Below are 140,586 nucleotides of genomic sequence, written 5' to 3'. Positions count from 1 at the left end.
GCGTGTGCCTGAGGCATGCTACAGAAACTGGGATTCAATCATTCCAATTCTGCATTTTTTCAAAGATCCTCAGGATATTTTCTCATAGATAGAAAACAGTAATCCATGTTCTTTATAAGCATTTGCAAAAAAATTGTAAAACATCAAAAATTTACCTAAAATATCACCTTCCAGAAAGCTGCCCTATATATTTTTAGTTTCTGTCCTGTGTATATATGCATTTTTGTCCTTAGAACATACATCTGTGTAAGTGCTTCAGGGAGCTGGAGGGGAGCAGGTGCCCAGCCTTTCCATGACAATGCCCTCCTTGTGTATCTGAAGGCCTGCCTTTGATTTCTCGCTCGGACTCCCCACTGGCCTGCCATCGGCTCAGTGCTGGCCACTGCAGCCATTCGAGGGAAAAACTGCAGACGGAAGATCCATCTCTCTCTCTCACTCTCGCCTTCTCTCTGTAACTCTGCCTTTCAAATAAAAATAAAATAAATATTTAAAACAAAATCTAAATGCTTTCTGCCTTACCATGTGTGTTTTCCTTTGCCATAGCAGCTCGCGGTGTCCGTTTCGCAGGAAGCTTTGCTCCTTTCCAGTCTCCCGCCTTCTTCGTGCTTCTGGTCACGTCACAAACTTCTGCATCAGTACTGTGAATGCATTTTACATACACAATCTGACAGTGCTAGTTGTTAGGCTAGAAAAATGAGTCAAATGCATCAATTAAATAGTGATAAAATCCAATTTAATTACTCATCACAACTTACAAATGCATCACACCAACTCTTAATGTTTTCATAATATATTCAAGTAGCAGCACGCACAGCAAAAGATTACTAGAACCGTATCAGTTTGTTGACACCAATTCGATTCTAATGTTATAGTGTAGTAACATACACACGCCTGACATGACAAGCCATTCACTTGCTACAGTGAAGTGAAATCTGTGACTATCAAGGCAATAAGACACTATGCTTACACTGATGACGTTTTAAATTTAACTCAATTAAAATAGGTAAGGTAAAATTCATATTCCCAGAATCACCGGCTACCTGTGAAACACTCGGTGAGCACAATGGGTTCACACTGTCAGAGGAGCAGCGCAGCTCTGAGCTACGGATGAGAACATCGGGCCGGTGCGAGGCATTGCACATGAGGAGGACGGCAAGGCTCCAACCAAACTAGAAACGTGAACACTGGGTCCGGTGCCATGGCAGTGCAAGTAAAGCTTCCTCCTGATACTGGGATCCCATGCAAGACCTGGTTCATGTCCCAGCTGCTCCACTTCCCAGTGGCCTGGGAAAAACATCTGAAGATGGCCCAAGTGCCTGGGCTGCTGCATCCACTTGGGAAAGCTGGAGGAAGCTCCTGGCTTCAGCCTGGCCCAGCCCTAGCTGCTACTGCCATCTGGGGAGCGAGCCAGCAGATGGAAGACCTGTCTCTGCTGTCTCTCTCCATCTGTAACTCCAACTTTCAAATAAATAAACAAATCTTTTTTTTTTAATTTTAAATGTGAAAGAGAAAATAATAGCTAATTGAGAAAAAATATAAGGCAACGTCTTTGTGATCTGAAAGAGTGACAGACAACTAAAACTTAAGCTGAAGAAGACCATCAAAGTTAAGTATTTCAGTTCAGTAACAGGAATCAGTGACAAAGTTTACAAGATAACAAAATCAGAAAACCAGGCATGTCAAAGGTCAGCAGCATACGGGGCTGTCAACCCCTTCGTCCCCGAGGGCCAGCAGTGCAGGCAGAGCCGGTGAGGAGCAGGCACGGGCCGACGGCCGCCATTGCAGCAGGCGATGCTGCAAGTCGTGGGAGCCAACGTGGAAACAGCTGCTTTACCTGTGGCAGAGGTCTGAACTAATGTTTCCATCTCACACAATGCACAAAACCATCTAAGCCAAATTTATGGCACAGATGTGAAAATATAATAGTTAAAAACAAAACTAAAAAGAAGACATAGTGTGACTACTACCTAGGGACAAGCAAGATTGGATTTTGCATTTATTATTTCTTTCTTTTTTATGTTTGCCCATTTATGTTCATGTACTTAAAAGACAGAGTAAACAAGAGTAAGAGATTTTTCTGTCTCCTGGTTCACTGCCCCCAAATGCCTGCCACAGCCAGCACTGGACAAAGTCAAGAGCTGGGCTCCTGGTCCTGGTCAAGAGGCAAGGATTCCACATTTGAGCCATCACCATTATCCCCCAGGATGCACACTGGCAGGGAGCTGGAGTGGGAACTGGGCCCGCTCATGCGTGCTGGGCCAGTGTTTCCTGGACAGCTGTGCACCTGTGGGTCAGTGAGTATCTCCTGGGCCCAAGTCACAGGCAAGTCCAGTGGTGAACTGAAGTAGCCAGTGGCTTGCAGCCTCAGTCAAAACAAAGCCATGTTCAGTTTACCCCTTCAGTGGACCTCAAATGCTTGTGGGGTCTTTCATCGTCAACAAATCAAACCATATAGCAGTATCATGATTATGAATGCAGCAAGCAGCTGCCACCCCACTTCGTGAGAGGCACACATTTTACATACAACACAGGAGACGCGGGTTTTGAAAACTACCAAACTAGCCAGTACTTACCAAGGACTTGATTAGGGTCTGCAAATCACAGCAGGTTTGTAAGCTCTCAGAGCAGGTGCGAGGAGTACTTTTGTTTTGCTTTACGTCACCTTTTTACCTTCTCTGTGAAGTAATGAATTCAGAGAAAACAGCAATGAGACAGGTTACCAAATGGTTGTGTTTCGATTTCTGAACCAGTTTGAGGGAAAGGTGACAGACTGGCCTCTAAGTTCAAGGAGCCCTGAAATTCTAGAATCCTGGGCCACCCCCGGGTTGGAGTGAATACTGCAAGACTTCACAGTCATCTATTGAGCTTGACATCTCTGCCCACACTAGAAAAATGACATCCACCACCTTCCTCCTGGCCTGGCTCCATGAGCCTTTGGGCTTTGAAGGAAACCTGAGCTGGGAGCCTGGGATGTGGAAGTTAGCTCTGGGGCTTTCAGGAGCAGTGCAGCACCCACTGAAGTGAATCCTGTGCTTCTCCTTGCCTCAGGTTCATTGCTAATGGCACCCCCCCTTGGCAGGCTGGTAGCAAGGATCGAGCCCAATAGTGTCTGTAACATGCCCCGGTTGTTCTTGGAACAGAGAGGCCCTGGCTGTTCCTGCTCAGCCTGTCTTCCTCCCTGCCTGATAAGCTCAAGAACAGGACAGACATCCACAGAACAGTCTGAGGGAGGTCCCTTGGACCTGCCCACCCATCATCCCACCTCTGGCCACTCGGCCATTGGCCCAAAGTTAGCTCTGTCCCCTGGACTCTGAGGCACATCTTGCCCGGGCACCTGCCTGTCAGTCAGCGTCCTGACACCTTCCCCAAAGGCCACAGCACAGGCAGACAGCACACCAGCTGAGGGCTCCCAGACGTTGCGGTGCTGGTCTGAGCCAGCAGTTCAGCCTGGATTCTCTGGACGGTCCAGATATGCAGACGTGAGCACCCAAAGCTCCTGCCTGGCGTCTGGCTATTGGAGCTTCCACTCGTCTCCTTGCTCCTCCACGAGTCTGCCTCCCTCCGGCTGCTGCTGCTTCCCTGCACTGCCCAGCAGGCACACTGCCCACCGCCTTGCCGCATGAACAGCTGCTCTGTCTCTCGTTTCTCCACGATGACCGCTGTTGTCTGGGAAGCTGCAGGAATGCTGTTTTCTAAAGTGCAGCTCCGATCCTGACGCGCTTTTCAATCAAATCCTGAAACATCAAACACAGGGATCATTTGGTTTTCTCTTCACTTCCATCCACTTTTTCAAATGCTTCCCAGAACATATTTTCTTTCCTTATGTACCAATCCAAAAACATTGATCCACACACAACTGTCCACATTAATTATTTTCATTGTCTTACAATAATGTTTCTTTCTGAGATAACCTCAAATTTAGAGCCAGGGTTCTGAAACACTCCTAAGAATGCTTCTCTCCAAATGACTTGATGGCTAGATCGTTGACACAATGCCCCCTGCCCTTATAGACTCGGATAATATATATAGGGTTGCTGTTCCTCCACTGTAGACCCCTCTTTTTCCCCTCTTGGTTAAACAAGCATTTTATGGGCAGCCACTTTGAAACTGTGCAAATATTTCAAGCCTCATTACATGTGTAATTTATTCATTAATTTGCTGTTATATTAATATAGGCTCACACTTGCCTATTTAGTTCAATGGTTTTGATAATGCCCTGGATGTCTTCCAGAGGCCCATGTCTTGGGCACTTGGTCTCTTGTTTACAGATTAATGACAGAGACTTGATCTCATTGTGGTGACTGCAAGAAGGGCCCAGAAAGAGGGCTTTAGGTGCCAGGGTGGCCATCAGAAGGCAGCTCTTGTAAGAAGGCTAGTCATTCACGCTGGATTTGGCTTTTCTCTTTGCCTCCTGGGTCACCGTAGAATCATTCCTCCACACTCTGTGCCCAGTCTCCAACACATCCCAGGCCCACAGAGCTGCCCTGGCGCCACCTGATCCTTCTAACCACCTTTCTGAACCTTCTAATCATGAACTTAAATACATCTTACTTTGTGAGCAGCAACTCTCAGGGATTCGAATAAAGTAACACACACAAAAAAGCCACTGTGGTTTAGAGTTTTCATACTTGAGTCTTCCCATATTTGAATGGTGGGAGCCTGTTCACATCTTCTTCCATACCTTTGTGTACCGTCTCCTTGCTTTCCAGCTCCAGCCGTGCCAGATGCATATCATGCTGCATCAGCTCCAGCCGCGGGTCAGCCATCGTGCCCAAGGACTGGCATGAGGTGCACTCACTGCTGTTGAGTGTTGGAATTTCAGCTAATAGGCAACTATGTCTACACAGCGTCCCAAATTCCAACCCAGAACCACAACCGTAGTTTGCTCCCTTTCTGTATTTCTAATATCCTTCTCCAGCAACAACAGCCTGTCTGGCATGTGAGTCAGCTCCCTCGATGTATAGAACATCGTGAAGCCTACAGAATCACCACCCACCGTCCCAGTGCTGAAGCCTCTTACACCCATCAGGTCTGTGACCATTCAATGTCTGCCTTTTAGTTGGTCCCTGGAAGGAGCTAAGTCAGCATAGTGGAGGAAGGCATAGGTTTGATATATGTAAACACTGCTTGTAAGAGTTAAGAAAGGGCGGGGGTGGGCCAGAACAACAGCCCAATTGGCTAATCCACCCCTGGAAAGCGCCGAGATCCCATATGGGCACTGTGCATATCTCACTAGCTCTGCTTCCCATCTAGCTCCCTGCTTGTGGCCTGGGGAAGTAGCGGAGGACGGCCCTACGTCTTGGGACTCCACACCCATGTAGGAGACCCAGAAGAAGCTCCTGGTCCTGGCTTCAGATCGGCTCAGCTCCAGCCTTTGTGGCCATTTTGGGAGTGAACCATTGGATGGAAGATCTTTCTCTCTGTCTTTCCTTCTCTTTGTAAATCTGCCTTTATGATAATGATGATAATAATGATATTTTAAATAAGTAAATCTTTATGATGGAAGGAAAGAAGGAAGGAAGGAAGGTAGGAAGGTGGGAAGGAGAGAGGGAGCAAGAGAGGGAGGAAGAGAGAGGGAAGGAACAATTGTGGCACAATACATTAAGTTCCAATTGGCAAAGCCAACATCTCAGCTGCTCCACTTCCGATCCACCCTATTAATGTGCCTGGGAAAGCAGAAGATGACCTTAGGCCCTTGCATCCATGTGGCCAGTCCTGATGAATTCCAGGTTCCTGGCTTTGGCCTGGTACAGCTCTGGATGCTACACCTGTTTGGGAAGTGAATCAGGTGACAGAAGAATGTTTCTCTCTTTTTCTATCCTTTTGATAACTCTGCCTTTCAAATAAATACACATTGAATTTTTCTAAAATAAAGGAAAGATTTCTAGTTTCCTAAGGCTTTTCAGCATGAATGAGTATTCAGTTTTATCCTGATTTTCTAGAGTAAACCTAACCGGGTTGCAATATATTGTTGTTTATTAGATTATTAGACTTAATTCCTATTTTAATCAGTTTTGCACTTGTGGTCATTAACAACATTTGGCTGCTGGTTTTCCGTGATTGTGCTGCTCTGGGAAGGCTTTGCATGCAGCCTACACCAGTGCTAACTGTTCTAGACCAAGCTTCGCGGGGGGGCGGGGGCATCTCTGAGTCGCCATCTGGGTGTGCGTGGCAGGACTTGCCACGGAAGCTGGCTGGGCTGACACTCTTCTTTCCTAGCAGGATTTCATCACAGATCCAATTAGAAGATTATTCAAATATTCTACTTTCAACTGTTCATTTGGGGCACTTATATTTTTCTAAGGATTTTTCTATAAATTCTCAAACTTATTGGAGCAAAGTTTTCAACAATAACCAAGTATCATGATTTCTTACAAATGTTCCCTTTCATATTCGTAATATTGGTAATATATGCCTTTTCTCTTTATTCTTTTATCTGCCAACCCAGAGATTTATGAATTTGATTGGCTTTCAAATTTTCTGTGCTTTTGTATTGAAGATATAAATCTTAATTTCTTTAAAAAGTGATTTAATTCAGTCTGACAACCGGCCTTTTATGTGGAATCTTGTTGGTTTTCATTCCTGTAACATCTACCACCTTGTTATTTGCTGTGCGTTGCACCTGCTGTGTGTTTCAGTTTTTCCTCCCTGTACTGACTCAGACGGATAGTTAGTGGTGCTTCCTGTGATCCAGGAGCACAGGTGGGCGTCCGTTCTCATCTGCCACTCTGACTGAACTCCTGTATCCCCATAACCTCGAGACAACTCAGGGCAACTCTGTCTCAACACAAGCCAGTGTCAAAGCCGCTCTTACTTGTTGTTCTCTCAGCATTCACCCTGTACAGTGCAGCATGCTTCCTTGGCGTATCTGCAAGTATTTCACCACTTCCTGAGAATGTTTGAGTCCTCATCCTGTTTGGGGCCTTATTGATTTTATGTTTTGGGAGGAGAGGTTTTTCCCCCTAACGTAAAAAACACTCTTGAGGTAAGTGTGGATTCATGTAAGTTACAGAAAATAATACAGCTCTCCTGGCCTCTCTCCATGATTTCCTACTGGCCACTTTGCTCAGAACCACACTTCAGTATCACAACCACGGCATTGCTAATGATGCAATACGCTGACCTCGTTCACACTTCCCTGGTGTCACTGGGGTGTGTGTGTGTGTGTGTGTGTGTGTGTGTGTAGTTCCATCAATTTATTCACACGTGCGTCCAACCCTCACAAGATTCGAAAGATTTCTAGCAATCCAAGGAGCCCTCGTGTGTGCATTTGTGTACGTTTTTGTTTAGTGTGTGTTTGTGTGTCTGTGTGTATCTCTATGTTTGTGTGCCTCTGGTTTTGTATTTCTGTGTTTTTGTGTTTCCGTGTGTGTGTGAAGTCCTCGGCCTGTCAGGCTGTCCACTCCCAGCTGGTCACTAACTCCAAGGAACTGTTATCTGCCCTCCACATTCAGATGTTGGTATTTGGAGTTGTTGGCATTGCCTTGGAGTGTTTCCTGGCTGAGTGTCCTGCTGCGTTGGTAGTACATAAGCAACTTCTCACAGTCTGCAAGCGTCCAGCTCTATTACCTGTTTGATGCCTGGCTGATTAAAGCTTACAGTTACCTGTCACGGCTGTCTGAGGACATTAATACTACAATATGTCCTGTCATTACCCATGATGCTGAATCCACATGCAGCATTTCCTCTGTTATTTGTTTTGAAAACCTGTACTTTTAATATCAAACCTGCATTCCAAGGACTCCTTTCAGAAGATGTTCAGAGAGCCCGGCATAATAGCATAGCGGTTAAAGTCCTCGCCTTAAACACACCCGGGATCCCATATAGGCGCCAGTTCTAATCCCAATAGCCCCGCTTCTCATCCAGCTCCCTGCTTGTGGCCTGGGAAAGCAGTCGAGGACAGCCCGAAGCCTTGGGACCCTGCACCCACGTGGGAGACCTGGAAGAGGCTCCAGCCATTGCAGTCACTTGGGGAGTGAACCATTGGATGGAAGATCTTCCTGTCTGTCTCTCTTCCTCCTCTCTGTATATCTGCCTAATAAAAATAAATAAATCTTTAAAAAGAAAAAAAAGAAAATGTTCAGATCTTTTCATTTAGTAGATTTTAGCCACTGGAGAACAAAACCCCCATCTTGAAACTCGCTAATTCGTGATTCCTCTGAGGCTTTCGGTGTAGTCACAGACAGATTACTGTAGAGAGCATCACAGCATCATTCTGCAGCTACATATTTTAGCTCTACTTTTAGTCTAGATTGTGAGTTACGCTGACTTTAAGTATTTCTAGTTTCTGGAGACACAGGAGTCTCCAGCAGATAAACTTCACACCCACTAGGCTCCTGGAGTAGGCATCTCCAGCAGTCACAGGAAATACTACTAAGCCTAACCCTTTGAGTCAGAGATAGGTTCAGAACCCCCCAATGGGCAGCTGGAGAATTAAGCCAAAATTCACCTGAGCTCAAAAGCTTGCTCCCCATGCAAAGTTTATCGCATAGATGACTACTACAAAATTATTTTATTTTCTATTGCAGAAATAACATTAACATATGTATTTAATTTTAATCATTTTAAATATTTAAATTTGATTTCCACCTCTCTTTTTTTGATACCTTAACTTTTCACTTTTCAATTAATTCACATGGATTCATTTCTTAGTCACCTGAAATGGATTTGCACGTTATTATTAAAAGGAAGTTAAATGAGTGGTATATTTTCTCTGCACTTTATAATTAGGTGATATTTAACCTTATAGAATCGTGCATTTTGCACTACAATCTCTGCAAATGGTGCTTTACTTTTTCTTCTCACAGACACTGTTCCAAGGAAGGTGCCAGGCACTGATCATGGCTGGACGTCGCAGGCCACCAAGTCCGTCACCTTTTCTATGTTTTACCCCCTTGCTGTCCTTAAGCTTCCTTGCTGTTGCAGATGCGTCTGTGATTCAGAAGTGTTGCCAGGGTAGTACTGGTGGACTCCTTTCCATTATTTTGCCTGGATTTCAGCAATAAACACAGGGTACTTCTTTCACTCAGACCTTACTCACGGCTTCCACGTTGACCGTTCACTTCTTGTAGAACATCTTCAGTGTTTGGTGAGTTTTCATCTCTGTCCTTCTCAATAACCGTATTCTTTTTCATCTCTATGTCCATTTCCTTAAGAAGACAATTAAGTTTCTCCTGGTTTTTACTCAACTATACATCATTGATCTAATTTTAAGCTGTGTGAGACATGTCCTTACTGCTATTATACATATACATATATGTGACAGAATGTCTATCATCTTCAGAGCATGTGGATTTCAGTTAGGTGTCAGCCACGCCATCAGAATAGTGTAAACGATGGACATCAACTTAACCATTAAGGATTGATTAGCTACAAACATATGAATAAGGCTGTCTTCATCACAAGTACTGGAGAGCGGATGGAGAAAATGGAATAACATTCCAAGTGTTATTTAAAAAAAGAACCTGCCAATTAGCAACTAAGCATCAAGTGACGCTGTCCTTCAGAAGTGCAGGAGAAGGGTGGCTATGGCCACAGCCATTAGGACGCTGCTCAGGATACCAGCATCTCACCCAGGGATCCCTGCCTTCAGACAGCAGCGCCTCTTAGATGCTGTGCGTCCTGGGGGGTGGCTCGAGTAGCTACTGCAGACCTTGATGGACACAGTGCCAGCTCTGTTCACCGTAAGCACTCCCGCCCCGGGGTCAGCTGCAGAGGGCCTTTAGTGAGTGAAACAGCAAACGGAAGTGATAGCCAGCCTACTGTCTTTCCAAATAAATATGAATAATACGAATCTTATTGAAGAAGCAATAAACAAAGACCAAAACCACATGGCACCGCAAAGTGCCCGGAACCCACAGATGTAACAGCCGCAAAGTGCCTGGAACCCATGATGTAATAGCCTCTGAAAATGGTATGTTATCACATTTTCTATGTACAAAACACTTGGTAAACATGTTTCCTTGTGTTTCTCTTGACTTATTTTCAAAACATAAGATTACATAAAGCAATACTTATAATGCTGTATTCTTAAGTCAATAACTTCTATTGATATTATATATATAACAAATGTATCTGAATGTGTATATATATATAACAAATGTATCTGAAATGTATATAAATGTATCTGAAATATATATATATATAAAACAAATGTATCTGAAGTAGATGGTGCTAAGCAAAGCTGGATTTTTGAAATCTCTAGAAAACTACTTAAGAAAAAACATTTAACAAAGTTTTAAAATCAGATGAATTAAGAATGCTCTAGGTCCTGCACCATGGCACAGCAAATTAAGCTGCCCATTTGCAATACCAGCATCTCAGATCCAAGGGACAGTCCAGGTCACAGCTGCTTCACTTCCAGTTCAGCCTCTCAGGAATCTGCAGCAGATATCCCAAGTCCCTGGCCCCTGTCACCACGTGGGGCCTGGAAGGAGCCCTGGCTTCTGCCTGACCATCCAGCTTGCTGCAGCCATTTGGGAACTGAACCAGTCAGTGAGAGACCTCTCTCTCTCCATTCTGTCTTTTCAATACATAAATAAATTTTTCTAAAAGAGCGTTCTAAAAGTATCTAGCTTAAAAAAAGAAGTCAATGAAAAAGAAATAGAAAACACTCAAAAAAGAGACACCAAGAAAATTGATTTTTAAAACTGGCAGCCATAAATCCTTCCATATGAATAGTTATCTTAAATGTAAATGAATTAAACAGACCATTCAAAAGGAATAAAAATGATCTCATCATATGCTTTCTGCAAGAAACAAGTCTTAGTCTTAAAGACACAATAACAGAAATAAAAGAAGGAAAATGCAAACAATAGCTAGAATTATATTCATTACAGAACAATAATCTTTGAGACAACAAAAATATTGCTACACAGACAGAAATATATATATAATTTAAACACATACACAACTAAAAAACAGAGCCACAAAAATACATGAGGCAGGACCTAACAGAACTGGGAGGAGGACATATGTATTACGCAGTGCACTAGTTGAAACTGCCAATACAGTCCTTGTCAATAATTGACACCTACTTAGAAAATCAGCAAGAATTACTGAGATTGTTAACAATATTCCCCTCCAACTCAACCTGACACATACAGAGCACTCTACCCACTCATTACCAAGTATACATTTCTTTCTGTTGCACATGGAACATTTGCCATGAAATAAACCAGATACAAGATCACAAAATATTCTCAAGAGATGTACAAGATGAAAATCATTTCAAATATATTCTCTGATCACAACAGAACAATGAGAGACCCACCACATGCCTGTGCGCGTACACACACACACACACACACACACACACACAATCTGGGGAAATCCCAGCTATTCGGAAATTCAACAACACACAACACACTTTTACATAACAAGTGGGTCAAAGAAAATATCACAGGCCAGTGCAAAAGCTTACCAGCTGAAGTTCTCATCTTGCAACTGCTGGGATCCCATATGGGCACTGGGGCATGTCCTGGTTGCTCCACCCCCCTCCCTGCTTGGGGTCTGGGAAAACAGTGGAGGATGGTCCAAGTCCTTGGAACCCTGTACCGCGTGGGAGACCCGAAAGAAGCTCCTGGCTCCTGACTTTGGATTGGCTCAGCTCCAGCCACTGCAGCCCCTTGAGGAGTGAATCAGTGATGCAAGAGGCTCTTTCAGGGTTAGCCCAGAGCTTAGGGAAGCCAGAGCAGGAATCCCAGCCCCTGCTCCAGGTTGCCCCTGTGGTTGTCATTCAACACACCCGAGCATCAAAATCCTAGCTGTAACACAGGCCTCATCTTGCTGCTTGGTGACTGGGAAGAACAAGTGAGACCCTGTTAGCGGGAGTGCTCTGACAACTGCTGGGCAATGCACCATCTATGGTGGACTTCCATTCACTCTCATGGCTGTGGGTCCAGCAGTGGACACCCCTCGGGTGTCAGTGACTGGGCAGTGCCAGTGTGGGCAAGCTTCTTGTGCTGGTGGCATACGCCTGGATGGGGCCCTGCTCGTACACTGACCTCAGTGAGAGAGAGATCCGTATCTGGGGCATGCAGACAACCAGGACACTCTGTACTCTACCAGCAACATCTGACTCCCTGGATTTGACTTTTCTCCACTTGTAGCTCCTTGTGGGCAATATTTATTCCTGACATGAATAATCACAGTAGGGGTACTAACCCCCTTGCTGGCAGAAACAAAACCAGAAACCAAGCTCTTTTAAGAAGAGGTGTCTGACTCTCCCTGGCTTGGGGTCTAGTGAACCTCAGAGTGCTTCAACTCGCAGGCTAGATAAGCATCAAGAAACTGAATGCTTATCTGAAAACTCTGAACTTTCAGTGCCTATTTGGGTTAGAATGCCATGGCTATATTTTCTGCCTGATTTCCAGAACTTCCTGATGCTTGAAGGGGCCAAGGCCTCCCTCACCAACACCCTGGTTCCCTGGGCCCCAGCAAGTGGGCTGCCTGCAGCTCAGGGAGCTCTGGCACCATCCTGTCTGGCAATTTTGACTTTCCTCAGAGGCAGGGTGGTACAGCAGGCAGCCCAGGCCACCAATGATCTGCATCCCCAACTCTTCCCTGTGGTGTGAAGTTCTCAGGGAAAGTGATAAGCAGGTACATAGTCCCTTTCGGGGCTAACGCACCCTCTGCCTCTCTCTCTCCCATTTTTCCACTGCGGGTTTTGCTCTGGTAAGGATGCTTCCCATAATGAGTCCAGTTACAAGCAATTCAACCAACGCATGGCAATGACTGAAGGGTTCAGTAAGTGTCTGCACTGGGCCATGGTTCAGAACCTACGGTCCTAGAAATGGCGTTGAGGGTTGAGGGGCATGAGTGAAGCAAGAGAAGGGACACACCAGGCTGCTTCCCCAAAGAGCTCCCTTGGGGCCTAAAGGGCCAACTTCATTATTTAGTCTCTTCATTCTCAAGGATAACTGTGATTATGGATAACTACAAGCCAAATGACTCCAGGGAAGCACGTGAGGAGGGGAAAGCAGGTCCTTTCCTAGAACTGGTAAGGGATCCAACGACTCATTCCTGGAGTTGGTTCTTACTCCAAAGTTTCAAACCCACCCAAAGTTGAACCAACAGGAAATTAACCAAGAAAATACTCACAGTTGCCCACAGGGCGTGGCAGCGCATCCTCTGCCCTGAGGGATTTTAGTGATGCTACAGAAGTTCGGGACAGCTCAGAAAGTCAAGTCTTCCATTTTCAGACTGAAGATTCAGTAGACACATTGTTTTTCATTCTAACCACCTGTAACACCATCTTCCTTCTCTTTTCTCCTTGTTCTATTTGTCCATTAAGTAACAGCTGATCTCTCATTTGATGCAGTGTTTCTCCCATAGTGTCATCTGTTCACCATTGCAAAACTGGCTGGGGCTTAGTTCCCAGCATGGCAGACCAACCAAACCCTTATGGAGTATGGCCTTACTGCGGAGGCAAGCCCCCTCAGAACAAGGCTGCCTCTTTCTTCATTCATACGCCCTCTATAGAGCTTGGCTTGCAGCCTTCCACAAAGCAAGTGTTCAACCAAGACGGAGCAGACAGATGGATGAATCGATGGAGTATTGAGCACTTATTAAGTACCTTATTAAGAGAGGAGCTGAAGAGAGCAGAAGTGTGAGTCAAGTTCCCTGTCCTTTGTAAGGTTGAATGGGATTAACAGACACAGGCGTAGGCAACACAAGGACAGCAGAAGCCCTGCCAGAGAAGCTGTAGGACATGGAGATGTAGCTAGGGACACTAGCGTGTCCTTCGGCTTTCAAGGTATGGCTTATCTTTTTCAGTAACATTTCATTCAAGGGAAAATAAGAGAAGGCCAGAACCAGTGGAGACCAGAGTTGAGTCCAAATGTGACTCTAAAGAACACATTTGATCCTACACGGACATGACTCCACTTGGAAATAGGAAAAGGGAGTTAGCTGAAGGGAGGCCCGGCCTGGATTCACACACAGCTGGTCAAAGGACAGCAGGGCTCTGGAAGTGGCTGGTCCCAGGGAGCCAGGCTGGGGGCAGGCAGGGCCAGAAGTAGGGAAACTTTGTAGCAAACTCCGCAGTTTGGATCCCGTCCTGACTCAGAATGGCCATGTTTGGGGTTGTTGTAAGGGTATCAATGTTCTGAGAAACCCAGCCAGCCTCTTGCATAACAGGAAGTAGAAGGGGGACTCAGAGGAGGGAATGCTGACAGGCTTGGCCAGTGGGGTCAGCACTAGCAAAGCAGGGGCAGCAGTGATGAGCTTTGTGACAGCACCCATTCTGGCGGGGACTGCTGCCAGCAGGAAAGGTCTGTGGGGAACTCCTGCTCTTTTTTCATCACATTTCTGCAGATTCCTTCGGAGCCCCCTCTGCAGGCAGCATGAAGAGTCCTCACGGACAGCGGGGCTAGCGATGCGTGTGAGGGTCCTAGTGGGGCCAGGGGCAGGGCAGGGCCGCTGCGGCCAGGGTGGGAGGCGGGAGCGAGCACGGCTCCTGCAGCAGCCACACTGGAGACTGAGGGCAAGCGGCAGGCTCCGAGCCTGTGACTGAGGTGATTGGGGTGGGTGGGAAAGGAAGTCTTAGGTTTTATGAAGACTGGGAGGAGGCCGAGGTCACCCAGGACTGGCTTGTGGCTGGAAACGCTTTTCTTTTAAGAATACACCTTGTATCACCCAACTCTGTGGAATTTCTGAGTTGGAACTGCCTCCTACACCACTAAGGGGCTCTCAGGGCTGAGGCGCCCTTGGGTGCCTGGCCAAGCCATCCCAGGGGCCTCCCCGGAGGAGGGGGCTGCGGAGCCGGCAGACGCCCCTGGCTGGTGCTGCCGCCGAGTTCACTGCAGCGCTCCTCAATCCAAAGCCTTCCACACGTTGCCTCACAAAAGAAGCCGGAGCAAGCATGAAACACACAGCGCGGAGAGCCGAACTGCCAGCGGCCATGCTGTCCCGCACAGGGGACTGGCCACCGCGGGCCATCCACCCAAAGGCAAAATGAAGTTTCCTGGGTCGGGCCCAGGCACGAAGAGGGCTCCCCTCACGACTCCCTCTTCTTCCTCATCGCCTCAGACGGCACAGTTGGAAATCCGGGACTGGAAACACCGGCGCCGGAAGCCGTCACCCAGGCCTTCCCTGAGGAAAACGCCGCGCCGCCCGCGCGTGGGCGTGACGTCATAGCCGCGGCGCCCCGCGCCTCCGCCGAACACCGGGCGGTGGGCAGCCGCCCCGGGACCCTGGGCCCTCCGCGCCGGGCAGCCCGGCCCCGGGACCCGCCGGCAGCCCGCGCCGGGGGCCGCCCTCCTGGCCGCGGGGTGGGAGCCAAACCGCCGGGCGGGTCGCGGCGGGGAGCGGGTCGCGGCGGGGCGGCCTATCTCATCTCCCAGCGTGCCCCGCGCGCAGGAAGCCACCCACCCGGATTCAGAAACCGCAGGCTGTGGTGGGTTCCTGGAGCCCCGCCGCCGGCGTCCTTTACTTTTCTAACGATTTATTTGTTTGCTTGAGAGGCACAGTTCCAGGGAGTGAGCCCTTCTGCTTGCCGGCTCCCTCTCCCGTGGCTACCTCGGATCTCCCGTGCCTTTCGCCATCTTGCGCTGCCCTCCCAGGCCGCCATGGAGCGGCCGGGGCTGGAACCCGCTCTCCTCGGGGAGGGGGCGTCCCGGGCTAAGCCGCCACGCTGGCCCGCGCCTTGCTCTTAACACGCACAGGCACCAGTGAATGGCTGTCAGCCGCCTGTCGGCGACTGCTGCCGCTTAAGGCCCGCGTGGTCCCCACTCTGCTGGAATCCCTCCAGGCCGGAGGGAGACCGTCCTCCCCCAGAAGTGACCGTGCCTGTCCCCGGGGGTTGAGGATGGACAGGCTGGCCTGGGGAGAGAGATTCTGGCGCAGGTTCGCAGCTGCCCCTGCCCTGCGGTGCCATCTCCCCCCCGGACCCCAGCACCCATCTTCCGGCTTCTCTGCTTGATCAGGTTGGAGCACAGCCTAAAGGCAGGCCTTCCAGTGCAAACCTCAGCCTCTTCCCGCGTGTGCTCTGGCTTCTGGGCACACGGCCACCCCTGCCCCGCGTGGGTCCTTGCAGGACAACATGGCCACTAGGGAATGCCCCTCAGCAGGAAGTCATGAAGGCCCGGCTCTCTTCACCCACCCATCAAAGCAGGAATGTGGCAGGTGAGAGGTGGGGCACAGCCCAGTCTGACCACAGACTTCTAGAGACTGCCGCCTGGGCCATGAGGCAGCAGGCAGTGCCCCCTGAGAGGCAGGGCCCCATGGTTCACCAGGACCAGCACTGGTGGACCGACCAGCCCACGCTGATCTCCAGAGGCCACGATCAGCCGCATCGGGCAGGCGGGAAACAGGCACAGGATGTAATGCAGTGCTTTCAAAATCACAAGTTGATAAAAGCCACTTGTGTTTTTCCTCTTCCCTTGCCACCCACACTCCTGCCGACACAGGCCAGCAAGCAGGGCAGCCGCCCAGGGCCCCACGGCCAGGGAAGCTGCCATCTTGAAGCTGCTCATCCTTTTCCCTTGAAAGCCTGCTGTGTGCACGGCCTCCCTGGAGTCACAGAGCCCTCTGAGACCTCCTCCACTCAGCGCAGCCTGCTGCCTGCCCCCACCTGCAGCTGCTCTAGGCCCCACTCAGTGGCTGTAGCCACCGAGGAGCCCCGGGCCTGCATCCTCCTGGGAAGGGCCCCTCGTGCTCCCTTCCCCCAGCCAGGGGGTATGAAAAGCAAAGGGAAGCATCAGTGGGCCACAGAGAAGTCAAAGGGAGATGGCGCCTCATGCTAAGGCCAGCAGCCCCCTATGTGGAGTGTCTGCTGAGCCTCTCATCTGCCAACGCTGCCTGACAGACCCTGTGCCAGGCAGCCCAGCATCCTGGGACACTGAACAGTGGATGCATGCTGGGCTGCCAAAGTGCCCTATGCAGAATGCCGAGTGAATACTCCAGTTCTTTGCCAGCAGTGACTGGAAGGAGCAAGAGCAGCAGGTGTGGTAACTCCACCTGCCTTCATCTCCACTTTGGGCTGTGCTGAAGCAAGGGCTGTTGGCAGCAAGTTGAGTTCAGACTTCCTCCTCATCCTCAAAAAAAAAAAAAAAAAGACAAAGAGTATTGTTGCAAATTTAAGAGAGCTGTATGCTTAACGCTTGGGTCTAAAATAAGACTTCAGCTTTGCATCTGCAATTATTTATGCCCGGAAATACGGAAGTGAAATTCCCAGCTACTGGAATGACAGTTAACAGGAGGGGCTGCTCAGCGGGCCAGTGCCAACTGCCCTGCACGTGCAGGGCCGCCCCAGGGCGTGGACAGGCCACCGCTGCAAACACTGCCCCTTGCAAGATAGGGATCAGCCTGTGGTTCCTCCTCTGAAAGCAAAGAACAGGAGAGTCCACAGGCAGGCCACAGCAGGATGTGCCTGTGTGGGCTGGGGCCCCGAGAGAAGACAGCCATGCTGCTCGTGCCCGCCCAGGTTCAATCCCCAGGGGACCCCGCCTGTGCCTCCTGGAGTTTTGGGTGGCAGTTTTCTGGGACTCTTCCCCCTCCCCTGCAGTACGCAGCTGCCTTGCTCTGGGCTGAGCTGTGGGCTGCACTGTCACCACCGCCAACTGCAAGGAGGGGCCCCAGGGCGCAGGCCTGGCATCACAGCAACCTGGCTCCCTTCTCTAGAGGCCTGGGCTGTCACATCTGGTCAAGTCTCCAGTAAGTCATGCCCTGGGTCTTTGGGCTGAGCTGTGTGGCGGGCAGGAGTTTCCAGGCCTAACATCCTGTGCTGCTCTGAGTGGTAGCGCCCGTGGCCTGAGAGCTGGACATGGGGCCCGGGCTTCCCTAAGGAGAGCGTGTGGGGCTCAAAGAGCAAGCAGAGTTTCAGAAGGCAGACCATGGATGCAGGAGGCGGCTGCCCATCAGCTGGTCCCAGCTCCTGCCAGGCTTGCTGTCAGATTGCTAACATTGGTCACTGGGCTCCAGGTGGTTGTTTTATTTTGAAAAGTGTCTTCATTTAACAAGCACTGAGTGTTGTCTCCGTAACTTAGCAGTGGAGACACTACTTGCACATGAGCACTAAGTTCCAGCCCCATCTCCAGTTCCCAACTCCAACTTCCTGCTAATGCAGACCTGGGAGGCAGCAGCTGCTGGCTGGACTCCTGGACTAGCTTTGCACAGCCCGAGGTCCACTCATCGCAGCTCTGCAACTCCGAGCTTTCAGAGAGCAAGCAGAAGGTCGGCTCTCTCTCACTCTCTCTGCCCTTTCCCACCTTTTGAAATAGAGTACGAGAGGAAAGCCCTCTGTCTACTGCTTCACTCCCCAATATGACCACAGCAGCCAGAGCTGAACCAGGGCGATGCCAGGAGCCAGGAGCTTCATCTGGGTCTCCCACGTTGCTGGCAAACATTTGGGCTGTCTTCCGCTGCTTTTCCCAGTCCAGTAGCAAGGATATTAATTGGAAGTACAACAGCTTGGACACAAATCATATGGGATGCCGGGATTGCACATAGTGGCTTACACATTACATCGTGCCATCCCCTGAGGAAATACTTTTTAAAAATATTGTATAGTGAGAGTCAGTTTGCACTTCCATAGAATAATGAGGTTAACTACCGATTCCATTTTACCGCGTGACTGGCAGGGTCCTTACTGAGCGCAAACAAGGCAGCAGAAGAAAGCTCTGTCTTCCCTTGGGTCCTCAGCAAGGTGAGCCGTGACTCACTCCGCCCTCACGGGCCCAGCGCGAGCCTGCTGGGGATGTGAGAGGCTTAGGCTCTCAGCATGGAGCACTAGGCAGAATTGTTCTAGGCCACTAAGCACGGAGGGAGTTGTTAGCTGGCCCTACCCTGCTGGGAGTCTCCCTTGATGGCTGTGAGTTCCTCACACCTGGCTGTGGCTTTGTTTGACTTTCGTGACCAAGTCTCCCAACACCACTCCGGCTTTTGGGTTCCTTTACATTGCTGTAAGAAGCAGGCTGCCTGGACCAGGCACACTCATGTTTCTAGAAGCTAGAGGAGAATTTTTAATTATTTCCCCCCCAAAAATGTGTCAACCTGTCCTACCACCAAATATGAATGTGCAGACGCCAACTCAGGCCAGCCATCGCGAGAGCTCACCGGACATGCGCGCCTACAAAGGAGCGTTGCCTGGGCCCCTGCTTTTTACTTTTTCAACTTTCAAATAGGATTTGCATAATTATGTTAACTGCAGATTGCTTTTGTCCAATCGAGGGTCTTTTGGGACCCTCAGTTTTTTTTACTGCTTTTTTGAGTCTATATATTAAGCTTCTATTGCATTTACTGAAAATCCTACCAATTTTTTCCTCTGAATCTTATTTTGATTTTATATCTAATGCTTGTTTGGTTAAAAAAAAAAAAAGTTTCCTCTTTTTATGTTCCATTTCTGCTTCCTTCCAAATTTCATATACTGGCTCAGAATAAGAATCTTAAGGCTTTTGGAAAAAGCTTTTTTAATATTTATTTTCTTTTTATTGGAAAGTCAGATATACAGAGAGGAAGATCTTCAGCTGGATGCTTCCATCTGATGACTCCCCAAATGGTCTCAATGGCTGGAGCTGCGCCAATCTGAAGCCAGGAACCAAAACTCGTCTGGGTCTCCCACACAGATGCAGGGTCCCAAGGCTTTGGGCCGTCCTCCACTGCTCTCCCAAGCCACAAGCAGGGAGCTGGATGGGAAGCGGAGCTGCCAAGACATGAAGCAGTGCCCATATGGGATCCCTGTGCATGCAAGGTGAGGATTTTAGTTGCTAGGTTACAATGCCAAGCCGTTGGATAAAACTTTTATCTCCCTGTTTTAAGACTTTACTTTTTTTTATGTGAAAAGAGTTGCAGAGAGAGAGAGAAGGAGAGGGCTTCCATCAACTGTTTGACCACCAAAGTGACCACAACAGGCCAGGTCTGAGCCAGGCCAAAGCTAGGCGTTTCATCTGGGTCTCCCATGTAGGTACACTTGGGTCCTTTTCTGCTGCTTCTCCCAGGTCATCAGCAGGGACTTGGATGGAAAATAGAGCAGCTGGGATGCAAACCAGAACCCATATGGCTGGCCAGCTCTGCAGATGGCAGCTTTACTCACTTTGGCACAGAGTGGACCACACAGAGTTGGGGCTGGGAAAACAGCAAGTCCTGGTGGAGCCCTTATTAGATGCTTGGCTCCTGTGGTTCCCCAGCTCTGGGCTGCCTGGCAGCTGTGCCTGTTGCAAGCCTGAGGACCCCCAGAGGAGAAGCACATTCCTGTGCTCTCTGACATCTCTGTTTGTCTCGCGTGTCAGTTGGCTGTATTTGCATCATTGGGGTTTTGATTTTAGTCAGCACCATGAATAATTTATTCCTGGGCTTAATGGGGCTGCCGGCGCATAAGACAGGTCTGGGGCGAGCAGAGTGTGTGCCCTGTTATGGACGGCTATGGGTATCTTGCAGGTGCTGCCAAGTGCATTATGGAGTGCTAAGTGCAGAAAGGGCTGCTCGTCTGCGCCTGAGCTAAAAATGAACTCTGAGTTAAGTAATAGAAGCGTGCAGCTCCTTGGGAGGCTCCTGGGGCGCTAAGGAGCCTGCATGGAGGAGGTTGCCCAGCCTCAGGAGACACTGCACCGCGGGCAGGAGCTGAGCTTCCCTGGTGCTCTCCCTGCTCTTGATCCCCGAGAGCCACCCACTGTCTGTTCCTTTCAGCCACTACTTTGGTGTGGTCTAAACTGCTCCTATGCTGCTCATGGCATGACATGGTTAACAGAGAATGCTCAGAGACTGTGACCTCTGGACACAGTCAGTCTTGAGGAGACATAGATGTGCCATCCATGGGGGCAAGGACCCTATTTCCCAAACACCAAATCTGGGAAACATAGGACAGAAGAGAGAGGACTCCAGCTCAGGTCATCAGCCAAAGCTACAGGAAAATGGGAGTGGAGAACTGTCCACAAAAGGCAGTATCCGTCAGCCATGGGCCAGGGGGCTGAGGATCCACTGCAGGTGGGAAACGCCCACATCATAACCGCTGGCGGCTGCTCAGCCCTTCAGGCGCACTGTGCTGACCCGGACAGGAAGACGAGGTGGTGGGGAGCAGGAGGGAAGCGCTTCTCTAACGTGATTTCAGGGGGTCTCCAGTGCTTCCCTTGCACATCCCTGGATTCACAGCTCGGGACAAGCCCCCAGGCCCTCCTCAGCAGCCAGCCTGATTGAGCTCGTTAACTGGCAATAACTATTTCTTGCTTCTGAGATGAATACTTCTCCATGCACTGAATGTCCTGCTCAGAGCAGATGCTAAATCCAGAGATGAGCCAGTTCTACTGGCCCAGGTACCACGATGCAGGAAGAGTCCTATAACTGCAAGTTCATTCTTTCCAGAACATTAGCCCAGAATTTTTAATAACCTAGCAGAGCAGCGGGGTTTACACGCCATGACAATGGCCAAGCCTGTGGCCCAATTTATTCTCTTACTCCGATATCTGCTCTAACTAATTCCTGCGCTTGAAATGGATCGGTTTTAAATTAGGGCCCGCGAGGCACCCCTATTAGGGAGCAACAGCATGGTATGCTCTGGCTCCGGGCATGTCTAATGGAAATCTCAGCCCTAAACCGTGATTAAATTACTGGGATAGTGTGCTGTTGGCTGTGACCCATTACACACTGCAACATCTTTATTTAAATGGTGTTGTGGGCCATCTTTTCAATAACACATTAAGAAATAACAGTCACCTGTAGTATGGGAGCTCAAATACTCACGCTTTTAAGTAAAGCAAACTCTATTAACAGTGAGTTCATCGACAAGCAGTCCAGGGCTGGAAGGGCCCATGTGCCCTGCTGGCTTGCCTAGGATTCCTGACTCAGTTGGCCCGCTTCTTCCTTCAGAGTACTCTGGTTGCCTGCATGTTTTTTAAAAAGATATATTTACTTTCACCCGAAAGTCAGTTATAGAAAAGCAGAAAGAGAGAGAGAAAGATCTTCTTTCTACTGGTTAGCTCCCCAAATGGTGGTAATATCCAGAACTGGGCTGGTCTGAAGCTTCTTCTGGGTCTCCCAAGTGGGGCAGGGACCAAAGTCCGTGAGCCATCCTTTGTTGCTCTCCCAAGCTGTAAGCAGGGAACTGAATGGGGAAATGGAGCAACTCACATGGGATGCTGACGCCTCAGGCAGAGGATTAGCCTGTTAGGCCACCCCCACTGGCTCCTGCATTTTCTAACTATCCTCAGTAATGCAGTAATTCAACAAAAATGTAATTCCTAAAGTTTGCGAAGATAAAGAAAGTCGATTAAATTAGCATGGTAGCTAATGCGCTTGGTAGCTAGTGGAGAGCAAGATTCGTTTCAGCCAAGTCTTGGGCCTAGGACTTGTGTAGCCAGAGGAAGGCAGAGAGCCGGTGGGGTCTTAGAGTGGGCGGGGACTGCAGAGCAGGGCCCACCTCCCTCTACCTTCCCACTTCCTCCTTTGTGGAGAGACAAGGCCCTGGACTCCACTCACACACACGGTTTCACCCTGGGCTTGTCTGACCACACTGGTGGCCTCAGCATCACATCTCTCCTCAGTGCACAGAGAGCACAGGTTTGCTTGTTTTGTTAAACAAAGACACTTCCTTTCTTAAAAAAAAAAAAAAGAAAAGAAAAATATATATACTTTTTAGATTTTGTTACATGACAATGGTCAAAACTTGGCAAAGAAAACTCAAAATATATATCAGTAGAAAAAAATCATTAAGTAAAAATGGATAGTCTGCATTCTTAAAAAGAATGATGCAGAACTATATAGACCAAAAATGGTCCATTGCATTATTTTTAAATACTTAGTAGATGCAATGACATCAAGAATACATAAAGTAGGGTTGGCATTGTGGCACAGTGGGTTGTCATTGCCTGTGATGCCAGCATTCGCATGGGCACCTGCTTGAGTCCCTGCTGCACTACTTCTGGTCCAGCTCCATACTTACATCCCTGAGGGGTAGTGGAAGATGGGTCAAGTGCTTGGGCCCCGTCATGCTTACGGGAGATCCAGACAGGTTTCTAGGATTCTGACTTCAGCCTGACCTGTGCCTGGCCATTGTGGCCTTGTGGAGAGTGAACCAGTAGATAGAAGATCCGTGTGTGTGTGTGTGTGTGTAACATTGCCTTTCAGATTAAAAGAACGTCTTAAAGGAATCCTTGGAGGCCACCAGACACTTCAGGAGCGCCCACAGCCACCGTCACTGGGATTTCCCTCACTCACTTTTCTTAATGTTCCTCAACCCATTCACTTCTCTTCCTACTCAGAGGAAGTGAACAGCCTGAACTCTGTATTTGTTTAGCTTATGTTCCTCATAAAATTAATTTTTTTCTGGTATTTTACATTTTTGGGCCTCATGAAAATGTAAGTCCATTCTCTTAGAATTTTTCCTTCAACTTGGGAATGAGACCATAGCATTCATTTCTCCTGATATGTAGTGAGCTGATTGTACCTGTGATGTGGCACCCACAAGTGCCACAGCTGTTAAAACACTGGTATTAACAACCGTTCGCACTACAACTATTAAAATACACTCAACTGCCTCTTGCCCTCATGGATGTTCTAACTCCTTAAGGCTTCTCTTATTGCAAAGAGGGTTTCTATGAGTATTCTTGAGTATTTTAATTTTTGCTTATGTGATCCGATAGGATAATGTGTTAGTTGGCATTTTCTTCATTACTAATGAAGGTGAGCGTCTTTCCAAAGGTTTATAAATCATTTGTGTGTCTTTTTTGTAAATGTCTATTCAAGCCTCTGTTTGCTTTATTATCCATTTTATAAAATGGACTGTAGTATTTGTTCTCTTCTAAAACAAAAGTTTAATAGTTCATAATTTTATCTTCAATGGTTATTTTAGAGAAAATGATTACAGATAGGGTTAAATTCTGCTCTTACACGGATAACAAACCAATATGTAATTGTGATTTATTGAAAAAATCTACCTTCTGCACTCACTTGAAATTCATTTCACTACAAATTAAGTTTTCTCAGCTGGGTGAGTCTGTTCTCGTTTTTGTTCCATTGTTTCTAAAACAATGCAGCCATTACTTCATAACATTTCTCATTGGAGTTCTTGCATTTTTGCTCAGGTTTTGCTTAGCTACTCTTGGCTCCTAGAACTCTCTCACATAAACGTTAAAATCTTATCCTTGGGCTCTTTCAGATGAGCTGAGTTCCCAGGTCAATTCGAAAAATTGATTTATTTAGTCCATGAACATGGTATATCTTTCTGTTCGATTAAGAATATGACAGTAGATTTTTTATCATTTAACATCGGTGAATTAGATTATTGTTCTTTGTCTCTTTCCTTCTAGACTTGTGGATTCTTTTGTGTTTCTCTATTATGAACCTATTTCTTAGTTCATGAGCATGGAATTGTCATGTCTCCTGACAACTATGACCTCATACTCTGTCCTAGTGAATGTGGCTGCGCCAGTGTTTGGTTTATGATGGTCTCTGTTTGGCTGTTTTATATTTTCCCAGTTTTGCTTTTAGTCCTTCTAAAACTCTATGTTACACCTCTACAACACAAATCCACTCTGAATAGCCAGTTTGGTCTCAGATGGAGAACAGGCCTGTTGAAACGGGCTTCAAGCAGTGATATATTTGAATTTAATTCTCATTAAACTCCAACTCATTCTTCACTTGCATTTTCTCTTTTCTGCTTTTTACTCTTTTCTTTCTTCTTTGGATTTGTTGTTTTCACTACCAGTTTGGAAACTGGTTCTCTCCTTTCAGCAATCACCGTGTGCATGACGTTGAATAAACACATCTTTTCTGAACCCAGTCATGCCAGAGCCTAGGATGGCCTCTACTCTAGCCCTACTGCTACATGTGGTATCCACACCATTCCTACCATAGCTGTACAGTGGAGTGTGTGTCTGGCACCTGAAAATGCAACCCGATAGCATGTTCTCTGAGCTCAGTTTGCCCTTCCAATGTTGGTACAGACCCTGGCCTGTTCTCCCAGGATCTTCCTTCATCAGCTCTGGGTAAAGCTGTAGCAAATCCAGCCCATAGGCATCTGTGACCACAGGAAGGCAAGAAAGGAAGCTACTGTCCTGGGATGTGTCTTTAGCACCCAAGGAATGTTCTCCTTGGGCTCTCCCAGGCTCAGACTCCAGCAAGCGAGCACCGTGACTGTGACCCAGCCTGGGTTCCCAGGCTCTGTCTCCAGTGTAAGACTCTTCTAGAGCTCTTGTCACAGGGGAACTCTGAGGCATAAGAGAGGAAGTGGCTGAGGTCACCAGGGAGTCAGTTGGCAGAACCAGAAATAGACCCCAGGTCTCACTCTCGATTCAGACAAGGCAGCATGTTCTGCTCTGATGCTAAGAGAGAGCAGGAGAGAGAGAGAGAGAAAGAGAGAGAGGGAGGGAGAAAGAGAGATAGCAAGCTGGAGGTGGGAGCAGGGGACATTTTACACCATGCTTGTAGAATGAAAGCAGGAAAACTGTTGGCCTCAGAAGATTCTTTCTGTGACTACCCTGCTGACCAGAGCAGCAGACTGGCAGGGGCAGCAGCTGTGGTGCTCCAGGTCTGGTGACTTCCCCCATGTGTGAACTTGGCCTTGTGGCCTCCCCTCAGCTGCTGGAAAGATTGTGCAGTGTGGTGGGAGTCTGCAATGACACGCTTCCCCCTGCCCAGGACGGCAGCACAGGTCTAAGGTAGCTTCAGGGCCCCTTTGGAAGGTACAATGAGCAGGTGTAACCCACTCTGAATTTATTGTACACTCCTCTCTCCAGACCCTATGGCCATGGCCTGGGAGGACAAGGCAGCTGCGGGGCCCCAGCTGGCCAGCTTCCTTTCCTGGTCTCCTCCTGGCCAGGATGGGTGCTATTTTGGAGCCTGCACATGGCCACCTGGAGAGCAAACACGCCCTGCTCAGAATGTCAGACCACTCAGCCCTTTCTGATGCCCCGTCTTTCCCAGAAACAAGAGGATACAGAGAAAACACAAATGGGATCTAAGTCTGGTAAGATTTGCAGAACTTCAGAGTTTCGCTGGGTCAGGAACGGGGTGAAAATAGTTGGTCAGGATGAATCCTGGCCGGGAGAATGGACGCAAGTGGAGGGCAGGAAAATGCCTTGTAAAATTTCACTTTTCTCAACTTCCTTTTTGTGTTACCCTTTTATCCTGCGGCCATTTGTTTGGTCCACAGCTCTTCAAGGGAGTCAGTCAGGGCTAGCGTGCTGAAGCCCAGGGCATCATGGAGTGGCTTGCAAGGCAGGGGATGTTGTGAAAACAGACCCTCTGAGTGGATGATCGGCTGCCAAGTTTGGCAGGAACTCACCTTCAACATAGCTGCCCTCCAAAGAGGAGCAAGTCCAGGTCAGCCCATTGCCGAAGACCCCCAAGCAACCATCTCATGTGAGAATAGCTCTGTGCTGGGCAGTCCTGGTGGCTCTGCCAGGAACCAGGCAGGACAGAACCCCTCTCATTCATTCTGTCCTGCTTCCTGTATTCCTCATGTAGTCCTACTGCATTCCAGCGTCACAGGTCAAGGAGGCACATGGACTCAGGCAGCCGTTCACAGCATATTACGGTCATGACATATTCTGTCTGGAGGCCAGCCTGGGGGAGGACAGCTCGCAGCCACGGGTGTCCTCATGAGACTATCAGTCCACATGTCAGGGACACCCACTCACCTGGGACGATCGGTCCACATGTCAGGGGCACCCACTCACCTGGATGATCAGGCCACATTCAGGCTGCCTGCACACAAAGCCATTCTTGGTCTGTTTGTTTCTTTCCTGACTGGAAAGGAGAGGTGCAGTGTGCTGTCTGAGGTCAGCAGTTATTACTCCTGTGGTCAGGAAGGCCCAGGCTCTGGGGCAGGGACACAGCTCTCCCCACCTCACCTCCATCCCAGGCTAGGGAGTGGCCCACCATTTCCACCCCAAGTGTCCCTCTCACACGTGTAACTCTGCAAAGACGTTTCCTGGCTGGGCCACTGGAGAACCCACTGAAGGTCCTGGAAAATGGCGAGAGAATGCATGTGTGCATTCCAGTAAGGCTGAGCACCACAGCCAACACGCCTTTTTAGCTCCAATTATCCACCAGCTTTCTAGAAAACTCTCATGTCCCGTCTGTAAGGCACATGCTGGAGGTGAGACTCCACCTGGCTCGTTGTGGGTCCCAGGGGAGCCCTGGGCCAGCAGACAGTGTTCTGAAGGAGAAGTGGTGATTGGAACAAGGGTCCATGCCAGTCAACCAGCAAAGCCTGGGTAGTGTCCTAGGCCCATCTGGGATGGAGAGTGGCCAACTACTTCCTCAGGAGGTCAGTGGCTAGCTTTGCACACCCACTGTGAAGGGGGCAGGGTGCCACAGAACCTTGGAGGAGAGACACTCTAAGCTGTGCCTTCCCTCACCGCATACCTCGGGAGTGGGGGCAAAACACCTTTGCGAGCACATCCACAGGGACCCATAGCCAGTGTGTGCTGCTAACCCCCACAGCCACATGTGCAAGCCAGTGAGGATGGCCACCTCCATCTTCCACTCAAGCCCTGGCAGTCTGCTGTCAGCATCCTTGACTGCAGGAGCGGGGACAGGTGACACAGGCAGCCACAGTGACACCTAGATTTCAACACATCTCCACCCAGCCTGTGCTTCATAAAGAAGCCCCGACTTCTCCAAGTGTGCAAACCCACGTCTCCTCCTCCCTCCCTCTCTCTAGCGTTTATCGCCCTGAGTGGCTTTTGACTGCCCGTCTGTCTGCATCACTAGATGTTGAAGTTTTGAGTGCAGTGAGCACAGCCCATCATTCCTCCGCCTGGAGCCTGGCCCAGGGCTTGGCATGAACAACCAGCTGAGGGTAGACGATGAATAAATGATGGGGAGGAGAATACTTAGGACCGAAAGTTGGAAAGAAAGTCAGGAAGGGCCTGGAGGGGAAGGGACGGGGGCTTCGAGCCAGACGTGAGGCTCCCGTGAGGAGGACACAGGTGTGGGCAGCCTCCCTGGCCAAACAAGGGCCTGGCCCAGGGCTGCTGTCAGGCCTCATGGAGAGTCTGGCAAGCTCTAAGAGTCCAGGCAGCCTGGGGCACGCCCCCTCGGGCACCACGACCAGCTCAGGCAGCCTGGGGCACCCCCCCTTGGGTACCATGGCCACCTCGGGCAGCCTGGGGCACCCTCCCCCCTCTCAGGCACCACGGCCAGCTCGGGCAGCCTGGGGCACCCCCCCTTGGGCACCATGGCCACCTCGGGCAGCCTGGGGCACGCCCCCTCAGGCACCACGACCAGCTCAGGCAGCCTGGGGCACCCCCCCTTGGGCACCATGGCCACCTCGGGCAGCCTGGGGCACCCTCCCCCCTCTCAGGCACCATGGCCACTTCTGGCATGTGCTCCCTGCATCAGACAGGGGAGCCATTGCTGCCAGCCATCGGCTCCTGGCCGCCATGATGGGTCATGTTTAGTCAGCTTCAGCCCTCTGCATGGGCAACCCGGACTTGCCCTGGCATTCCTTTAACAAACCACACAACCTCTCCCCAGGAAAACACTCCTGTTGCCCCTCCAGGTACAGAAGTAGATGCTATCGTGGCACTTTCTAGGGTTCACAGCCCTAAGACCAAACCTGTTCTTGGTGCCCCAAAGTGCACAAATGGGCATCTAGGAGAGAGGGTAGTGAGGTAAAGTGTGGGCGCTCTTCTTCCCTCCCTGGGCTTGCTGCCATGCACCCGGCCTCAGCACATATACACATACATATGAACACACACAGTCCTACACATGGTCATCTCCTCACACTCACATACACTCACACTCATACACACACTCATAGACATGCACACTTTCATACTTAAACACACACACACACAGAGAATGGAAACTGCTGGAACACCAATATTCTGGGACATGGGCAGAGAACTGACACCTGGCCTCCCTGCTCCCCAAAGGGTCAACAGGGCTTCCTGTGCTGTGTTCGCTCCCCACAGTCCTTCCAGCTTCCCTCCGCAGTTGGCTGACATGGCTGCCCAGGGTCAGCTTCCTCCCGCCTCCGTCATCTGCTGCCCCTGCTCCCCAGGACCATCTTTGGGGCCCTGGGACTGCTTCTGCAGACATTAGCTCTAGTAGCAGTGATCAGAGCTCAGAACACGTGGCCAAGATGCTGAGCAGACTTTGGAAGAACCAGGAGGAGGTTCATGATCAAATTCACCAGCCAGCTCCTGAGACGCACGAACAGGAAACAGGCCAGGATGTGGCCATGCTGAGAACTTTCTGGGGGAAGAGAGGATGTTTGCTGCGAGCTTACCTCCGTGCACCTGGTGATGTGGGTATGCTGGGAAATGAGGAGTTGCTGCAGTGGTGTGCAAACACAGCACTCTTGCATTAGTTTGAATGAGGAGTTGCTGCAGTGGTGTGCAAACACAGCACTCTTGCATTAGTTTGAAGGAGTTGCAGGGTGCTGACATCTATAGCACACAGCTCCCCAGTGCCCCACAACTGTCCCTGGCAAGGACAGCCCCTCCTCTGCCTCAGCTCTGGGGACGTGAAGGACGGAGAGAGTGCCCACAGCAGCCCTACTAAGCTCCTACCTGCAGCCAGCCAGCAGGCTCCTGGGTCAGGTTTCCCTCGTCCCTTGGTGCTTCTCCAAGGCTGCCATGTGAGCTGGCCAGCTCTGTGGGGTCGGCCCACGCCCCTGGGTGGGGCTGGCAGTCTGGGTTTCAGCAAGCCTGCAGGTAGCAGGGTTATGTGCTAGGGAGTCAGAGAAGCATTCTGTGGGTATAGCTCAAGGGTCCTAAATCTGGAGGGGGTGGGGCCAGAACTGAGGGCAGCTGGGTACCCTGTCTGCCAGCAGCTCACACCAACGGACTCTGGTGTAAGCTGTCAGGAGCCTTGGGAAGAGTCCAACAAAAAGGATGAGGGTAAGGGAAGGCGCCAGGAGGGAAAGAAGCAGAGGTCAATGTGAGGGTCAGAGGTCACAGTACGGAGATCTAGATGCCCTGCCAATGCCATGGCGACTTGTGGACAGCCTCGCCCCAGCCACAGCAGCTCTCGGCCCTCGTCAGCTCTCAGGCCCCTTGGGAGCCTCATACCTGTTGCTAATAGCTTTTTGCTGATTTTCATTCAACGCCTTTGGTTGCATCAGATTCCATCTACAATCAAGGAGACAACACTGGGTCGGCCTGCTATTTCCATCTACTCTGGGCATGTAAAGTGTGGAGATCTAACTTTCTAGAAGAATCTACATTTACTCTCCTTAGACCGCGGAATTGCACGTTTTTAAAATATAGATATGGTTTGTGGGGAAGTTTTAGGTCCATACCAAAATCAATGGACTCAGTCACACTCCACATGTATGAATGCCTCAACATCCCACACCAAAGTGGCATGGTTTCTACCATCAGGGAACCTGTGCTAACCTCATTATCTCCCTCAAGTGCTCAGGCTGACTTAGGGCTCTTGGGTCAGGAGAATTTGCCATGACATGTCCGCCGCTGTAGTCTCCCCTAGAATAGTTGAATTGCCTTGGAAACCACGTGTTCTGCTAAGCCAACCCTCCAGCCTCTGGCAGCCACTGCCAGGTCCTTCTCCACAGCTTCCCTGCTCACCTTCCGAGGTGCACGAGTTAGGAACTGGACCCTAAGCCGAGTGGCCAGCACTCCAATAGAGGGAGGCTTCACCACAGGTGGCGGCTTGACTTGTTGGAGACTAAGTTCTTACCTTTCCTCTTTTACAACTCTTCCTGATGTCTCCGCTGTAAGGAGCGGGTCGGACTCCAGGAAACAAAGTTACCTTGCAAAAAGTACTCTATGGTCACCAACTTCCCTTATCCTTCCAACACAGAGACTTCAAGTTTTTAAGTCACATTGTTAATAAAGAAAAAATTCACTTTTAAAATTTGATACTAGATCGGCATTCTCCTCACAAGAATGACCCACTGTGTGTTGTGTGTTTTGTCTGTCTCATAACCCTAGTCCCTCCGCTCGGGGCTCAGGGTACGTGGCGACGACGCTGGCGTTGCCCACAAATGGAGGTCCCACCGAGATCTGAGAGAGGATACAGCGAAGGGTCGTCCCAGGAGGCTGGCCAGCAGGTAAGTGGGACGTATTGTAAGCCTTTCCTAAACTGGTAGGAGAGGGAGTTTTATTTTGAAATACAGTTTGGTTTAAGATTTATTTTGAATAATAGTTAGGTTTGAGTTTTATTTTGAAACATAGTTAGGTTTAAGATTTATTTTGAAACATAGTTAGGCTTAAAATTTATTCTGAAGTATAGTTAGGTCTTGGTGTTTAATTTATCCTGCAAAAAGGACAATAAAATGGGTTCAGCCTTCTCCCAGGATAAATTGGTCACTGAGCTTGAAGAACTTCTACATAAAATGGGGAACGCTGTTGGTCAGAACAGGCTGACCGGAGAATTAAGCAATTCAAGCAAGGTAGATATAAAATAAATAAAAGAAAAAAAAAAAAGAGAAAGAAAGACATGTGTTCTGTAACTTAATTTAACAAAAATAATCTGATGTAGAGTGGTCCACTGTTAAATTAAGCTAAAGCATGAGATGAACCCAAGTACTTGTTTTATAAAATATCTCCAGGTTAAAGTATGTCAAAGAAGAGGTTGGAAATCGCAAAGTGTTAAGAGTTATATGTCTCTGTTCTGATGTGTTTGGTGTTTGTACATGTTTAGTCATTATTGTTGGTGTTCTATTATTTTTGTCCGGACAAAAACTAGATTTTGTTTTAACATTCTTTCTCCAGTTCTGTCTTTGTCTTGAATTGTTAAGTTGTTCTTGTTCAGAATTGGGTGCATGTGACTGACAGACGAGATGGGACGGACCGTGACTGACCTCCTTTTTTCTCCTGGTAAATAATTTTAGAGAGGTCTAACAATTTAACAGGCACCCTGGCCAGACCAGATTCCCCACCTCCATTGGGAAAACTACATATGATGTTTTCTTACTGTGTGATCTTCAGCTTACAGTGTTGTCCTGGCATTGATCAATCTAACAAGTTAAACTCATTTAGACCAAGTCTCATGACTTTGAGCGTTCTAGTAGGATCCCTGGAACTCTCAAAGATTGAGACAAAAGTTTGAGTAGTGTAATTGTCATTCAAAATAACTTGGATTATCAGATGTTTCCTAATTATGAAATTGGCCCTGATTGTAAATTATTTATGTTCTTATTTACAAAGAAGTATGAGATTTTGCCTTACAGGAAAACAACAAATTCTTGTTAACTAACTTCAGTAAATTCCTAGGTAATCTCCCAGACAATAGCCAAACTGAAGTTTTTTTCAGCTCTCTTCAAGAAAACTAAAAAATAAGGAAGAGCTTCTGGCCCTCCAGCCACAAAACAAGGGAGGGGCATGATGGAGTCTGCCCTTCCAAGAATTTGGGACCTTGTTTTTGTCCCTGTTGTAATGATTCTTATCTGCCTTCATTTGAATGGAGGTAAATTGCCAATTCAGGAGAAGGTTGTTTGAAAAAACTTCTCTTTCCCAGCTTTGAGGCCGGTTTGTGTTAAAATGTGTTTCCATGAATTGGGAGAAATGGTTGAAAATTGCTTAAGGCCATTGTATTTAAAATTTTGAAAGGTGTTAAAAAATTGAAGCATTGAACTTTAGATAGTCTCTGTTTAATTGGAAACTTTATCAAATGTCTATCCAGGTTCAGTAAGCTCTATTCTTGTTCCAACCTTTGAATTTGGTAAAATTCTTAAAAAGTTATAAGAGCTGTGTTTTCAAGGGTATTTTCTGTTATGTATTTACTTTGAAATAGTTGGGTGATCATTTACATGTGATAAAAATTTTTGATATGTTGCTGTTCAAATCAGTTTGGATATTTTAAGGCCTCTTGGCATATTTAATAGGCTTAACTCTTCTGGTTTTGGGATTTCTAGATGGGCCCCTAGCAGGCTCAAAGTCAGAAGAATGTTTCAAAGGTTGTATCTTTCAGTTGGAAAAGTTAATTGTAGGACAGACAACTGATTCGATCTGCTAAAAAAAAAAAAAATTAGGGGGACATTGCTAAAGTTTAATAGTAAACTATAGGTATGGTTTATTCAGATTATTAAGAGCAAAATGTAATTCTAAACAATTGGTAACTTTAAATACACTTAAGAGGAATTTCAAGTAGCTGTTACAAAAGCTGTTTGTTTTATAATGTGTTATCTGATATACATGTACATGTTTGTGTGTGAAGCTATGTAGTCTATCTTAATTGGCTTACAGATGAGAATATTCATAAATGTGAATTGCTAAGCTAAATCCTTTTGAAAATAATGTATGGCTACACAATTAAGCTCTTGGAGAGGCATGTCTGTTTCTGTTTTCTCAGGACCTACAAAGTCTGCTCAGCTGAATGGTTCCGAATGAATTCAAATGGACTTACTACTCAGGATTTCAACAAAGAGAAGCCTCAAGTGCCAAGACATACTTCAAACACCTGATGACTTCTGCCTTCTAGCAGGAACCACTAGATGGACTGACCCCCTGCGGCTGTTACCCAACTGCACCCCCCACTCAGCAGGAAGAAGCTAAGAGCGGATGACTACGCCCCTTTCCCTAAGAACTTTTGGGGTCCATTTCCATTTGGAAATGTAGGAGCCAGATGGGATGATAGGCAGTTATTTTCTCCGGTTCCTGGTAAAACTGTTTGTTGTATACATGTGACATCTTAGCTCTGTGAGATTCTTGATTGTTAGTATTTTCAACAATACTTGTACATTGTTAAGACCTAAGTGCCCCTCATGTCGAGGAAAGTTATTGTAAATGGCATTAGATTGGCAGCATGGATGTTTACGGAAATGTTTTAGGAATGGAGCGGAGTCTTAGCCATGGGGCTGATGGCTACAGCCATGATTGTAGTACTGTTTACTCTTCTTTGCCACCTATGCAGGCAACAAGCCCGGGAGCAGGTCATCATTTGACAAACTATGATGGCTTTAGCTGTGGAAAACCCTAGCACTCAAGTATGTTTGAGCATGATGCATAATGGGCAGCCAGAGACGGGCAAGATCTGGCAGAGCTGATGACCAACCTAAGACAGGGGTCCCGCATGCCCCGGGTGGGGCTCCCCATGACGGGTAAGGCGTCAACTGACTGCTGGACAACCTAAGACAGGCGTCCATTAAAAAACAAAAAAGGGGGACATGTAGGCCCCGGTCTTCCAAGGTTAACTTCTTTCTCAAGGTTTAACAGGATGGGCAATCTTGGCCTCATGCACTCAGCCCCTGCTTGTCTGGCAAGTTCCCTCCTCCCTGCTTCCCCCCTTTTTACATACCCTCGGGGGAGCTTAGGTGTTGCTTAAGCTTTGGGAAATGCCTGGAGGGGCCAAGCAGACTATAAAAGATGCAGCTTGACTTCAAATAAATCGGCATTCTCCTAAAAAAAAAAAATTCATACTAAAGTTCCATTTTCACTGGATTAACAGCATGCATTCTTTTCAAGTAAAAACATATGATTACAGATATTTTACTGTGAAAGCTTTTTGGAGGAAAGAAAAATATATTTAAATAAATATCCATGGATTAAAAAGCTAGCTGAAACGCCTCTTCTTAAAAAACCTTCACAATGCATTACAATGACATTAAAAACACATAGCCAGAAGCACGGCCAACAAAACACAAAACCTGGCTTTGAACTTCTTAAAAACATATCTGTGGAAGAATGAAAAGCTTTGGCACACCAAGGGTACTGGGAAGAGTGGAGAAGCAGGTCCCAGACTAGGAGAAAATACACAGAAATGACAGGCTGACATGAGCCTGTCAACGCCCAGATGCCCTCAAGATGTAAAAGTGTGGGGTGAGCAACGACCTGATGACGTCTCAAGGAAGGTATCCAGATGACCGACAGCTCACGGTCATTACTAACTAGGGACATGCAAATCTAAACCACAATCAGCTACCACCTTGCAACCACTAAGATGTCTATCGCCCCAAAACATGGAAAACAGCGAGTGTTGGCAAGGCATGGAGCAATTGGAACGCAAGTGCTGTAGGAAGTTTGGGAATCCCTCAACAAATCACACACTGAATCATGACATGCGCCAACAATCCACGCCTAGGTACGGACCGAGTTGCAAGACAGGTGCTCACAAAAAGCCAGGCCACAGTTGTCCCTAACAGTCGTGCTCCCCCGGCAGAGGCAGCGTCCACCTAAATGCTCATCGCATGGTACATTTCAGAAGAGCTGCGCCATGTCCATGCAGAGGGGCTGTTGAGCTGTGAGAGGGATGAAACACTGGGACCAACAAGGTGGGTGCAGCTCGCAACACGCTAAATAAGAAAGCAGCCCCAAACGTGTGTGGGCCACCTGTGCAAGTGTCCAGAGTAGGCCGGGACACAGGCAGCCGCTAGGGCGGGCGGGCGGGCAGGCGGGAGGCCAGGGGCGTTGGTGAGGTGCTGCAGTCCTGGGGCAGGCAGGTGCAGGCTACGCGGTGAAGGAGGATGCCCGTGAACCCAGCCCTGAGGGCAGCCTGTGGGGGAGCCTCGCGCCTCCCAAGCGCTCCCTTCCACTGGCTGATCTTCTTTGGGAAGCTGGTGACCCCGCTGCAGACAAACTCATTTCTAAGGCTCACATTTATGCTTGCAGAGAAGGAATATTGTTGCGCGTCCTTATCCCAGTTCCTAAGAAACGCTGAATTGATGTTAGTGTTTGAACATGCAGCATTATTTTTTCACTCCCCACCTTAATTCTGCCTTTGCTGATGGTAAGTGACAGCTTGGGGTCCTGACAGGAGATGGTCTCTGAGCGCCGCCACAGACACATGTAGGAGCTGTGTTTGCTCTTTCCAAAGATCTCCATCCCTCACGTGCGTGGTGAAGTGACTTACCACACCACCAGCATAGCAGCAGCTGACGGCTGGAACGCCGTTTATTTTAGACATTTATACTAATTTTCAAAGCATTCCACTTCAAGAATGAATCCATCATTATTTTACAGTTTGTAACATAAGTTTGTCCCAACTTAGCTTCTTGTGGATACTTTTTTAAAAAAAATTCTATAAAACAAACCATGGGACTAGCGGGGTAGCCTAGTGGCTAAAGTCCTCGCCTTATACAGCAACCTGCTTATGGTCTGGGAAGTCAGTAGAGGATGGCCCAAAGCCTTGGGACCCTGGACCCTGGATCCTGGATCCTGGATTCGGATTGGCTCGGCTCCAACCATTGCTGCCACTTGGGGCAGAATTAAAATTTAAAAAATCAGCAAACAGAAGATATTTCTGTTTCTCCTTCTCTCTGTATATCTGCCTTTCCAATAAAAATAAATCTTTTTTAAAAATCTTAAACTTGTAAACAGTAGAACCACTTGTACAATTAGCACCCGATGGCTCAGTTCAGCTGTCAGCTGGGGCTGGCTCCCGGGGTCCCAGGTGGATTGAATGTATCGTTCCCAGAGATGAGCCCTCAGAATTGAAGAACAGCACCCCAACGTGGCTGCATGCCCTCCCTCCTGCCGCTCTCCCCCGATCCGGGACTTCCTGGGACGGGATAGTGCAGCTTCGGGCGGGGCTTGGCGCTGGGACGGACCGAGGTGACAGGATCTCCTCGCCTCCAGCTTGCTGTCAGCAGGCCATGGGACTTGTCAGGCTCGGCAGTCACATGAGCCAAGATCTCTCCATGTCCTATGAGTTCTGTTTATGACTCATCGAGTTACTAATAAGTGGCAGTGTAATACAGGCAAGGAGTATAGAAAGTTATCATAAAGAAAGTACAAATCATTCAAGAACTTCCAACCCACAGGTAGTGCTAACGGCTTAGTGAGAGCCTGCTCGTGCACACGGGCTGCTGTAACACACTAAAACTCTGACAGCTTGCATTTTCACTCAGCCACGATCCCACACTCAGGAGGAAGGGCCGAGTCGTGTACCCTGACGGCCTCAAAACATGCCTTGGTACGGATACATCAACGGGCACCTTACCTCGTGGCAAGCGTTTGTTTTCTTCCAATTGTTTCTAAAAGCCTCATTCTAAACACACTTGTCTCCCAGTATACAGCCATTACCTCTGCATGCATTCTTGGTGTTCCAGTCCACACATCACCCCTGGTGCCCAGGCCCACTGCCCTCTTGGCTTGCCCATGCACCCCACCAGGGTCAACATCTTAATGACCAGTGGAGGTGTGATAAGTGAAAAGTCAAATCTCTCGATTTAACGTTCGGCACTTAACCTCTGATGCAGTTAGCTATTTTCCTTGTATTCAGCGAGCCTTTGCATTTATTGTGTAAATTGCCTAATTAAGTCCATTGCCCATTGTTCACTGAGTCTTCAGAATTAATTTGTAAGAGCTTTTGCTTATTAGAAAACGTAACCCTCTTTTATATTCATTGCAAAGAGCATCTCAACATATCATTTACTGTAACAATGGGCTCCTTTCCTATCGGGCCCAGCACGGTAGCCTAGCAGCTAAAGTCCCCGCCTAACACGCTCCGAGATCCCATATGCATGCTGGTTCGTATCCCGGCAGCCCCACTTCCCATCCAGCTCCCTGCTTGTGGCCTGGGAAAGCAGTGGAGGATGTTCTAAAGCCTTGGGACCCTGTACCCACGTGGGAGACCCAGAGAAGGCTACAGGTTCCTGGCCTCAGATTGGCCCAGCTCCAGCCGTTCTGGCTACTTAGAGAGTCAATCTACAGGTGGCAGATCTTCCTCTCTGTATAACTGACTTTCCAATAAATAAATATGGTTTTTCAAAAGCCCCTATCACTAATATTGTCAGGTGAATGTGAGGAGCCCAACTGCCAATCCCACCCTAGCCCGCCAAGGCTCCTTCGTCCGCAACGCTGCGCATGCACATGAGGGCCTGGCAACTCCAGCCAGGGCTTGACTGCTGCAACACTTGAGTTCCGGGCAGTCCTGTTGGAAGACGTTCGTATCTGTCCTGCTGTGGTGAGGCGTCACCTATTTAGTGAGCCAAAGTGCATCTGCCTGCGTTCCACATGTCCCACGGCTCCTGGATGGCTCCCATGCTGCTCCCAGCATCCCCTCTGTTCCATTCTGACGTTCTCTGGATTCTGTGGCCTGCAGCAGGTGGCGGCAGGCTGGGAACCCGGGCCATTGTCACTCACTTTCTCCAGCCCTCTGGCTCCAGCTCAGTATTTCCGGTGCACACCACGGTGCCTGCCAAGAGCGCAGGCTCTTCCTGCCCGTTTTCCATGGTGCAGGCATTTACATAGGCATTTGGGGAAGTTACGGGTTTTCCCCAAAGCGCTTCCCACTTACCACAACTGCCCAACACACAGCAGCTCACGGATTTCCCCCAGATCAATATGCTTATTCTGGTCCCGAATGAAGGCGTCTCCATCAAGGCTCCGTCGCCCATGCAGCCGGCAGCCCTCCCCAGAGCCTTGGCCCTCGGCAGGTGTCTCTGCTCTCTTACTCAGGAGGACTTTCCCAGGAAAACCACAGCACTGCGAGGAGCACCATGGCCCTCTCCACAGGCCCTGCCTTCTGTGCGGCTGGCTGGGGTGCTCGCCTCCTTCTTCCTACTCACACAGCCCCGAAGGCCCGCTGCCCAGGTCCGGCCAGAGGAGGCTGCATTTGTGCGGGTAGAGGAGGGTGGAGCGCTGTAAGTGTTGAGTGTATTAGCACAGGTGGCCCCAGGTGCTGAGGCTTATGGAGAAAGCTTGGCCTGAAGGGCAGAGGGGAGACAGAGAACAGAGAGCAAGACCCAGCAAAGCTTCTTCTCCAACTCCATGTCATCCCAGGCCAGCCTCATGCGAATCTGTCTCAAGGCCATAATGTGGTCAGGGAGTACCAGCTGGGAAAGGTCCAAGGGTCAACTGTTGCCCTCTGGAAAATGGAGACCCCGAGGGTGGAGTCCATCCTGAGCACAAATGTTCTCCTGACCTTCTATCCAGGCAGACCACCTGTAAGCCCTGAATCTCCTCAGCTCCCACATCTGCTCCCCACGTCCTAAGGGCCAGATTGCCCCCACCCTCAACCCCAAGCATCTCACTGTGCGGCAGAACCCAAGAAAGAGCTCATCATGGTTGGTTCCAAGGGACTGGAAAGACAACATGCTCCATCTGGGGGCTCCTTGGTCTCCATTCTAGGAGCTCTCGGCATGGCCATCAGGAACACGCAACTGGAGACGGTCCTGTTGGATGACCTGAGTCCACTCAACTAAAGGGAACTGCGGGCTAGGGCCTCAGTGAGAAACAGACACCATGGAGAACCAACTCCTAACGCTGAGTCCTTGGGAGGTCCCTAAAGGAAGCTCCAACCTCACCCTACCGTTGGCCTGTCTCCATCCTTGGGGCCAGTTGATCTTTTGTCTGTAAGAAGACAACAGGATTGGGTCTTTAAGGGAAGAAATCAATAGTAAGTCATTCTCCGGGTTTCTGAGCCGTGCCTCATCCGTGACAATCTTGCACTCCCCGACTTGACAGTCTGCTCTCTCTAATCCATATGCATATAGGGTGTACATTACCCCCATGTCTACGAGTCTCACTTAGCCAACGACATCTGTCTTTGAACTGTCATGAAATGCTGGAATGATTCTTTTTCTTTTGTGGTGTCAATTCCTCCTTCTGTCATTATTAACCTTGTTAAATACCCTTCCCTCCTCTCTGAAAGGCATGAACTGAGTGCTAAGTTTCAAACAGACCCCCTTAGCACATCCAGATCGGGGGAGGGGAACGCTTCTAGCTATCTACTTCATCAAGCAGCTACTTTCACTCCACCCGTGGGGAGTAGGCCCCTTCGCACATTTAACAAATTCAAGCAATTTAGCAACTGGGGAAAGTCTATGTAAAGTACTTCAACAAGCTGGGGAATGAAGACACTGGTCTTCTGTCTCAGAACTGGTTAATGGAGACATGAAGTCTCAGGGCGCGCACAACAGTGGCTCCTGGCAGCGCTGCTAATGCACTGCTGGGAACACCTGGAGAAGTTCCCACCACGGGGGGAGGCGGCTTGACAGGCTGCTCGTGCTGTCAGCTCCACTGTGGCAGGCTCCTACATTCATTATACCTAGGAAGTGCTTCTCCAACGAGCAAGGAATGCAGTGCCACTGTCTACGGTGCCCTTAGTTCCCACTGTAAGCGTGCAAAGGCCAAGGTCAGTCAATGCCATGGGTGGGAACCACGAGGCATGTCTCTATACAGCTTGACCAAGGGCGCGGAGCCCGGAGGTGGTCCCAGCTGCCTTTTTACCTCAATCCCCTTTGTAACCCTTGGGCCAGGGTAAAGCAAATGGTTCCAGAACGGCCACTGGAGGAAGTCTCCGTGCAACGCCATTGCTGTCAAGGCCCCATGGGCTCACTGCACCTACTGAAGGTCACAGGTCAAAGGTCAGTTTATAGTGAGAAAGCTGCATCGCCTCTGCTTGTTACTGTGTCGGTTAATGCGATCACGTGTGTTTCTGGGGACTTCGCCACCTGTTAACCTACAAATTGTTTAAATCAGCAAGCAAAGCCATCTCCACCAGGAGGCAGCCCTCCTGGGCATGGAAACATCCCTTTCTTTTCTTCTTCTTTTTGTTTTTTAATTTATTTCTTTTTACTGGAAAGTCAGATATACAGAGAGGAGGAGAGACAGGAAGATCTTCCATCTGCTGGTTCACACCCCAAGTGGCTGCAATGGCCAGAGCTGAGCCAATCTAAAGCCAGGAGCCAGAAGCTTCTTCCAGGTCTCCCCTGCAGGTACAGGGTCCCAAGGCTTTGGGCTGTCCTTGACTTCTTTTGCAGGCTACAGGCAGGGAGCTGGATGGGAAACGGGGCTGAAATGGGGCTTAAGCGGTGCCCATATGGGATCCTGGGTGCATGCAAGGTGAGGACTTTAGCCACTAGGCTACCGTGCCGGGCCCCACAATTGCCTTTCTTTTCTGACATACACAGCACACTATCATCACTCACAGTCACTCTGAACACAGAAATCATCCCTCCTCTTACTCTAACCTAGCTCTAAGTACTACACCTCAGTACCTCCTGGGGAGCCCCCCACCCCACTGCCGGGTCCTCCTCACTCAGAAAGCTCCTTTTCCTCAGTGTCCTCCCCGTAGAATCCGAACAAGCTCAAGGTGCAGCCTCCCAGGCAGAGATGGATGAGGGCTTTGTGCTGCTCGGCTCCAAGCCACCCGGTGGTAAATCCTGAACAGCTGTGTGCACGGCCGAACCACACCCTGGGTGCCGGGAGCTCCTGGAAGGCCCGGGAGCAATGCCCTGGGAGAGGCATCGAGGCCTGGAGTTGTGATGAGAGCAGCACACTTCGGCAGCGACTGCTAAGTGTAGATTATCGACCGCTGCATTTGGACTCTGCTCCATCAGGTAGCCCGACTCCACGGCATCCATCACTTGGGCAGCTCTGCATCTCACAGCCTTTAATGGCATCGGAGCCCAATGGGTTCTTGACAGGCCGGAGGAGGGGAAGGGAGACGGGATCCCTGGAATGGTGCGAGGCAGCAGCTTGTCACGTGGCCCCAAAGTGCGTCTTTGTTCATGGTCATTTAGCCAGTTCATCTGCAGTTCTACCCTCCGGTCACCTTTGGTGGCAGGGCCTATGTCCCCACGTGCCTCAGTCACTCGCCCCGCAGACGCACGCACCCCGACTTCACGCAGCTGTGGCACATGGCCTCCCACGCACAGCACCTTTTCTTCTGAGCACAGGTGGGGAGAATGTTCTTCCTGCTCCCCAAGTGTAGTGCGGCTCCACCTGCTACCTAGAAGCCCTAGAAGCCGGAAAGGCCCGTGCGATGCAGCCAGAGACAAGGATGCTGCGACGCAGAGGCGGCCTTTCCGCGTAACTGCAAAACACTTGGGGAGAATTTGAGCTCTGACGTGGAAATCGGGTTGCAGCTCCCAAGGCACATATTTCCCTCATTAACAAAATGTGTCTGCAAGAAATAAGAATGTTATGCGTAAATAATAAAAAAACGCCACCACCACTGGGCTGTGCGTAGCTGCAGAATGTGCGGTATCTTTGAATCATCACCGAGCCCCAACTGAAGGGCAACCATGAGCCTGCTTGCCAAATGCTAAGCCATGTGCATTTGTACAGCTCACTTAAGATGACTGCCCGATGTGAGCCGGACATCACAGGAAAAGCTCGTATCACTGTTGAGACTTGCAGTTGGAAATTATTCTTTGCTTCTTCTTAGAAAGTGGCCTGGAAGTGCGCAGAGCAGTGCATCCAGCCGGACAGTGAGAACCAGACTGCCAACTTCTCTGTGGGCACAGGGACAATGATGGGGAACACTGGGTGCCCAGGGCTTCAGCTCAAAGAGCCTGGGGTGGGGAAAAAGGGGGTTGTGCCGGTACCTATGGCCTGGCCTCAGCCAGGGTCGGGGCTGGGCACACAGCTGCTCTGCTCCACCCTGCCCTGCACGCAGGCAAGCCAAGATGCCAGCTCCTTGCTCCCCTCCCACCTCAGACACTCTGCGAAAGCCTGCATGCCCCATGGCAGTGCCTGCCTGGGGCCCAGGTCACCATCCCAAGCACTGAGGGACAAAACAGACCCCTCCAAAAAGCACCCCAAATCTCAACCTTTCTCGGAGGAGACACAGTGAAAGCCGAGGGGTAGGAATGCTCCATGAGAAGTGTGGCTGTCCTGTCCGGAAAATGACCAGTGACCGCCAAGGGACACTGAGCTGGCCGGGGGACAGGGAGGTGGGGCAGAAAGTGAAGAGGAAACATTTTAGAAGACAAGTGAGAAGTGCAAAGGCCGGGAGGGTGCAAAGGCTGCGACTGGAGGGTCCGCAAAGCTGGGCTCAGAGGCCAGGGATGGATGGACGCAATTGTGCCAATCCACAAACCCTGGAAGCAGGAAGCTGCCGCCACAGAGCAGTCACAGCACGAAAGCTTTATCTGTCTGCAAAAAAGGCGCCCGAGAAACAGGGTCCTTTCTGGGCACACTCATCAATCCCTTCGCCAGCTTTAGTCCTACAAAGACCAGGGGACGCTGGGGAAAACAGCTGCAGAGGCAGCTGGGAGTGGGGACGATGTTTTCCACTCACAGGGGAATCGTCCCTAGACTCCGCTTCACCGCTGGGGAGTGGCACAGGTGAGGCCAAGGGACAGTGCCAAGCCAAGAGCACAGGAATGGAGCGCGGGGAGGAGCCGTCGGGGGTGAAAGGCAGGGGTTATGTCTCCCAGACCAGCCACTGAGAAGCAGAAAGCTCCATGCAATGCCTGGGTGAGGTGTCACCTGAGCCCTGCAGGGCCCCACTGAACGGTAATTAATACTCAGGGACTCTGGGAGCCGGCCAGCCCCGCTGCCCAAGACACTGCTGTCGCACTGCTAAAGACTAAGATCACTGCAGTTCCTGTTACAGAACGGGAGACTGAGGCATGCAGGAGCCCAGCAATGTCAAACAGCAGGCCCGAGTCTGTCCCTCTCCTGTAGGCTCTCGGCTGTGGACCACCTCTGTGCCGGGGGCTGTCTCTGGGTCCGAGGGGAAGCTGGGCTGCCATCCCCAGAGGGCCCTTACACGGAGCCCCCTGGAGCTGGGGTGCCATGACCCGGTCTTTGCCTAGTTCACCCTCTGGCCAGAGCTGTTTTAAGACCCTCTCCACTCATCTGGTTTCAGTCACTCTCCCTTCCCCCTCTGAGGGGCCAGCTCAGCAGCTGCAAAGGTGGCCCTGGTGATCCCCAAGGACTGTGTCTGAATTGACCAGGATGTGTTTTATGCCACAGTGTTCAGTTATCCCTGGACTTCAGCAAGCATGAGACCCTGCTCCCCTGTGGCTGCCACCTGCACTGGTAACATTTCAGGAAAGGATCGTGGCTGCCTCCCCAGCCTGGCTTCCCAAACGCAGTGGCCATCCAGATGGCTCTGCTGGTCTCTGCTCCGAGGCACTCGGGTCAGAGTGCCACGTCTCCTTCACTTGTCCTAAGCATTTTCAGAGCCTTCTCATTCGCGATTGTTCGGGTAGTTCTCCCTTCTTCAAACCCCTAGATCCGATTCATTGCTTTCTTTCCTTCCTCTAAGCCAATGATGCCAGTAAGATCCCCCTGTGAGGAGATGCCAACAGCAGAGGGAGTAAGGGGAGGGGTCAGCGGAAGTGGGGGGATCTGGCTGCAGCACGTGCTGCATGCAAAGCTGGTGGCCGGCATGCAGGTGACAGGCAGCACCAGGAATTCTGTTCCAGGATCCAGACACTGAGTTATCCAGGCAGAGGCCACAGTGCACCACGGCAGGGGCCACAGTGCACCACGGCAGGGGCCTGGGCTCTCGCCTCTGGGACCTCTGCTCCAGCCAGCTCCCCTGGGCCTCTCCCTGGGACCTCTGCTCCAGCCAGCTCCGCTGAGCCTCTCCCTGGGCCTGCTCCACCACCCCCGGCCCACGGCAGCAGCAGCCAAATAGGGCCAGGAAGGGCTCCTGGGCCAACTGCAGAGACAGACCTGGAAGCCAGGAGATCCCCGAGACTGGGAAAGGAGTCTTGCAGCAGGAGTTTGGGCCCAGCCTGGGATTCTTTTCACCATTCTTTGTTCCCCATTTCATAGGGAACCCCAGGAGCTTTCTCGGGCAACACCTCGGAAGAAGACGGGTCTTCTTTAAGAAACAAACATGGTCTGGTGATACTGAAGCATCCTCACTGTGGCCCAACCCAGGGGCGGTGCAAATGGATGCCCTTCCACTGCAGTCTCGTTAAAGCAGAACGCATTTGTAGTAACTGAGGTTCACCTGACTCCGTCAACAACTGCGAAGTCGGAATGCTCTCCTGGGAGACGCCAAGGCCATGAAAGGTGGAGGACGTTCGGTAAACTCACAGTGAGTAACCATCGTCACTGTCCTTGCCGTCCTTTCCAGTGCCTGCTAGGGAAGGGCCGACGGCAGAGTAAGCAGCCTTCGTGGATCCCACAGGTGCTCCTCATGCTTGGGTCAGACCGCTCTCAAGAGAACTGCTACAGTAGCAATTACTGGGTGAATGGATGGGACCAGGCTTTCACCCTAAAGCTTAGGAAAATGGCAGTGGAGAGCACTGCTGTGCAAATGAATGACTACAGACATAATGTGAACACAAAGTCGCCAGCTGTTTCAGTTTCCTGGATAAGCTTTTCCTGTGGCCTCTGAGGGCTTGAGCACGTGATGCGTAAGTGACCCTCGGGAAACCCAGGGTTTCTGACCACACCTTCCAGGCTGGGACCTGAGCACGTGCAGCGCCACCTGCTTGGAGCAAACACCCCATTTCGGGGGGACTCTGCCAGTCAGCTGGGCGACAAGTAAGCAAAGACCCTGAAAACAGTGCGACGCTCCCCTTAGGACCCCTAAACCCATTCACTAGCCCGAGAGGAGACTGCCCTTACCACCACCTTGTACGCCTGGGGAAATGAGTTTGGGAAAGGTTAAGGACCTTCTTCTACCAAAACCAAGTGCTCTGCGCCTCAGCCTCTCCCCCGCAGCCTCAGGAGGACCCCACGGGGCGGTGAGTGCACTGAGGGCCACGCAGAGGTGTGCGGAGACCCAGCCGGCCAGAGCCGGGGACCCTTGCTGCAGCGCTAGATGCCATTGGCCATGTCATTCACTCTGGCCAAGAGGCTGTAGCATTCCCAAGATGCATTGCTTTAACACATCAGGAGGGGGGCAGCTTGGGCCGGAGAACCTGCCTTGTTCACCAGGTGGAGAACTAGCTGGCTGGCCGTTGGCTGGCCTTGCCTCCAGCAGCACTAACAGGCTCCTCATTGGGTGCTCCGGGTGCTCCGTGTGCTGCAGCAGGAGCTGTCTGTCCAGTCAGGCCTCTTCCCAGCATGGGGCCGAGTGCAAGGGGTCTGCGAAGACAACACTTCTGTCAGGCCCCAGCGTCCTGTCGGCTTCTTCACAGCCCAAGTGACATTTCCTGCCTTATTCCCTTTGCACACTGCCCTCTCCACCTGCGCCCCCGCTGCACTCTGCCCTTTCCTCCCAAGAGCTACCTCGCCCCGGGGCCCTCACCGCTCAAGCGGGGGCCTGGCCGATTTGGGGGAACGCAGGATTCCTCCTCTGGGCTCGCTGGCAATGCTGGGACCTGGCTGGTAGAATCAAGGCTCTCTGTGGAGCGAGAGGCGCACCTCTGTGTCTCACCGGCAAGCGGCCGGCTGCGCTGGAGGCCTCCACTGGCAGCAGCCTCACCCGCGAGTGCGCGCGGCCGTGATGGAAAGCTCATCCCAACTGCTGCCACGAGCAGGTGGGAGGGAAGCGACGAGAGATGTTCCATTGGTTGTCTGGAAAAATCAGTTATGTCTTCCCCTCTTATGGTGGATCAACTTTTCCCACCCCTCGGTGGGCCCTGGGATCCTGGGGCCTAAGCTCGAACCTGAGAGCTGAGGGAACCTTTCTCAGGGACATGGAGCTGGAAGGGCAGCGCGCGCTCCCACAGGCGCAGGAAGCGCTTCACGGTGTCCCAAGTCTTTCTGGTCCCCTAGAGGAGCACGAGTGCTCCGACCCACCCGGCGACCTGACCTGGGCGCAAGGGCAGCTGGCGACACTCGTCCCCGCCTCCCGTCAGGCCCGCACACGTTGCTCGCGCCGCGCCCCCCCACAGCTTCTGTGCGGGCCCCTCAACGCCGCAGCCGGCTTGGGCTGCGGGTCCGCAGGCAGAACGCCGGCCGGTGCATCCCGCACACGGCCGCAGCGCGATGCTGTGCTGGAATGAGGAAGCGCGGCGGCGAGGGGAGGGACCGGGCGTGCTGCGTGCGGGGGTGGCGGTGGCGCGCCGAGCGGGCCCGGCGCGAGTGAGCGGGCTGCAACCGGCGGCAGCACGAGCAGGTACGACCCGCGCCCCGCAGCCCAGGGTTGGGGCTGGCTGGAATCCGGTACCCCGCGCGGCTGCAAACTTTGTGCGCGCCAGCCCTGGACTTGATGCTCGGACCCGTGCCACACGGGTTGGGAGCAGGAGGCGGGACGGCGCGCCCTTCTCCGTGTCCCAGAGTTAGAAACCTTGCGGTGGTCGTGGCATCCACGCGGGGCAAGTGGATCAGGGGAAGACGGCCCAAGTTGGCTGAGCGCGGGGCGGGACGGCTGGCGCGCGGCGGGCGCAGGTGTTTCGGCGTGGGTGAGGTGTGGCGCGGGCGGCGGGCTCCAGGTGCCGGGCCCGCGGGCGGCGCTAAGTGCGCAGAGCAGAGACGCCCGGGAGCGCCCAGCCGGTTCGGAGCCGGCGGGGGCGGGGAGAGCGGTGCTGAAATGGGGAACCGTGCGAGTGTGCAACTTCAGGAAGTCCTTGTGAAAGGACGTCGGGGAGAGTGCGGAGGGCGACGGGCGCTCTAACAAGTGCCTGCACGACCGCCCCTGGTGCGTCTGTCTCGGCGGGGCGCGGGCCATCCCGGCTGTGGAGAGGCGGGAGAGGCGCGCCGGCACGGGCCCCGGGCCCGGAGGAGAGGATTGAGTCCAGTCCGCAAAGCACGACATTCAAAGCCACGTGAGTTTCTCCCGAGTTGGATTTCGGTCTGGAAACTTTGGGGTAACTGGTGGATTCAAGAAACGGGGAGGGCGTGAAGGAGAACCGAGCGGGCGGCGCGGGATAGGTGCACCTGCCGGTTCAATGGCCGGCGAAGGCGCGGGCTCCCGTGTTAACCACAGGAGTGGCCCGGGTGCCACCGCCCGGGCTTGCTTCCCTGTGCGAGTCCGCAGGAGTCGGGTGTGGTGAGGTTGCGTGTGAAGACCGCGCGCGCGTGGTGGGGGGGTGATTTGCTTTTACTGCAATAACTACACCGAGTCTGAGCTAGGTTTCTACACGGTAGAACTGCCCGCGCTTTGGAAAGTTGGGCTTTCGCCAACTGCGGGCTGGGTCCCGGGGAACTACAATTCCTCGGAGCGGTAAGGAGATACCAGGCGCTCGCCGGCCTGGTTCGCGCTCTGCTCAGGCTCGGTGTTCTCGCTCACAGCCTCCACCAGTACCGGGAGCAGGCGCGCACCCTGAGCTGCTTTCCCGCACGGTGCGTTGGTGACGGTGTGTGGCTGCGTGGTGTAGTTAGGGCTTTGGAAGGCTCCCCACATTTCCAGAGGCAAGAGTGCTGAAAAAAGAATTCCCGACCATCCCAGCAACCCCTTTCAGAGCAGAGGATGTGTGCAAGTTGTAAATACTTGGTGTGTGGTGCCTTTAAACTTCAGTGGGAATTCAAATGCTGGGCAGATTGGCAGTTGGGAGTTGGGAGACCGGGAGAGACCTGCCGGGAGGAGTATGTGAGGGAAAATGCTTGGCACCTTTGTCTGAGTCCTTAAAATAACAAAGTAAGATTTAGTCCTGGTAGAAAATGGTCAGACTACCACGGATGATTGAGCAGGTGGCCCATGGTTTCAGCAGAGAAAGATGTGTGCGCCTAGAGACCCCCTGCTCGCACTTGGTCCTGTAATGTGCAAGACACCTTAGAGAAATGCTATGCACACATGCAGTGTGGTAACTCACGAGGGCACATTCTAAAACTGCACTGCGGGGTGGGCTGCAGCGGCTCCGGTGGCCCTGTGCTTCCTGGTCCTGCAGATGACCAGATCCTGCTGTGTGAAGTTGCTCTGGCCTCTTCCCTTTTGTGTAGTGGCGCTGGACGAGGGCAGGGCTTGCCGGACCGATGGGGCTGGAGTGCGGCCTCTGTCCATCTCGGGAAAGCTGTGCCTCCTCTGGCCGCCAGCCTCTGGCCTCGTGGGGGACCCTCCCCGGTAGCCACATGTCCCCCAGCTCCTAAAGGGAAAGCAGGTGGCCATGGCCCTCGTCTGTTTCTGTCTTAACGATGAGAGCACGGTGCCCGTCGTGGCCAGGACATAGCCTATGTGCCTGCTGGACATAGCTGCTACCTGGCAGGGGCTTGGAGCATGGGGATGGTGGAGCTTCGGCTTGAGGACATTTTCCCCTTAATTTGGATTTACGCTGGCTGAATGTGGCGACCTACTGTCAATACAGAAGTGACAGTGGTGGAAATTAATGGCCAATGTGTGCAGCGGGTGTTGCCGATGGAGGCAGGAGTCTCTGCTAGGTTACATGTGTGTTGGGAGATGCTGAGTGTGTTCACACACAGGGAGCGCAGGCTGAGAACGAGTTCCCACACAAGGCCGGTCTGGATAGTCACCCCTGCCTTTTTCGTTGCTTTGTGGTTTCACCTAAATGTGTAGATTGGTGATGGTGACTTTGGGGCTGTTGTGCCCACTGCTTCTTCCTCTCTCTCCCTCTGGAATTGTGAAGTAGCTGCCTTGTGAAATAGGTTCCACTTCTGGTCATTAGGACTGAGGGAGATGGGTGGCAGGCTGCTTCGGTTCAGAAAAGGCACACCCAGAGCCTTGGGCTTCTCAAGCACTTGGGCCACCCGCCTGTTGTGAGGCCTCCATCTTGGGGCCTTGGGGCTCCTGCGTTCGGCTGCAGGGTTGCTGTAGCTCCTGGCTTGACTGAACTTGGCTCCCCATCAGTGTCCCTGCATCCACTTCTACTGGGGCCTTGGAGCAAACACATTTCACACGTGTGCTGGGTAGACCTGTCATCCTGGGGAAGCTGCAGGTGTCCAGGTACAGGGCAGATGAGGGGAGAGACGTGAACATGTTTCCTGTTTCAAGGCAGAGCCAGGTTCACTCCAGGAAGGTTCAGGCATGTTTGGGGTGGAGGTCGTGCGGTGTCTTGCATCTTGGGATCGACACTGCCCACCAGCACATGGAATTCACAGGAGACACGAGGGAGCTGGGGCTTCGTGGTGTCCTGGGGACCCCGGTCCCCATGATGGCAAGAGCAGTGCCATGTCTGTGACCCAACTCAGCGCTGTTGACGTCAGTGTGTTTTTTGTAGCGTTGCGTCTGGCGTCACCCCCGGCTGCCTTTGACATCTCCTAGAAATCGTGGAAACTGGAATTGAAAGCTACGTTTATTTTAGTGCAATTGTTTTTGAGATGTTGTGTAGTTCTTGCACAATGTGCATTCTCTGTAAGCTCGCCATGACTCCGCCAGGACCAAGGCCCCCTCTTGCTGTTTCCTCGCACTCGCTGAGTGCCCCATCGGCTGAGTCCTTACAGGCCCAGGGCCATCTCTCCAGGCGTGTGGGTTTGATGGATTTTTATGCGGCCATTGATGTTCTAAAAGCGTTCCTAGACGTGATGAGATGTTCAGGGGGAGTGCTATTTGTCACAAGTGCCAGCAGAGGAAGGCTGGCGGTGGAGACACACGTGCTGGCTCTGGGCTGGGTGTCCCTGGTAGCCAAGGCCTCTTTCACTGCTCCTCTGCCCTCCCAGGCCTGGTTGTGTAAATGCTGAACCCCCGTAGTGCCACTGCCCGCCACCTGGGACCAACTGTTTAAAGCTGCCATCCCACCCCTGCACCCCTGAGGCAGGTTCAGGATCACAGACCCTGTGAGCTCTTTCCTGCCAAGGCCCTGCTGCTGTTGACTCACGGCAGAGCACCCCATCTTACCACCAGCCTCCCGAATCAGACGTCCCACTAATTTCTGAACTGGCTTTGGTCAGGACAGGAAGCACAGGCTCCCTTCCTGCGGGCCTTTTCCTGCCAGAAGGAGCAGCTGCCCCCACCCCGGTTTGCATATTTGGTGCAGGTTCCACCTTCCCCTGCGCCCTCTGGACCACGACACACTGGAAGCTGGGTGCAGGAGGACAAGGGAGCTGTACCCGCGCCCAGGCCTTCGCTCCCTGCCGTGTGCTAAGGGCAGCCTGAGTGAGTCGGTGAGTGTCCCCAGACCCCTAGCTGGCAGGGTAGGCCCGGTTTCCTCCCCTGTTCCACTGGGGCCCGGCTCCCTGGGGTGATGGAGAGGCCCCGTCTGTGCGCTCCACTTTCCTCGTGCCCTGTGCCCAACCTTCTGATAGCTTGTGGCACACAGGGCACCGCCTAATAAATAGCTTAAAATGGACACTAATTAGTGCAAAAGTGATCCTTCCATTGTTTTCTCGTTCAAGTGTGCAGAGAGTCATTTGTCCTTAGCAAGCCGCTCCCTGCGAGAGTGAGTCCCGCTCTCTTCCCGCCATTTTTGCTTGCAGAGGCAGGGGGTGGAGGGCAGATGGCGGGGGCGCGGTAGGGGCACAGTGTGGGCACGGACCTGCCTGCCCTTGAACCAGCGCCCTCCCATCTGGCTGCTCTGCCCTCCTCTCCTCCCTCTGTTGTCTGGACTGGAGGGGCTTCTGGCCAGAAGCTCGGCACGCCATGCTGTGGGGTAGCTTTACCCATGAGCATCTAGACGCGTTTTCCCGTGGTGGTTTGGGGACTACAGGTGGTGTCTACACCGTGGAGTGTTCTCTGTGGATCCGAACCCTGTCATTGGAAACACAGCCTTTTGCTGAAGGCGGGAGTGGCGCACAGCACACGTGCTCACCAGTGCCTCATACGTTTCTGTTCTGTCATATTTTCCCCCAGCAAACTTTGAGAATGTTAGATCCCACGAAAGATACATCCCTGGGGCTTATGGGGAAGATGGTGAATTCCACGTGTGTAGGTGAAATGAGACGTGTGGGCTCCTTCCGAGCTGGAAGCCTGGCAGCAGCCCACTGTGCCTGAGTGGCACACGCCCGTCAGGCCCGGACTCCTGCCCACAGGCCCAGTGTCTCAGGCCACGGAAGCCGAGGGGATCGTGGGCACCGCCAGGACTTCTCCATGATGATTCTGTCCGCTTTCATCTGAGGTTGGATATATTCGCCTGGGTGGAAAAACTTTTCCCCGTAACAGCGTATGTCCCCCCCAAAATTTTATGAAAATCGATTTTCATAAAATTGACTAAGTCTGCTTGAAAAAAAAAACAACACTGAAAATATTGAAAATGAGTGACTCTGACCGAGGCAGGAGCCAGCTGCCGGAAGACCCGGTGGGGGAAGGGGAACCACTTGAGATGAGCTCCCCGCTTTGGAGCGTTTTCTGCCTGGATATAAATCAGACATGCCCAAATGAGGAAGCTGGGAGGCGGGCGAGCCTGCCTAGGGGCCCGCTTCCCGCGCAGGCCGGCAGAGAAGGGTGAGGGGTGAGCCCTGGCCTGGCAGGGCCTACCTCCCCACAGGGAGCTCGCTACCGCCCGTAGCTTTGGGGACAGAATCCTCATGGTGCTCCTAGCTCTTGCCGAGAGGTCCGCTCACGTGATCATGATCTAGAACTTTCTTTCTTGGCTGATCCATCTAGCACTGCAGAGGGTCCGGTGAAGATCTTATCAACCGTGCTTTGTTGTTGCCACGGTGACTGCTGCCTGATGCCGGACACCTTTGTTGTCTGACCCTTCCTAGGCGTATCCAGTCTCAGCTGGGTGCCTGGGTGTTGGGGTGAGTATGCACAGTGCCAGAGTCACTAGGAGACCAGTTTGCATGTCAGGAAACGGCTCTGTGAGTCCACGTTGCAGAGCCTCTCAGCCAGGTTCTAGAATGTACCTGGAAGCCAGATCTCATTCCCACTGGTGACACGCAGTCCACTCTCAGGTGATGTGGAAAGAGCTGGGCTCGGGATTCTGGCGTGCTGGGGAAGTTTTCCATGGTGTCCGGAAGCCACGTGGCCTGACCTCCCTTGGAGAAGACGAGCGGGGTGTCCACGCCTTCCTCTTCTTTGGAGCAAAGGCTTTTTGGCCCCGGCCCGGGTGGCTGTGGGCCAGTCCCGGGTGGCTGTGGAGGGCGAGGCTGACGGCACAGGAGCAAGCGGGCCACATGGTGTTGACAGTGTTTGAGCTAGAACACCTGCTCTCGCCATGCAGCCCCGCAGGTAGCTGGCAGATGCTACCACAGAGAACCCGGTTTCTTTGAACCTAGGGGAGCAAACCGATAAACCTTCCTCAGTTCTCTTTGTGAAGAATCCACCTGTCTGATTTCACAGACACCGGGCTGTTTCTGTGGAGAGCTGTGTAATTTTACTTCTGTGCATCTGCATAAAACGCGGTTCTTTCCAAGCGCACTCCCAGCCCTGCTGCCGGCGGCAGTCGGATGGCCCTGTGGCAGCAGCACGGCAGAGGTGTCGCTCGGTGGCTGTCTCTGGCATAGGCACTTTTCCTTTGTAGTGTTCGTGTGTCCACATGAAATGATGCGATGTGCGCGTGAGGATGATCTCCCGCTGCCAATGTGAGATCATATGTCTCGTCATGACACCGTGTTGCCTTCCTGAGTTAAAAAAAAAAAAAGAAAACCTATTGCGACTTTATACTTCATTATTTTCTTTTTTCAAAAAGAACATTTTTATTATTTTGTTTTTTTCAAAAAACAAAAATGGACAAAAACCTTCAAACTTTGGAAAATCAGTGGAGGTTGTCCATGCAGATCCCGGCCACCGGCTCCCAGGGGAACCTGAAGCCGTTCCTGGGGGCGGCTTAACGAGCAGTGAGCTTCCTGACCCTGGCTGTGCCTGAAGACTCCCAAAATGGTACAAGAGGGAAGAAGAAAATGACGCTAAGCTTACATTTCTCTGGATATATATATTTTTTTAAGTTATGAGGTGTGAACAGTGATTTATAATTTAGGAAGTGGCTGGCGCTGAGCTGCGGAAGCTGGGTCTGTGTGTATCCCCCCAGGGGCTGCCAGGAGGGGTCTGAGTGCCAGGGGTTAAGGGGGCCGCCCTTGTCCTTGACCTGGGAGGCGGAGCAGGCCACACAATGTCCCCACCCTGCCAGGGCTGGCGGGGCCAGTGGGGTCCTCCCACACTTTCTCTGTTTTTGAAGCAACTTTGCGTTGCCACGTCTGCCATCCTCTCCCAATGCGTCCTGAGAGGACAGGTGGCTCTGCCGTGGGCTCTGCCGTGGGCTCTGCCTGTCCCTCGTGGCTTCCTTCAGCAGCCAGCGCTGCTCCAGCAACGTCCTTGGCTGAGGGCCTTGTCCCTGTCGGAAAGGGGCTTCCTCAGTTCCCCATGCCCCTGCCTCCTCTGTGTCTCAGTTCCTGCCCTTTGGGAGTTGGGGAGAGGGGGCAGGTGAGGGGCTAGAACTCTGCTTCTGAGCTCCAGGTCCCTTGGAAAGAAGCTGGGGCCGAACAAGCCGGCAGCCGTTTCCTGTGGCTTGGCCGGGCAGGAGGGGCGGGGGCGGGGGGGGGGGGCGGTCCAGCCAAGTGAGACTCCAGCTTGCCTATTTAAAGCTTGTTCACTGCTAGTTGCACCAGCTAGGCTCTGTGGTGTAATCAGGAAAATGTGTAGATTGGCAGCTAATTTTTGAGAAAGGAAAAGAATCAGAAGTTTTTCTGTCCTCCCAACCTGTTTTGTGAAGTTGCTAGGAAAACCTGGAAGGTTCTTAGACTTTGCGTATAGTCTTGGGCCTCCCTTGGAAAGGTTCCTGTTTGAAGATGCAGTGCCTTTCATGGTGATAGGGTAGATTTGCAAACATGAAATCCACCAGCTGGAGATGGATTGGGTGAAATACTGTGTTTTAGTAAGGGGGCCTGAGCCAGCACATTCTGCTCCCCAACACAGAGCAGCCATGGTGGCATAGGGGAACAGCATCTGCTTACTGTCTGGCATGTCCGAGTGGCGTCCAGCCCTGGTCCATCCCTCATCTGGGATCTTATCCACCACAGTGGCCCATGCGGTCCTCACGGGTAGGATGCCTGGCTGTGCTCTGCATTGAAGCTCTGCAGTTGGCCGTGACCTTGGCCAGGCCACTCATGTCTGTGCCTCTGCGTGGTCGTGTGTGACCTGGGAGCGATGCTGTGGATCCCTTAGGTCTAACCCCAAGGGTTACAGATGGGAGACGCCGGCTCGGTGTTGGAGCCCAGGCCCTCAGAGACAGCAGCGGGTGAAGCACCAGTAGGCAGTCCTGTGAATCTAAGGCTTGCTTAGCGGGCTGCCTGCAGGAAGCTGGCGGGTGCCTGTGTCTGCTTGACTGCCCTTCCAGGAGCTGAACAAGGCCCTGGGGCTGCGATCAAACACGTGACTGTGCAGCACCCCCGCAGGGTCGGGGCAGGGGCCGGTGGCATTTGCCGGAGGACAGGTGGCATTGCAGCTGCTGCTGCCTAAGAGAAGTGACTGTTTTCAAAGCTGGTGGACATACTGTGTGCTCCCAAACAGGAGGCAAGCTTGCAGGGTACCCTGGACATTCCTACAGCACATGTGGCCTTGTGCTTGGCACCCTGTGCCAGAGTGCTAATGCAGCTGGTGCTTCACCCTGACCTGGGGATGGTCCAGACCCTGCTCACTGCAGGGATGAGAGCGGGGGTGCTGCAGGAAGTGTGGGGCAAGGCTCCCTGTCACGGAGCTGGTGGGGAAGGGAGACGCAGCTCGGGCTCAGGTGGAAAGGAGGAAGAAGGCTGGAAGTGTACCTGTCCAGGGCTATTGGATGCTTCTTCCCACACACACCCATCTGCAGGGTGCAGTGGGCCACAGCAGGACTCCTCCCTTCTCAGCCCTTACACCCCCACAGACGTGGAGCACGCCTCTGTGGTGCAGGGTGTCAGTGTGTCGGCCCAGCCTCAGGCCTGCTCCCGCCTGTGCCTGCCTGAGTTGCTCATGTGCTAAGGACTTACAGCTGAAGCACAGAAGTGAGTCCTGTTTGTTCCTGTTTGGGGGCGGGGCTGGGGTGTCAGGAAGAGAGAGATAGGAGCAGGAGAGATAGCCTTGGGCTGTCTGACCTCCCTGCCATCGGGTGAGCAGTGTGGGGAAGCCGGGAGTGTAGCCCAAACCCTTCCCTGTCCCGCTGGCCTGTGTCTGCGTGCTTCTGTTCCAGTGGAAGGTTCAGACCGACTGCTCCCAGGGCAGAGCCATGCATGCATGGCCGAGAGGACTGCCCACAGGGCCGAGAGGACTGTCCACAGGCCCGGGAGCACTGCCCATGGGGCCGAGAGGACTGCCCATGGGCCCGGGAACACTGTCCACAGGGCCGGGAGGACTGTCCACAGGGCCGAGAGGACTGTCCACAGGCCCGGGAGCACTGCCCATGGGCCTGGGAACACTGTCCACAGGCCCGGGAGGACTGCCCACAGGGCCGGGAGGACTGCCCATGGGCCCGGGAGGACTGTCCACAGGGCCGGGAGGACTGCCCACAGGGCCGAGAGGACTGTCCACAGGCCCGGGAGCACTGCCCATGGGGCCGAGAGGACTGTCCACAGGGCCCGGGAGGACTGCCCATGGGCCCGGGAACACTGTCCACAGGGCCGGGAGGAGTGCCCATGGACCCGGGAGGACTGCCCATGGGCCCGGGAGGACTGTCCACAGGGCCGGGAGGACTGCCCACAGGGCCGGGAGGACTGCCCATGGGCCCGGGAGGACTGCCCATGGGCCTGGGAGGACTGTCCACAGGGCCGGGAGGACTGCCCACAGGGCCGGGAGGACTGCCCATGGGCCCGGGAGGACTGCCCACAGGGCCGGGAGGACTGCCCATGGGCCCGGGAGGACTGCCCACAGGGCCGGGAGGACTGCCCATGGGCCCGGGAGGACTGTCCCACGGGCCGGGAGGACTACCCACAGGGCCGGGAGGACTGCCCATGGGCCCGGGAACCATGTACACCTAGACGAGGATAGGCTGCTCCAGACTATGAATCATATACACATGGCTGGGAGGGTTGCCCAGGTGAGTGCCAGTGTGCCGGATGCTCATGCCCTGGACCCTCAGCTTGGCAGACCTGGCCTGAGAGGGAGGGAGGAGGGCCAGGTGTGCTCCTGGAGACCCTTCCGTCAGGCTGTCCCTGCACAGACCTGCCCTAGCACCTGCAGTTCTGCTTTTGGTGGCATAGAAGCTCCTTTGCAGCCTGAGATGGCACTTCCTGTTTTTCCCGCCTGGCGCCCGAGTTGCTGCTCCTGTCCTGTGGGAGACTCGGGCTCCTTGTCTTGTGGGATCCCAGGGACCTCAGGCCGCTCCAGCTGTCTGGGGAGAGCGGAGCCTTAGCAGCGTGCCCTTTCCTTCCAACTCCCCTGTCTGCTGAAGGTTCGGGTCCTGACTCAAAGCAGGGTGGCTTGTAACACGAAGTCACTGTGTTTTCACCCCCCAAGGGTGCAAATTTGGAGCCTGGGAAGGTCTCGAGGAGCTGGTCAAGTCTCTGACATCAAACAAAGCCAGGGCGGCAGAATTTACAGTCTCTGGCTAGACCACAAAAGGGAGGGTTCTTAGCACGGAGTAAAGAGCTTCAACATGGCTGCAGGGCCAGCCTGACACCAAGCCCGGGAGCCTTCTGAGCAGCCCCTCCTCCAGAAGGCGTGGCTGAGTGTGCACTGGGGGACAGGCGGAAGTGCGTGGCCAGGGGTGTGCCCTCTGCTGTCCTGGGCCCACTCGCTGCAGAACCAGGCTGGCCCCGGTGAGGACCACTCTGATCGTTTGTGCCATTTCCCAGGTACCTCCAGGAGACATGGGAGCATCTGTCTGCCAGACAGAGGGTCAGCATGGCTGGGCCACGAGGGTCCTGGCTTGACACAGTCTCACATCTCAGCACCAACACTTCCGGGCTGGCTCAGGGTGAGGTGTCCTGCCTTCCCTCGAGGGCAGCCCCCAGGGTTCCCCAGGGCTCGGTTTTGAGTCTGTTTTGTTTTAAAGAGCTGTCCCTAGGGTGGGACAGAAGGGTAAATGACCCAGCTGGGTAGTGTGCAGCTGCTGGAGCCTGACAACTATGACAGCTTGTGCGTGGCATCTTGCGGGAACTATTTTAACAGTACATTTGGAATGCAGGAGTATTTAGTGCTAAATCAAAAGCCTGAGAGGACACACAGACAAGATCTTCAGTGTGGGAATTCGGGGCCCTTTTTCTCTTTAAAAAAGCTGTAAAAATCCATCCCTTGGGCTGCAGGGAGAGTCAGGTCAAATGAGCATCGTGTGTGGGACTGGCTGTGGCAGCGAGATTGAAGTGGATGCAGGTGCTTGCAGCCGCGCCGTGGCCCAGCTGGGCCATAGCCCTGTGCAGAGCTGTCCTCCACTCTCCTGTGCACAGCGCTAGCAAAGGTTTGGTGCCTTCACGCTGGTTCCTTTGTCACGAGCTTGACAGTCTTGGAAGAGCCGTAACTTCTGCCGACTCGTCACACAGCTGTCAGCCCGTGCTTGAGCCGTCTGGGGCTGGAGTGTGTGCCCCGTGTGCTGGGGGCACTCGCCCCAGGACGCAGCACACATTAAAGCTGGGATCTTGTTTTCATCCTTGGTTCCCCAGGCTTGAAAACTCATGCTCCACCTTCCCACGCACAAGAAGTAACGCCACTCGCGTCCTCACAACCCCAAAGCTAAGTGTGCATTTCATGTGAACCATCAAAGACAGCGACACAGAGCTCGAAACAGGTGCAGTGTCCCTGCCTGGACGGTCTGCAGCTGTTGGGTGTTAGGGTCCCCAATCCGCTGCCGTTTGAAGCTCTCTGCTGACAGCAGGCTCAGCCCCAGAGGTGAGCCAGGGACAAAGAGCCCAGGTTAGCTTGCAGGTGGCCAAGGAGGCTGTCTGTGAGGAGCAGCAGGCGGCAACTTCTGGCTGTGAAGCAGGAGATGCTTCAGGCTATAGCCAGAGCCTGATTCCCCAACACAATAGTGCCACCAGGGTCCCTGCCAACGCAGCCAACAGCCTGGTCCCCACAGGTCGGCTGTGAGCAGGGCAGAAGGCTCTGGGCCCTTTCTGGGGCTCACTGAGGCTGGGGCAAGGCCTGAGTAAGAGAGAGGGACAAAGGCAGAGGTGCGGCTGGCCCATCTGCCAGGCTGCAGGTGCATTCATTATTGATGGAGGTGGCACGGCAGCGGCTCAGTTATGCAGGCCTGCCTGGGTAAATGAGACATTCTTCAGCAAATTGCTTCGTTTTTTGATTGCTGATTGTACGCGTGTCACCAAGCTGACTCAAGGTTCATCGATGCATGCTCAGTAAATTAGAACGAACACAACTATGGATCAGGCAAGAGAATGAATTCTGTGCCTACAATGACCCAGGGCCATTTAATTTTCTGCTTAATTTTGTTGCAGTCAGTTTGCATTTTGGGTTATTATGCAGTAGGAAATTAACAATAAATAACAAATTTGGTCCTCCTGTGCTTGTAATGATATTTTTATAAATCTTTGTAATGCTGTTTTTCAAAGGATCCAGGTCTGTGCCTGGCTGATACTCCGGCCAGTGTGCGGCGAGGAAATGTATTATTCTCACCTGATAACCTTGTTGTTAAATGGTGCGGGACTCTTCATCGCGCGCGTTCTTCCCTCATATCTTACTCGAATTTTTGCTCCCTCTCTTTCTAGATAACCTGAGGACAATGGATACCGAGGAGGGACAGGACCTGTCCCAAGTTTCAGGTGAGAGCTTGTGAGGCCCCTGCATGGGGAGGGGCCAGGAGTGCCGGCTTTGCCTGGCTACCTGGGCAGCGGGTAGGGCATGCCACACAGGAGGCCAGTGGAGCTTGTGTTGGTGAGAGCTGGGTGAGTGCCCAGAGGCAGCAGCTGCCTCTGCCGTTAACCCTAAAAGCACATTGGAAAGTGGTGAATACCAAGATAATTTTGGGCGTGAAAATGGACTGATTGGTCTTCCCTGAAGCCCAGCCACGTGCCTGTGTTGGTATTCACCAGATGGGGGAGGGAGACAGTAGCTTGATGGCCCAGCTCAAGTCTGAGCATTGGCTCAGGGCAGAAACTGGTCAGTGCCCCCTGCTGCTGTACTGGACAGCCTTGTCGGGCTGGACGTGGCTGCCATCGCAGGAGGGCTTGACAGGGTGGATCTGGAACCAGGTGGGGCAGCACTGGGCCTCAGCCTCTAGCCAGCGCAGCTGAGCCCACGTGTTTCCTCTCAGGCCCTCAGCTGTTGCTGAGGCTCTGCAGCAGCTCACGTGGGAACCTGCCATGTGTGTGACCGGTGGGGAAGGCCGGCCTGGATGTGAGGATGCCCGTCCCTCATGTCTCCACCTGGCTGGTGGGGAAGGCCGGCCTGGGTACAAGGATGCCTGCCCCTTGCATCTCTCTTCTTCATTGAATTCCACATTTCATTCCAGATTGGGGACCCAGGATGTGGCCGCTGCAGGGCCCTGGGATCCTGCAGGGAAAGGGACCTGCCAGGTTCAGGGACGTCCTCCTCGGTGCACTCCTCCCTTCCCTTGAAAGGCTCAGAGCCCAGGCTCTGGCTGGGGAAAGGGGGTTGTAGCTGGCCACAGGTGAACCCTGTGGGCCGTGCTGGGGCTTGCTGCCTTCTGCCCTGCTGTGCCTCCTGCAGCCCAGTGCTGAGGGCATCTGTCTTGGACAAAGACCCTCATGCATCACCATGCCCTGGCTGCCAGGGCTCATCCAATGGGGGCAGATGGGCCCATGCCCAGGGGGCAGTCCACAGCAGCAGGGCAAGCCAAGGAGCCACGAGGGCGTGACTGCCAACTGCATGCCAGATCACACACATGAGCAGAGACACACTTGCCACGTGCTTGCACTGTAAGTTCAGGAAAATTCTGAAAGGAGACTCAAATGGGGCTTCGCCTGGGAGACGTTAAGAAAAATTGGGCCCCCTGCCACCTTGTGGAATTGCTTGGATCAACTGTTCAACACACTTTGGTTTCCTGAACAGGAATGCTGTTGCACAGAACGGGCTGAGTTGCAGGGGAGAGAGAGAAGTTCAGTTGTCTAAACCTTCCCTGGGGCCAGGAGCGCCAGGTGTGGCACGGCTGTGCAGAAGGAACCTGCCCCGTGGGTCTGCCCACCCGGGGGTCTCGGATGGTGGTGGGAAATGGAAAAACCGTGTGCAGATTTCTTTCTGGTTTGTTGTTGCTGCTTTATTTTGTTTCTTCATAAAAGCCAGCTTATCTTTTTAACTCCATTTTTATAAATATTTCAGAATTCCCTTGAGTGTAGTTGATGCAGGTGTCATGGTACTGAGACATCTGGAAGCAAGTGTGAGTCCCATCTACCATGTCTCGCATGCAGGAGGTGAAACGTACGGGCTTACTCACTGAATGCACAGGAGTGGAGAGGAGTGCAGGAGAGTGCCAGCGTTCTTGCCCTTGGTTAAAGTTACTGTGGCTCTCAGCCTTTCTGTTGCTGGGTCTTCCCAAAGTGCTTGGTAGGCTTGCTTGGGAGCCATCTTGCAGGAGAGTGAGCAGCCCGCGTCTGGGGTGCTTTCCGCCATAACGCCCTCCATGGTGGACTGCAGCACGTGGTCATCAATGATGAATGCTCTGTTTGCCGGATGGCGCCCTAAGCAGGTCCTCACTTCAGGCTCACAGGGACTGCGGCAGAAGGTGTGCAAGGAGCCAAGCATGCAGACCACTGACCGCAAGTGCTGGTGGGAGCCAGACGTGGTTCTGCGGTGCAGGTCCCATTGCATTTGCTCTGCTGTAAAGGTGCGGTTCTCTGTTGCAAGCTCTCACTTCCCTGGGAATCATGTCCCTTTGGGTAACTACGATGATGATATCCAACAGCAAGAAAGGAGGAAGCACAAAGCTCTTCTCGGTGAATTATTACCCACTCGAGAAACCATCTGCCTGCAGTTGGTGAGCCAATTACACAATTTTCCCTCTGAGTTCCCCCAACCCCTTGGAAAAACTCCTGTTATTACAATGCATCATCCAGAAATACAGTGATTAGTAAACCAAATAGGAATTGATGTATTTGTAATTGACCAGAGATTTGGTCCATTTGTCAAGAAAAGTGAACTTGTATATGTCCAAATACTTCAAATGTCACTGTCCCTGGTGTTCCGGGCCATTCTGTCAGGGACGGTGGGAGCTCGGTGCTGCCCGGTGTGCAGGCCCTTCCCTCACGGGACAGTGCACACCTGTTCAACACGCACATCACACACGTGTCACACGTGCCCGACTTCACCCTGGGAGCTGGGCCCAGGCCTCGCTGCCTCGCTGCCTCTGACACATGCAGGTCTTTGAGGGGCCACTGTCTGTCTCCCCACCAGTTTTCCAGTGGGTCGAGCCAAATCTGGGTCCCAGACCCACAGATCCTCGCCACACGGGTCTTCTTTCGGGGTGCTTGATGGAATGTTGTGTTGTGTTTTGTATTCTTCCTTCTGCCGGGGCGATCCTCCTGTGTGCAGTGTCCCCGCTGATCCATTTGGTCCCTACTAGTTTCATTCCTCTCCTTGCCGAGATGCAAGGCTGAGGACCAGGACCCCGGAATGCAGGCGAGTCTCAGGGCGCTGGGTGGCCTTGTTCTTTAATTCAGCGCTGTCCCAGGTCTGGGATGTATTTCAGCATGGATTTAGCACAGTGGACGGCCTTCCCTCCTTGGCTGTCCTGGTCCCTGTGTCTCCCACCTGCATCCTGCCCCGTGTACTTGTTGTTCACAGGGGCAGGCGGCGTCAGAAGCCCATCTCCCCAGGGACAGCTGTGCTGACGTGACCTTGTTCCTTGTTCCGCATGGGTCAGGCCTTAGGATTCTCACACACCGTGGAGAAGACTGAGCAGTGAGGACTCGGAGCAGGGAAGCTCTGTGGGAAGAGGGGGTGCCCCAGTTATCACGGGCATGGCCAAAGAAGCTCATGCAGGTTGGCTTCTCAGGCTACCCCCAAGATCACAGGCACAGGTGCACACTCTGCTGTGGATCCCCCCAAGGGGTCCACCTCACCCCCACTGTCAGGCTTCGGGGGCCCTGAAGAAAGCAGCTGGCCCTCAATTGCTCACTTCCCTGCCATTGCACCTGCAGCGGCCCCCATGACACACGAGAGCTGTTTTACATTTTTTTTTTCTGTGTCACATTATTTTATTATTTTCACCAAAATGAAAGGAAAGGCAGATTGTTCTGGCCACCTCCCTCAAGTCATGACGGTCTGCAAGCCCTCCTGCACCAGCATCTCAGGCGCACACACGTGACCAGGTGGTTCACACGACTGCTTCCAATCAGAACTTTTTCTCACTTTTTTTGTTCAGTTATTTATTACGTGCAACAGGGACAGGTGGAGAGACCTTCCATCTGTTGGTTCACTCCCCAGATGGGCCACGCCACAGCAGCAGCCAAGACCCGCATGCTGCTCAGGCTGTCCCTCTGGGCTGGGCATGAGCAGGGAGCTGGAGGTGGAGCCTGGCCTCAAACCCAGGCATGCCCTGTGGGCTGCAGGGCTCCACATGCTGTCCTAGCCACTGTGCCAAGCCCCTAGCCCTCCTCACTTCTGGAGGAAGTGAATGCTGGCACAGTTGGGGCTTGTTGCCTTGCCTCTTTGGAGGAGGGAAAGCCATCTGGCCGCTGCACACAGCCGAGGCCTGGCATGGCAGGGACGCTTTGCGATCCATGTCACGTGGCCTCTTTGCTTTCCTTGGAAAGTCCTTAGTCTCCTGCTCCGTCTCTAGCCATTCATCTCCCCAAACATGCCCAGTAAAGCTCAGTCTGAAAACATGCCAGCTGAGGTCATGGCAGCTTGGTGGGGTGTCAGGCAGACAGCGCTGTACCATGCCCCCCAGCCAAGCCCATGCCTGTGCAGGCTCCTTTTTTTTGCTGTTGCAGTAAAGGTTGCTGCATTTCCTGGGGACAATGTCCTCTGAAACGGGCCAGGATCTCAACAGCACCCTGGGGCACCAGCGGCAGAGTTCAGGTTTCCATGCTCCCTCAGAGGCGGGGTTTGCCTGTGCAGGTCCCATTGCTTGGGCAGCCAAGCTGCTGGCTTGGCGGTGACAATGGGCATCAGTTTTCCTCGGGGGTCTTCAGGTGGCCTGAAGCTTTCCAAGCAGTTCCCGTCAGCCCCCAACCTCCACTGGTGTCTTCCCCAGCTGGGCCTTGCCCGTGGCTCATGTCTCTGGTTCCGCTGGTATCAGTTCTGAGAGGCTGGGAGACAGAAGGAGCATCTCCTGTGGCCAAGCGTCTGGCGCGCGGGGCCTTAGACTCAGAACGCTTGCAGGGGTTCTGACAGACTTCATCTCTGCCCAGTTGAAAGAAAGGTGAAGACTGACCCAACACTGGCGTGGCATGTCGGCACCAGCATCCCACACTGGAGCAGCAGTTGGGGTCCTGGTTGCTACTCCACTTCTGATCCAGCTCCTTGCCAACGGCCTGGGAAAGCAGTGGCAGATGGCCCAAGTGCATGGGTCTCTGCGCTGGGTCACCCACATGGGAGACCCAGAGGAAACTCCTGGCTCCAGGCTTCCACCTGACCCAGGCTGGGCTTGTGCAGTCAGAGACTGAATCAGAGGGCAGAGAGTATTTCTACCTCTCACTCTGCCACACTGACTTTCAAATAGAATCTTTAAAAAAAAAAAAAAAGGTGGCCCCATTTAGACCTCTGTGCCATCTGCTATGTCCTGCTTAGGGGGTCAGTGGCTTTGCTGCCTCTGTGGGCTTTGCTTCGCTGCTCGAAGGGAAGGAGTGTGTCAGCACACTTCCTCTGCCTGCCCAGGCCTTCCCACCACGCCCCCACCATGTCAGATGGGCAGATGCTGAGCAGCTTCTAGGGTGGGTAAGGGTTTGAACGGACTCAGTAGTCAGTCTGGACATCCAGGCTGTGTCCCCAGGGCACACTGAGATGAGCTGGGTAGCTCGCGAAGGGTGAAGAGCCTGGCGGTGTCTAAGGACATGCACACAGGGCCCGCTGGGCTGTTCCTCGTGGAGGTGATGCAAGTTGAAGTCATCTCAGCATAGCCACAGCCAATACAGTTGTGGACATGGCAGGGAAGTGAAAACAGCTCAAAAGTTAGAGTGTTTTCTAAAAAATGTCACTTCATGTTATCTTTTTAGGATTTAAATTGCACAGGTGGTATAGAGCTTGATGGTATAGAGTTGATAGCGTGATGATAATAGTCAGTGTGAGGTGAGCAAGCCAGAGGGTTAGCGCTTGCACCTTCTTTACATGTTTAGAGTTTATCTGTAATAAATGATGCGCATGTGTCTGTGCCCACCCACCATGCTTTTGTTCACTATGTGTGTGTCTGTCTCTATGAGAGAGAGCAAGATCTCCCACATGGTCAGGGACTGGGCCCTCCATCAGCTCCGCCTGTGCACGTTGGGAACCCAGGTTCTCCTACCTCGTTGCCTGCTGCTTCCCAGGGTGTGCGTCTGCAGGAGGCTGGGGCTGAAGCCTGGTCACTCCGGGGGACCCGGGCATCTCCAACAGCATGGTGACCGCTGCCCCCATGCCCATCCTGCCCTTCGTTGTCCAGGATTGCACAAGACAGTTGTGGTTTCCTTTCACTTGCCTGTGGACAGTGGGCAGCAGGCCTCACAGTCTAGCATGGACCCAGAGGAGTGTGCTAGCCCAAGCAGGGGCTAGACCCCAGGGGGATCACTGTGTGTCTGAACCTCAGACTCAGGTCCTGCTCTGTGTCCCCAGGGAAGGAGAGCTCCCCGGTGAGCGATGCTCCAGAGGACGGCGATGAGCCCATGCCCGTCCCCGAAGACCTCTCCACCACGTCTGGCGGACAGCAGAGTTCCAAGAGCGACCGAGGAGCGGGTAAGTGAGGCCGCACATGCCCTCCTGCAGGCTGCCCAGGCCTGCTGCCATGAGTGCACTGTCTCTAAGGGGGTGGCGGGCATCACTGCACCCACCACTGTGCCTTGGCTCTGAGGGCAGTGTGAGGGAAGCAGGGAGCACTCTCAGATGTCCAGGGCTGTGGCAGCAAGGAGACCCCATGTGGGGCGCAGCTTGTCACCTGCTGTGTCCTTGGAGCCCTCAGGGACTGCCAGCTCCGTGTGTCTGGGTAACAGGGTCCAAAGGAACTGCTTCTGGGCCATTTGCAACCTCCTTCTCCTTTGGAGCTCTTACATTTTTCAAGTAGCTGAAAGTAGGATCAGGTAAGTGGGGATTTTTCAATGTCAAAAAGTCTGAATCATCTAAGGTAGTGAGCATGCGTGCAGAGAAGGGTGTGAGCCGTCACTGTGCGGGGTCACATACACAGGCCAGAGGCTTCACCACCCTTCTCACTGTGAGGAGCCAGAGGCCCCAGGGAGTTCTGGAAAATAGCTGAGAGGCTGAGTGACAATCCAGCTCCATTTCTGGCTCAAGCACTAGCTTTACTCTGCCTCTCCGTGTTCCATGAGCGAAGGAGCCCACTGGCCCGGGGGTGCCACATCCCTCCATGCTTCTGCCAAGCTGTCTGCTTGCACTGAAGAACCTAGGAAGGCCTGGAGGTCAGCACAGATGTGAAGCAGCCACTGTGGGGTGCTCCTAGCTCCCCCTTATTCCCTGCAGCACCTAAGAGGTATAGACAGACACACCTGTATCAGGGCCTGGGGATCCAGACCCAAAGGAAAGACCCATGTGTTGCATGACTGCATGGGGAGCCCAGACATTGCAGTAGCAGTAGGCTCGGTCAGTGGGGTGGCGGGGACCAGCTTGCCCTGAAGTCCCTGCAGCTCCTGCTGCCTGTGGGCATCATGGGGCATCCTGCAGGTCAGAGAACCCGCTCGTACCTGGGGAGGGCCTGCACGCAGCTGACCAGGCACTGCTCTGTGCTCCCTTGGTCTCCTGGGTGTGGCAGAGTTGGTCTGTTCCCCGGGTCAGGGCAGGTTACCAGCGCAGGTGTTTTGTAGCATCCCTAGCTTTCCGTCTCCCGTGGACTCCTCCCACTGCCCTCTTGATGTGTGTTTCATCTGTGCTTCTCTTTGGATTGATGTTTTGAACACACATTTTGGAGTTGTGAGGTTGGAAAGCCCTGGGAAGCTCTCAGTGTTTGGCTTGTCGCTTGCGTTTATGTTGCCGTGGGACTAAGCAGGATGGGCCACTGACAGCCATGGAACCTCTGCTCGCTCAGGAGAGCCAAGCACACAGAAGCTGATGCAAACCAGGCTTTGGGCAGGAGCGGAAGTGAGGGACAGGGGCCCAGAGGGCAGAGGAAGAAGCTCCCAGCAGCTGTGCCCTGAGCCCGGAAGGAAATTCAGCTGCACTGAAGTGTGGTCGGGGTGGTGGACTAGTGCAGCAGTCTGTGTCCATTATCAGTGCGTGTAGGTCACACAGCCCTTTGTGCCCATGGGGTCCATGTCCTCTGACTCAGCTGGCCCTGGAGGAGAAGCCTAAACACGCCTGCATCTGTGCTAAATACAGACAGCCTTGGTCGCACCCTCAGCTCCCCCGGGCCACTCAGCAAACTTCCCTATAGCAGGTGCATCATATTGGAGGACGTAAGTGATGCAGGGTTGATTGAAGGCATGAGGCACAGTGTGAGCCCATGTCCTAGGCACAGTATCCTAGGCGAACAGGACACCAGTGCTCATGGGAGACTTGGCACAAAACCGGTTCCCTGTGGCTCCCCAGGGACACTGGGGAAGGGCAGGGCCGATTCTGGACTAGAGAATACCCATGTAACACCATGCTGCATGGAAAGATTCAGAGGAACAGAGCATGGCAGCAAAGGAGTGTAAGAGGACAGGAAGTGAGAAGAAGCCCTCCCTAGGCCCTGTGTGGGACAGGAAGAGGAAGTGGGATTGTTGAAATATAGGCCGAGGGAAGAGTAGGCGGAGTGGGTGTGGTGAGGGCCTCGGCTGGTGGGGCAGGGAAGATGTGTTAGGAGGGGCTGGTTCCCGACCCTTCTGCCTGAACAGCCACCTGTCCCTGATGGCTGTGAGCAGGTGTAGACTGCCACGCTGGGGATGGGGGTGGGGAAGGGGTGCCGCTCACACAGGAGACAGGTGTCGAGAGCTCGTGAGAAGACTGAGGCATGAGGGGGAGGAGGAGATGGCCGCCTGGCAGCAGCAGCAATGCAACAGGAAACCCCAATTAGGGTCTTAGTGCTGGAGGCAGGCCTAGTGACACTGGAAGCGAAGCCCCTACTTGGGACACCTACACTTCAGAGCAGGTGCCTGGGATAGAGTCCACCCGCTTCATAATCCCGTGTCTGGGAGGCAGCCTGTGATGGGTTCTTGCCACCCGCTGGAAGACACGGGTAGCACCATGGCATGAACCAGGGCAGGAGATAAGTCCTCCAAGTCTGCCTTTCAAATAAATACACAAACAGAAACTTAAAACACACCTGATGTTTGAGAGAAGCAAACTGCAAACAGAGGCAGAAGAAGGGAGATTGTAAGGGGTTGGGTAAAAGAAGAGGAGGTGGAAGGAGGGATTGAGTGTGCTGGCCATTTTCAGACCCAAGCGAGGGTTGGAGTGCCGGTGGCTCTTGGTCAAACCCAAGGGGAGACGGAGCTGGCGAGGGGGTGCTGGGGTGTCAGGACCAGGGCGACATCCAGATGGAGGTGAGCCTGAGGAGCACGTTGGTAGGAGCCTAGGGTGAGGCCGGGACTTGGCGGGCTGGCATGTCAGTCCCAGAGCCAGGAGAGGGCAGGGTTCTCGTCTATGGCTTCATCCCACATCCAGGGAGGCCTGAGGGTCTGGAGCCCAGGCAGGAGCTGGGCAGGGCTGCGGGCCACGTAGTAACCTGCGGCCCCCTGCAGGTCTGAATGAGCAGGGCCAGGGATGGCAGGCAGGGTTGAGGACAGCAGCAGAGGTGCAGGAGGGGCCTTGCTCAGAAGCCCAGCAAGGGAGGCTCCCACGTGCTTCTAAGTGGCCCCGCGGAAGGGAGAGGCCTCTTGGTGCAGAGGTGGTCGTGTCTGAGACTGCCAAGGCCAGGGTGCCGCCTACAGCCTCGCTCCTCCCAGCCAGCTCCCATGGACTCCTGCACTGTGCTTCTGCAGCTCCTCTTTGTTGGCCTCAGCGTGAGAACACAGGCAGCGGTGGCCAGGGAGGCACCAAGGGAGTCTGCCCTTTGCTGGACAGCGCAGGCCAGCAGGTGCTGAAGGTGGAGCTGTTAGCACAGAGCGATGTCCCGCCTCGAAGTCACTCCACTGTCCTCTGTGGGAGAGGTTGTGGGGAACACAGGCTCATCGCTCCTGCATCCAATGTATGTGAGTGGTATGTGGGGTGCGTGCTGTGTGTGAGGTATTTGGGGTGTGTATACATAGTGTACAGTACATGTTGTGGCTGGTATAGCACATGTGTGTATTTGTGTGTATGGTGGTATAGTGCATGTGTGTATTTGTGTGTATGGTGGTGTATATGCATGTGTGTATTTGTGTGTATGGTGGTGTATATGCATGTGTGTATTTGTGTGTATGGTGGTATAGTGCATGTGTGTATTTGTGTGTATGGTGGTGTATATGCATGTGTGTATTTGTATGGTGGTGTATATGCATGTGTGTATTTGTGTGTATGGTGGTATAGTGCATGTGTGTATTTGTGTGTATGGTGGTATAGTGCATGTGTGTATTTGTGTGTATGGTGGTGTATATGCATGTGTGTATTTGTGTGTATGGTGGTGTATATGCATGTGTGTATTTGTATGGTGGTATAGTGCATGTGTGTATTTGTGTGTATGGTGGTATAGTGCATGTGTGTATTTGTGTGTATGGTGGTGTATATGCATCTGTGTATTTGTGTGTATGGTGGTATAGTGCATGTGTGTATTTGTGTGTATGGTGGTGTATATGCATGTGTGTATTTGTGTGTATGGTGGTGTATATGCATGTGTGTATTTGTGTGTATGGTGGTGTATATGCATGTGTGTATTTGTGTGTATGGTGGTGTATATGCATGTGTGTATTTGTATGGTGGTATAGTGCATGTGTGTATTTGTGTGTATGGTGGTATAGTGCATGTGTGTATTTGTGTGTATGGTGGTGTATATGCATGTGTGTATTTGTGTGTATGGTGGTGTATATGCATGTGTGTATTTGTATGGTGGTATAGTGCATGTGTGTATTTGTATGGTGGTATAGGGCATGTGTGTATTTGTGTGTATGGTGGTATATATGCATGTGTGTATGCTTTTGGTTTTTGTAGTATGCATGACATGTGCATGGCATGTATATGGTAAGTATGTATGGTGTGTGTTGTGCATATACAAGCACACAGTGTATGCACATGGTATTGTGTGTGTTGTATGATGCATGTGCATGGTGTGTGCATGGCATATTGTTGTGTGTGGTGTGCAGAGGGGAAGACTCAGGCTGGGATGACATCTCCTAGGTGAGTCCTGGCTGGGCAGACTGCACAGCGTTCCTGCGCGAAGTGTGCGTGAGACACCCCCTGCCCACAGTGGGGAGTGGGTGCTATGTGTGCATGGCCGTCAAGCTTGTTGCTGGCTTTGCCATGGTGCACTCCATGTCACATGCTCTGGGACTGGAGGACATGGCAGGTGACTCTGGCACTGCAGAGAGGCTCACACTGCATGGGCAGCAGCTGGAGAGCCCTGAGCCAGGAAGCTCACAGCGGGCAGGGCCAGAGCTCCGGGACCAGTCCCCTAGGCAGTGTGATGGGTTGCATGGACTCCCACTCTGGGCTGCCCTCCCTCCGTGTGAGGCCAGCCATGTGTGTGCACAGGGATGCCCTGGGGCCTGAGTGTCCTCTGTGTGACTGAGGCCGAGTGACCCCAGTCCCTGCACCACTGCCCGGCTGAAGTCACTGAGGATTCGGATCTGTGAGGATCCTGCTGTGTGGATCCTGACTTTGTTTCTCCAACGCTCAAGCCGTGAGTAGGTTCTGCTTAGTGACACTGCTGCTGAGTGCTCTGTGGTGCCAGGCGGGCACAGCCACTGCTGCTGAGTGCTCTGTGGTGCCAGGCGGGCACGGCCACTGCTGCTGAACACTCCACAGTGCCAGGTGGGCACGGCCACTGCTCCTGAGTTCCCTGCGGTGCCAGGTGGGCATGGCCACTGCTGCTGAGTGCTCTGCAGTGCCAGGCGGGCACGGCCACTGCTGCTGCAAGGATTTGCAACTGAACATTGGAGATCCATGGCCATAGGAAAAAAACCCACGTGACCAAGAGATGACCAGGAGCCTGCTCCTACTTAGCCGGGGGCCCAGGCTGCAGGGCCAGAGCCGTGGGGGTCTGAGGGCGCTGGGGAGGGAAGCAAGCTCTGGATGTGAGGAGAGGTGAGTACTAGAGTGTAAAGAGAATGGTGTGGGCGGGAATGGGGTGTAGTGAGGTCCCAGCTGCTTTGGGCAGGGAGCCCAGTCACCATGGGGAGCTGCCAGGCACCCTGACCCTGTCCCCATCAGGTTACTGCTAGTGGTCACTCCCATGTCAGGAGACACAGAGCCCTCTAGCTCCAGAGAAGAGATGATTTGGGCCAGCGCTGGGAGAGGGGACAGCTGGAGACTGTCCTGGCAGTGGGCAGGTCTGTTTGCCCACCTGACAGGAGGTCCTATTGGGGCAGAATGGGAGCACACGAGTGCTCCTCACCAAGGAACCAACCGCCTAGAGTGCGGGACAAGGTGGCAGAGCCAGGTCCTGCTGGGGGAGGGCCAGCAGAAGTCTGTGTAGGCGCTGGGGGTGCTTTAAAGGAGACCCCTTCCATTTTGTGGGGGTGGCAGAGCTGAGTGGCTTGGTTCAAGTCAAACTTCCAGGAAGTTGAGAGGCCAGGAGCTGCCAGAGAGAGGTCAACTAGGGCAAGTAGGATGCTGCCAGGGCAGAGCCCCTTGGGGTCCCTGGTAGGGCTGGGCAGGGTGCAGGGGGAGGTTGGACTGAACAAGTGATACCTGAGCAGGTGTGGGGAGATGGGCCATGGAGACAAAGGGCAGCGGGCCCGCAGGGCAGAGGGAACTTGAGATGGTCTTTCTAGGAGGGGCGTGTTGAAATCAGTGTGCACCCACGGGAAAGGCTTGGTGAGGAAGAGGGGATTGTTAGTCTAAGAGCCACAGAGGCATTAACTGGGGTCTAGAGGGGTCTTCTAAGAGATGGGTGTGTGGCCTCACCATAGCTGCATCCTGGCTCTGGAAAGGTTCCCATGGGCCCCACCTGTCCCCGTTACTCAGGCCTCTTCAGGAGCCCCCATGGGAAGCATCGTCCCCATCTTGTCCCTGCTGTGTTCCCTCCTCTGGCATTGTACATCCTGACTCCCACTGCCCCCGGTACCTGCCATAACAGGCAGGATGGAGCAGTCCAGTAATTGCTGCAGGATGGACTTATGAAAGCAGGCCTTGCTGGCTCCTGCCAGAGACGGGAGGGGGAGAGCGAGAACCTGGAACTGAGCATAGAGTCGGCCCATCCCTTATGCCCAGCACCTGCTTGCTCGGGGGTACTACATGTTTGGGGTGACAGGGTCTCTTCTCATGGGTAACTGTCTCTCTCTGAGGGGTATTGAGCCACCCAGCACCACCTTGGCCTATCGTCATGACACCCCCCATGTCCCCACTTCTCTCCCAATTAGGAACTGAGTTGGAAGAACCACTTCTTCACCCACATGTTTCCTTTCACGTCCTTTATCACCTGCATTCATGAGAGTTTGCCGCTCTGTGATCCTAGATGGCTTGCTGTGGTCAGGAATGTTCCAGAACCCAGCATAAGTTCAGAAGGAATGCCGATAGAAAGCTTGAGCCAGGAAGGCTGCCAGTCTCACATTTCAGCTGTCCCATGATCCCGCGCGAGGTGTCCATTCAGGTGAACTCAGCAAGGCTGTTGCAAGCAAAACCGTGTCTCTGTAGCGTGGTTCGGTTCAGACACCCTGGCCGCAAGGTCCCCAGGCTCTAGCTGCTTTCTTAAGCAAAGGAGAGAAGCCCCGTGGGTTGAAGCCGCTGCCACGGTGGGGAGACAGCTGCTCTCTGCGTGGGGTCCCGGGTGCTTCTTGCCTCATGCCCTCTGTGCTCTAGCTCCCTGGACAAAACAACAAACCAGTGTTTTGTTAAGTTTCCTTCCACAAAGGGTTTCACAAAGAAATGGAAAAGAGAGGGAGAGGGAGCGAGTAAGTGCTGTGGTTGCCCGTTGTGCCAGCACCTGTGCCCCTGACGGCTTAGGACATTTTGTGATTTCAGGAAGTATAAATATAACCCAGGAAAAAAAGCTTCCCTCCTTTTATGCAAAAGTAGAAAAGTTTAAGAAGAGTGGTGCCACAGCTGACCTGGTGCCATTCCCACAGAAGCAGGCGATCACAGCTCCGGGGCCTGGGTGGCGCCAGCCTTCCCCGCCAGCGCTGCGCAGCGGCCCCATGGGCTGAGCCCAGCTTTCCCCACGGCCCCAGCAGCAGTCACCGGGCCCTAGTCCGGAAAAGCAGACACCCCCGGGGGGACCTGGTATGCTCCAGGCAAGGGGGATGTCAGCTTCGGTTGACAAGTACAGATCTAAAATACCTCTTGGGCCACTGTGAGCCCAAGTGTGGGTACTGGAGAAGCTGGCATGCACCAGGACAGCTGGCTTAGCCGTGTGCCGCCTGGAGGCCGCTCTGTGGTCACACACATGCCACTGCTGTGGCACTGGGTGTCTGTTGTGTGTCCGCCCTGCCACAGCGGCCAGGGTGGCCTGTGTCCAGTCAGCATGAAGGTCATCCCGCATGCCAGTCCTGCGGGAAGGTAGGTGATCATGTTGATTGTTGATTTGGGGGCCTGCGGGATGGTCACTGCTTCTGTAACTTCTCTGTGTCCCATTTGCACTAGGCAGTCAATCCAAGAGCCTGCCGGCCCATCGGCAGTGTTTGATCCTGGCAGGTAGCAGCAGGTGCAGCCAGCGCTCTCCTGGCCTCAGTGCTTAGGCTTGAGCAGTGCTCCGTGGCTGTGGAGCCTGGGAGGCAGTGCTAACCCAGGACGTGATGGCTGGCTTTCTTTATCCGTGGGAAGCATGCTTGCAACTCGTGTGTGGTCACATGCTGGCTTTTACGTGGTGCCTGAGTGTAGCAATTTGTTAAGGTTCGTATCTGTTACTTTGTTTTCCTCATCTCAGAAACCTCTTTCTTTGATAGCAGAGAGGTGTCTCCCCAGACTGGTTCTCACCATCACCCTGCAGGGTGCATGCATGCCACACACACATGCGTGTAAAATGACAGATGTGACATTGTTCTAACAGCCTGGTTTCTGTGCTGTGACACAGGCAACTTGGAGTGGGCCTGTGTGAGGATAACCCACATCTCTGGAACGTTCTCGTGCTGTGTGCAATCAGGTTTTTGAGTAGCCCTGTGGAGTGGAGGTATCATAGAGCCTACAGTTTCTAGTAGCCATGCTCAAAAACAAGAATGACCCTGGTCACATCGGTCTTATTTGCTTCCCTGGAAGCAGTAGTCACTGAGGGGTCTTGCCGTTTGGTCGGGACTGGCCACCTTGTCCAGGGCCGGGAGCCGCGAGAGGTGGAGTGCTCTGGAAGCATCCTCGGTATCCCTACAGGTGTCAGCCAGTGATCAGCTACTGGTCTGCTCTCTAACTCTGCTTTCTCTTCAAAGCATTGTCCAGGTGCACACCACAAATGGCTTGGCTTAGTATTTTTTCCATTGTTTCCCCACATTGAAGTTAGATAAAAATCTGGATCCTGTGTGTACTTTTAATACTGGTTGATTTTATCTTATATGTAAGTATCTGTTTTTAAGGATGTATTTGTTTATTTGAAAGTCAGAGCTAGAGAGAGCTTTGCCATCTGCTGCTTCATGCCCTGGTGGCCGCAAGTGGCCAGGGCTGAGACAGGTCCAAGCCACGCTGGTAGAAGTAACCCTAACACTTGAGCTGTTTCCTGCTGCTTTTCCCAGGCCATTAGTCAGCCTTGGAAGTGGAGTTGAAAGTGGAGCAACCAGCATGTGAACTAGTGCCCCTACGGGATGCCAGCATTGCAGGCAGCAGCTTTACGGGCTGTGCCACAGCATTGGGCCCCATAACTCTGTTTTAACTGTGGACCTTGTGTGTGGCCATTCAGAGCTGAGGGATGGAGACCCATAGGCTTCCCTTGCATGCCTTGTTTTCATTCCTGGGAACTCTGCGGTTAGTATGTTGAGTCCTGAAAGCCTCTTTAATGTCTCTAAGATAAGGCAGCAGTTGCCTGATGGACACGAAGCTCGTTCTGTGAGCCTGTGAGCACCAGGCATCTCATGCTTACAGTCGCCCCAGTGCCCAGCTGGATAGCTGCAGCAGAGCCAGGCATCCTGTGCCATCACCCCAGTGCCCAGCTGGGCAGCCGTGGCAGAGTCAGGTGTCCCGTGCTGACCGTCACCCCAGAGCCCAACTGGGCAGCCAAGGGAGCCCAGCGCTCCCTCTGAAAGATGCTGCTGCACCCCTGTGATCCAGGGAGCAGAGATGGTGAGTGGGTCGTGAGGGGGCAGTGAAAGTGTCAGGGCGAGGGCCTGCCTGGGGCTAGTGTGAGCCCCGCAACCAGGTCTGTGCATGAGCAGCCCAGCATTTCACAGCTGCCTTTCTGTGCACGGCCAGACTCCAGGGAAGCCCCTGCAGCTGAGCATGCTGCTGGAGCTCAGGAGGTGGTGTGGACTGCTGTGGCACACATGTTCCCACGGGCAGAGCCCACCCTGTGTCTCCTGAGCGTGGCACTCATCTTGTGGTCTCTTCATTTAGCCGTGAATGCAGGCTCTTCAAGGCTCTCTTTCATGGGTCTGGGCAGTAACTGAAGTGCGTGGCCCAGGAACAGATGTTTTTGGAAAGCTTAGGAGAAGGGCCACCCAGAGCTGGTGGCCTGCCTTCCCAAGAGCCTCAGGTGGCAGTGGTGGGCAGATCAAAGCCACATGAGTCAGGGCTGCTGGCTCCTGCAAATGCTGCTTATTCAGTAGTGAAAATGGAGTTGGCTAGTTTGGGTTTTATCCACAAAAAAAAAAAAATCTGCTTCCTTGATGGAAAAGGACTGGGCCAGGGAAGCACCTCCTGGTCCCAGTCTGTGGTGTCTAGCCCGAGCTGTACAGCAGGGTTGAGCGTAAGGCCTGGAAACCCAACGAGGGCGATGTTCTTGACCTTGGGAGTGTGAGCTGCTTCCAGTGCTCATCCCGATTTCTTGTCCCCTCCCTTCCGTTGCTGGCAGAGATGCCATGCATGCATTTAGACGCTCAAGACTCTGATTTTTCTTCTAGAAAAAGACCTTGGAGAGGCATGCTGACTTGCGTGGGGAGTGCTGCTGTTGGTACAGCAGCAAGCTTTGAAGAATGATTTTTTGAGGGGCGGCATACAAGTTCATGCTACAAAGAGAACAGAATGCCCCAGCCCATGAGCCTAGGAAGGTCAGAGCTCCTTTGTCACCACCTGAAAAATGCGTTGAGCAAACCATGTTTGTGTGTGTGAAGTGTGGATTTGCATAACGGAGCTGGGGGGAATATCTGCCCTGTGCTGTGCACACATGCCCAGGGCCCCTTTCTGCCCTCTGCCCTCTGTATGCACACATGCCCAGGGCCCCTTTCTGCCCTCTGCCCTCTGTATGCACACATGCCCAGGGCCCCTTGCCTCCCTCTGCCTTGACGTGCTTATCCCCCGGAGAGGCCTTGATAAAGTCCATCGGCAGCTCGTCCTCTCCGCCTCCCAGCCGGGGGCCTCAGCTCTCACAGCACCTCTGGAGCACCCCCACCCTGTGTGTCAATGCATACAACCAGTGACAAAGCAGGCCAGGCCCTCAGCTTGCCGACGGGAGCTGAGGGGTGAGCCTGCTTCCTGGGTGCTGGCCAGGCCTGAGCCATGCTCCCTCTTGGGCCTGGCAGGGCAGTTTGATTGGGGCTGGTGAGGGTCCCTCGGCAGTGCTGGGCGTGCCATGTGTATTCAGTGTGGGCATTGTGCTGGTGAACCTGAGATTCCCACCCTTTGCTGTCTGTTGCTGCAGACAGTGCCTCACGGAGGCAGCCTCATCTGTAACCTGTGCATAGCAATAGCAGTAACCAAGCCACAGAGGAGGCAGGGCACAGGCTCAGCTGAGCCTCCCAGGCCATGCCCACCAGGCTTTTGTTGGCTCCTTGCGGAGTTGAGAGATTTTGTCCTACACACGAGTCACGGTGGGGAGTATTGCCACCTGCCAACCCCTTTATTTCCCTGTCGTCTTGTTCCTGTCCCCTGTTCCCTTGTCTTCTGTCCTCCTGTCCCTTGTCCCCAGCCCCAGCCCCTATCCCCGCCTCCTGCCCCCTGCCCGGTCCTTCATCCCTGTGTGCCCCTGTCCTCCATTCTCTAGGGAAGTAAAACTCACACTCCAGGGATGGCAGAGAACTGGGCTTAGAAGGCACAAAAGATGGGCTACTGACACCCCAGCAGAGCCCAATCTTATTAATTAAGAGAAAAAACCAAAAAGAACCCGAGACTGTCCCAGAAGCAGCCAGGGGCTTTTCCTTGTTAGGGGGCATCTTAATACCCTGTCAATCAACAGCCGATGAAGAGACACATGGTTTGTTAGAGAAATGGGTTCTGTGTAGGCTTGCTCTGTATGGCAAAGAGAAGTGCCAGGGAGTGCCCCTGGGCGGCGAGGAGAGTCCAGTGAATCCCCGTGGGAGGAGGGCCAGGGAGTCCTGAGAAGGGAGGAGGGCCAGGGAGTCCTCCTGGGAAGGGAGGAGGGCCAGGGAGTCCTCCTGGGAAGGGAGGAGGGCCAGGGAGTCCTCCTGGGAAGGGAGGAGGGCCAGGGAGTCCTCCTTAGAAGGGAGGAGGTGACTGTGCATATGGAGGGCAGACTTGGCAAGCTGCAGCTCAGAGTAGCCACTAGCAAAATCCTCATCCTAAAAAGCGAAAACAGCATGGGAAATCCACGCTGGAAATAGTTAAGCTTAGCTCTGCTCTGTAAGGAGCTGCTCCCTTATTGCTGCCCAGTCAGTACGAGAATGGAGCATGCTGGGTGGGACTTTGACGTCCTGGCCCACCAGTGTGTCACGGGAGAGAACCTGCCTAGGCACCGTGCCAGATGCAGCCTCTATGGGCACCTCCTTTGCAGAGAACCAGGGAAGAACTAAGAGACAAGATCCAGCTGCCCGGCCGCTTTAGCTGGGGCTCAAGGGGGCCAAGAGGCGCAGCCGCCTCACCTCCAGGACCTGCGGTACACGCACGCTGTGCAGCTGAGTCCTGGCAGCCACAGGCGCTGTTCTCTGGGCTGTAATGTATGCACAGTGTCGGGGAGACCTGGAAGTCACCATGGCCTCTCATCCTGCTCAACCTCCTGCTTGGCCGTATGGCTGATAGATTTATAAAAGTAAGGAGGGGATGGAACCGAGTCCACAAGTGCTGTGTTCCGTCCAACACTGCCGACCTCCGGAACCTGGTGTATGGCTGATGGGCTCAGAGAGACGTGACATTGTGTCCGATGCAGTGTCAGTGCCCAGGCAGGGAGATGGGACACAGCTGCTCCAGGGTTAGGGGGCACCCTTATGCCAGCCAGCTGTGCAGTGTGCACATGGTGAGGAGCGATCCAGGCACGGCTCAAGGCTCGACAGGGAGGAACAGAAGGAATGGCACAGTGGACACGTGACCATCTAGGAGGCCAGCACAGGGAGATGGGCTCTAAGGAGAAATGTGCAGGCTTTCAGGAAGATGTGACTTACGTACATTAAAGCGTGGGCAGAGCTTTGAAGAAATCCCTGAGAAACAGGAGCAGAGTGGGGACAAAACTGAGGGCTGAGCATGGCAGGTGTGGCGCCAGGAGTTCTGCTGTGGCCATGCTCGGGGTGGGCCAGTCTGGGAGGAGGGCTGGCTGGGCTGGCAGCCATCAGCTTGTGCCATTTCTGATGGCCCCTCCCAGCGTGTGAGCTGGGGGGACCCGTGGGGACGGGAAGCGGGGAGGAGTCATGGTGGAGAGACTTAACCCCCCAGTGGTTCCTAATTTGAGCCATTTCTTCTGTTGCCTTTAATCAAGCACTCCTATGGCACGGCTCACCCTAATTAAAGCCCTGTCGGTGGGGAGAGCAGTGAGTCTCACTTTTTTATTTTAGTGGAAGAGGAAGAGCATTCCTGTTCACTGATATGAATGCCCACAATGTCCAGAACTGGGCTGGGCTGGAGGCGACAGCTGGCAGCTCGGTCCGAGCATCCCCTGGGGTGGTGGGAGCCACCACTTGGGCCGTGGCCGCTGTCTCCCCGGGTCTGCGTCGGCAGGAAGCTGGAGTTGGGAGCACACAGCTTGTGATCTGGCATGGCGTGAGCTCCCACATGGCAGAGTCAGAGCCCCACCCCCATTCTGGCGTGGTGAAGCGTGTGTGAACCCCTGCCGTCGCTAGGGACACAGCTTAGAGAGAAGTTTAGAAACGTGACAGCTTGCCCACCTGCGTTCACCAATTCATTCAGAAAGTGGTAGGTTTGAAAAACCAAGGTTAGGAACAAAAGGCAAGTGAGGCGGTATGAGGCTTCAGCAGAGCTGAGGGGGTGGGCCCTGGAGCAACCCTGGCCTGCACCCCCGGCCCTGTACAGCTCTGAGGTTCTCACACCCTGTGCCCCTGCCACTCCCCCCCCCCCCGAAAAAAGCTAATGGGTCCCTGCGTGCCACTCAGGAACAGGGTACAGAGTCCCCCGACCCTCCCTCTCGGTGTAGCCATGGGAAGGCTGGGAGTGTCAGGGACCCTGGGCAGTTGGTGGGCTGAGCAGGGCATTCTCTTGAACACCCGAAGCAGAAGCAGTGACCCTACAGGGGCTCGGCAGGGTGGGTAGGCGTGTGGCTGGGTGGGTGCTGGGAGCAGGGCAGTCTGAAACTCCCACGGTGCTCCCAGCCGTTAGAGATGTGTCACTCAAGTGTGAAGATGTTTATGCCGCTAGATTTCCCATCTCTTGGGTTCCTTCATTCCCTCTCATTTGCATCGGTTACTCATAAACGTAGATCGTGGGTATGATTTGTCCAGCTGCCTCGCCTGGCAGTCTGCAAAAAGAACTCCCAGCAGGCGGGCGGGCAGCCTGGCGCTGGTGCCACTGGGTTGCTGCTGACGGAGGACACTGGTGAGCTTGCAGGTGTTGCTGCCATCAGCTTTGTGGGGGGCCCAGGCCAGGGCAGCAGCAGGTGCCTCTGGGTGACATGCTGGCTGAGTTGGGAACTGCTTCTGAAACGCCTGTCCGGCTTTCTGTCATCTCCTGTGGTCCCCACTGCATCCCCCAGGCAAAGTGGGAGCCCAGCTGGCCCCAGCCTAACCCCCCACTCACCGTGGCCCCTTAGCTGCCGTCTCCTTTGATTTGTTTTACTGTGTTATTCGTATCTGTGGAGACATGGATTTACCCAGTCTGCTTTCATGTTCATGAGAAGGGGCTGTCTTAACCACGTGCTTAAGTTGGTCAGTTGTGTGTCTCCAGGCAGGGTCCTATGGCCTCACTGCCCTGTAAGCCGAGTGACTGTGCCTCAACCTGGGACCCTCAGGTTTCACCCCTCCCCAGAAGGAGCGTGGACCCACCCGCTTCTTGACTCTCAGAACGCTCTGCCTGCTGCACTCAGCCTGCCCAGCAGCAACTCCCTGGAAGACGTAGGGCCCTACACCCTGCACACACACATACACACACCCTGCACACACACACACACCACACACACACACCCTGCACACACACATACACACACCCTGCACACACACACACCCTACGCACACACCCTGCACACACATACCACACAGCACACACCACACACACCCTGTGCACACACCACACACACCCTGCACAGACACATACACATCACACACACACACCACACACACCACACACACACCCTGCACACACAGCACATACCATACAGCACACACGTACACCACACACACACCCTGCGCACACACACACCCTGCACACACACACACCCTGCACACACACACCCCGCACACACACCCCGCGCACACACACACACCCTGCACACACACCACACACCCTGCGCGCGCACACACACACACCCTGTGCACACACACACCCCTGGCTTGCAGCTGTGATGAGGTCTGTGACTTACCTTTACCACAGCTCCCTGACCCCTCCCACCCACCAGGTGAAATTTTGGCCACTGGCCTCAAGCTCATGGTGGCAGCAAGCGCCCCTGGAACCCGGTGGCATCTGGGCTGTCCCAGCTCTAACTGCCAGCTTGCACTGTCTCAGCACCTTGGCCTCCTCCCTGAGTCCAGCATTTATGCCAAGAAAGTGTTTCTTCAAGACTAAGTTTCTCAAATGACTCCAGTGTACCCCTATTTTATTTGTGGTATATTTCAGCCCTTTTGAGTAAAGAACTTTCCAGAATCTAACACACATTTCCCCCAAGGATTCTTCAAAGATCATCTTTAAAAAAAAAAAAAACTTCAGTGTTTTCTCTAAGATTTACTTTTTGTTTATTTGAAAAGCAGTTATCAAGAGGGGAGAGGCAGAAGAGCTCTTTCATTTCTGGACTCACTCCCTAAGTGTCTGCAACGGCTGGCTGTGCCAGGCTGACACCAGGGGCTGCTGGCAGTCACGCATGGGTGCCAGCCTTCGAGCAGCTGCCTCATCCTCTGTGGCTTTCCCAGGAGCATTAGCAGGGAGCTGGATGGGAAGCAGAGCGGCGGGACTGGCAGCGGCGTTGTCCACTGTAGCACGCTGCTGGTGGTGGTGGTGCCTGATGTGAGGACACAGCTCGGGACACACACTGCAAACAGCAGAGGCCTTGGGCAGGGAGGGCTGCACGTGGCCACTCCTTGAGCACAGGAAAGAGGGCCTCGCAGGGTGCAGAGGTTCCATTCCTGGCAGCCAGAATGGCATGTGTGCGTGGGGCGAGGAGGCCTGCTAGACCCTGCTCTGAGTTGTCACCGGCCCGACCAGCACCCTGTGTTCCTTCCTCTGCCTGCTAATCCTCTGGGGATTGAGACAAGCGCCCCGAGCACCGAGTGTGCGGAGGGAGTGGCATTTCTCTTCTCCTTGTTCTTGTGACCTTTTGTCCCTGGAGACATAGCTGTGTGGCTTGTCAGAGGCCAGCGGCCAGGACCCTGTGGGCCCTGTTTGACACCTGTGGCCAGGCCAAGGGCTGCTCAGCCCCTCAGGTCCACACGTGTGTCATGCTTCTGTCACTTCGGGCTGAAATCCTCGTACAACGTGAGCGGCACAGTGTTTGATTACCAGTCAGGGATTCGCTTCCCTTGGTTCTCAGCTGGCTCGGCAGCATCAGGGCCCCGTGGCCGGGGCAGAGCACGTGGCCTTCTGTGAAGATGTGCACTCCGCACTTAGCACTTCATCTCGACGCCCTGCTTCTGAAGGCAAAGCCTTGCTCCTGAGCTGGCCCGAGGCTTCCCAGGCCTTCTTGGCCCTGTGCAAGTTCCCGGGGCAGAATCTCCCTGAAATACATGAGACGCGATAGAGGGGCAGGGCCTGGGCCGTGCGTGGCTACTAACCAGAGTGCCAAGTGCAGTGCCTGCCGGTACAGGCATGACAACTATACCCACACAGCCCTAGGGGGACTTGCAGACGTGAGGGGCCTGAGTAACCAGACGGGAGTAACCAGCGCTGCCAAGTGTGAGCTGTGTCAGCCTTACCCCGTGCACAGGCCCCACACCAGAGCCTGCAGCCGCCTGCTGGCCGCCACGTGCCCATGCCACATGTCAGCACCATGCCGGAGGAAGGAAAGAGGCAAAGCACTGGTGTTCCAGTCAGGCCAAGTGCACGGGGCTGGGACACAGGAATCCTGCCAAGCCCCTGTGACTTTGGGTTGGCGGGACACACAGAAGCCAGAGGCCCTGGGCTCTGCAAGTCACAGCTGCAGCTCAGCGCTCCCTACAAGGGGCACCTTAACCTCCCTGGTGTGGGCAGAAACGCCGGCTCTGACAGGCGCCTGGGCACTGAGGCCAGCAGCACCCACTTCATTCTAAAGGCGCCTGGGCACATGACAGCTTGAGCAGAGGCAGTCCCAGTGGTGGCCAGCCTGTCCCACCAGGACCCTCGGAGTAGCATGCTAAGACCTCTGCTAGTGAGGCTTGGCAGAGGAAACTCCTGTGTTCCCTGTGTGTCATGGGCAGAGCTGGACGGCTCCTGGTGCGTGTGGGCTGGGAGGTGGCAGTTGGGGTCACAGCAGCAAAACAGCCCTCCCTGTACCATGCACATTGTAAAAAGTAGCACAGAGGGCAAGGCTGAACAATGAGGCAGGCACCTGCTGAAGAGAAGGCACGCCACCGACCTCTGCAGGGCCAGTCTCCAGTGGCCAGCTGTTCTACCTCCCCGCTTTGGCACCTAGTTCCATGCCCTGGGGACAGCAGAGGACTGAGAATCCTTAGCAGCTGGCACGGTTTGTGCCCTACAGGCTTCACACTCAGGCTCACCTTGGAGGAAGGACCATGGGGCTGGGGCTGCAATGGGGCTATCCCGGGAACAGCTCCCATGCAGCCTTATGGTGGCAGACACGCCCCTGGGGCAGAGGCTACTGGAGATCATAGAGGGACCCCTGGGGACAGCAGGGCCCAGGCTCTGTGGACAGTGAGGGGGAGAGCTGTGTGAGGAGCAGTCAGCAGTGGCCTGCCACCCTGATGCCACCCCTGGGGCCCAGCAGCAGGAGGCGCCTCCAGGCACAAAGGCAGTCCTCACAGGGCTGGCATCCCCGAGCAGAGTGCTCACGGAATATAGCTGAGGTCCAAGCTTGAGCCAGGCTGCACTTGGTCAACAGTCTCTCTTGCTGGCTCCTCTGCAAGAGTTTCCTTGGGTGGATGGACACAGCATCCTCAGAGGGCAGTATTCGTGTGCCGGTGCTTGTCGGTGCCAAGTTTCCACAGGGAACCCTGAGCTCTGTTCTCAAACACGTCTGGTCTACAGAGACAAGGCGGGGGAAGGGTGAGGAGGGGGACTTCCCATGACTCTGAGGCCTCCTCCAGGACGGGCCAGGGTCAGGGTGGGGGTGGGGCGGCCACGGGGCTGGCTGTGAAAACACGAGATAAGGGCGGCGGTGGCAGCTGCAGCGCCGTCCCAGGATGCCTCACGAGAGCCGTGTTGCTATCTCCACAAACAGAAGCCGTCGCCGGATGAGCTCACCTGCCTTTGCCGGGATTTCTCCGTGCCTGTTCCCTTGCACGCGCCGCTGGAGGTCTCTGCGTTTATCAGGGTGCCTCAGGCAGTTCCCGCCAAGGGAGCCTAAGCTCCCTGTGTCTCCGTGCACACTGGAAATGCTCACACACTCTCTCACTTGTGTTCTGTTGGCCGCTGCTCGTCTTGGCCTTAAAAGTGCATTTGGAGTGTTACTGTAAGAAAATCACGCTAGCCTCTCAGTTGAGAAGGGCAGCAGAATAGCCTGCTGAGACCCTTGAGGCTCTGGTGTCACGTGGGCACACGCCACAGCTGGTCAGAGGCACGCTGTGGCTGCCCGCGGGCTGAGGGTGCCTATCTATCCCAAGTTCAGTGTGGAGACAAGAAAGGATGTGTGCGTGAGTGTGTGTTCGTGTGAAGCGTGGCTGTGTGCATACCTCTGTATTTGTGTGTACCCCTGCGTGTGTCCGAGCGTGCATCAGTAGGGGTGTGTGTCTGTCTCTCTGAGTGCATGTGCAAGTTGATGTGTGCGCACGCCTGTGTGGCTACGTGAGTGTGCATTCTGTAGTGAATCCGTGTCTGTGTTGGTGTATCCATGAGTCTGTGTAGCTGTGTGTGAGTGTAAGTGCACATCTCCCTTCATGGGTGTGTGTTCCCCTGTGTCTTATGGTGGCAGGCACAGACATAAGACACACCCCCTGTATGGGGTATGAGTGTGTCCCCCTGTGTGGGTGTGTGCCCCTGTGAGTGTGCCCCTCGTGTGTGAATGCACTTCACTGGTCGACTTCCCTTTCTGTCACTTCGCATTTCTGTCGGGCTGGCGTCGGGGTGGCTTCCTCTGCCTGCATTCCTACACTTCAGTATTCACCCTCCTTTCTCTTCGGTACCTTTAACAACACAGCCAGGGGATGTGGAAAGCTGGGGCGCAGGGCAGCATCGTGTCATGAGCACCAGATGCACTGGGCAGCGGGAGAGGGCTCTGGGCGCCTCAGCCTCGCCTCCTCGTCCTGCTTCTCAGGCCGTCCCAGCCCCGGTTCCCAACTGCCTTCTTCGGCCCTGCTCCTTCCAGACACCACCCAGTTTCCTTACCCCAGTCTCTACCACGTGCCCCACTGGGCAGGCACCTGCAGCGTCCTTCCTGCCCTGGCTGGCCACAGCCCCTTTGCATCCGGCTTGCTGACCCACTGCTGGTGGGAGCCCCTCTTGTTCCTCCTCAGAGTAGGTGCCTTGTAGGAGCCCCAGCCTGGAGTGACTTCTAGCATGCTGTCCCTGGGCCGTGGCCAACAGCTCTTGGCTTGCGCTGAACACCATACCATGTGTTCCTTTCGGTAATTGCTCTGGACTCTGGTGGGCTAAGGGCCTGGGGCAGAAGCTCTGGCTCCAGTGCAGGGCTTGAGGCCAAGTCAGGGCCAGCATCTTGTAAGCGGCCACTCCGGCCACACCCCCAGAGTCAGTGTGGGACTCCAGCCCTGTCGCTCCCTGCCTTGCTGTGTCTGGGTTGCTGTCCCCTGACACTGTTGCTCTCATTTGTCATGCATCGTGGTTCCGGTAAGGCTGCCTCCTACTGTGGGGAGAGGATGCCCAGCAGAGCACATCTGCACAATGCCTTTGCCAAGTGCAGCCCTGGGCTCTAGAGGAAGCAGCCCGACAGCCCAGGACCCTCGCCCAGGTGGCACAAGCCCTGTCCTCAGATTTTCACATGGGAAGAAGGTATGGCCCAGACAGGTTTCCCAGTCACACAAGTCCAAATGGTGGGAAAGAAGGGTGGAAGCCTCCTTGCAGGCAGCAGGAAGGGAGTGATGGCAGGATGGAGAAGTCCTGGGGTGCTTGGCCGCACTGTGTGCCAGGAGGTTGCGCAGAGCCAGTCTTGTCCTCGACATGCTAGGCTCACAGTGAAGTGCTGGGGAGCTGCATGCCTCCAGCTCTCTTGACCCCAGGCCACATCTGCAGCCTTGTGCTGCCAGAGCGGGGCCAGGTGAGCGAGCACCAGCGAGCAGGGGCTGTCCTGGCCTTGGGAACGGGAGTGGCGGCATGCATTTGCCTGTCTGCACTGCTCTTGTTACCCGAGAAGCCCGAGATTCCAGGGCACGTGTGCAAGGAACCACTCATGCTGTTTGTGCACACATGCACAGCTGTCATACATGTGTCTGCATGTGATCACTCATGCATACATGTTCAGCCCATGCTTACCCCACCACCCTCCACAGATGGCCTCCTCTGCCACACACGTGCCCTGCCCCAATGCAGGTAGGGCAGCCAGTGCTCTCGGGGCCTCCTGACTGGACCAGCACCTCCAGCCAAGGCCTGGAGACTGGGGTGTGGGGCTGCACCTTGTGCGCGGCCCCTGCCACCTCTGCTGAGTCACCTTTTGCTTGGAATTCTGACAGGGACCCGTTGGGCTTCTGGGAGGGAGGGATGACTTGGCCTGGGAGTCACCCTCCAAGTGTCCTGGGGGAGATTACTTTATCTCTGGCCTCCCTGAGGCAGGGCCTAAGCTCCTGAGGCCATGCCAGCTCTGGGGACAGAGGGGAATGGCTTGCCCAAGTGACCTTGGGAGCCCCCTCCTGGTGGCCACTGCAAGACTAGCAGGGTTGGCCGTCCCCGGCTGCCGCCTGCTGGGAATCAAGGGCCTGTGCCAGTCCTGCAGCCACCGGCGTTTCTCTCATCTTCCTGTCTCCAGGCCCCCTTGATGCGGGCAGCTGTGCTTCAGCCTGAAGCTCTAGAAGACTGCGGCTCCTACCCACCTGTGACAGGTGCAGCTGTCCGTGGCTCTGGGTCCCTCCCACCCCCAAAGGCGCCCAGTGAGTGCAGCTGCCACTGCCTGCCACACAGGGGCAGCCTCGCGCTCACAGCGCCTTGGGTCCCCTGCAGTTCACAGGCGCGTGGGCTTTGGCTGTGGTGAGCCAGTGTGGATGCCCCTTTTCAGATGAGGCAGCGTGATTTGATCTTTAGCTTGGGCACTTGTCCTATGTGGGAGCTCCGTGCCACACCAGCGTCCTGGCCCGTTCCCGGGCTGTGCCTTGCCTCCTGAGTTGCTGCAGTCCGGACTTGGGGCTCCCACTCTGCTGACTTGCCATTGGCTGCTTTCCTGGGCTCTCCTGGAGTCCTGGGGTGGGGAGGAGACCCTGGCGGCTTCCAGGGGGGCAGACGTGGTATCTGCTGGAATGGCAAGGATGGAGTCACAGTGAGGAGAGGTGAGAAGGGGCTCCAGTCCAGGGGCTGCACTGTGTGTGACGGGAGGCTCGGCCCAGCCGGCTTCACCCAGCACCAGCAAGGTTGAGTCCCAGCATGCCGCCTAAGAGGAGCTGTACCTGAGCTATCATTTGGCACCTGTTCTTTCTGTCCTTCCTCAGCCCTGGCTTTGTCTCTTTCAGTTCATTTGGATACTACACAGAGTGGCAAAAAGACACGGATGAGACCAGGGCGAGGCGTCCCGGTTGTGCCGCCCCCCTACTGGAGCTGTGGGTGCTGGCAAGGGGAGCCGACAGCTAAGCAGAGCAAACGGATTCTGTCTGGATTTGGCAGGTCCCCAGAGCAGTCCTGTAGCCTGCCCACCTGCGGAGAGGCCCATGAAGGCAGAGAAGGGTCTGGGTGTGTTCCCCGGGGAGCTCCAGCATAGGTCCTCCCTGTCCTCTGCCTGTCGAGGAGTGTGGCTCCACGGGCCGCACAGCCGAGGCCAGGCTATGTCTGTCCCGAGAACGTGGCTCAGGTGCCCCTTCCTGGTGGCACACTGGAGGAGTGGGGCCTCGCATTGAATGCGGACAGGAAACAAGGCTTGGAGTCGTGAGTGTGTGGCCAGGAAGGTGGGGGCCAGGTCTTGCTCCGTGTTTGCTGCACAGCCCTGAGCCAGAGCTGCATGGCTGACGCACCAGGCTCAGGTAGCTGCTCTGTGTGTTGCAACACCATAGCAGGAAAGGAGAAGAGAGCAGGGGGGATGCCCCCGGGGCTGCCTCCTGCTCCACGCCCAGGCTGCCTGGGAGCCACGGCTGCTTCCTGGCACGGCCGCAGCCACTCGAGTGGTGTCCGAGGTCTGGCTGTTGTCAGAACATGCTGGTGAGAAGTGTGGTCACTCAGCTGAGCCTGCAGCAAGGCTGTCCTGTGTGGCAAGCCAGAGACGCCGCTGCAGCTGTGCGCAGGGGGCCACCCCCAAGATGGAGGCCTGCTTGCTTAGCACGGGCCCCGCCCTGGCAATCACATTGGTCTGTGCTGAGGCCGGGAGCCAAGGGCTGGGGATGCTGTCACGGGGACAATGGCCTGGGACCCAGAGACCTGCTCAGTGCAGGTGGTATGTCCCAGTTCTGCTGGGACAGGCAGGAAGTGGCTTTGTCCTGTGTCAGTCCCTTGCCAGTGTGAGATGTGACCCTGAGAGCCTTCGCCCAAGAGAGTGTTGCAGACCACCGGCTGGCAGCCTGGCTGGCAGGGACAGTGGCTTAGGAACATGCTAGAAGGAAAGGTGATTGATTGGGGAATGGTAGAAAGTGCTTTCGACATGCTCGGTGGAAACTTGGCTCCAGAAAGCAAAGGTGTAGGTTGGCCTGGAGTGGATGGAAGCTGTCCGCTTGGTGGGAGGAGGAAAAACAGGGCAGAAGGAAGGGGGAGCTTTGTGTGGGGTCCCTGCCAAGGGCCACAGCAGCTACCAAGTATGCAGTCACCTGCCCGGCTAGACACAAGGAGAAGCAGGGCGGGGGCTGGGCTGGGGTGTCCTCTCTGCAATGCCCGTCAGTTTGGCATTCCAAGGCGGATTCAGAATTGGGGGTTTGCAGTGCGTGACATCACGATGTCCATGAGACCCCAGGAGCAGGAACTCCCATCAGGTGGGAGAAGTCATTTCCTGAAATGTAGAAAACTTGGGGAAGAACCTCACACAGCCACCTGCGCATGTTTGCCCAGCAGTGGCCTGAGTTTGGGGTGGAGCTCAGTAAAGAGGATTAAGGCAAGGCAGGGCATTATCCCTGGTTGGTAACCACCTGCCCTGAGCCTGTGAGGGGCACTGACACCCAAGATGAGGCCTTGCTTTTCCAGGCACTCACAGGCGAACCAATGGCCCCTCAGGGGCTGGATGCAGGCTCTGGGGCCCTCTCACTGCCCAGGAGGGAGTGTGCCAGACTGCACAGTCCCCAAGGCCAGGTGGCTTGGGGCCCTGGAAGCACTCAGGGACACTCACATGTAGCCACTCTCTGGGTCTCTGCAGTCCCGGTCTAGCTGCAGCCTGGAGGAGACCTCCCACACAGGCCGGAGCTGGGCAAGCTCCCAGGCCACTCCTTGTAGTGCAGGAGGCTCTGCAGTAAATGCACCAGGTGTGTGTGCAACGGCCTGCATGTTCTTGGTACCTGGCAAGCACCCTGGATGCAGCTGTGTCCTGGGGATGCAGGTCCCAGAGCTGCCTGTGCACATCCCAACCGCCAAGATGGCAACTTCCAGAAGACCCCACATGCCCAGTTTCCTAGCAGCATCCATTTCATGGGAGGGGTCGGGGCCTGAGGCCGTGGGTGGACCTTTCTTCCTGAGCACCTGCGTCTGTCTCCAGAGCTCTCATGACCGTGCCATGGGTGCCACGGGGGACAGGGAGGGCAGAGGGAAGAACCTGGGTTCCTGTGAGTCCCACTTTGTTCCAGAAAGGGCAACAGTGCCACAGCCCCAGCTGTTTGTGGGTGCTTCAACTTCCCTGTAGCTTTTTCAGATGTTCACAGCAGATGGGTCTGAATTACACTAGTGAGAAGACGAGCCTCGTGAGCCACAGCTGACTTAGATGTCCAGTGGGACGTCACCGCCTTCCCCAGAGCGGGCGGCCGTGTGGGGTGGAAGGCCTTCTGACAGCCACAATTTTCAGGGCTGATGCTTTGTGCCAGGCTAGAAGGCAAGACGTCTGGGATCAGCTGTCTTCAGTTCTAACCTGAGCTGCTTCGTGTCCTGTCTGCCAGCGACCACATATCCGTCTCCAGCACACAGCCCAAGGGCCATGTCACCAAGGTGACTGCGGGTCCCGTTCACACGGACACCCTGTCAGCAGAGTCGGCATCATTGCAGTGTGACCTCATCGAGCTGAGACTTAACCAGCCTGCCCATCACAGGCTCCCTGTCTTTCAAAAGGTGGCACTTGACCTTTTTGTACAGAATTATTTATTTACTTATCTGAGTAGTGACCGGAGGAAAGGGAAGGTGGGCAGCTAGAGAAGCAGAGAGCAGTCTTCCGTCCAGTGGCTCACACCTCAGTTGCACACAACAGCCAGGACAAGTCCAGAGTCTAGACTCTAACTGAGGCTCCCACATGGCTGGCGGGGAAGTGGACTTGAGCACTCCAGCCATCTCCCACTGCTTCCCAGACACAGTAGCAGGGAGCTGGTTGCAAAACAGAGCAGCAGGTGCACCCGTATGGGAAGCAGGCCTCTCAATCGTGGCTTGAGTAGACACTGCTGCAGTGTCCACTCTTCGCAAGGTCTCCTTTTCTCCATCCTCCAAGTGGGTTCTGGCAGTGTTATATTTGTACTATCAGGAAATGAAAGAAATGGAAACTAAGGCTCTCTTAGGAAATAAGTGAACCTGTCACTGCAGGAAACTCCTTTGAAAACATCACCCCATTATCCTAGTGCTCTCTCTCTCTCTCTCTCATGTGATCAGCAACTAGAAAATGCCGCTCCAAATGAAGTGGCGTGAACAGGTCCATTTCCTGCAGGTGCCAGAGGTCCTGCTGTTCTGTGATTCAGGAGTCCTGTGCTGTCCAGAGCCCGGGGTGTGGCTGTAAGAAAGACATGTGTGTGTGAACATATATGTGCACACAGAACCTATCAGGGCTTCAGAAGGAGAGAGATACAGGGAAGTGTGAGGGCCTGAAGACCAGAGGCAGGGCCAGGAGCTACGGAGCCACAGCAATGAGCAGGTACAGAGAGGAGGCAAGGTCTCCCATCTGCTCATTCACTCTGCGGAGAGCTGCAGCATCCTGAGCTGAGATGATACAAAGCCAGGAGCTTCTTCTGGGTCTCCCACGTGGGTGCAGGGGCCCAAGGCGTTACCCCATCCTCTGCTGCTTTCCCAGCCCACAGACAGGGAGCTGGATGGGAAGTGGAGCAGCCAGGACACGAACCGGTGCCCTTGTGGTGCTGCTGTCTTTAGTCAGGCTTGTTCCCTACCAGTATACCCCAAAGACATGAAGGATTTTGTGTGCGCACTTGCCAAGGAAAGACTGAATGAAGAGCATGTGCAGTGCCAGCCATGGTGACCACAGAGTTGATGACTCGCCCAGGAATGCCTAGCTGAGGCTGAGGTCTTGAACCAATTCTGCATGGTTCTAGAATGTTCCTGGCCTGACACAGCTGAGCTACTTGACACAGGAGAGGTTGCGCTGACCACACTGTGCACGCAGACCGAGAGCTGAGCGTCCCTTGGTGCAGCCTGTTTGAGTCCCTGTGATAGCCGGCAGGGCAGGAGCTCCAGCTTTTGTCAAAGCCATGCTTGCTTTTCAACTCCTGCTATGTATCTCTTATGGGCTTGCAACCAAGCTTTCTTTGTGCCTTCTTTATTGCAGCTGCATACGGGGCTGATGGCTTTAGGGCTTTCCATGCTCTGATTCCCAAAGCTTTCTCACGTAAGTATCTGCTTGGTTTCTGGAAGTCTCTTGTCCTCAGTTTCCATCGTGTAGATGTCGTGCTTGCATGTTCTGTCAGCGTCTTTGACCATTCACTGGCCATCTATCGTCCGGGCATTGCAGGCACAGGAAGTGCAGAGTGTGTCCCAGGTGCCCACAGGGGAGTGAGAGTGGGGCAGGAGGGCCGTGCGCCCTGGATGGCCCCTCTGCCAGCACCATCTTTGCCGCTGTGTTAACCATACGGCCACACGATGCAGCAACCCTGTCAGTCCCCAAGGGAGCCCACGTCCACACGCACGCACACTCTTGGCCACTGCCTCCAAGGCCCTGCCCCTCCTCTTCCCTGACCACACCCCACACAGAAGGATCTGGTCAGCGAGAGTGTGTCCACGAGCCAAACCCCTGCCTTGGGAAGCACAGAGTGAATCAGTGGTTCCATTAGCCTGTACAGTGTTTCCCGGTCTCATCAGGCTCCCGGAGGTCACACAGGAGCCTCTGTATGAGGCTAATTCAGAAAGTGTGTGCAAAATAGAATCGCAAGATGGAAGCGGCACGGTGTGAAAAGTTGGAAATCTGTGTGTACTTTCTCATAACACTAATTTCCCCTGCATATCATGACGAACCCCTCCCTCGTTTGCATGACTGGGGGATTTGTTTTTTTGTTTTGTTTGCACGGTAGCTTATCTTTTAACTCGTTTTCCAGGAAACTCTCCGGGTGCCTGTTTCTATTTCCGCTTCATTTCCAGACTAGAGAAGGAGCTTCTGGCTCCTGTCCCGCCTGAACTTTTACTTGCTGTTGGCCTGTGCTGCACAAAGGTTTCCATCTCTTTCTGTTTAAAGTAGCAATTGTTTCAAGCTGGAGCTGAGCACGCCCTAAAGCAACTGTTGTGGAGGATTGTTCCTTGGGGACCGGTATACCGAGTGCCAACCATGCACCCTTCCGGTAAACCAAAGAAACCGGACAGAAGTGCAGAGGGAAGCAGGCCCACTCGTGGGTGGGGCTGCCAGGGTGCACTCTGCCCATGCATTAACGCTGTTCAATTATGCACAAGCGCACGTGGAGCTTGGCTCCGCCTTGCCTCCCAGCCCCTGGGGCAGGGCACGAGGGTGTCTGACCCCAAAGAAGCCAGCTTGGGTGGCGTGGTCTTAATGGGTCCCAGTTTCACATGGGCTCTCAGAGGGACGCACGCCTCATTGAGGAAGCACCACAGTGAGGTCCCGGGGCACTGCTGGCAGCCAGGCCCAAGTCAGAGTGCTACTCCGCGAGGGACGTCTCAACCTCCAGCTGCGTTCTATATTTAATCGGCTCACTTAAGCGCCGCTGAGTTCTAAGTGGTGCAGGAGGTTCGCAAAATATTTATGAGTCGTCTTTCTTTCTAAATTTTATTTATTTATTGAGAGGCAGACGGAGCTCCTGTTCCCTCAGTGCCTACTCCAGCCAAGACAAACGCCGGAAGCTCTGTGCTCACTGCGCGGGTGCTGGAGCTGTCACTGCCGGGGCACGTGGGCAGGAAGGAGGCTGGCTTCAGGGACGGAGCAAGGGGCTGGCCTCATGCACCAGACCTCAACCACGACCACACCACAGCTTGGCAGTTCTGAGTCTAGGTATGCAGACAAGACCCAGGAGTCAGGCAGTCAGAAACAGGTGTGGCCCATCAGCTTGCCCTCGGCTGCCCGCAGCAGCAGCCTCCCTGGGACGGCTTCCCACACAGTAGCTGCAAATCAGGGGGAGACTAAGATGGGTTGCCTTGGTCTGCACTGTGCAGAGAACAGACCACTCGCCAGAGGAAAGCGGAGACCTGGGTGTCCCTTGGACGTGAGCCTGCCAGGAGGCGGGCTGTGCCCACTCCAGGTGTCTGCTGCAGGATCCTAAGGTTCAAACGGGAGGGCTTCAGGAGCAACTGCACACTTTCTGAGCCTGTGGCTGCACCTGCTCGCTCCTGGGGAAAGCAGCCACGGAGACAGGCCTCTGTCTGCCCAGCCCTTGAGCGGCAGGCCTGCTGGGGCGGCCCCTCGGCAGTGAGCTGGGCTCAGCTGCTGCTCTGTGCAGAATCCCCCAGAGCTGAGTGCAAACCTGCCCTCCAGTCTCTCACTGCCATCTCCTGGCACCACTCCATGCACCCTCTGTCCTTCAGATGCCGTAAGCCTTTGAGGGATCCCTGCTGCTCCCCCTGCAGCCTCTGGGACAAACGCATCCTCCCACAAGGGGCTGTGTGTGCTGCTGTAGGGCTCCGAGGCCTGCTGCTGCCTGGCCTGACCTGAGGCAGACATCTTCCTCTTCATGCTCCCTGACAAAGGAGAGGGGGAGCCCCAACCCTGTGTCCTGGACTTGTGGTTTGGAAATGTGTCCCTAGAATTTCGCCAGTCCACCCCTGCCTGTCCATGTTTGCCACCACTGCTGTGGTCTGCAGGCCTGCCTCCAGTCGTCCCTGACATAGTACATAGCTGCATTCTCTCCTGGGCCGCACAAGACCCTGCTTCCAGGTCAGCAACCTCAGCAGATCTTGCTATTTCCTGTGTAGTTGGACACCTGTTTGTTCCTGTCTGCAAAGTGGTGAGAACCACTCCCCCATTTGGAGAAAATCTGCTTGGCTCTGATGTGCCTGGTGGCTGCCAGGGCACCTGCTCCTTTCTCAGCAGACACATCAGTCCTGCGGCTCCCATCCCAAACACCAGGCGCACACACACTTCAGAACCTCTTCCAGTAAGACACAGCCTAGAATCTGTCCTCTTGGTCTAGCGAGCTTCCAGCACCGGGCACCTGTTTCTCCTGGGTGGAGCCTGTGCTGCCTGCTCCCTTCTCTCCGGGTGCCTGGACCGCCAGTGTCCTGCTTCTTGGAGTGTTAGCTGGGAATTCCTGTTCTTGCAGGTCCAGGCAGGCAGCACAAGCTTTGTGTAGCTGGGGCATTCTGAAGAATTCATGGAAACTGTATCTGATGGAAAAGACGAGCATGGGTTTTATTCCTTCCTTTCTTTTTTTCATTCTTTTTTAACCAAAATACTTACCTTTGAGTTCCAGTTCCCATGGACTTTTTTTATTTTTAAAGTTTTATTTATTTTTATTGCAAAGTCAGACATATACAAAGAGGAGAGACAGAGAAGAATATCTTCTGTCCAATGATTCACTCCCCAAGTGAGCACAACGGCCAGTGCTGTGCCAATCCGGAGCCAGGAGCCAGGAATCTCCTCCAGATCTCCCACGCAGGTGCAGGGTCCCAAAGCATTGGGCCTTCCTCGACTGCTTTCCCAGGCCACGAGCAGGGAGCTGGATGGGAAGTGGGGCTGCCAGGATTAGAACCGGCGCCCATGGCCCTCCATGGACTTTTTGAAGTGGTTTTGTGTGTTCTTATCCTGTACCCAGAGTTGTGCTGGGGCGACAAAGTCCTTCTGCCTTCAGTACCGTAAGTCAAGTCCTTGGTTGACACCAAGTCTGACCTTGAGAACTCCTGTGTGTTTAGGGCAGCCTCCTTGAAGCTGTCTCCACCCTCACCTGCCTCCTTTCTGGCTTTGGCATACCCTCCTGAGGCAAACAGCTGGCTGTGCTCGCAGTGCCTCAAGCCTCCACCCCGCCCCCATCATTGCCAGGGCCTCTCTCCTGCCCTGCCGCTCACGAGGACCTGCTGCACAGATGGCGCTGGCACCTGCCATTGTGCATGCCACAGGTTAGGAATGCAGGACAAGAGGCAGCCACTGGCAGCAGCTCCTGGGAACCAGTCTCCAGACAGGCAAGCATGGGAAAACTGCTGTTCTTGCGTGGGGTACCCTTCAGCAGCCCCAGGACCTTGGCTCATGCCACCTGCTGCCAGCCTATGCCTTCATTCCTACAGCTGCGGGCCTTGCCAGCCCAGCTATGGCTGGCACCACAGTTCTTTAAGGTGACACATTCTTCATTCTGAGATGGATCATTACAAACCCTCTGTAGGGAAGGGGCGCACAGGTCTCTGCCGGCATCCTGTGTTTGGAGGCTCGCAGCACTGGGATGCATGCTGGCACCTGGGGAGGGCTTCGTGCTACGCCACAACATGCCGAGCATGCAGGTGCACCAGCCCGAGTCTCTCTTCCTCCTCTTTGGGGAACACAGACCTCATTGTCCCAACAGCACCTGTGCCTGCCAAATTATCTGTCCCCCTCACCTGCCCCACGCTCTGTGCCAGACGCACCATAGGGTCAGGGCAGCAGGGCCAGGGGGCAGGCGGCTGCCAAGGTGCAGGGTGCCTGAATGAGAAGAATGGGGGCCCAGCCCATCTGAGCTGCACAGGCAGGCCTTGGGAAGAGACAATCCCAGGCCGGCCTGAGGGGGTTCTCACAGGAGGGCCCATGTCTGGGCAGTTGGCAGCCTACTGAATTATGGTGTGCATGACCAGGTATACAGTCCGCTGCTGGCTCACCTGGGAGTGGCTGTGTCCCAGAGCCAGCCCCACTCGTGCAGGGTTTGCCGAGTGCTGAGAGCAGCAGGGGCAGGTGTGGCGGGGCAGTAGTGAGTGAACACAGGGACACTGGCCCCCGCACCACTCTCCCTCAGCAGTTTGCAAGGGCGTTTCCCACAGTCCGATCCTGGGGAACTCCGAGCACGGAGGCGCCTCTCACGTTCAGACTCCCGCCATCCCCAGGCCTGTTTGTACCAGCATCCCTCTGTGCGTGCCCTTCCCGGCTCACACACGTCCCGACAGCCACGCTGACCCTCCAGCACGTGGACTCACCTGTGCAGTCGCACCCGAGGATCACAAAAGCCTTTCGGGGTTCCCAAAGGAGCTGTGGTCCGAGCTCTGGGCATGCTGGCCCGTCTGCCTCAGTGTTAGCGGAGGAGGCAGCCAGTGGGGAGCTGTTGCAGCTGGATGAGCACTTTTAAGGGTTTTGCCTGTGAGGTGGGCCGTGTACCCAGCACTCTGAGTGTGGGGCTCAGCCTGGGACGGTCTCTCAGCAGACCCCAGCCCCGTAGGAGACGCCCGCCCGGGGTAATTCCTTGTCTATTTGATTGTCCTTTTGCCGCTGTGCTGTTTTGTGCTTTGTTCCTGCAGTGACACTGAGCTTCCCCCGTGTTGTCTCTTTCAGCCAGTAATGTTAAAGTAGAGACTCAGAGTGATGAAGAGAATGCGCGTGCCTGTGAAATGAATGGGGAAGAATGTGCGGAGGATTTACGAATGCTTGATGCCTCGGGAGACAAAATGAATGGCCCCCACAGGGACCAAGGCAGCTCGGCTCTGTCGGGAGTTGGAGGCATTCGACTTCCGAACGGAAAACTAAAGTGTGATGTCTGTGGGATCATTTGCATCGGGCCCAATGTGCTCATGGTCCACAAGAGAAGCCACACGGGTAAGGCCTGCTGCGATTCCCTCCCGGGGTCTGGAGCCCGTCCTGGAAGGAGGGACATGCCCCATGTCCCTGTGCGCGTTTCCAGAGCGCTGGCATCGGCTGCGATCGCACAAAGCTAGCATGCTTCTCTTGGAAGCAGTCAGGCAGTCTGGGTGCGTTCCAGTCCGGCGCCGTGGTCAGAACAAGGGAGGGTGGACAGTAGCCTCTGTGGGATCCATCCAGGGTCTGAGGTCGCACACACCACATCGTCTCTGCCTTGCCAGCCGGGCTGGGCTACTCTGAGCCAAGCAAGGGCAAACCAAACCCAAAGAGGTGGGTGCAGCTAAACTGACGCCCAGAGTGTCTCACTGGGACCCCAGGAGTGGCCAGGCATGGGTGGACGGCAGGCGATGTCAGGTCAGGCTATGGCTGGGCTGGTGGCTTGCTGCGGCAGTTCGGCTCAGATGGCAGAGGATTTCATGCCACACCTTTACTGGTTGGAAGGCTGGCTGCAAGCGTGGGCAGCCTCACACCTGTGCCAGTGGAATGCTGGCTGCAAACGTGGGCAGCTTCTAGCGGGGGGCAGTGTGGGCACTGTGGTGCCGGGAGGCCTGCCAGCTCAGGTGCTGTCCCCCTTGCGAGGTGTGGGGAGCTCAGCCCCTCCGTGAGTCTCGTTCATGGCTTGTCTGTACGTGCTCAGCTGACCTAATGGGACACTAGCGAGCCGCGGCCATATCCACAGCCACGGCCACGTCCACGGCACACAGCTGGTCTTAACCAAGACAGCAGACGTCTGTGAAGCAGAGCAGGCACTGGCCTCTTCTTTGAGCACAGCTCCCTGAACTGTGGCTGCCAGGACCTGGCGTCCTGGGGTCTCCGCAAAGCTGCCCCTTGTCCCTGCAGTGACTAGGACAAGGACAGAGTGCTTCGGGCATGCAGCCTGCTGACCCTGACACAAGGCAGCCCCAGGAAACTCATGGCCAAGTGCATGCTGATCAAGAATTAAGCAAGAATCCAACTTGTTGAGCAGTACCAAAATAGCTGGGTTGTCAGGAAATGCACATATTCGGGGGATTGTAATTTTTTTTAAATTTATTTGAAATGGTTACAGAGACAGGGAGAGATCTTCCATCCGCGTATTCACTCCCCAGGTGACTGTAATAGCTAGAGTTGAGTCAGGCCAATGTTAGAAGCCAGGAGTTTCACCCAACTCTCCCACATTGGAGGAGCCAGATGACTGGGCCATCCCTCGTTGCCTCCCTGGATGGAAAGTGGAGCAGCGGGACCCATAGGAGATGCGAGTAGCATCAGCAGCAGCTTCGCCCACTATGCCAGTGCCAGCATCTGCCCTTAAGAGGCTGTCATTTTTATGTTTAAATCAAGGCAGTTTCAAAAATAGTACTTTGTAATATATTTGGAGAACCATAAATAAGTTGATTTTCCATGGGCATTCCCCTTCAATACAAGTTTAGCTACTGAAATTCAGCAAACTTTGCTTTTCCTAATGGGCCCCTTAATCCTCAAATTACCCAGTGTGATAACCCTGTCACTTCCAGCGCCAAGTAAAGCCGGCATGAGCATAATCCCACGCCACCTTTGTAATGAGGTGGAAATTAGCTGGAAGGTGGGCCACCCTGAGAGGGACGTGCTCCCGGGGGCTGCAGGTGCATTGCTGATGAGGCGCTGACCTCAGAGATGAATGGCTTTTCTGCTAATTCATGTAAAGCCTGACCGTATGGAGAAAATTCTCTTCAGTAACTGGCTGATAAGTGAATCAAATTGCGGCACACCAAATGCCATAATACAATGTGTGCTCACCTTGACAAAAGGAATAATGACCTTTAATGAATAAACCTGCCAGTTGAAGATACGCATAGTGGCACCCGCTGGCTGCCGCTCTTCCCCAGCATGCCTGGTCCTCACTTGGAGATAACGGCTCTCAGCATCAGGGCTGACCGCCAGTTCCGGTTTGACCAAGAAAGCCGTGCGCTGCCATGAGGATGTGCGGGGCTGCAGATAGAGGTGGCCTCATTGGTCCACACCAGGTATGAACAGCAGGCGTGCTCGAGGCTTGCCTCATGCTGGGGCCTGAACACAGGGAGATGTACTTGGCAGGAGGCCTCCTGTGCTCTCGGTGAAGCCAGGCTTTGCACTTAGAAGGGGCATCTGAGACTCCTGACCCTGGACAGTGGAGCAGACAGGGCCTTGCATGGTGGCTCCTCCAAGCAGAGCGGAGATCCTGGACTCCTCGGGAAGGCTTGGATTTGCACCCAGACAGCCGACCTTCTTTCCTGCCTATGATAGAGTCAGCCAGGAGCGTCAGGATATCATAGTCCTTGATGGGCACAGGGGCAGTCTCTGCTGGGCAGCCATTTCCTAACAGGCTTTTGGCACTAGCACCCCCACCCCACCCCCACTGTGCTGCTCAGCTCCATCTTTTTGCTTCGAAGCCAATGACAGAGCCTTCTTACTACAGCCCGTGGTGGGAGGGGGTCAGATGGGATGGAAGTCAGAGAAAGGAGGCAGTACCAACGGCCAGCAGCACAGGGAACTGCAGAGAGCCCACGGTCACCATTGTCCACAAGGTTTCTAAAATCCACGCATCAAAGCCCAAAAGACAGTCTGCTTGTGGGCACCAGGCCCCAGAGGCAGTGTGCTCAGCACAGACTTTGCAGTTCATTCGGCTCCACCAGGAACCCTAAGCTGTGGGCAGCCGTGGAGCTGCTACTGAAGGGGACGCAGACGCTCTTCCCAGGTCTGCTACAGCAGGATGAGTGTGGAGTTGCTGGGATCATGCCTCTGTCTTAAATTGCTAGCAGCAAAGGAGCAGATCCATCCTTGGGACTGGCTCCGCCTAAGCTGCAGTGGAGGGCACCCAGCAAGGACACGCCCTGAGCTCTGCCAAGGGGAGCCAGCTCCCTGCAGTAGGCCCATGTTGGAGTGTGCTGTCTTCAGGACCTCACACCTGGTCTGCACATTCAAGCACACATGGGCTGCCTGTGGTGCTATCAGGCAGGGGGTTGTGACCTTGACCCTGGACACCTGTCTCCCGCGGCTGAAACAGCTGCTCCCCTTCCAGCTTCCTCTCCACCCAGCCTGAGGACGAGCCGTAGCTCACAGCACAGTGTGGCCGAGGGCTGTGGAAAATGCAGGCCCTCTGGGTCCCCTGCACATGGCTCGTCTCCTTTTTGTGCCCTGTGTCATTAGACGCACACGTGTGCGCAGAGGCCCAGAGCATTGCCCCCGGGTGCTTGGATCTGCTCTCACCATGGCTGCTCTCCAAACGACGCACACGTGTGTGTGCTTGTCCCTGAAGAGCGAGTGACAAGCAAGGCGGTTGTTTAATCATCGCCTTCCAGCCTGGGTGACTCAGGTCTTTCTCTGCTCAGCCAGACACCTTCCGAGTAGCGGCTGGGAGAAATGCCAGATCCAGCCTGGTTAGCCTCAGGACCCCCTGTGGCTGGCCTGCCCACCGGAAAGGGCTAGCCAGATCTCAGAAATGACACAGACTAAACAGGGAATCCGGCCAGCCTCACTCCTTGGTCATCATCTACTTCCTAGTCATATGAATCAGTTGGGAACACAGCTACGGAAATCTTGAAGGTGCTCACATTTTTGTAAGACAATCATGATTCTGGAAACACCGTCGTCTCATGGTATCTCACGCCAGGGACGTGGTGGCCACCCGGCACTCCTCTATAGAGAGGGATGGCTTCCAGAAGAGCTGGACACGGCAAAGTGGCATCTTTGCAGCAGGATTAAGGAAGTGCTGACCAGTGGGGATGGCCAGGCCAGGGCTTTGCTGCACAGCCACGCCGCAGACGCCCGCTGTGGCTTCCAGCTCCAGGCTCAGAAGCCCCGAGCTCCTGCCAGTCCCCAAGGGTAGCTGTCTGGTGGGAAGCTGCTGCCTGCGCTCAGAGGTCCCAGAAGCTGCCCAGGAATTTCCCCCAGCTGCTCGGCAGCCTGCCGTCAGCCTGCCAGCACTCGGGGCCTTTGGCTTCTCCACTTCTCCTTCCACACCGTCTTTCCCGTCTCCCTGGCTGTCTCACCCTCTCTGTCTCTCTCCTGATTTGCCTGCTTAAGGACAGACAGGTAATGGAGAAGAAATTGAAAGGGAAAATGTAAATGAAAAGAAGTTATTATAACTGTTATAATGAAGTGCCTTTCATTTAAATATAAGAATGTAACGCTGAAATGAACTTGTGATCCTGAAATGCATTTTTAATGAGTTTCCTTTTTATTTTGCTGCTTCAGTGGCATATTTTAAAGACCCTTTGAAAAAAGCCACATTAAAAACCCCACCAAATGCCACAACACGCAAAATTGGATATTGGTTTATTCCAAAACTGCTGATCAGGAAGACTGGCTCTTCATCACAAAATGTTGCAGTCACTTTATTTAAATGAGTTTGAATTTGCATTGTGATGTGCCATTCTGATTTAGGGGAAAAAAATTAGATTTTCAGATCAAATTGACCCAGCCAGTGAAGCGTTAAGTTGCTGGCAGGTTCAGTGTGAAGCCTCATGTTCTATCAAACCTGCAGCCGGTGCAAGTCGGCGGCCCCGTGGGAAACAGCCAGTTCTGCAGGGCGGCCACGGGCCCTCGCCCCGTTCTCACACTCTCCTGTGCTGTCCCAGGGGAGCGGCCTTTCCAGTGCAACCAGTGCGGGGCCTCCTTCACCCAGAAGGGCAACCTGCTGCGCCACATCAAGCTGCACTCCGGCGAGAAACCCTTCAAGTGCCACCTCTGCAACTACGCCTGCCGCCGCCGGGATGCCCTCACGGGCCACCTGCGCACACACTCCGGTAGGTGCCCGGTCCCACCCTATGTCCTTTTCCCCGTGAGTCGAAGCCAGAGGAAAGAGGTGGGGAAGTGTGCACACGTGCACACGCATCCAGGAACACAGGCACATATGCAGGCTCGGGAACTATGCACAGTGCACACTTGTACGTTCACGTGCACGCACAGGTATGGGTGCACACCAGCATAATACACACATGGACGCACACAGGAACCCCAGCTAGGAAACCTCGTCCCACCCTGTCCGGTAAGTGGGGTCCAGCGGGGCATTTTGCTGGCTAGGACTGGAGGGCGTTGTTCAGCCTTAGCCAAGCACAGGTGGCAGTCATGGGAGTCTCCTGGCAGGGGTGACCAGATTGAGAGCCTTGCTCAGCCCAGGTGAGCTACACCAGAAACCACCCGGGCCCTCGGGAGGGTCAAGGGCACAGAGCCTGTAAACTCAGTGCCCCTCTCTCAGAGCAGAGTGCGCCCCAATAATGTGCAGTGTTAGTGCTGGGGTCGCAGGCAGGCCCCGCCCTGTGACACACTAGGCTGCCACCAATCAGACTGTCTTCCACCTTCTGAGATGTCTCCTGACCTGCAGCTGAGACCCTGCGGGTCAGCACAGGAAAGGGTTGGGCCAACTGCGTTGTGTGGTGTTGGACCGACATGTCTGACCTGGGGGCTCCTTGAAGGTCTGGAGAGTGGGACCAGATAGGCCCTGCCCTGTCCTCACCGAGTGTTCGCCGAGTCAGCCTGGAGTGGCTCCCACCCAAGTGGTCTTAGGAGCAAGTGTTCTCTGGACGGTGACAGGCTCCGGCCACCCTTCTCAACCGTGATGAGCATGTGGAACAGCTGTGCTTCAGGGGTGCTGCCCATGCCCATCTCCTGGTGCCACCCTCCCCAGGCACCTCGGGATGCTCATTCTCCGTGGGGTCAGGTGATGCTCTCAGTCCGGTCAGCCTCTGGCGGGGTTGTCAGCAGGAGGAACTCGGGGACCTGCAGGACAGCGGCCAGGCTCTAATGTTGGCTTTGGAGTCCCTGGAGGAAGCACATGAGTTCGCAGAGACTCAGAAAGGTCAAGCTATAGCAACTTGCGCTCCCTGCTGGCTGGGGCCCCTGGACAGAACTCATGCAGACCCCTGGGGAGGGACAGAGGGGAGCCTCCCTCCTGGCTGGGGCCCAGGGACATGCAGACCCCTGGGGAGGGACAGAGGGGAGCCTCCGGGCCTGAGTGCTTCGGGTAAACTGAGCCCGGCTCAGGAACAGCTCCTGACAGGGAGCAGCAGGTCAACGGGGTGGCCATGGGCCATGCCTGCCCCCACATGGGAGGAGCATGGTGGACCTGCCTGGCGGTGACAGCAGTGCCTGGCCCAAGTGGCCTTGGCCATGAGGACAGAGACCAGTGGGATAACATCTGAGTCCCTGGAAAACGCGCAGGCGTGTTCTGCAGCTGACAGCTGACTTCTGCCCTCCAGTGACTGAAGTCTCAGACAAGTCCTTGTAATCGCCAGCAGGGCACGGCACTCTGCTTCTGCTGGCTCCAGGGTGGCACCATGCTCAGGCAGGGCCTGGCACAGGTGTGACATGGGGCAGGGAGCCACCAGCAGACACTGGGGAGCACCAGCTGTGGAGCCCACCTCTGGAAGTGCCGTGGGCAACCACTGCTCAGGAACATGGGGATGCAGCTTCCTCCAAGGGCCGACTAAAGACTTCTACCTGGGTCTGCATACCCAGAAGCAGCTGTGCCTTGTGGAGGGCCCACTCTCCTGCTCCTTTAGCAGTCAGGAGCCCCCTAGAACTCTCCTGAGCACCTGTTGGGGGCCTTGGACCAGACCAGACAAGGGCAGCTTCATAGGGAGAGAGTTGGAGAAGGAATGTGTCCAGGCAGGAGAGAGGTGGGGCAGGGCGTAGCAGAGGTGGGCGGGGGGGTCCCCTTCCTTCCCGTTTTCTGAGAGCTGCCCACTCCCTGAGACTCCTTCCCCCAGGGTCTGGGCTGTGCATTACACTTGCCTTAGTTGAGCCACGTTCAGCAGAGCTATTGGGAGAAATGGCCCCATACTGGGAACAGTGGTGTCCAGGTGCCATGCTGTGGCTAGCCTCATAGTTTTTCCAGAAAAGGGCGGGACTTGAACATTGTGAAATTTTAGGCAGCATGGGATATTTCAACATTATTTCCTGGTGTTGGGGCGCATCTTGGTTTCTGCAGCTGAAGGAAGGTCCCTTTCTTCCTCTTCTAAATGATCCAGAAGTCACATTTGAATGTGCGTGTTCTGTTCTGAGATCTTAGCTTCCATTCACCCGAGAAGGAGAGTTAACCCCAGCAAACGTTGGTCCCCAGGGGCCAGACATTTCCACACGACTGTCTTTGACTTCCAGATGCTAGTCAGAGATATGTTAGATCAAACAACATAAGAAAGAAGTACAAGGTCTTGTTCGGGGTGGGCATTGCCATCCTTCACGTGGGAGGCCGGAGACCTCCATATCCATCTCATCTCTCCTGATGTACACAGGGATCTTTAAGCCCACACCTGTTACAGATTCCCGGCTGGCCTTGTTTTTCTAAAATTCTGGTCAGTAAAAGCCAGGGAGAGAGGAATTCGTTCCGTAGAACTGTGTGGCCCAGTGCAAGGGCCATTAGCCCTACGTGGCACTGCATTTTAACCGTTGCAAATTAAAGATCTCCGTTCTCCCTGGCACCAGGCAGCCTTTGAGCGCTCAGCAGCCACACGCAGTGGGTGACTGCCATTCTGAGTGGCACAGTAGGGAGGCCCACAGTGTGGGACAGGGCTGGGCCACAAGCTGCTTCAGCCCCAGATTTGTGGGAGCAGGCACTGAACTTCACCCACAGGCACTGTCAGCAGGAAATACGTTGAGTATTTGTACCTCCTCCTCTCTGTTCTGCACAGCTCATTTGAGTGAATTGACCCTCCACTGTTTCTTGGAGACCATGAATCCTCCACGTAGGCCTGAGGGGCGGGGCTCGCTCTGGTTGTAACTGGCGTGGCGTCAAGTGCCACAGCACAGCTGGCCCAGCTGCTCTAGAGGGGGGCCCATGGGCTCCCCAGTCCACGTCCTGGTCCTTGGACCTCTCACATCCCTGTGCAGCCTGTGGTGCCTTGGGGCATGGAGCTGGCTACATGGCAGACAAACCCCAGCAAGGCAAGAATCAGTAGGCTTATGGAACCATCTGGGAAACTGGGAGCTAACATTTTTCAATTCTGTGATTTTGACCACCACCATAATGCTTTTAGCTCTCGGGAGTGACTTTTTTTTTACTTTTTTGGTAATGATTGTCTTGCATGCATCCCCAGTAGACACAAGGCCAACATTCACTCCATTGTGTTTTCCGCAGTTGGTAAACCTCACAAATGTGGATATTGTGGCCGAAGCTATAAGCAGCGAAGCTCTTTAGAGGAACATAAAGAGCGATGCCACAACTACTTGGAAAGCATGGGCCTTCCAGGCACGCTGTACCCAGGTAAGCGCAGAAGCAGGGAGGCGGGCCTGGAGGACCCCGCAGCTGGCTTGCACCTGTGCCAGCTCGGGGCGGAGCCTTGGGCCTGCGATCCCCCTGGCTGCATGGCCAGTAATGCCGCAGCCCCTGAGCCCCCCACTTTCTCAGCCGCTGTCTGACCTGACAGCTGGGCTTCAAGAGCCGCTTCCCCACCTAGTGAACAGGGGTTCTCCCAGGTTCCATGTGTATTTTTGGGGTGCTGGTGCGAGTGCTTTTTATTTTCAACCCCTGCGTAGCAATGGATTGGATGTGCTAAGGTAGCAGAATAAGACGTGAAACTGGCTCTAGAACTGCTCTTCCATGTAAAGATGCTCAACTAAGAACACCTAGGCTTTGAGCTAGCCTGGGCTCTGGCCAGTGGCGCAGGGTCTGCGCCTGCCTGGGGCTTAGCATCCAAGGGGCCGGGAGGAGCCTGCTGGGCCCAGCACTCAGGCTGACCAAGGACAGAGGGCACACTGTTGCTTCCTCATGGTGGCCGGCTTCCATGCACCTTGCACAAGAGCCATCCTCCAAGTCACGTCCTGGATAATGTGAAGTGACCATGATGACAGGAGTGACCTAGCAAGAGGCAGTACAAACAGGAACCTTCCTGAGTTAGCACAATGGATGTGAGGCTCTTCCCAGGACAGCCAGAGAGGCCACTCCCGTAGCCCCAGCCCCAGAGGACCGTGCCCTGGGCTCTGAGCTAGGCGTGAAGGTCACAGTCCGGACTTCACTGAGCCTCCTTCCCGAGGAAGAAGCCCCTGGGCATCAGTGGCAGCTGATAGCAGAGATGGGAGCAAGGAAGGAAGCCCCAGCAACTGACTGGCTCTGTCTGGACATCGGGAGGGCCTTGGGGTGGGAAAGACAGGAGGAATAGGCTATTAAAGTTGAAGTAGAGCTGGAAATTTAGTGGCTTGTGGTTTGTAGACAAGCCCAGGGAAGGAGGAAACAGGGTGGGAGGATGCTTTTGTTCCTTAAAAAAAGTGAATACTCAGATACTGTATTTTTCTGTGAAAAGCAAATAAACAAGGGCTCCTAATGATGTAGCTTGCATAATAATGCTTTTGATGCATTCAACCAACATTTAGTGAAGACATATTGTCCACAACCCCAAGCCCGTGCATACAGTGGTCTGAGAAACACGTGGGGTTGGCAAGACAGTGAGGAAGACACAGAGGACATGCCCCAGGCTTCCCTGTGCGGGGACGCACCTGCACTCCTCCCACGTCTGGGGGACATGCGTCCATGTGAAGGTACGGACTTCCTCCCTTGTCGCTGCTCCATAATGCATGGAATAGAAACCGTTCACACGTTGCTTACATGGTCAGCGAGGGTACATGACATGACGTGGGAGGGGGCAACACAACCGCCTACCCCCAGTGGAGGGGACTCAAGTGTCCACCGATGGTCCTGCAGCCAGACGCTCAAACAGTCCTCCTGAAGAACTGCACGCATGCGTGGCTTTCAAAATGTTTGCACCCTTGGTTCTTTTTTGAACTCCATCCATGTTCTCGCTCCCTGACACATTTCCTTGTTAAGCAGATAGCTGAGGGATCCCAACAGGCCACAGGTTCCCCCAAATCTGCTTCAGAGTTCGTCCCTGAAACTGACTCCAGTGTGACCCAGGGACCCCCTGCTAACCACGTGATGTGCTCCCAGTCAGGCAGCGCTCAGAGGGTGAGGTCAGCATGCAGGCTGGCCACTGGCAGGCTTGGAAACCTGGCCCAGAGGTGCAGGTCCCTGGACCCTTCTGATCCATCTGCACCGGTGGACCAGCCTGCAGGGGACCTGTGGCAGTCCCAGTGGCCGGCAGCATCTCCCCCGTGGCCAAGTGACCAGCAATGCCGACGAGCTGCAAGGGGCCTGGGAAGGTGTGACTCTGTCCCTTGCTGCAGCAGCAATGGAGCCAGGCAGGCTGGCACTTTGTTGAGTTCTTCCCATTCTGGCCACAGCACTGCGTGCCACATGGCCTAACCGCCTGTCAGCAGAAGCATTCCTGCTTGGCCCTTGCAGGTGTGAGCAGGTGCTGGGTCAGGAAGCGGGAGAATGGGGGAGACCCTGAAAGGACTCTGCTCCTACACTTAACGTGAGGGGCATCTGGGGGCCAGGTCAACCTCCAGTGCCGGGCTGGTAGGCCCTGCGCCTTGACCAGGTTGCCACATTCCTCACACCCAAGGATACCAGGGACCAGCACTGCTCAGTGCTTAGACGGATGGGCCCCCAGGCCAGGCCCGGGAGCTAAACCAAGGCCTTGTTTAGAGGAGGCAGAGAAAGATGAAGTTTTTTATGATTTTTTGTAGCAAAGGCTTTCGTTCACCTCTTTTCTCTAATGTCTTTGCATTTCAGAATCCGTGCCTTAGCGTTCAAATTGTGTCGCAATCCCTTGGTGTGAAGGCCACAGCAGGTGGGGGGGTTGGGCGCTTTGTCCTCAATCCCCCCCTTACTTGGGTCAGTGTCCACTTTGGGAGGCCCTGTGGCCTGGAGCGCTGAGGGTCCCAGGTAGAAGCACAAGCAGGAAGCCTGGCGCCTGAGGGGGCAGGTGTACCACCGTGGGTTGGGCTGGCTGTGTTTCTGTATATCCTTCATGTAAATCAGGGTAGGGGGAGTGTTTTTTGCCCATTTGATAACATGTATTTCTAATGTTAAAAAACTACATGTACCAGCAATAACAAATTTGAAACATGTTTTTAAAATAACATTCATGAGAGCCGTGAAAGCAGAGGATATTTAGAAATGTCCTCGGCAGCAAATGTACGGAATGCAGGGCACACAGGTGCAGGGCACACAGGTGCAGGGCAGGGTGCAGGGCACACAGGTGCAGGGCACACAGGTGCAGGGCACACAGGTGCAGGGCAGGGTGCAGGGCACACAGGTGCAGGGCACACAGGTGCAGGGCACACAGGTGCAGGGCAGGGTGCAGGGCACACAGGTGCAGGGCACACAGGTGCAGGGCACACAGGTGCAGGGCACACAGGTGCAGCCCATACTGCAGCACACAGGCGCATGAACAGGCCCTGCTAGCTGCCATGTCGTCTTACTGGAACATGCTGACAATGGGTCATGCAGTGTACCTGGACGGACAGATGGCACAACTGGCAACTCTTTCATTTTGAAAGACAGAATTTTAGCTATTTGAAAGGTAGTGACAGAAGACACAGAGAGAGAGAGACCAGCCACCCCACCCACTGGTTCACTCCCCCAGTGGTCACCACTGAGCCAGGCCAGTGACAGGAGCTGGCAACTCCATCCTGGCATCAGGGGCCTGGTGTCAGGAGTCAGATGATGTCCCACTGTTTCCCCGGGCACGTTAGTAGGGAAGAAAAATGGAGCAGTGGATTTCCAACCAGAGCTCCAATATGGGATATCCACAGATGACATAACCCACTGCACCCTAACACTGGTCCTAGGAACGTTTTTAAAAACGAGTGATGTCACCCCATGAGAGCATAGGGTCGTGTGTGCAAGTCCTGGGGGAAGAAAAGTCAGGGAAGCAAGGAGCTGGGGTCACATGCGGGCAGGTGCACAGGCTGGAGGGTGTCCCAGATTGCCAGGTCACACCTTCAGCTCCTTATCCATGACGATAAGTGGCAGTACATGAAAGCGTGCTGGCGTGCGGTCCAGGAGTAAACATCATAGGGCTCTGAGGAGGCAGTGCTCTCCTGGGTGATGATGGTGAGAGACAATAGAGACAAGTGTGGCCAGGCCTGGGCATCAGAAGTGTGCCCTGCATTCAGGGTCCTCCCCTGGGGTTGCTTGTCAGCGGGTGAAGGCGGACCCCAGGGGACTACGATCCGAGTGGCCTGAGGTGCTGGGCTCGTGGATGTTTTTCAAAAAGAGGACCCTGCCAGGCACACAAGTGCACAGTCCCAGGGCAGCCTAAGGCGCCAGCGTGGGCTTGTTCTGCGGGACCTGCACTGAATAGATGGCAGAGGAACGCCCCTCAGCAGGTGGCATTGCTACAGGGGCATCTGGCTGGCTGGCTGGGCACAAGGGAGGACCCGCGGTCATCTCTACAGAGGGCCTGGCCGTCGCGGGTGTCTGGGTGGTGGGTTTACTGCGGACGCCTCAGGAGCCTCAGGACGCGAGTGTTTCTAAACTGGCCTGTCTGACTCTGGCTCTAGTCATTAAAGAAGAGGCCAATCACAGTGAGATGGCAGAAGACCTGTGCAAGATGGGGTCCGAGCGCTCCCTCGTGCTGGACAGACTCGCAAGCAACGTCGCCAAACGCAAGAGCTCCATGCCTCAGAAATTCCTCGGTAAGAGCTTAGTCCCTCACGGAAACCGGCAGGCAGGGCAGGCTGGAGCGCTGGGCAGGGCGGGCTGGAGCGCTGGGCAGGGCAGGCTGGAGCGCTGGCGGGCAGGGCAGGCTGGAGCGCTGGCAGGCAGGGCGGGCTGGAGCGCTGGGCAGGGCAGGCTGGAGCGCTGGCGGGCAGGGCAGGCTGGAGCGCTGGCAGGCAGGGCGGGCTGGAGCGCTGGGCAGGGCAGGGCAGGCTGGAGCGCTGGGCAGGGCAGGCTGGAGCGCTGGGCAGGGCAGGCTGGAGCGCTGGCAGGCAGGGCGGGCTGGAGCGCTGGCAGGCAGGGCAGGCTGGAGCGCTGGGCAGGGCAGGGCGGGCTGGAGAACTGGTGGGCAGGGCGGGCTGGAGCGCTGGGCAGGGCGGGCTGGAGCACTGGTGGGCAGGGCGGGCTGGAGCGCTGGCGGGCAGCAGATATTGTCTGTAAAGAGTGGGAATTGGCAGCGATTACATTCTGTAAGCAGTGGCGCATGCTTCCCAACACTTCTTCAACCCTTCTCCCACCAGTTCTTCTAGAGGTTCTCTTCTCTAGAGGCAGAGAGATTGGCAAGCCGGGGTGAGAACGTGAACCCGGAACAGCCCAAGGGCCCATGCAGCAAATCCCTCCACGCCTGGTTGTCACAGGTCATCCCCGATGCCGCCCCAGGGGAGGCACCGCCCGGTGAGAGGCCTCTGAGGGGAAACACGCAAAGCAGGGACCTAGCTAGGGCTGTTATTCTGATTGCTGCCCACGTCCCTAGCTGGGGCTGACAGGGACGAAACTGCAGATTGGGGGCCCCTCCCAGCGTGGTCACAGCTGCCCAGGACCGGTGGGTCAGAGCTGCTGGCTGTGGCTCCAGGGGGAGCAACCTCGGTTCCCCTGGGGCCTGATTCCACTCTTGCCTGGCTGATATGGACACCAATCGACCTGGGGATGGCAGGGGTCAGTTCTGATCCTGAGTGGGAGGAAGGGTGTCCAGGAGCAAGGCCCACTAACAGCTTTGTGAGGGCTGTGAGCACGCAGGTGCTGCAGGGTGATGCGTAGGGGCCAACGGGGCCAGAGGGGCCCATGTTCCTGACTAGCTCCGGTGCCCACAGGGACACTCTGGCATGGCAGATGGACGGTCTTGGACTTCCTGTAGGAACTGCTATCCCCATGGCCTGAGCAAAGCAGCCAGTCCTTTGTGCTGGAGGCAGGAAGAAAGCTTCGTGTACTGGGAGGTGGAGACAGCAGGGTCCAAGACTGATCAGAAAGGGGAAACTGACTGAGGGAGGGTGGCCGTGAGCAAGGGGAGAGGAAGTTTGGAGAAAGAGGGTGGGGGCTCAGATGCAGAGGTGGGGCACACAGCCTGCTCCTGGAGGAGGTGCCCTGCCAGTTTTGAGGTTTGTGCTGGCGTTCGGGCACTTCCTGGTATCCATGCCTGCGGGAGGTCCGGGACAGGCCAGGAAGAGGGGGTGGTGGCACCCCAGGGTGCACCTGCAAGAAGGGGAAGTACAGAGGAGGCCGAGCCCCTGGGCCACCGCCTCTCTCCTGCCACTTCAGACGGGGCTGTTCTTGAGCTCTCGGGGAAGTAGGGTGCAGAGCAAGGGCTGAGGAGGCCAGGAAAGAAAGAACTCGGTGTGAAAACTGGTTTTCAAAAAGCCTCCAGCCATAGGGGAAGGCCCCCAGTGTCCAGAGCACAGGAGGCAGGGAGGTCTCCAGTGGCTCTGAGCCCCATTCTGCGGCCCCTCCCAGGACAGGCAGCGATTGCTGCAGGCCCCGAGGAACAGCCCACAGACAGCAGTGTGGACCCAAGAGACTGTCACCCATCTCAGGAAGTGGAGTAGTCTGCTTCTGCCTTCCGCAGTCCCTCCACCCACCTAGCCAGCCGGGCGAGACCACAGGGAGGAGGGCATTGTCCCTTATTAAAAGAGAAAACACCCTCAATGCCCTGACAGAGAGGGCTGCCACCTAAACGTAGGCCGGAGGAGACGCCAACCCGGGAGGATGCGAGCTGCACAGTAGTGTCTGGCTACAGGGACCCTGTCACCATGTCCCAGCTCTGAAATAAACGGCTGCAGCCTCCCAGGGCCCTCTGGGCCCTCTGCCGGGCCAGCTGACTTCTGCCCCTGCTCAGGGACATGGCTGGGATGTGGCCAGGCCCAGCTCCAGCTGTGCCTCGGAGTGACCTGGAGGGGGCGCCGCCCTCAGCACATGAGGCTGCCTTCCCGCCGAGCTAGGAGGAAAGTTCTTGACTCAGACCTTGGGTGAGTGCGGGGAGAAGCGTGTCCAGCAGCAGGCCTCAGCCACCCTGGCCATCAGAGAGCTCCCAGGCCTCGGGTCAGCAGAGCCCGGGCAGCGGGCTGGAAGTGGACGGCACAGAGCTGCAGTCTTCAGCTGGCCTAGTGACCTCTGTGAAGATGGAGAAAGTCCCAAAGGGGAAACAGTGCAAATTCCTGCTACCCATTACAATTCCAAGAACCCTTGTTGTATCAGCGTGTGGTCAACAGAACAAGTTCTAATAAAAAACATCACTGCTTCGAAGCAAAACCCAACACCCACAAACTACAAGGAAGTGAGCACCTAGAGGGAAAGGCTTCCAGAAAGTTCATGGAAAACATGAGAAAACGATGTGCGATTGAAAAAAAATAACATTGTCAAGATTTTAAATTCTTCATCTTTTAGTTGCACTTCTCCATGAATTTTCTCGAGTCCCTCTTAGCAGTGGGCAGCTTGATCAAGAGAGGGACCGAGGACAGGGAGGCATGTAAAGCAGGCCACGACGCTGTAGGCCATGTGCAGCTCGCCTGCCTCTGCGAGGAAGGGACATTGCTTATAGAGGCTTTCTCCAAAACTAGTTATGGGAAGCAGCCTGAATGCACTTCTTGCAATACACTGAAAGTACCTACTGCCAGTATCTACTGTCTCAATGCTTTGAAACTCATGTAATTCCACCTTTTGATGTCCATAATTCTTTATTTTTAAAAAAAGAAATTTTAAGGCAGAGTTACAAGAGAGGGGGAGACACACATACACAGACCGGGGGCAAGCAGCTACCTGCTGGTTCGTCCCCGCGGCTGCAGCTGGACCTGCTCCCAAGGCTCCCATGTGGGTGGCGGGGGCCACCTGCTGCCTTCCCAGCTGCATTTCCACGGTGCTGTGGGCAGGGGCACTCGGACCAAAGCTCCGTGGGGATGCTGGCTCCATCCCTGCGCCACAGCACCAGTCCCACAGTGTCCAGAGCTTCTGCTCTGTCCAGCTTTGCCATCTCCCTGGGTGTCCTGCAGGCAGAATTCTCAAAGTAGAGTGGGTGTTTGCTACCAGCCCTTTAGTCCCAGTCTCTGCTTGGTTTAGCCCTCTCTTGGTTGAGCACACTCCACATCCAAGCAGTCCTGCACAGAAGGTGGCGGCGGCTCTGCTGTCCCTTTGTGGCCTTGGCGCATGACGACCAGCTTGGCTTGGAGAAGTCTGTGCATCTTGCCACCTGGCTGGACGGTGTGGCTTTGCTGTGGACATGGCTAAGGCCTGTCCCATCCTCCTCCCTGAGTGACAAGATGCTCTTGCTGTTTTCTCTTCCTTCCTTCCTTCTTGTTGCGAGACAAGGAGACAACGCTCCCATCTGCTGGTTCACTCTCCAACGGCCACACAGCTGGCGCTGGGCCCAGCCAAAGCCAGGGGGCAGGAACGCAGCCTCTCTCCCGCACGCGTGGGGGGCTCAGCTGCCTGAGCAGTCACTGCACGCTGAGGGTCAGCCCCGGCAGATCGCAGGCTAACCCAGGCTGGAGAAGCGGGACTTGGGCATCTTGGCTAGGATCTGCCCTCCGCTGTCTCCCTCCGTGACAGAGCAGCACTGTGGGATGACCCATCCCACAAGGGGCACTGCTGGGAGTGCTCCCCCCCCCCCACGTAGCCCCGCTTCCAGGCCCTGGCTGTCCTGCTGGGGAGGCCAGCTTCTCCACTGTCTTCTGCTTCTTGCCGTGACAGGAGGAGGAGCCTCTGGGTTCCCTATGGGTATACGGACATTTTCCTCTTAAGGAAAACAGTGAGGAGGCTGTGGCTTCACAGCCCAGGTTTGGGAAGTGAAGTCAGCAGCCAAGCTTGATTGTGTATGTTGTACCAGAATGTTCTTATTCGTTCCATGGCCCTTGATTTTTTTTTCTTTAAACCTCCCCAGCTGGTCGTTGGTGGTCAATTCCATAGTTTTGAATTTTTTTTTTTTTTTTTTTTTGCTCATTTCATTGGCTAATAGGGAAGAAACATTGCATGGGTGGTTTTGATATGCTGCAGCAACCTGGAATATGCGTGGTTTTCTATTCTCCACCTATTGTTGTTGACACCGAGTTCGTAAAACAGCAGATTATTGTTGGGGTAACCACAAAACCATGACTTCGGGGGAGAGGTTAGGATGACTAGATAGGAAAACACCAATTTTGCTTGAGCTGCGAACACATTTAAGTTTAACAGAGTTAGCCACAGAGTCTGCTGCTCCTAGTCTTGATCGGGGGCAGGGGGAGGTCTGAGGGCAGGATAGATTTGGGTGCAAACCGAGTAGCCTTATTTTGTTCCGAAGTTGTTGCTACGAGCCTTGCAGCATCTCAAGGCCAACCGCTATGGACTTCAGGGGGAGAGGCCCCACCCGCCAGCTTTCCAGACCTGGGAGGGCCGCCCCAGCCAGGGCCACATTTGCTCTGTGAGTTCAGGGGTCGCTGGTGCTCTGAACAGGGGAGCAGGGCACGTGTCTGCCCAGCAGCCTGTTGTCTGACAGGCACTGCTGTCAGCAAGCACGCCCAGCGTTCACCTGCCATGGGAACCCCCGTCAGACTATTCTAGTCTATAAGAGCCACAGAGCAGTTCATTGACTGTGAGGGCCCTTTGCTGCCACCCCAGCCACAGCCTGGACTCACAGGGGGCCCTCCGTGACCCTCCTAACCCTTCAGCAGCTTCTCTTTCTCCTAGGCCAAGGTCTCTGCCAGGTCACACCCTGCCCACCCCTCCTGCCGACCACCTGCATGGCTCTGGCCCCAGCCCAGCTCCATCCCCTTCACTCAGTCCCTTCAGAACCCAAACCCCCCTCTCTTCTCGGCACCTGCCTGGCTTTGTGCAGGAAGCCTGTGTGCCACCTTCAGGGCTGCCACCCGTAATGCCAGCACCCCATGTTGGGCATCAGTCCCAACCCACACTTCAGATCTAGCTGCCTAGTGGTGCAGCCCCCGTGTGCCATGTACTTGTCAGGCTGGGGTATCGTTCATGCCTGCACACTGCCCTGTGGCTGCTCCGGCCAGGGCGGGCAGGCTGCCCAGCCAGGGGGGACAGGCTGCCTCATCACGGAGGACAGGCTGCCCAGCCAGGGGTAATGGGCTGCTCCGGCCAGGGGGGACGGGCTGCTCCGGCCAGGGGGGACAGGCTGCCCCGGCCAGGCGTGTTGAAGCACAGAAGCAGAGGGGTTCCACGTGGGCTTCTCAGGTGCCCCATGGCTCCGGGGGGACACTCCCCTCCTCTCACTGAGAGCCACATGGCCCGATGGTCCTGACTACAGCCCAGCAAACAGCTGCTCTAGCTAACAAGCTGGAGGAGAGTCAGTCCTTCTCCAGCTGCCGACTCCAAAGCTCCTTAGCCAGAGTCTCAGGCAGTCTGGGCCCCCAGGGGAAGCAGCAGGCCTTCCCAGGGCTTCCCTGCATGTGGTTAGTGCTGGGGGAGCTCCCCAAGAACCCGGGGACAGCACCCTACGCCCTGCTGGCTTCCGTGGCTGCTTCCCGCCCCCATGTCTCCCGAGGAGGTGGGGTTGTATCTGGGTTTGGGGCTTGATGTTTATGTATTAATTGGAAAGCATTACAGAGAGAATGGCAGCTCTTCCACCTGCTGTCCCCTCCCCGCAGAGGGCTGCAGCAGCCAGGGCTGAGCCAGAGCCAGGAGCCAAGAGCTTCAGCTGGGTCTCTCACATGAGTGGCAAATGGGGTCCTGGCTGCTCCACGTCTGAGCTGGCTCCCTGGTGGTGCTCCTATGATGGCAGGAGAGTGTGGCCCAAGTCCTTGGGCCCTTGGAGCCCTGTGGGAGACCTGGATGAAACCGCTGGCTCCTGGTTTCAGTCTGGGTGTGTCTGGGTACTGGCCTCTCTGTAACTCTGCCTTTCAAATATTCAAATAGGTAAAAAGGTGACACAGCCAGGATGCCAGAGTCCAAATGATTCCCACTGTCCCAGTTATTGTTTTAAACTGCCCCTCCCCCACCTGCCCTCAGCCCAAGTACCCCCGCCCCCAAAACACACCATGTTGATGGCTTTCCTGGCCACTGAGGTCTTGTGTGAAATGTTGTCTCACGCCATACCCGTCAGGAATAATGGTTATGTATGTTGGGGAGGTCAGGTCTGAGTGACAGCTTCCATGGCTTCCTGGCGGAACTCAGCCTGCATGTGCGCGTTCCGGGCCGCATGCGGTCTCAGGGAGCCTCCTGCGCCCATGCCCCCAGCGCCCCTCGCCCTCAGTCCACACGCCCACGCCTGCCGCATCGGGCCTCAGGGAGCCTCCTGCGCCCATGCCCCCAGCACCCCTCGCCCTGAGTTCACCCACGCCTGCTGCATCCGGCCTCAGGGAGCCTCCTGCGCCCATGCCCCCAGCACCCCTCGCCCTGAGTTCACCCACGCCTGCTGCATCGGGCCTCAGGGAGTCTCCTGCGCCCATGCCCCCAGCGCCCCTCGCCCTGAGTTCACCCACGCCTGCTGCATCCAGCCCCTTATCCCGCATAGCCCTCTCTCCTCCCTCCCCCCACACGTCCCTTGCCCGTTATCTACAGCTCAGGCATCCACAAACCCAGCGCCCCGCATCCACGGGGGCCCCTTCGCCCAAACCCCCACATCCACACACACACCCGCCGTCACCCTTGTGCCCCGCGCCCCCTCGCCACCACCTCACGCTATGCCCACTTTCCACAGGGGACAAGTGCCTGTCGGAGCTGCCTTACGACGGCGGCGCCGGCTACGAGAAGGAGAACGAGATGATGACGTCGCAGGTCATGGACCAGGCCATCAACAACGCCATCAACTACCTGGGCGCCGAGTCGCTGCGCCCGCTGGTGCAGACGCCGCCGGCGGGAGGAGGCGAGCCCGTGCCGGTGCTCAGCCCGCTCTACCCGCTGCACAAGCCGCCCGAGGCGCCGCCGCCCGCGCGCCCCAACCACGCGGCGCAGGACGGCGCCGTGGAGAACTTGCTGCTGCTCTCCAAGGCCAAGGCTACGTCGGCAGAGCGCGAGGCGTCCCCGAGCAACAGCTGCCACGACTCGACGGACACGGAGAGCAACGCCGACGAGCAGCGCGGGGCCGTGGGCGGCGGCGGCCTCATCTACCTGACCAACCACATCACGCCCCACGCGCGCAACGGGCTGGGCCTCAAGGAGGAGCCGCGCGCCTACGAGGCGCTGCGCGTGGGCGCCGAGGGCGCGCACGAGGCGCTGCGCGTGCTGGGCACGGGCGGGGAACAGCTCAAGGCCTACAAGTGCGAACACTGTCGCGTGCTCTTCCTGGACCACGTCATGTACACCATCCACATGGGCTGCCACGGCTTCCGGGATCCCTTCGAATGCAACATGTGCGGTCACCACAGCCAGGACAGGTACGAGTTCTCGTCCCACCTCACGCGTGGCGAGCACCGCTTCCACTTGAGCTAAGACCGGGACGCCGCCCTCCTCCTTGCCCGCGGGCTGGGTGCTACTCAGAACCACCGCGCGCTGGCTGGGTGGGGGTTGATTTGCTTTTGGGGGTGGGTGGGTTTGGTTGGTTTTGGGAACAAGGACAGTTTTGCATCGGGCGTGCCGGGAACTGCTGCCTTCTAGACGTTGCCATAGACTGCTGGCCAGAATTCCCCTCACCCCACCCCACCCCTCCCGGGCCCCAGCCCAGGGTCAGAGCTTGCCATTAGCCAGGCCTCCCCCTGGGCGCAAGCCAGCTTCAGGCCCCCACCCTCACACGACTTCTCCAGGTCCCAGAAGCTGTTGAACCAGGCTGCAGGGCTGGCTGGCCCCGGAGTTTTGCTGGTGAGCAGGCAGTGGCCAGCTTGTGGCCTCCAGGCAGGGCTTCCGACCCCATGTGCAGAAACTGCATGGCAGGAGGGCCGTTTTGGATCAGGAACACGTGGTTTTGAGCCCTGACCTCCAGGCCGTGTTTGGAAAGAGCGAAGCGTAAGCTGCTCTGAGCAGAGCCAGGGGACGAGTGTTGCCCCGGGCACCTTGCAGATCTGTGCCCCAGGATGGGAGGGTATAGAGCGCCCAGCCTTGCCTGCAACTGTGGCCAGTCTGGGACCATCATGCTCTTGCCCCTTAGAAAGCAGACTTCGTCCAGGGGCCGCATTCGCTTCGGCGGTTCCTGCCCCTCCCCACCCCAGGCTCACCCTCGGTGTGGGGCGGCCCGGCGTTCCCAGCATCAGTGTGATTCTGCCCACTCCCCTGCTAACTGCTGCAGGATGAGCTACAAGGACTATTCAGGTCAGGGAACACCACGGCCACACACAGCCCACCCGTGTAAAACAACCCCCAGGGCTTCCGAAAGTCCTGGAGGAAGACAGCCACGTGCATGCCCTTCAGTGCCCCCACTGTTGCAGGGGACCCATCTAGGCCTCCGACACACCCAGCTTGCCACCAGCAGCAGACAACAGCCCTGGAGATAGCCCCCTCCTTCCAGCCCAAGCAAGGAGATTGGAGACAGGACACTGCCAACATTAGTTCTGACCTGAAGTTCATGGCTCTCGGCTCCCAGGCAGAGAAGAGCCCAATAATGTTGGATATTTGACTTGCTTATCTTGGCCAAAGCTGTGCCATGGCGAACATGCTGGCACAGCCAAGTGTGCGCTGCACCCAGGTCATGGGCTCTGTCCTGTTGGCTGCCAGGCCTGGGGTCCTGCTCTACACCCGGTGGCTCCCCCAGCACCCCGGTTGAGCTCCCCAGATGTTTCTGAGGGCATTCACTGCTGGCTCTGAGCCACCCAGCTGCATCGGCTCTGGGAAGCCCGCCAGAGCACGGCGCCTGGAGGCATGGCATGCCCCAGTTGGCAACACCTGGCCTGACCAGTGCTCCTCTGGCAGCAGCCTCATGGATTCTGTCAATGAATTCTTCCAGCCAGTGTTCAAAACCACACCCCTCAGCCACACAGGGCCAAGTACAGTGCTGTGCCGTTCTCGGGCAGTAGGTTGGCTCGTGCAATGACACCGCATTTTGCAACTGGAAATTGAGTTGTCAGAATTTAGGCTCTGGCACACCGGTGTGCAGAGGAAGAGAAAGAACCTGGGCTGAGAACAGCTGTCACTCGTTATGCAATTACAAAGCCAGGCCTTCCCCAGAGACACACGTCCACGGCGAGGGCCTTGCGACTGCCACTTGCCTGTCGGCGGCCCACCTGTCCCCTCTGCTGAGGGAGTTCCTGCTGCCGCTGCGGCCACACAGTTAACCCCAAAACTGTAAATAGAGGCTCCAGGAGCTCTTTTCTATGGCGCTTTGCCCGTTCCTCTCGCTGCCTTTTATAGCCGGTATAAACATCTATTTGCACACCTTTTGTTGTGGTTTTCTATTGTAACAACATCTTTCTTTGAGACTATTGTATTTAAAGTAAGGTTTCCTATCATGTGAACAAGACATTAAATTATGTTTGAAAGGTGGTCACTCTGTACGCAGTCACTGATGTCTGCCTCTGCCTGGTAAAAGTAGGATTTGCATGCCCTCACACGTCTCGTCCTGTGCTTTGTTCTGCTGTGTGCTGCAGTGAGAGTGCGTGTGTGCAAGCGTGTCTCCAGAAGTTCCAGGTGCTGTCCCCGCACTGCAAACCTGTGGCGGAGACAGAAGAGGACAGCCAGGGGCATGCCACTCCCTGTCACTCTGCCCGTGGCATGGCTGACTCCTGTCCCCTGCCTCAGTTCCTTCTGTGATATGAAGCTCTGCATGTGGGGCTGTCCCAATGAAGTCCCAAATGCCGCTGCCCTGTCCCTCCCTCACGACCCAGGGCTGTGCCATTTCCACTTGAACACCAGCCACGTGAGAGTCTTGAGAAATAGAGCACGCCCCGTGATGGAGACAGGCTTGGCTCATGCAGGAGTTCCCCGTGTGCCTTGTTTTCATGTGTGTGACTTTCACGGCGCCCCGTCATGTCATTGCCAGCATGACAGTGCAATGAGCTGGACCTACACAGACCAAGCAGATGCATTGCCAGGCCTCCACGCCCTCGGTCCCTGCAATAATGAAGCTTTGGCTCTGTCTGAAACTGGTGCTCTCCCATTCTTTCGAATGAACCAGAATTATTGTTTTACACGCACAGCCATCAGAGCAAACTTTCACGGGCAGCTTTGATGCAGCGGCACCCACGGGGCACAGGTGTCACCGGGTGCCGATACGCAGTGCTGTCCCCAGGACGCTCTTTGACAATGTGCATGCCGATTGCTGAGCTCTGCTCTCTGTCTGCCGTGGCTGCAGGTCTTTACGTGCCCACCCCTCGTCAGTGAGAAAACGAGATGTGGCATCCTCAGGTCCACCTCTGTACGATGCCGAGGAGCCCATGAAAGGGGAGGCACCGCCCCAGGGGCTCACATCCCAGCATGCTTCTGTGGGGTGGAGCAAACAAATGCAGCCAGACTCTGTCCACCAGCCCTGTGAAGTCCACCCTCGGATCAGAGCAGTCCTGTGTTCTGGACCCCAGATGCAACTGCATCCTGGCAGGCAAGGCTCTCGTCCATTGTCCAGAGCTGTGCTGGACTGTGTGTGGGCAGAGGCAGCTCCCTGCATCACCCAGCGATATCATGGGTGGCCTGGCCCGCAGCACACGGTGAGGTGGGGGTGGCTCGGTATGAGAGCTGCCTGGGTCACTCTGGCTGTGTGTGACCCCCTCCAAGCTGCATGGACAAACAGCCAGGCAGCAGCAGGGTTCAGACCCAGTGATGAAGGTGGGGTGACTGGGTGTGCATGGCAGACAGGGAATCCATTCGAGGTGGTGCCTCAGTGAGATCCACCGAGTGCAGGTGTCCCAACCTTGGCAGCTGTGCCCGGCACCTTCCCACCTGTGCTTGCCAGGGTGGCTCGTCTGGAAGCTCCAGGCCTGTGGGCTCTGGCCTCCCAGTGGAGCATGCTGTTCTGCACACATTGGATGCTTTGGAGTTCATGGAAGAGAGAAGGCCGCCCGCGGCTTCCAAGTGTTTGTACCAAAATAAACACGTTCTGCATGAGCACGTGCGGCCTTCTGAAGGCTCAGTCTCCTGTGTCTGTGCTCGCAAGCACGGCCTCTCTCCCACCTCTGCCTCCTGTGCAGGCACACCAGAGCACACACAGGGGAAAAGGGATCCTTGGGGAGGGAGGGGCTTGTACGGCTGTGTCTGTGACACAAGCCAGCAGCTCGGATCCTCAGGAGGCCACGCTGGAGGTGGCAGGCAAGCAGACACAGGTTCAGGGACCACCGGGGACACCAACACGAGAGGGGCATGCTCCAGGCTGTGCCGGTCGAGGCATCGCTCCCTCTCTGTTGTCAGAATTGGCCCTCATGTGGCTCTGATGCTGAAAGCTGTGAGCAGCTGTCCCCCCCTGGAGAGACCACAGACACCTGGTACAGATGGCCCCTCCCAGTCTTCCCACTACCCTGCCAGGGCAAGCTGAGCTGCGTTCCTGGCAGGAGAGACCAGAGAGCCTGAATCCCATTTCTGCTGATTTCATCACCCTTTCCAAGTAAAGCATGTTGGAGGCCTTGTGACTCCTTGGTGGAACCTCAGTTATTGCACACACCCCAGCTGCTCCCCAAAGTCCTGTGCCTGAATGGCCCCCCAGATCCCATACTCTAGAGGATTCCCCGGAAGGAGGGCTGGAGCAGTGGCTGAGTCCACAGGTGCTGTTCATCCAGTTACTGCCCTCCCTGTACTAGAGCTGGAGCAGGGCCGGCAGGTGTGTTCTGTGGGGCGGGGCCCCAGGAGTGTCTGCTGGGCCTCGCCCCAGCCATCCACCTCTTGCCAAGATGCCTGGGGCCTCTAGCTTCAGCCCCCTCGTGTTCTCAGATCCAGCTCCATTCGCATCAGGATCAGACCTAGGAGGTTCCCCTGAGCATTCCAGAGCAGGGGTCTGCATACAGCTCACCTGCCATCTATGGAGCAGTCCCCTGTCCTCATGCTGTCCCTCCCCCATGCACACACACACACAGGCTGCAGGCTCCATCAGAGCAGGAGGAAGTGAGGTCAGTGCCAGCTCTCAGCTTTCCCAGGGGCCAGCAATGGACTCTGCTCAATTCTGTCCCTCTGAACACTGGGGCGGCGTGGAGAGCCATATCACTGAGTCTGGCTGACCGCCCCCCACCACAGCTCCACCAGCAGTAGACTTGAGCCCCTTCAGCTTGGCCCCACGCTCCGCCAAGGCCAAGCTACAGCTGTCCCTATCCTCCAGGGGACTCCATTCTAGAGGCACATCTGTCTCCTAGCCCTCCTTCTACATGTAAGGCGGGCATGAAACCTGATCACAGGAACCGAGTGGGAGAGAAGTCGCCCACCAAAGCCTGCGCCCCAACCCAGCCGGTGCAGCTCCTCGGGGAACCGGGGAACTCCTGGTGTTCCTCGTCGCAGTGCACTCACACCCTGACGTCCTCCCTGAAGAGCAAATCGGCAGCATGGCCAGAAGCCAAAGGTCCCTGCGAGCAGCGACTAGCCCCGGCAGAGCAGCCCTGCTGCCAGGTGACAGTCCCTCAGCCCCCTCCATGGCCAGTGATGTCATTTTAGCCTGGTTCTGTACCCTGTGCATCATCTAGTTTCCTGGTGATTCACTGACTGGTTACGTGATGTGAACTGGGACAGGTGGGAAGTCGGCAGAGTTGAGAATTATTTTCTTCCAGATAAGGGAGACACCTGTGACCTCACGGAATGCATTGGCCTCACGGCATGAGGGCTTTGGGTGAATTAGTGACCTTGGAGCCCTGAGCATCTAAGCAGGTGTACTTGTTGCCTCCTGTTCCACAGAGTGGCCTGCCTGGTCACACAGCTGAGAGGTGCTAGGACTGGGGTCCGTCTCAGAGCCTGACCTCCAGTGAGATGGACCTGAGAGGTGACCCAGCACCCACAGAACCAGGAAGCCAGGCATGGTGAGTGCCTGGGGTGGCAGTGTCACCCACTGAGGTAGAAAACGCTCCTGACAACATCTGATTTGATCAGAGCACTTCAGAATAACTGGGATGTCAGCATGCGGAATCAACTGCATCAATAACCAAAATGCAACAGCAGCCCCCAGCTCTGCTAGGAAAGATATTCCTAAGTGAAGGAGGAAAAACGGGAGACAGTTCCGGAAGCGCAGACCAAGGAGAGAAAGAGAGAAGCAACGTTGGACAAAACAGCAGGTGGGAGAGGGAAGTAGAGCCCCCAAGAGTGGTGAAGGGGCAGGGGGTTGGCCACAGGTGCAGGACATCGACAGTGGAAAGCTTACCTGGACCCGTGGACATCGACCAGTGCTGGCGAGAGTGACCAGCTAACAAGGGTAGCTGAGTGTTGTGCTCCAGTGCAGATCCTATAGGCAGGGGAGGTGAGAAGAGGGCCCTGGTCTGGCTCAGTCGGAGCAAACGTGGGACAGCTTTGTCTCCTGGCCTTTACACAGGGAGTGGTGCTTGTGCTATAAGGAGCACGTGAGTTGGCTACCTACAGGGCAGGGCAGGAAGCACACCTCCAGGGATGAGGAGGAAGGGCATGTGGGAGGGGATTAGCAAGAGAAATGGCAACTCTTGTGGAGCTGGAGGAGTGGAGATGTGAGATGCAGGTGACTGGTGGAGATGTGGGATGCAGGTGACTGGTGGAGATGTGAGATGCAGGTGACTGGTGGAGATGTGGGATGCAGGTGAGGAGTGGAGATGTGAGATGCAGGTGACTGGTGGAGATGTGGGATGCAGGTGACTGGTGGAGATGTGAGATGCAGGTGACTGGTGGAGATGTGAGATGCAGGTGACTGGTGGAGATGTGAGATGAGAGTGGATGCAGGTGTGGAGTGGGATGCAGGTGACTGGTGGAGATGTGGGATGCAGGTGACTGGTGGAGATGTGGGATGCAGGTGACTGGTGGAGATGTGAGATGCAGGTGAGTGAGATGGGAGCAGGTGATGGTGGAGAGTGGATGCAGGTGACTGGTGGAGATGTGAGATGCAGGTGACTGGTGGAGATGTGAGATGCAGGTGACTGGTGGAGATGTGAGATGCAGGTGACTGGTGGAGATGTGGGATGCAGGTGACTGGTGGAGATGTGGGATGCAGGTGACTGGTGGAGATGTGGGATGCAGGTGACTGGTGGAGATGTGGGATGCAGGTGACTGGTGGAGATGTGGGATGCAGGTGACTGGTGGAGATGTGGGATGCAGGTGACTGGTGGAGATGTGAGATGCAGGTGACTGGTGGAGATGTGGGATGCAGGTGACTGGTGGAGATGTGGGATGCAGGTGATGAGTGGAGATGTGGGATGCAGGTGACTGGTGGAGATGTGGGATGCAGGTGATGAGTGGAGATGTGAGATGCAGGTGACTGGTGGAGATGTGAGATGCAGGTGACTGGTGGAGATGTGGGATGCAGGTGACGAGTGGAGATGTGAGATGCAGGTGATGAGTGGAGATGTGAGATGCAGGTGATGAGTGGAGATGTGGGATGCAGGTGATGAGTGGAGATGTGGGATGCAGGTGACTGGTGGAGATGTGGGATGCAGGTGACGAGTGGAGATGTGAGATGCAGGTGACTGGTGGAGATGTGGGATGCAGGTGACAGGGTAGAGATGTTAGAATGAAGGTGATGGGAGTGGACAAGGACATGGAACACTGCGCTCTCTGGATATTCTTTCTATAAGAGACCCCAGAACAGGTCCCATAAGGAAAGCAAATGAAAGGCAGGTAGCTAAGATGCTGGCAGTGCCCGTCAAAGTGGCAGGTGCCCACGAGAGGCCTCGGCAGGTGAAGCTGGGTTGCTTGTGGGGCCCCAGATCTCCGCAGCTGCAGTCAGTGCTTTAGTTAGGGCACCTGCGCGTTTCCCTGTGCCTACTGAGGGTGCACACACTGTGAGCTCTGTCCCTCAGGGCCTCATATACTCCACATCTCGGGAGCCTGGACACTTGGCCCCAGTGGCCCTGCCCCAGAGCCTGTACCTCCTTCCCAGCAGGATGCAACCAGCGGGGAACCTGACGGTGAGCCGCAGCCAGTTGGGGAATCCGGGCCAGGGGAAGCAGACAGCTCTCCTCAGTCCCCAGGCACACTGGGAACCCTTGACTGGGGGTAGGGAGATTTGCATAACAGGGATAATTTATAGCAGAACTGCCCCCTGAAGTGAACTGCATGGATCCCCAAAGAGTTAACAAGTTTCACTTCTTCTTTCCCATGTTTGGTCAAACCTGAGAATGTGATGTGAAGTGTGGGAATTGTCCAGAGGCTTTTCTTCCCTCTGTCCCTTCATGAGTCAGCCCCAGGCCTGGGCTCACTCTACTCTGCCCCACCCCTGTGCCTAAGGGGGCAGTGCCGTGGCTCCCATGGGCTCCTGTGCCAGCACATGCCCCAGGCCTCCTGCTGTCAGCCAGTTCATGCCGAGCCCTTGGGTGTGACTGCAGGAGGCTCTGGCATCCCCGCCCAGGCATCCCACACCTGCAGGAGCTTCCTCCTCATTCCTGCAGTTCGCAGCGGGCAGAGGGGCTCTGGCCAAGGGTACAGCGGGCCTGTGGTTTCAGGGAGCTTCGATTCCCCTTTCAGGGCCCCCTCCCTCTGGGCATGGCCCTCCTCTCTGCCCACAGCGGCCCTGCCCTACGGCTGTGCCACCCTTGCCCTGTAAACACCAGGATCCCTTTTTTCTGAAAAGTGACTTCCTCCTGTCCCAGGGAAAGGCATTTGTGCACTCGGGGCCATGACTCCAGAGACACGAAATTCGCGTGGGAAGTCAGGGCAGCTTTCACCAGTGCAGGGACCACGAAGGGTGTGCAGGGCGGCCAGGGGTCAGAGGCAGGCTCGATCCCAGGCACAAGTGGCACTTGATTCCATGCCCACTCACCTTGGACCCTGCTGCTCCTGTAGGCGACCTGACTTGGCTTTAGGACAGAGCAGACCTGTGGGGGATGGCAAAGGGCGTCCCACAGGGCAGTCGGTGAAAGGCAAGAAGCACCCTCAGCGGCCATCGAGCCAACTGCAACAATCCCCACCCACCCTGATGTCAGTGGTCCAGGACTGCAGTCACAGGACAGACCACTGGGAGATCCGAAACCCAGCTCATGTGTAGGTCGTCTGCCAGAATCCCCTGGACCTAGAAGGGCAGTGACAGGCCAAGGGAGGGCCATGGGAAGCCAACAGCCAGCACGTAGAAAAACCACTGGCAAGAAAGCTAGAGTGCCCCTTGATTTCAAGGAGGACAAGGAGGGTAGGTGAGGAGTGGCACTCCATGTGACACATGTAAAACTCTATACACATGTCCCTATAACACAGTGCCAACATATGTCCCGGGGCTGCGTCCATCAACACAGTCCCTCGGAGAGGACAAGTACCTAGTGGACAAAGGTCAGTAAAGGCTCCAAGGCAGCCCCAGGCAGGCGGGAGGCGCAAGCCTGGATGCAGAGACTTGGCGTGCTGCTGTGCTGTGGGCAGGCCAGGCCCCAGAGCCTGCCCAGCCCTGCGGGGGTGCTGGCTGCAGTGGGTGGTGTGGTCCCTGGGGAAGGGTAGAAGGGACCAGAGCTGCAGTTTCAGGTTGTGAAACTGGGACCAGGGAAGCAGAGGGCTTCCCAAGGTCACAGGGAGTCGCCCATTCTGCACAACAGAGAAAGAGGAATGGGGCCTGGGGCTCAGGAAGGGCCGGGCATGCGGGGCCTCCTGGGAGGGACGCGGGGCCTCCTGGGAGGGACGCGGGGCCTCCTGGGAGGGACGCGGGGCCTCCTGGGAGGGACGCGGGGCTCTGCTGGCAGAGATGAGGGGCCCTCCGTTTGAGAGGATTGACTGGGTTTCTTTGATTCCCATGCACACAATCGCATCCTAGAACCCGACAGCCTGCCATTCCCAGCCCTGTCTTCCATGGGCTGCTCAGCTCTGCAGTGACCATGGTCCCGGAGAGAGCACTGTGGCCATGGCAGTCACAGCCACGCCTCCCCATTCTGCCCCAGTCTCGGCACCGTCTGGACTGAGGAGGGAAATCCAGACTCAGAGCCTGGCACAGGATGAGTGCCCTCCACACATTCCCAGGTCTCTCTCCAGCACGTTTTTCAGTGTTTCCAGGAACTCCCTCTGGAGCTCCAAGCCCCTGCTGAAGGGGACAGGAATGGGGGCACCGGCCCTCACAGGGTCAATGGCAGTGCTGGTCTCTGTGTGCCCAGGTGCCCAAGGTGCTTCCCGGATGCCGCCCCCCCCCCCCGCTGCCTGCCCACCCTGTGACCTCCAGTCCCCTCTGCCAGCAGCAAGCTGCAACACAGAAGCTGAGGGTGGGATTTCCAGTAAATAGGGAAGAACTCAGCTTCGCCCGGGGCAGATTCTTGCAGGATCATCCACTTCCTGGGAGAAAAAGGGGAAAAGCAGGCAACTCACTTTCCACTCGCTTCTGCTTCTCCTAAGTAAACTGCTTGCCTAATTTCCTTTGCAGTTAGAGCAATGTTCCTCGTGAAAGCCACTGTTTCCACACAGGACACCGCGGGGCCAGCGGCCCGGCAGCCTCTGTATCCCCAACTCCTTCTCCCCTGCAGCTTCCCCAGTCCTTCCATCTCTGCCCGAGGCACACCCCAGCAAGAGTCACAGTGGGAGGTAGCTCTGGAAGGTTCTGTCCGCAGGTGGAGGGTCTTTGAGCTCTCTCTGACTCCTTGCTGCAGGAGAGCCTTGGAGAGAGCCTCTCCCGTTGGCTGGGTCCATCCACGTGTCCTGGGGAGCCCGTGAGACCTTCCCCACCCATAGCAACCTCACCTGCTTTACCTGTGCTGGAAAAGCCCGGACCCCTGCTCTGAGGGGACAGCGTCCCTCCTGCCTGTGAGAGGGGCAGGCACCCGGCTGTGGAGTGTCCCCCAGAGGCAGGTGGTGCTTGCACAGGGACTCATGACCTCTCCCTGTCCCTTCGGTCCTTGTCCTCACCCCCCGACTCTGTCTGGCTGGCTGCAGAGAACTGAGCAGCACCCCAGATGGACTGGAGCCGTCGTCTACCTGCCTCAACACGTGTGTCAGTTAAGCGATTGTGTGGGAACCTTCTCAGGCACGCCACAGAGGCCAAAACTTTCTAGAAGTCCAGCTAAGTCAAGGTTTATAAAAATTTATATGCCACATTTTTTTAAATGAAAAGAAACCCACATTTTTAGTTTTTTAGTTAATTGATGAACTGAACTTTAAAATAAGTTATTTACCTTGAAAGAGTTACACTGAGTTTCCATCCACTGGTTCATTCTCTAGGTGATCAGAACATCCAGTGCTGGGCCAGGCTGCAACCAGGAGCCAGGAGCGCCATCTGGGTCTGCCTTGGGGTTGCAGGGGTCTAATCTTGGGCCACCCTCCACTGCCTTCCCAGGCCATCAGCAGGGAGCTGGACAGGAAGCAGTCTGGTAGCCAGCACCCACATGGAAGGCTGACGTGCAGGTAGTGGGTTTACCCATGGAACCTTTTTTTTTTTTCCTGACAGTTGAGTTGGAATTTAAAAAACAAAACAAAACTCACCAAGGTTACCTTCTCTGGAGGGATGGATGAAGCCAGCGCTGTGCTGGAGCCCGGGGAAACCTGAGAGAAGCTCTCCACCTAGTGGCGACACGAGGCCAGACACAGCTGCAGCCGCTCCGGACCTGGAGGCCCTACCAGTATGCACTGAGTCCCAGCTCTCCCAGCAGAGGGACAGGAGATGCTGAGCCAGGGAGCGGGCGCAGGGAACTCAGGTCCCTAAGGAGGTGAGTGGACATGGGGCTGCAGCTTCCCAGAGCCAGAAGGCGGGTTCAAGAGCTGCTTCCAGCTCGAGCCAGCCAGAGGCACTGCTTGCATTGGCCCCCTTGTTCCCGCCAGCAGTGTGACAGATGCTCCTGGTGGCCTGCACTCCAGGGACCCCTGTCCCACCAGGGCTGGGATAGGAAAAGGCTGTTCGTGGGAACAGAATCCTCAGCCTGGCCCTCTCCCTGAGGTGCCGCTGAGCACCGTTACTGCACGGGGCAGGAGATGGCCGCTGGGCTCAGACTTCAGACCTGCGTGTTCCAGTGGCAGAGCTCTGACGAGGACCATCTCTGAGCTCGCTGACACACCTGTGTGCACAGGCGGCCGTGGACGCACCTGCTTGTTCCCATGACACAAGTGCAGCTGCTTAAGAGCCATATTCAGCTCGGCGACTGCCGCTGACTGCTCCCGGCCTCATGTCGCAGGTGCGAGAGGTCCCCTGTGTGTCTGTCGGTGTGCCGTGCGGCACTGTGTTCACCGAGCCTCTTGATGACATTCATAAGTATATCCAGTGACTAGCCCACACGGCCTGCCTGTAGAACCGCCAGATGAAGCCATGTCACAGTGTACAACTGGGGGCGACATGGAGCTGAAGAAGTAAGCCTGTGCTCGCCCTTTGCTGGCCTGCGTGTGTCTCCGCAGGGAGCATCTCTCCTGTCAGGGCCTGTGGGCTGGGGGAGTTCTGGAGTCACCGCACTTCCAGGTGGCTCATGCAGCTCCGGCCAAGTCTGCAGTCACTTCCCTTTCTCACTCCCAAGAAGAGCCTCAAGGCTTCGAGAGCCGTTCCTTGTGGGCTGTAGAAGCTGCTGGCCACCAACAGAGAGAGGGAGAGGGCAGAAGGTGGGTGCTGCAAGCTAGCCTCACTGCTTCCCCCAGTCCTGACTCCACCAGAGCCCACCTCTGCCCCCGGGGTTCTCCAGTCCGACACCCCTTCCTCTCCAGGCCCCCACTGTCTGATCCCACGTAAGCTGCAGCGCCAAGCCCCAGACCATGTCAGGCAAGTCAAGCCTAAGCCAGGGTGGGACTCGTTCTCTCTGCTGCACACTGCGGCCAGTGCTGGAGCAGAGGCCAGGAAGGGGCACGGACAGGCCTACACAGCGAAGGTTTCTGGATGAAGCTTCTGGGCCAGGGAATCATCCAACTTCAGCTGCTGGTTTTTCTTGGAGTGCCTGCCCCTGCTGGGGAACCAGCAAATGAGTCCATGAAAGATACAGAGTTCTATCAGTCTGCTTGCTGCTGATAGAAGCAGAGGTCTGGCGGCCACCTTCACTCTGTCCCTGCACTCTAGCTTTAGATGCTGGACACGGGTCATACCTGCTGCCCTTTGTGAGTTAGCCCCTCCTCCAGCGCAGCTTGAGGCCGCTCACTCCCCAGACAGCTGCAACCGCGAGCGCTGGGCCAGGCGGAAGCCAGGAGCTTCGTCTGAATCTCCCACATGGGTGGCAGGCACCCACACACCTGGGCCATCTTTCATTGCTTTCCCAGGCCATTAGCAGGGAGCTGGATGGGGGATGGAGCAGCCCAAATGCAACTGGTGCCTATATGGGTGCGAGTGCCACAGGCAGCAATTTTACCCATGGTGCCACGATTCCAGCCCCTGGCAAGAGTCTTTTTAAACCAGAAGCAATAGAATACATCAAAAACCACAAGTCTGAACAACAAACATCCACTTCCAGGATGCCCACCCCTTCCAGCTCCAGACAGCGAGCCTCTAGGACGCCCGTCAGCAGAGTCCGCTGCCTGGCAGACAGGTAGGACAGCTGCACGGGGAGAACACTGGCTATCAAAGGTTCCTTTCAAACACAGCTCAGCATTTTCCAGTGGCAACATTTCTCCTGTTGCATTAAACCAGACCTTCTCAGACCACATGAGCGTGTGACTTGCTTGGGGTCAAGTTAAAACGCAGCTTCTCCATGAAGTGGGGCTGGGTGGCTGGTGGCCAGGGGTCACTGACCCTGGAAGATACCACAGACACCCTGCTAAGTGAGGGGCTAGGCATCTTGTTGGGGTTATCTGTCTCCAGTCTTTCATCAGCCCGCACGGTTCTCTGTTGCTCCTGTAGGAATTTTCTCAACTTCTAGCAGTCTACTTGTTGCTGCAATCGGACAAGCCAGAGAAAAGCGGAGACCACCCATTCAGCTGAGTGCAGCTGCCTGCTGGCATCACTGGCTCCAGGAGCCCCACAGGTCACCGTGTTCCACGTGCATCCTTGCCCATGTCTCCAGTCATTGCCTACACTGCCTGTGCCTAATACGATCTTATACTGCTTAGAGAAGGGTTTCAAGGGAGGAGTATGTATGTGGTCACGACAGGTAATTTTGCCCTTGCTGTTTTTGCTCCAGGGTTGGCTGAATTCAGATGTGGAAGCTTCCGATGCATGGGGTTACTATATGGGCCTGTAGAGTTTACGGATGTGGAGTTTGTTTACGGTATAGTACATCTTAATGGCGACTGTACCTCCACTATAAATCTAGCCACATAGCAAATATACCGTGTGTGTGCGTGTGCAGAGCAAACAGCCTGGACAGAACCACACCAGGGCAGGTCAGGTTCTGGAAGGGAAGCAGTGCACATGCGGGTCAGAACAGCCTGGACAGCCGCACCGGGGCAGTCAGGCCTCTGGAAGCAGGTGGCTTATTCTCCATTCCATGTTGGGTACTATCCACCTTGTCTTCATGTCATGTTCTGAAGCACTCTTCAGAACCACGACTATACTAATCGTCACAGCTGGTGGACCCTGAAGGCTCTGATGGCCAGGACTTGTAAGTCCCCTTCAGCAAAAGCCTCTGGTATAACAGGGACCTGTCTGAGCTTGACCAGAGTCTGCAGTGAGCTGTAACAGGTGCATTCTGTTTCCGTTGTTTTTCTACAGAAGGCTGTGGAGCACCTTGTTTTGCCAAATGCTAATCAAAAAACTTTAATACTTGTACAAAACTGCAAAGAAACATACAATATAGTAGAAGGAAGAAAAATGTTAATGGTTCAATAGTCATCATGGTGCCCAGCACGGTAGGCTAGCAGCCAAAGTCCTCATCTTGCATACGCCTAGATCCCACATGGGCACCAGTCCGTGTCTCGGCTGCCCCACTTCCCATCCAGCCCCCTGCTTGTGGTCTGGCAAAGCAGTCGAGGACGGCCCAAGGCCTTGGGACCCTGCACCTGCATGAGAAACCCAGAAGCAGCTCCTGGCTTCGGATCGGCTCGCTCTGGCCACTGCAGTCACTTGGGGAGTGAATCAGCAGATGGAAGATCTTTCTGTCTCTCCTTCCTTCTGAAAATCCTTCCAATTAAAAACATAAATCTTTTAAAAATAATTAATATTCATCACATACATGGCATTTTCAAACTTATATTTATCATTTACATCTTTTTTTTGAACTTTGAATTTATGCTGTAATTCCATAGAGTTTGGATTTCTGCCCCGCTCTCACATCTTACGGGAAGCTTTGAGCAGCATCCTGCTGAGAGCACAAGGCACTCTAAGAGACAAGGAACTGCCACGTTCTGAGCTCGGTGCCTTGCAGTCCGCTTTCCTTGTTGGCTCGGGCCTGTCTGTATCCCTACACTCCCCCAAGCACACCACTTTTGTCTCAAGGACAGCCTTCTGTTTAGTGTCTCTTCCCTATTTAAAATCAACACCTGGGGCCTGGCGCGGTTGATCAGGAACTAAAAGTCCTCACTTTGCATGCGCTGAGACCCCATACGGACGCCGATTCTAATCCTGGCAGCCCCACTTCCCATCCAGTTCTCTGCTTGTGGCCTGGAAATGCAGTCAAAGATGGCCCAGTGCCTCAGGACCCTGCACCCGTGTGGGAGACCCGGAAGACTCCAGGCTCCTGACTTGGGATCGGCGCAGCTCCAGCTATTGTGCTGCGGTCACTTGAGGAAGGAATCCTCAGATGGAAGACCCCGTCTCCCCTCTCTGTGTATCTGACTTTGCAATAAAAATAAATACATCTTTTTTTAATCAACACCTGGTCTTAGAGCTCATTTCTTCAAGCTGATTTCATCATGCATGAAGTTCCTTGCTTGAACACCCGTCTTCTGCAGTGCGTTAGAGGTGCCTGCTCTGACTTACGTGGCCTGTCTTCAGCCCAGCACCACACTAACTCCCCCACGCCTGGGAACGGAGAACCATGACCTGATTCATACACTTGGTAGAGCTTCAGTAAATCCCGCCGTAACGAAGCAGGATTTCTAGCCTGCAGATAGCGCCTCCTTTCCCGGCCTGCACATAGGCCAGCCTTGCTCACGACCAGGGTCAAACAGCACGCCCACACCCGGGTGCTCAGGGCTGCCCCGGCCAGGTCACTGCCAGTCACCCTGTGTGTGACAGCAGTGCCAGGTGAATCTGCCTGAGTGTGCCGCCGGAAGATACGTTTGACCCAAAGAGAACTCTGAGTCCAGAGGCGAGCAAGATGCTTGCACAGCTCGCAGTGGCAGCAAGCACGAGAGCCTGCAGCATCAGTGCAGCACCAGGGTTCAGTTCTCTGGAGCACTGAAACACATCACTGTTCATTTGTTTGTGGGCAATTGTAGAGGGAGCACTGTGCATTTTCCACTCTAATTTAGGCCAGCTGAAAGGAATAAATAATGAAGAACTGAAATACTCATTTTGCATCAAAGCTTATCCATTAAGATGGATTTATCTGCATCATTTCCCTTAAATTGCAATCATGCCCTCGCTTTACTGCAATTTTCTGTGTTTTGTGAAATCTCGCCTCTAGGATCTCCCCATGCGCTCGGGGCTGCCTGGTCCCCCAGGCCAGGGGCGCGTGTCACCCCCCATTTCCTCCAGTGTGAGAGCTGTGCCTTGTCTGCAGGCCAAGGCTGAGGGGGGGCTCATCCACCCCCGTAGACACAAACGCATGTCTGCTGTTTGCTCGGCGAGTCTTTCACAAACCACGTTTGCACATTCCTTTTCTCAAAATGCAGACAAAGTGTGTATCTGGCCGCAGCACCACTTATAAACAATTGTGGGAGTTTTGATCAGTTTGGATTTGGCGGCCGGCTCTGTGCTATGGAATCTGATGTGGGAGGCGAGCTCCAGGGACAGGCTGGCACGGGTGCACAGCCACGCCGAGTGTGGTTTGGCCAGCTGCAGCCCCATTTTCCCAGCTGCCATGCCGGTGTTTTCTGAAAGGAATGAACAACCACTGGACTGTGGCTCTTCCTTCTGTGGTTTCCTCTAACAGAACTAGACTCCAAACTGGAGAAGACAGTTTAATTGCTGAGTGCATCTGTGCTCAGTAGTTTAGAGACGACATTCCACCGATTTGGAAACGTGTAAAAGGGGTGTTACCGTTGTCACAAGCATCCACCAGCTCGTGGGTGGAGGCCAACATGGAGGCCAGCCTGTCCACCAGGCTCCTGAGGGACCGTGCCTCTTGCTTGCCCCCTGCTGTACACAATGAACAGACTCATCTCAGACCGCTGCAGGGAACCTCACAGAAGGAACTAGATTGTTCTCCCTGGCTGGACATTTACAAGTTTCGATGCTCAAGTTTCGATGCATGTGTTCTGTGGAATGGGTACCAGGGAGTGCAGTCATGTCTGTAGGACAAAGATGGGATTAATCCACGCTAGCCCCAAGCAGCACACACCTACACCAAGTCATCAAAACCAGTCAGCAGCGGATATTATCAACTTCTGTAAATTTCATGCTAAAATTGCAGCAATTCCTAAAACATTTTATTTTCCAACTTTGAGTGGCAGAGAAACTTGCACCCATTGCCTCACCTAACTACCCAATGGACTGACTGAAGCCTGGAGCGGGAGCCACACCCAGGAAGGTTCACGCCGCGGCGTCTGAGCAGCATCTTACTGTCCCGCGTGCAGCTGCCTGCAGTCTCGACCCCTTCCCGCCCCAGCTTGTCATTAGCAGCTCCTGTTCGTTTTCACCATTTGTTATTTTATAGAGAACACAGGTGAACCTCGTCTTGTTAACCAATTTATGAATCAAAGAGCTCTTTGCCTTTCAGCAAAGAAAAACTCCTTTTAGCTCCACTTCTCCATTTTTTTAAAGATTTATTTTTCATTTGAAAGGCAAATTCTAAAGGAGAGAAGCCTTCATCTGCTGGTTCACTCCTCAAATGGCCACAATGGCTGGAGCTGCTTCCCCAGACCGTAAGCAGGGAGCTAGACTGGAAGTAGAGCAGCTAGGGTGGGAACCGATGCCCACGCAGGATTAGCTTTCTGTGCCACCACACCACCCTCCGGCGCCATGAGCTATTTAAAGTGACTTAGATTAATACACTGAAATGGTAATTGGACGTTGATTTTGCCTGTTCTTTTGACTGTTTTTAGCTCTCAGGATTTTTAAATTATGTCCTCAGACCCATTTAGGAAATGAAGAGCTGATGACATCCAGACTACAGGAAAGCCCGCTTCCCACGAGCTGCTGACAAAGCACTGGGCGGCGGTTTGGGGAGCGGGTTGAGACTGCGGAGTTGACCGAGGTCTCGCCTTCTTGGCTCTCCCCAGCTGCCCCACATCTGTGTGACACAGGGTTCCAGTAGGAGGCAGTGTCCACTCCGGGCCAAGAAGCAAGCAGTGAGGTCATTGTTCTGGCCGTCTGACCTCATGCTGAGGTGCAGTAAAGGGAGCAGGGACTGCGTTCCTGCCTTGCATCACTGCTGCGTTCTAAACAGCTGCAGCAACTCTGACCCCTTAGGCTCCAGCAAGGCTACTGATCAGCTAAAATGCACAACGTAGTATTATTAGTAATCTAAAATCCTGACTTCCACTTTGTTTCTATGAAAAGTAGATTTCTGGAGCATGCCCTTCCTTCTCCGTAGGCACCAGACGCACACAGGGGATGTGACAGGCAGGGGACATCGGAGGATGGAGTGCAAACGGTTCTCCTGGCCAAGCTTTGCAGCATGTTCCTGGCTCTGCGGACGCACCGAGGTGGACTCTGTTAACCAACAGACCTTAGATCTTCTCAGCCATGGAGCAGCGAAACCAACAACTTCTCAGAGCTATCAGAATCACTCAAGTAACCGTGGCAACTCTCTTTCCCACATCAGTGTCTCTAAGGCATCAAATGACCACCCCCTCCCCGGGGGTGACTATACTTTGACAGCAAGGAGCAGTCCCCTCCCCCTCTGTGGACACAGGAAAAAAATAAAGCTGAACGTTTTAAAACCTACTTTCCTGTGTCACTCCATGCTAGTTGGGGGCCACTTGGGGTGTATCCCTCTCAACTGTGTAGGCAGTATTGAAAAGAGAATTTTAAAATTTTAACCTCAAAATGCTGTTGAACAGCAATCATGTATTTCAAAGGGAAAAGCTAAAGTTGCAACAGTATAGCTGTTACAACCACACTAAAAATGCAAATAAAAATCATACACACAAATTGACAGAATCCATCCAGTGTTTCACAAAGAGAAGCCTGAACACAGCTCCCGCGAGAGCGCCCACGCGTGTTGGCTGGCGCTCCTCGGTCACTCACATTTTGGGATCAGTCAGTGCAGAGGCAGTAACAAGATCCAGAGGGCCTGGTGTCAGTGTCGTCACGGAGCTGTGCAGGCCAGGTGGAAATGCCATGCAGACACCACTTCCTGGAGGACAGAAGCTTGAGTAACTGCCATCGGCACAAGTCAAAGGACATTTTTTTTTTTTACAAAAGACCATTAAATGGCATTTGACATGCTTATGTTTAAATCGAGATGAACTGATCCCTGCCCTCTAATAAACCAGAATCTATTTACACAATGCATCCTTTGGTAAATGCGAACATGGAAAGACAATGCGCTCTACAGAGCAGCACGGGCTCCGAGAGAACGCTTTAAACACTGTTTAAAGATTCATTTATTCATACTGGAAAGGCAGAAATAGAGGAGACAAACATCTTCCATCCACTGGTCTACTCCCTAAGTGGCCGCAACAGCAGATGAGCTGATCTGGAGCCAGGAGCTTCTTCTGGGTCTCCCACACAGATGCAGGGTCCCAAGGCTTTGGGCCATCCTCCACTGCTGCCCTCTCACACAAGCAGGGAGCTGGATGGGAAGTGGAAAAACAGGGACACGAACCAGCACTCACATGGGATCCTGGCCCTGGCAGAGGGAGTCGTGCTGGGCCGTCTCTATTATTTCTGCAAGGAACACGCACTGTTTATAAGATGGAAGGATCCATTATAAACACCTGGAAACACGCACTTTTCAATGAGTGCAGATCTTAAAGGCTGTAACAGCAAAATATTATTTCATTCCCTAGATGTGTCTTTGACACCAGATCACACTTTGCTGTTTGTGAATGCTTTTAGTATCAGAAAATCATAAACAACATTACAAACCAACAGCTGGAAGTACAAGCTGGCACTCTCGCCCCAGCACTTGGTGAGACCTTAAATCTAGGTAACTACAGGAGTGCCGTCTGAACACTCCAAGTTGAGGTACAGAATTGAAAATATATTCTGAAAGAATACAAAGATCATCACACTCCCTGTGCTGAAACATGATCTTCCATGCTGCCACCTTAGCCGTTCACTTTCCACAACCAAAAGTTCTGTTCCAGTTCTCATAAATCTCCAAGTCTTTGGGAGACACACTAGGCCGCACAGTTCTAAATGCATTTTCAAAGTCGACATAAGCTATGGGTCGGACCTGGTCCGGGGTGATGGTGCTGATGTCAACGGCCTGCAGGCTGCGGATGGGGCCCAGCGAGGCTTCTCGGCAGAGCTGGGTCACATCTGCCCCCGAGAAGCCTTCAGACTGCTGCACGATCCGTTCCGTCTCTCCCTCACTGAGGCAACACCGCTCCCTGGACATGAGGCTGACCACGATCTGTCTCCTGGCCGAAGCCTCCGGGAGCGGAATGTACAGTCTCTTCACCAGCCTGCGCCGGGCAGCCTCGTCGATCTCCTGCGGCCGATTCGTGGCTCCCATCACTAGAATGCGGTCCTCAGAGGATGTGGTGGCTCCATCTAACTGAACTAAAAATTCGGTTTTTATCCTTCTAGAAGATTCATGCTCTCCATCTCCCCGCTGAGATAACAGGGAATCGATTTCATCAATAAATATCACAGCTGGCTGCTGACACCTTGCAACTGCAAACAGTGCACGGACCATCTTCTCCCCGTCACCTACCCACTTGGAAGTCAGGGAAGAGGCAGAGATGCTGAAGAACGTCGCCCCGGACTGACTCGCCACGCACTTGCCAATCAGAGTCTTCCCAGTGCCAGGAGGCCCAAACAGCAGAACCCCCTTAGGGGGCCCCCGTAACCCAGTGAAGATGTCTGGCCTCATCATGGGCCATACAACTATCTCCTTGATCGTGGCCTTAGCAAATTCCACTCCTGCAATGTCTTCCCAACTTACGGGAGGGCCATGGTCCAGAATCTCATTCATAATCAACTCGACCATCTTTGGCTCCAAACCCTTGAGGCGCTCGTCCACAAGAGCTGCGTCTGCAGGCCCCGTCCCGTAAGCCTTACCAGTCTGCACCCCTCCACTCTGCTCTCCCCCATCCTGCTTGGGTACGGGAGGAACAAACTTGCCAAATATTCCCCGGGATCTACTAGCTCCGAGAGATTTTTTTACACCCCCATAGGAGGACCCTGGTGCCCGCGGGGCTGGGTGACACTTCTTCTGTTGCTCTGCCCACAGCTGTTCTTTGGCAGTCTTGAAGGTGGGCAGGCTGCTCTCTTCCCGCTGGCCGTGCTCTTCTGTGCTACTCAAAGCCTTGCTCGGTACTGGGCTGGAAAGTGCATCAATGAAGCCAGAACCATAAAAAGCCTGCCTCTTCTGTGGGTTCTCACAGCCAGAGGGCAAGCAAGACTGCCGGGGCGAGAACATGCTTAGCCCCGTGCTGGCTCGCGGCGAGCTGGGATGGGCCTTTTTGACATTTTCAAATAATGGTGTGACATGGAACTTGGCAGGAGCCGAGAATGCAGGACAGGTGTCGGTGCTGCTGGTCACAGGGGGCGGCTGGCCACTGGGGAGACCCCTCGACACGCCGCTCCCTGTGCTGTCGCGCATGCGCTCTGTGTCAGGAGCCGAGACAGACAGCAGCTCACCTTCTCCAGAACCAGCACAGACCCCAAAGCTGGAGGTCCCTCTGGGGCTCACTACCGAGGCTGCAGCAGGTTCCAGCAGGGCGTCTTTGGATCTCCTGCCAGCCTGCAGCATCTCCTGCACCCGGCTCATTTTGAAAACATTGTTGATTGACAACCCAGACTGCCACTTGTCACTGTCCGTTTGCTGAGATCTTGTCAGAGCTAAAATGCTTGATGCATAGTTGTTCAAGCCAGTTTCAATATTGCCAGAATCAATAACTGCAGAATACTTCTCTGCGTACCTTTTGAACAGTCTGGTGGCACAGACCTGGGAGATCTCCGAGTTTGCCCAGGCGTACTGCAGGCGTAAGATTTGCGCGCGGTAGGCATCTGCCTTCTGTTCGGCTGTACTACTGCCAGATGTAATCACAAAATAATTCTTCTGCCACTCGCTCAGGTGTGCAGGCCTAGAGGCGGAGGTCTGCATTTTACAACCCTGCCACACAGCAAAAGACAAGAAAAAATCAGGATTAAGAAGAGAGCAAAGACATAAAACTTGAACAGAATTTAAAGACTTCTCTTAACGTGAACAGCACTGTAGGTTTTTAACCCTCAAGACAGATTTATGAGGACAGATTGCCAGAGAAATGTCTAGGTGACCAAGGATTTCAAGTGTTCAAGACACAAAGACAGAATGACATCAAACCTTCATTATAGTAACTCAATAATGCCTTTAGGAATTAAACTGTTTCCATTCAAAAGGCTTACATGAAAATGATTTAAAACTGCTGAAAGAAAGACCATAGCAGAGGAACAATGGGATCAGTTATACAAACCAAACCACTCAGGAACTCAGCCTGCCCTCTTCCTGCAATCCGGCTTCGGCTCTCTAACCTGGAGAAGAGAAAGAATTACTGACATCAGCTCCAGCGACAGACAGGACATCAGCATGAAGACTCCCATGGCTAGGCCTGCTGGGGAGAGTGAAGCACTTAGAGCCGGCTGGGAGTGGGGCCAGCAGGGAGACTCAAGCAGCTGCACCCCAGAACTGGTGCATGCCCTCAAGGCCCCGGGCCGTGCAACAGCATGGTCCACAGCTGTCTACTTAGTGGAAGGGAGGGACAAGCCAAGTCTTCTTTCACTTCAAATTTCTTCTCTCAAGTTGTTTTGTAAGCGTTTTACCATGAAGTTTAATTTTAACAGACTATAGATGCACATATTATGTTGTTCGATGTGTAGAATACACAATATCCATAAGAATCTATAAGTAAATTTCAGGGGCCTGGCACGATGGCTCAATCCTCACCTTGCAAGCACTGGAATCCCACATGCGCACCGGTTTGTGTCCTGGCTACTCTACTTCCCATCCAGCTCCATGCTTGTTGCCTGAGAAAGCAGTCGACGACGGCTCAAAGCTTTGGGACCCTGTACCTGTGTGGGCGACCCAGAAGAGGCTCCTGGCTTGTGATCGGCTCAGCACTGGCTGCTGAAGCCATTTGGGCAGTGAACCAGCAGACAGATCTTTCCCTCTGTCTCTCCTCTCTGTAAATCTGATCTGCCTTTCCAATAAAAATAAATAAATCTTTAAAACAGATGGCCTATCATCTCAGATAACAGACCGATCTATCTTTTAAAAAAATTTCCGTTTCCCGGGAAAAGTGCAGTAAAGCAGAAGCCAAGCACGCCCATGTTTCAGGGTTTCACTGTCAAAGGGTCTGTAAGCACAGGCTAATCCTTAGGTCCTTTCTGTGCCAGTCAGCAGCTGTGCCAAGGCACTGTCCAGAACCTGGCACCCTGGCATTCCCTGGGGTGGTAATGCAGCGCACACAGGGACAAAGGGACACCCTCTGAGCAGCCACTGGACCTCCTGTCCCCACTGTGGCGTCAGGACACAGCAGGTACTTCACGCGGTGCCCAGGCTGCCCCCTCAGTCCCAGCACCGGGCACCGGAGCAGCCCGCACTGCTGACCGCCTGGGCCCCGCACCTCTGCCTCGGCTCCTTGGGGCGCCCCTCCTGTACCTCCCGGGGAGCCACAGCGCCCCTGAGCTGTGCGGACGAACGCCCACTGTGTCCCCTGGGGAAGCGGGGCGCCCCGCGGGAGCCTGCTCACGCCCACGAGGCTGAAGGCAGACCCATAAACACTGCGGAGAGGGCTGCTCGTCGCTGGCGGGGGGGCAACTTTCGCACCGGGACCCGGCCGCACTCGGACGCCTTTCCGGCGAGAAGGCTGCGGTGCCCCCGGCCCCACGCCCGCCCCCCGGCCCCCACGCCCGCCCCTGGCACGCCCGCCCCCGGCCCCCACGCCCGCCCCTGGCACGCCCGCCCCCCGGCCCCCACGCCCGCCCCCCGGCCCCCACGCCCGCCCCTGGCACGCCCGCCCCCGGACCCCACGCCCGCCCCCGGGCCCCACGCCCACCTGCGCCCAGCAGCCGGCGGCGACCAGCTACGTCGGAAAAGCGCGGGAACCGGCGTGCGCCTGCGCACTGGGACGCGCTGGGCCCGCGCCGTGCGTAGGCGCGTAGGGGCGTGCGTGCGTGCGGTGGGGGCGGGGCGGCATTCACTGGGCGGAGCCGGAGGGGAGGGGCCTGAGCGCGGAGCGATGGGCGGGGCGGGCAGAGCGGAGGGCAGGCAGGACTGAGGGACTGATGGGCAGCGGGCTGAGGGCTGAGGGGCTGAGGGGCAGCGGGCTGAGGGCTGAGGGGCTGAGGGGCAGCGGGCTGAGGGCTGAGGGGCTGAGGGGCAGCGGGCTGAGGGAATGAGGGCAGGAAGGACTGAGGGGCTGAGGGGCAGCGGGCTGAGGGAATGAGGGCAGGAAGGACTGAGGGGCTGAGGGGCAGCGGGCTGAGGGACCGAGGGGCTGAGGGCTGAGCGTGGCGGGCTGAGGGCGGCGGAGCTGAGGGCTGCAGCACTGTGGAGCTGCGGGACAGGCAGGGCCCAGGGCTGCTCTTTCTAAATTCCCACCTGAAGCCCTTCTTACATGGTATCCTGTCATTGTCTGTCACGGAGACTTGACTGACCACCCTTTTGTAACATGGCAAACACGGGCCAAGTGCGATAGCCTAGCGGCTGAAGTCCTCGCCTGGCACGCACTGAGATCCCATATGGGCACCAGTTCTAATCCTGGCGGTCCCACTTCCCATCCAGCTCCCTGCTTGTGGCCTGGGAGAGCAGTGGAGGACGGCCCAAAGCCTTGAGACCCTGCACCCGTGTGGGAGACCTGGAGGAGGTTCCTGGCTTCCTGCTTAGGACTGGCTCAGCTC

General features: G+C 54.7%; 2 protein-coding genes and 1 long non-coding RNA gene across 9 annotated transcripts in view; 1 reads left to right on the top strand and 2 right to left on the bottom strand.

The window, feature by feature from the left end:
• Positions 1-599, bottom strand: part of LOC121145769 — a 1,678-nt gene extending 1,079 nt beyond the window's left edge. The window contains exon 1 of the long non-coding RNA XR_005882082.1: positions 520-599. This is a non-coding gene — a long non-coding RNA (uncharacterized LOC121145769). The remainder of the gene's footprint in view (positions 1-519) is intronic.
• Positions 600-46,481: 45,882 nt separating this feature from the next.
• Positions 46,482-120,860, top strand: IKZF1 (IKAROS family zinc finger 1). Of its 7 annotated transcripts, none has more exons than XM_040964622.1 (8): positions 46,482-46,545; positions 58,824-58,877; positions 64,822-64,941; positions 95,684-95,944; positions 100,561-100,728; positions 104,058-104,183; positions 108,323-108,457; positions 115,381-120,860. In XM_040964622.1, the coding sequence occupies exons 2-8, from the start codon at positions 58,838-58,840 to the stop codon at positions 116,109-116,111; spliced, it is 1,581 nt and encodes a 526-aa protein (XP_040820556.1). In that variant the 5' UTR covers positions 46,482-46,545; positions 58,824-58,837; the 3' UTR covers positions 116,112-120,860. The 7 variants fall into 7 exon arrangements, with proteins under 7 accessions (XP_040820556.1, XP_040820555.1, XP_040820561.1 ...); XM_040964621.1 differs by lacking the exon at positions 46,482-46,545 and adding an exon at positions 46,936-47,194; XM_040964620.1 differs by lacking the exon at positions 46,482-46,545 and adding an exon at positions 55,848-57,082.
• A 14,720-nt stretch (positions 120,861-135,580) lies between these two features.
• FIGNL1 (fidgetin like 1) lies at positions 135,581-138,224 on the bottom strand. The gene is made up of 2 exons (XM_040964780.1): positions 138,162-138,224; positions 135,581-137,821 (listed from the first exon to the last, which is right to left on the bottom strand). Exon 2 carries the CDS (start codon positions 137,810-137,812, stop codon positions 135,815-135,817), a length of 1,998 nt encoding a protein of 665 aa, XP_040820714.1. The 5' UTR covers positions 137,813-137,821; positions 138,162-138,224; the 3' UTR covers positions 135,581-135,814.
• Between the last annotated feature and the right edge of the window lie 2,362 nt (positions 138,225-140,586).

This window comes from Ochotona curzoniae, unplaced genomic scaffold (assembly GCF_017591425.1).
Source record: "Ochotona curzoniae isolate NIBS_2020 unplaced genomic scaffold, NIBS_Ocur_1.0 scaffold_3835, whole genome shotgun sequence".
NCBI lineage: Eukaryota > Metazoa > Chordata > Mammalia > Lagomorpha > Ochotonidae > Ochotona > Ochotona curzoniae.
The sequence above is the reverse complement of the archived record's forward strand: the minus strand, read 5'-3'. Positions and strand labels throughout refer to the sequence as shown.

Bases quoted from the DNA above. Each gene is read 5' to 3' on its own strand.
- IKZF1 (XM_040964620.1), top strand. From the start codon at position 57,010: ATGGCTGGGCCACGAGGGTCCTGGCTTGACACAGTCTCACATCTCAGC. The intron at 95,945-100,560 runs GTAAGGCCTGCT...GTGCTGTCCCAG, and splicing joins CCACAAGAGAAGCCACACGG to GGGAGCGGCCTTTCCAGTGC. The intron at 104,184-108,322 runs GTAAGCGCAGAA...CTCTGGCTCTAG, and splicing joins TCCAGGCACGCTGTACCCAG to TCATTAAAGAAGAGGCCAAT.
- FIGNL1 (XM_040964780.1), bottom strand. From the start codon at position 137,812: ATGCAGACCTCCGCCTCTAGGCCTGCACACCTGAGCGAGTGGCAGAAG.